Raw genomic sequence first — 122,099 nt, 5'->3', positions numbered from 1 at the left:
GGAAAATCACAATCTATTCTGAAAGCAAAAATGAAAGTCTAAATTTCCCTAGTCATATAGTCCCATATTTCCACAGTCCTCCCTTTTAGGAAAATTCTCAAATCCTTGCCTATGAACAATTACTTTTTATCTTCTCTGCAGTTGCATTGCTAACACATGCATGAATGCTCAGTTGCTCAGTCATGTCTGACTTTTTGTGACTCTGTGGACTGTAGCTCGCCAGGCTCCTCTGTCCATGGGATTTTTCAGGCAAGAACACTGGAGTGGGCTGCCATTTCCTCCTGTAGGGGATCTTCCCAATTCAGGGATCGAACCTGCATCTCCTGCATTGCAGGCAGATTCTTTACCACTGAGCCATCAGGGAAGACCACATCGCTGACACACTTGTCTTTAAATTGAAAAGGACTTCTAGTTTCTTGACCCCTGCTCTTGAGAGGGAAGGGGGGATACTTGCCTGTGAAGAAGGTATTCCTTCAAGATGTCAAGGTGGGAAGGGGGTGGAAGGAAGGCTTGGCCGGCTCTGCTATAGTTAGTACATTCCAGTCCTATAACCGTCTGTGCTGGAGAATGATCTTCTGTGTGCTGCTTGCTATGACAACCCTGCTTCTGATGAGGAATGTGGGGGCACAGTGTTCCTACAATGCAATTCCACTCTGCAGTCAGGCAATGCTCTCCCCATACCCTGGTGCCCCGGGGCTCCCACAGAGCTACTCCTTATCTATACAGCAAATGAGTTTCAGAAAACAGACAAGCCCACAACACTCTCACATGCATCTCTAGTCTTCAATGAGTTTCAGACATTTATACCCAGTCCCTTATATCCAGAAACCTCCCAGACCTCACCTCCTCTCCAGTATACTATGTACCATTTCTCAGTGGGATGTTTTCAGTACAGATCTCAGGCTCAAACACCTATAAAAGCTGCCTAGCAAGCCTGAATTCCTCATCCTCATATTTGAGGGCATTTAATCAACTTCTGTCATCCTTACTTTTCCAAGTCAAGGTCTCATCAGTCTGCATTAGCCTCTCTACTGCTGCTGCTGCTGCTGCTGCTAAGTCGCTTCAGTCATGTCTGACTCTGTGCGACCCCATAGACGGCAGCCCACCAGGCTCCCCCGTCCATGGGATTCTCCAGGCAAGAGTACTGGAGTGGGGTGCCATTGCCTTCTCCGATTAGCCTCTCTAATCTGCCCACTATTCCCAGATCCTGGTTAAGCTCCATGTCCACGTTTGCGCTGTTTAGGAACTACTTGTGTTCTTCCCTCCCAAGCCCAGCTTTCATCTCTTCTGAAGCAACATTGAAATAAACCCATTTCAGGAAGCTTGCTCTAACCCCACCAGATTGATGATTCCTCTGCTGTACAGCTTCTTCAGCATCTGTGGAGTCACTTGTTTCTGCTCTGCAATTTGCTGCTGCTCTGGAGACAGAATTCTAAGATGCCACCCCCTTCCTCAAGATTTCTGGTCATTCTTCGAGCTATTCAGTCAAATAGTAATCAGAGTTCTGCTATCAGGCAATTTTGCAGATGTAATTAAGGTGCCAAATGAGATGATTTTAAGATCAGGAGATTATTTGGGGTGGGCCTGACCTAATCAGGCTCTTCCAGCTGGGCTCTTCCTAAAGAAAGAGATTCAAATTGTGAGAGGAAAAGAAATACATTTTTTAAAAGTGTGACAGGGATTTGATGGGAGAGAAATTCTTTGCTGCTGGATCTGAAGATGGAGTAGGCCACATGGCAAGGAGTGTAGGTAACGTCTAGGAGCTGAGACTTGTCCCTGGCTGGCAGCCAGTAAGGAAATGGGGCCTTCAGTCCTGCAACCACAAGGAACTGAAGTTGGCTAACAGCTTGTGGCAATTTGTTAAACATCAATAGAAAACTAATGCACTTGCTTTCATAAATCTTGCTTTTGTTGATTCCATATGTGTGTATTAGTAGACAGTACGCTCCTAGATGAGAGGAAAAGGAAGTTTTAAAATTTACTTTTGTATCTCCTTCCCACCACAGCCATAATGTGATGGTATATTAGGGAGATTTGCTTTAACTGATATATTAGAATTAATGGGAGATATAAATCCTTGGCCATGAGAGTACCTGTTGTAAAGCAGCAGCTAAAATCATTACCATCGTCAAGTGCCTCCTGTCTCCCATTTTAGAAACAAATTCCTGCACATCTGATATCTTCTGGACATCTTAAGGTAGATGTCTCACTAGTCCCATGAACTCATCAAGTCCCCAAATTTTCTCTCCCCAAACTGCCCTTCCCCTCTCTTTTCCCTAATTCAGGTAATGGCACTTCAAACTCCCAATTATCTTGGGGGTTAGAACTTGAGCCATTGTTTGGCCACACTGCACTTGGAGGCTTGTGGGGATCTTAGTTCTGGGACCAGGGGTTTACCGGTGTCCTCTGCATTGGAAGCACAGAGCCCTAACCCCTGAACCACCAGGGAAGTCCCAAGAACTTGAGCCTCCATAGACTCCTTTCTCTCTCTTGTCCCCATGTTCTGTTGGCAAGTCTTCTCCATTTTTATTGTCATTGCCTGGTTCACTACCTCTCACCTGGAATACTTCAAGAGTCTTCTAGTTGCTGTCCTGGGACCCGTCTCCAATGAATGCAGCTCTGATCATGTTGCCTTTCTGCTCAACCAACTTCCAAGGAAGCCATTAGCTTGGCATTCAAAACTCTCCCTGAGTGAACCTAAACCTACTTTTCTCATATTTCCAAAAAATTCCTAAATGAGTATTTTGCCTACCTTCTATGTTATTTGGGGTTGATCTTTTTAAAAAACATTCTTTAAAACTGTTATTGCTTTTGCAGGTCCACATACTAACTGTGACTCTTCCCTGCAACCTACAGCTTTTTCACGTGCATCTTACCGTTCCTTTTACTTCAGACTCACTGCTCTTCCAATTCTCTGCAATCGGATATTCTCATACCCTTGGACTCTTCTGAACATATAGTAGCCACTTGGCTTGTTGAACTGTCAAGGGGAAATGTGGTTCCAGAGCCAAATTGTGAGTGTCCAAAGCTAAAGCCTCATTCTGCTTGCCTCCAGCTCTCATTCCCTCCCCCAGGACACACACCACCATTTCATTCTGTTTTGGCGGTGATCATCGGCCTAAATGTTGGGGCCCGCACATTTATCCCATAGAGAAGGGACCCTCGACCTCACTGCCGAGGTCGATTTACTCTTTGGATGTTCAGTGATTTTGACCAGTCACACAGCTTCCTCCCCAATTTCCCGTGTCCGTAGGAGGTGTACCCCCTAGAGATCTGGCTTTAGGAGAACCAGTTTCGCCTTCGCCCACTCTGCCCTCATTGAGATTGAGACTTCATCCTTCTCCCCCTCAGCCACTGTGCGCACTTTAATAAGTGATCTGATCTCAAAAAAAAAAAAGGAAGGAAGGAAGAAAAAAAAAGGAAAAAACAGAAAAAAGCTTCCCATGGTTCGTCTTAGAATTGGCAAGTGAATGAATGTGGACCGATTCCACCACCCGATCCTATTGAGTTCCCGGCAATTACACGCGGCCCTCAGCTTGCTTCTCACCCTCGCTCCCTCCGTCCCTCCGGGGCTTAATGACCTAAGCAACTTTCCCTTTCCCCCCCCACCCCTGTCCCGTCTTGGTACGGCCTGTCCGGCGTTTGACGTTCCACCCCCGTCCGTTCCTTCCAGGTTGGTTCAGCCCCGGTCTACTCTGGGGTGGTGCTAAGCCGGCGCCAGACCGACCCTCGACTTAGGAGAGGCAGTGCGGTTCCTTTAGGTGCTTCTCCGTTGGTTCCTCCGGCTTCCTCAGCCTCCTCACCACCCGCGGGGACCCGAGAGCTCGGTGTATGCCCCACCCCTGACCCCGCTAGAGACATGTCCACCCCAGCTCGGCGGCGTCTCATGAGGGACTTCAAGAGGTAACCCGCCCGGGACTCTGGGGGCCGGGGGTGCAGGGCGGGGCCGGCAGCGGTCCGGGCGGGCCGCGGGTGCTGGATAGCTGGAGGTTCCTGTGTTGTTTCCTTGAAGGTTGCAGGAGGATCCTCCAGCCGGAGTCAGCGGGGCTCCGTCCGAGAACAACATCATGGTTTGGAACGCAGTCATTTTTGGGTGAGTCTGCGTTCCGGGTGGTGGTGAGGGCTGGGGGACCCGTGTGCCTGAGGCGGGGACTGAGCGAGAAGGTTTGGGGCTCATTGGGCCTAGGCGCCTCCCCGGAGCCTGTGCCTCGATTAGCTCGGTTCCCGCTGCCAGGGTAACCATTTGGGGTTCTGAGGGGGGCGGGGCGGGGAACGGTTGCGCTTCGGCCTGCCTGGGGTTTCTGAGCCCCAAAGCTCTATTGGTAGTGGCTTTGCAACCCGGGAAGCGGTGGTTTACCAGAGGTGGGGCGAGCAGAGCTCATAATAGCCACCTCAGATGAACCGGGGAGAGAGGAGCCCCCAATGCGGGAACTGACTTGTTTCTCTCTGTGTTGTAGGCCTGAAGGGACCCCGTTTGAGGATGGTAAGAGTTTCTTTACCCACCTTTCGGGACCCCGATCTTCTGGGGAAAGGGTTTCCCAGTCAGCCTGGAAGTGCCTCCTACTTAATAACTCGCTTCTCCCTAGCCTCTGTACTAAAGGCTTGAGAGGAGTCCAGCCTGTGGCAGGTTGTTCTGGCTATTGTCCACTTGACTAGAACTGCACCTTTTTTCCTGCTGCTTAAAAACAATCTGAGTAAGGCAGTCACTTTTTATTTTTTTTTCATTTTATTCTTTTTTATTTTAAATTAGTTTACTTATCTATTTTTTTAACTTTACAATATTGTATTTGTTTTGCCATACATTGACATGAATCCACCTATTATGGACTCTATGCGAGAGGGTGAGGGCAGTCACTTTTTAAAAGGAGCATGATATCACTGATGTTAAGGGTTTGTGAAGTTTGGGTTGTGATCTGCTAAATTCAGCACCACCACCCCCTCCATCAGGATACTGGGTTAGGATCAACCCAACCACTTGCTGATAGACTCAGAGACCCCAGGGACCATCTGGTTCAAAATTCTGTCACAAGGGTGGGAACTGTGTTCAGCAGGTGCTTCATGTGTGTTTGTTGGATGTTGAATGGATGCAGGAATCCCTTGTACACAACTGTCTGGTTTCTACAATCTGACATTGAATGCTTTTCAGCCTCACTGCTTTAAGATGGTCTTTAATGGCACCTTCAATAGCCAGTTTGTTGTTTCTTATATTTAAATGAGTTTCCAGCATGTGCTTTTATCAGGACTTTATGATCAGTAATCTCAAGGCAGTTGCACAATTGAGGGAAGCCTTAATGTACTCTCTTACCAGTGTCCAACCTACTTCAAGATACTACACGACTTATAGGTACATGATTTTTAGGTTTAGGTTTGACTTTTAAAGACACACTAAGTTGCCTTTTAAGGACTTTTTAAAGCTTCTTGATTTGATATAATTATAGATTTGTGTGGAGTTGTAGTAAATAATAATACAGAGAGACCTTGTATACCCTTCACCTGTTCCTCCCTCTCCCTTGGTAACATCTTTAATGACTATGCACAACCAGGAAATTGACATTGATATAGTTTTATATGCACTCAATTGTGTGTGTATGTGTGTGTGTAGTTAATTGTTTTTGAAAGCTTAATGCATTTAAAAAAATGATTAAAAGTATTTGAACTACTGATTGACATCTTTAATATTTGAGGTATTTTTAAACAGAAAAGGGTCTTTCTGTTATTTATTTTCTTCTCAATGCCTTATATTCCTTTGGTCACATAGCATTTGAGAGAAATCTGTACACATATGTACACACATGTGCATACACCTCTGTTTGAAGGTGGCAACAAAAGCATTTCTACAAACTACTCAGTACAAACCATGTTGCCAAGTCAGATTGCCTTTGGATGTTACCAACCACAGGATGTTGTGAGGTAAATGAATATCAACCAATTCTAGGATTTGTCTCAAACACTCAGATTTCCCTAGCAGACTGTAGACAGTAACCTAGATACTTTTAGTTTCTTCTCTGCTTTCACCTCCTGGGTAAATATCACTGTTTTTCAGTGCTTTGATAAAAAGAAATGACAGCAGGGGAGTGTGATCCTGAAGGCATACTACTTTGGTGCATGTGGTAAATCATTTGAACTGATCCTGATCCATAGCAAAAGCTAGCTAGGCTTAGTTTCCCTCCATTAGATCAGTGCTGGTTCTTCATATTTAAGCTTTATGTGCAGATTAGCTGTGTATTTGCCTTAGCTCCAGCAGGCTTTATTTTCATTGGCTTGTTTTTTCCTTCTGATTTTATTCGGACTGCTTTATGCTGGGCACAACTTTATTAATAGTACATCGCTTTGCTAGGGGTTGGCAACTTAAATATTTCAAGGGTGCTTCTCTCGCTTTAAGTGGTATGAATTGGAAAGGTACTTATGGAATCCATTATCTACCTGGACCTTCCCCCTTGACATTACTGGTTCTATTTTTGATGATGTGTCTCTCCACCCTGACATTACTGAAAGGAATTACTCAGGCTAAATGACAGTACCCATTTCTGATTCATTCTTTTGAGCAGTTTGCTATCCATGAATGCTTCCTCAGGTGTCTCGAACACTAACCAAGGTTACAAGAATTTTTTTGACCATTTAAAAATACCTCTTATTTACAGCTGGGAAATTTACTGGAAGGGCCCGATTAGGAACAAGTGGCATAGTTGATTTTGCTGTTGCCAATGTATGATATAAATCAACAGCTTCAAAACTACTTTTGCTGATTCCTTGTAAACCATCTGGAGTGGACATTTCCAGAACAGCTAGGCCCAAGTTAAAGAACTGAACATTTAAAAATAGGAACTCTTCAAGGTATTTCGATTTAACTTCAAACACTTGAAGTAAGAGGACTATGTTCCCAAGAGCTTATACTACCAAACAAAACATTGGGGGTAAATGCATCCTCATAAAATATCTTGGCATGTATGCTGAATATGAAGGTTAAGAAACAATGTATTCTCCACTGCATCATCTGAAAATTGTTAATAGACACAGTAAGATACTAGTATTTGATTTTTATAGTGGATGTATTCTTAAGAATTTGGTGTCTTTTTTTAAAAATGAATCACTTAAAGTCCACAAGGGGTGTTCTTAAGGTACATAAATCCTGTAATGAAGAGTGGTTGGTTATTATCTTAAAAGTCAGACTTTTTCAGTCATCAAAAAAAAATTAAGTATATGTACTTTGCTTCCAGCTCAGGGGTCACAAACTGGTGGCTAAGTGGCAGAAAACACCTACAGAGGTGCTTTCTTTGGCCAGTACAATATTTTCAAGTTGAATTTGTGACTGTTTTTAGGCAGAACATACACTAACCAAATTACTCCCTATTGCCATACACCAGCCATTTAACACATTGATATAATTGTCTGGGTCCCTAGGTATAGATGGATTAATTCATACTTTACTTAAAATGTTGTGGCCACCTCAGGAAGATAAAAAATCAGTACAGATTGTGTACAACAATGGTGAGGCTTAAGTTTTCAATTATTTTAAAGCCTAGCCTTCTAAATATTCAGAGGATAAGCTTAGGCTCAATTGCATAACATTAATTCTAGGATTTTAAATATCCTTAACATTTGTTTTGGATCTCAGAAGTTGCATTGAAAGTTGTACTGAAGAGGTTCTCATTGTTTAATGCAGCTAAAAGTATGAAACATCTCTTTAAATGTGTACTTTGAGTAAGATGTGGGTAAGTCCTACTAATTTATATTCATATCGACATAAGCAGGTGGTTTCACTTCTCAAGATACTAAGTAAGCTGTTCTAAATGACTTGATTAAGTTCTTTGGTAGCTAGGTAACCACCTTGTTGAACTTTTCAGCAAGCAGTAGGCAGAAAGCTCAAGTCAAGGGTTTTGTGAACCACCAGCATATGTTCTCAACTTGTGTTTCACTGTGAGTGTTTGATGTAGGTCAGAAAGAAAGTACTATCTAATATTTGAATTCATCAATTGTATTTTTCTTACTGATAGTGGTTTGGATTTTGGGGTTTTGCCTCCTTCAACTGGGTCTAGAGATGTGAAACTGTATAATTATTATAACTAAAGTATCTATGAAGCACTTGTTCTATATCACTGTGTATCTTTCCCTCATTTAAACCTCACAACAGTGTTACATAGTGGGAATTATTATTAACTCATTTTACAGATGAGGAACTTGAGGCATAATAAGGTTAAGTAGCTTCCCCCAAGGTTTCATAACGAGCAAGTAGCAAAGCAAGGATTTGAACCCAGATCTGACTGCAAAGCTTCTGCTTTGCCCCACTGTTTATACTTATGCTTGCCTTCTGTGTGGCTTTACCACCCTTAAGTACCATATTTAATGATGGTTTTAATTTAAAGTACCTGGGAGCTCTGCACACTATTAAATCTGCTCAATTTTAGAGCAATTTCTTGATGATAAATCTCTAAGCTATAATTTAAGTATATATCAACACTGAGCCAAATGTGTTTATACTTGAGATACATAAGGAAGCTCAAAGTTTTGAACTAACACTCATTCCCACTTTTTTCTTGCATATTATAATATTAGTAGAACTGAAAAAGAAGAACTATGCTTTCTCCCTCAAAAATAGGAAGAGTTATGACCAGGTGATGATAAAGGTGAAGTGTGTTCTGATGGACTATAGCATGTTTATCCATTTCAAAATACTTTACTGTTTGTCCTTAGTTATAATTCATAGTATCTTCAGATCTGACTTTTAAATTTTAGGGAGTAAAAATAGTTTGAGGAATACGTCTCCATGTGTTGCATTTTACATTATTCTGAAACTTTGGGACACATGTTCATACCAAGGGCACCTTTGTTAGCAAATTGTTTACTGTGAGTTTACTGGTAGAAAACACACATTTTGGTATTGTTATATGTAACATCTAGGAGTAAAATGATTGTGATCTTTTTTTCTTAAGTGGAAAGGTGGAATGGAAGCAAGGAAGAAATAAATTGCTAACTCTGAAGGAACCAGTAACACATTATAATCTTATCTGAAATGTGGTCTATTGTATTAGAATAAGTAATGTATTAAATGGACCAGAGTAATATAGTGGAACATGCATCACCTTATACCAGATAGTAACTGATTCCTTAAGATTACTTGAAGAAATTTCAGTCAGGAAAAAACAGTTGCCCAGTTGTTTTCTTGAATTTATTAAAACCAATTAAAAATAACATCTTGAAGGAAATAATCTCCCCAAATCACAACTTCCAACAATTCTTTTCTTTTTTTTTGGCTGTGCCTCGTGGCATGTGGGATCTTAGTTCCCCAGCCAGGGATTGAACCCACATCCCCTGCTCCCCTACAGTGGAAGCGTGGAGTCTTAACCACTGGACTGCCAGGGAAGTCCCCCAACAATTCTTGAATTAGATCCAGCTTGTCCATTTCTTATAAATAAGTTTCTAACCTACTATGTTTTAGGGCCTCCCACGACCTTAGTTGACACATATTCAAGAAAAATAATTTGTTTCAATGGTAGCGTAAACAAACATCATTAGAAAGAAATTTACTGGAGACATGAATGCAATCTAATGTGATTTTTAAATTATTTCTGCCATTAATTCCCTCCATTAGTGTGAATTATTGAGTTGGTTTTATAGTGAAGTACCTTGTGAGTCATACTTAAGGGTTTTTAAGAGAGACTATGAAGTTTTTTCTGGCTTACATTCAATTATGTTTTCATTATAGAGTTACTATTACATGAAAAGGAGCCAGGGAACACTTTTATACTTATTCCCTGCTGTTTTAAAAATAATTTGATTGTTGATTTGTATTTCTAGCATTGGTTTTTGAACCTTTGTGCTCATTCTTTCTAGTCCATTTAAAAATCACTGGAGAGTTTAAGATGACAGCTGATGAAAATTGCACTTTATTAAGGTCTTTCAGTCTTCTAAAGGAGGAAGGCCAAATGTTGGCTGTAGTTGCTTGTCATTTTAAGGATGTCTTCAAAATGTACAGGGGCTAAAGTTATCCCGCAGGCAGTAATTTTGAGTTTAATATGGCTATATTTAAGTTTGGGGGAGAATAATGGAAAAACAAAAAACGAATCACCTTTGAGTGGTGGTTCTCACACTGTTCATTTTTAGGGCAGTTCCTAGAGCTGTACCTCTTACCTGGTCTCTTTCCTCTCTACTCTTTATCTTTGCATTATTTCATATAATACTTGAAAAACAAGTCATGTAGCATTAGAAACAAAGTACTACTGAACAAAACGATAAGTGTTTTCTTAACCTTTGCTTTTCTAATTACAGGAACATTTAAGCTTACAATTGAATTCACTGAGGAATATCCAAATAAGCCACCGACGGTTAGATTTGTCTCTAAGATGTTCCATCCAAATGGCAAGTATCACTTTTTAATAGAGTATTCTAAATTGCTGTACTGTTTATTTGGGGAAGTATTCCACATTTCCTATTTATTTGTCTGTAGTACCTGCGTATTTGTGTAGACATCTTGCTATTTTCTGAAAGCTGGACTTGTTCATGGTGGCCTATTGCTGTCTTGGTCTAGGTCCTAGAATGAAGCCGTGAAGGGACACTGCCTTTGTTTGGAGCCTGAGAGCCTCCTAGTTTTGTTGATTTTATCATTTACTTAATAAACAAAAATGTGTTCTTGAGGTTTCCTTTTAATGTAAGGCCAGATTGGGGTAGTTTTTTGTTGTAATTATATTCACTAGCATTTAAAACAACCATTTTCAGCTTTGGATGCATATCAGAATTAGCATGGAACATTTAAAAGCTATGGATGCTCTGGCCTCACTCCAGACCTGCTGAATATCAGATTCTGTGGTTGAGGTCCAGGTATACAGTATATTAGAAAAGTACCACAGGTGATTCTAACTTAGTACTTCACTTTTTTTCCCTTCCTAGTAGCAAGCCTAGAACAACTTGTCTTTTATTTAGGTTAATATTCCAGAGCATCAGATATTTTTATCTTCATGCCAAAATGAAACTTTGTGAACTCTGAGCTATCTTTTGTTATTTCAGATAAGAAGTAGTGTTTAGAAATTTGGTGGAATGAATTTCCCATAAGTCTGTGGATGACTGGGAACCCTGTTTAAAAAAATGTGTGTGGTTTCCTGGATAACAGGACAGTCTTTTCAGAATAACAAGCACTAAGTATCTTCCAGTTTTACACAAATTATATTTGACATTCTCTGATCATCCCAGTTGTTTCACTAGTAGTGATTATGACACTTCTTTTAGGAATATAATCGAGAAGCAGCCTAGGAATCTTTTTTAAACCTCAAAAGCAAAGTATTCTTGACTTTATTTGTCTTGACTATGATGTTAAAACCTTAATGGTTTTGTTACATTTAACATAACCTACTTCTATGCTCTTAGTCTATGCAGATGGTAGCATATGTCTGGACATACTTCAGAACCGCTGGAGTCCAACCTATGATGTGTCTTCCATTTTAACATCCATACAGGTGAATTTTCCCTAATGTGACTATCCTTTGATACACTTATATTAGCAATTGTTTTTTGAAAGTCATAAGTTAAGTAAAAAGTAGGTCATTAAGACCTAAGCCACTAGAAAATATATTTGCCTAGCTATAGCAGACTAATGTAACTGAAGATTATTATGTTGAGAGCAAATTTAGCTGCTACCTAGGATAATTCAAGTGATTATGTCTAGGCACTGAGGAACTGACTTGTTACAAATTGTCTCTATAGTCTCTACTGGATGAACCCAATCCCAATAGTCCAGCAAATAGCCAGGCTGCTCAGCTGTACCAGGAGAACAAGCGGGAGTATGAAAAACGTGTTTCTGCGATAGTAGAACAGAGCTGGCGTGACTGTTGACCTGGGTGGAAGAAAAGCAGCAGCAGTCATAAGGAAAATATGTATTGATGTGTTTGTCATCTTCTTGTTCTTCAGTGTCATTACATTTACTTTATTAAAAGCAAAATAGCTGTTGTGCCGTTTCCATCTTCCCTTGCCAAGCTTTTCCTATCCCTTCTACCCTCTCCTTAAACATCAGAGAACACCCTCTATGAGATCAAATGTACTGTACCTGGGTTACATGCAAAAATTACTAATGCTTAATTTCCCTTCTCTTGTATCTTACTTTCAGTTTTAGAGCAGTTTTGTGTTACTCTACACTAAGCTTTTAAAATGGATTGTTTTACAAGTGGTGCTTTTGCATAGCTTGATGATGGAATGTTATTTTTAACAAAATGATTGCTGAAGCCTTCACCCTGGCTGGTCCTTCACTTGTGTTAGATTTAGAAATGAATTTTTGGAATATGGCATGTAGAAAACAGGGAAACAAATCCTTGTAAACATCCACTTTGAAAGAGCAGTGGAAGCTTAAAAGGCTATGATACTAAGACTTAATCAATGTGAACTATTTTTTACTGTAGGAAGGAGAATGTTAAAAGACTTGGGCAAAGGAGTGCCACAATCACATTAACTCACACATCCTCTCCTTGCAAGATATTCACTGGACACACCCAAGCTAAGTTTCAGAATACTGCAGTCTTCTAGATTTTCACTTTTTAAAGAGGTGTGGGAGCAGAGGAATGGAAACAATCATTAGTTTTTAATTAAGCTAGGAAGGTTGGAGAACCTTTAATCTTTTTAAAGGAGCTGTTCTGCCCTATGTAAACAAATTTATAATCCCACATTGTTTTTCTTTTAGTTTTAATTAACCCAAGGAAGGGAACATATCTGTGGCAAACTATTTTCCACTCAAATCCTCAGTTAATGCTGCATGCTTTAGTTTCTTCCTCCCTTTCAGTATTATAAGGACCTTAAAATCAATGTTTGCAGTCTTTTCTTTGAATATTTATACTTTTAGACAGACAGTACCTTTAAGTAGCAGTGTGGGACAAGGCTTGTAAATGTTTTGTCTGATGTTCCATTGTCACCTTTTATGCATTTATCACTCTTTTAAATCTAACTTTGCATAAGTAACCCATGTAAAAAATGTACATTTTTCAAAACTTGTAAATAAAAATAACCTTAAAATTTTGTAGTCAACGTATATTTTAGCTGAGTATGAATACAGATCCTGGGAGAGGGAAAAGAGAAGATATTGCTGGAGAGGACCTTATTCTTTTCAGTCTTAAGTATTTCATGCTTTTTAAAACATTCTAACAGAATGTAGAACTATTCAAAGTTATTTCAGCATATATTATAGGCAATTAAGGGAATGAAACTGCTAAGTGGGGAGAATTAACCTGGAGATTTACCATCATCCTTAGAGACCAAGGTCTAACATTGATCCTGACATTCCACCTCTTTAAAAAAGCCTCAGCTTAAAAAACAAACTACTATAAAATGGTATTTTAAGTCTCGAGTAAAGTTTGGGAATACAGGTATGCTCAGTGTTACCTTGTTTAAACAAAACTTTTTCTGAGGAGCAACCTAGTTCATTTTATAGAGACAAGGACAATGACTCTGGAAACTCACTTAACTTGGTGGTGGGGGGCAGTGATAAATGAAATTTAAGTCCTTCTGGTGTATGTAGCCACTCATCCTCTAAGACAAGGCATTTAAAGGAACTTCAACGTGAGGGAGCTCATCCTACATTGAACACACGAACTGGTTAGATTCACCTGGGAATAACGTCCTTAAATACTTTCTCGTGAGTTCATTTCTGCTTCTAAGTAGAATGACATTAAATCAGTCTTTATTTTGCAGATTAGTTTTACATAAATTTCTTCATCCTACTGGGTGGGTTTTTTTTTTTTTTTGGCTGTGCCACATGGCTTGTGGGAGCTTAGATCCCTAACCAGGGACCGAACATGGGCCATGGCAGTGAAAGCGCCAAGTCTTAATCACTGGACCACCAGGAAATTCCTGTGATTGGGTATCTTGAATATTGGCACTGTTACTCATACTTCAAAAAATTAAGGTGAGATTGGGAATATGCATGTTTATTATTTTTTTCTTTTGTACACCTGAGAAACACTATTCCCAGTATCTTTCATGAGATAATCCTTTTAAAATCTTACAACAGCGTCAACAAACTGACTTCCCCAAAGCATCACATCTATGGTCAAAGGCACCACAAATCATTCATTTCAAAGTTTAATGCAGATTTGCCTTTTTTCTTTACAGTTTTTTTTTTTTAACAAACGCCACAGGCTGCCTCCATACACTAATTTATAACAATCACAAATTTAAAACACATACACGAGGTCCCCTTTCAAATGGCAGATTGAACTTGAATCTTCAATTCTGCACCTGCTGGTATAGCAAAGGGGGTATGATGAAGAGCCAGAGTTGAGTCCTTTATTTAGGACCCATCTCCAGTTTCAAGTTACTCATAGCACAGTGAATAATGTACTATATACTATTTTTAAAAGAATCCCAACAGAATGCATGAAATTTCCATTCATTTTGTAATCAAAGGGGAGGGAAAAAATCTAAAGAGTAGATCTGTGAGCCTTAATGCTATAAATATATATGTAACTGAAAGCAGAGTTAGTTCCTCAGTATAATTTATTCAAACAAAACTTAAAGCTGCTCATGTACCTGTGCAGGTTTTATAGCAAGGTTACAGTACTGGGTTAAAATGACTGCTGTCTCATGTCTCAAAGAAAGGGAAAATATAAGAACCAACAAAAAGGGGACAAAATAGAACAGCAAGGTTGTCAGCAGCTCATTCTTGCCAATCCCATTTCTCAACATATTCTCAAGCAGAGTTAAGATGATTTCACCCTAGTTCCATATCAATACCAAGGCTGATCCTAAGAAGTTAGGAAATCTGGACCCTCAAACTGAACCAAATATATACTTGGCCCCATTGTTTCAGAGCTTAACTAACTACATTAATATTCTATTCATTTTAACTTATACAAATAAACCAGATTTATATAACATTACCCTACTCCTCTGGCCCATGAATCATTTTGGGAAGAGGAAAGAAATGTAAAGAGAGAAAGTTTTTACACTCAATCTCCAAAGCCACCCTTACCCAAGAGAGGTGCTGCTGCTGCTGCTGCTAAGTTGCTTCAGTCGTGTCTGACTCTGTGCGATCCCATACACGGCAGCCCACCAGCCTCCCCCGTCCCTGGGATTCTCCAGGCAAGAATACTGGAGTGGGTTGCCATTTCCTTCTCCAGTGCATGAAAGGGAAAAGTGAAAGTGAAGTCGCTCAGTCGTGTCCGACTCTTAGCGACCCCATGGACTGCAGCCCACCAGGCTCCTCCGTCCATGGGATTTTCCAGGCAAGAGTACTGGAGTGGGGTGCCATTGCCTTCTCCACAAGAGAGGTGAAGGTGCACTTTTCTAATGCACTAACTGAACCATAGCTTCTCAGAGTTGGCATGAGACTAGTAGGTAAAAAAATAATCCTAAAAAAAACTATCAACATTTTAGGTTAGTTCCCTTTGCCACTGTTAAAAGATTAAGGGCCAAAATAAAATGCACACCTCATTTCTCATCTTACCAACATTATGAAAGGCCAGACACAGTAGGACAAAAGTTAGTGGAAGGCAAACATCATATACTGTGTTAATCATTGTAGGTGACTGAAATCCATAGAGATCCAGGCATAAAAGAAAATCCCCTTCTATTTTTTACATATTGATTTAAGTACAATGGACAGCTTCTTAATGCAAAATATATGTAAGAAGGGAAAGGAAGTTGTTCATTGTGGGCCAATTACATGTCAAGTTTGGTGCTAAATGTTTTAAGATGCTGTAAGCAACCTAACTGTTCTAAATATGAAGTCACTGGAGGTGTTTATCAATATTCACCTCTGAATATTAACACTTGATTTACCTGAGATACAAAAACAAAATCATGTAAAAGGAAACAGCCTAAGATTTGGCTGCAGCCAGCATGTTCATCCCCAGGAAAAACATGATGGGTGGCTGACTGGCTGTTCTATCTGCTAAGTCATCATGTTCGTCCACATGTGTTCTAGTGTTGAAATGTTTTGTGCAAACACCACTTCTCTTCTCCAAAGACTCAAAGTGTTGCTACCAGGCTGCTTCCCAGAAATGAGCACACCACCACAATGATCAGCTTTGGCTCCTTTTTATTCAGGAAGCATACGCAAATCCACTTTATACATTTTTTTTACATTCCAGAAATAAGCGAAAATAGCAGTTTTAAATATGTTACAAAGTTGGCTTTGGGGGCTAAATAAGCTTTTCGAGAGAGGACCAGCCAACTGACCTTTTCATCAAAGCACCAATGTATCTTCAGTCTTTTACCAAGCTCCACCACAGCTGTGGCCACCTTGGATGTGTTGTACATCCAAGCCACGTGAAAACTGTAACAGAGAGTTGCTGCAAGTCTCTCTGCAAGGCACCAAGAACAGACAGTTCCAGCTTCCTTTCTTCAGACTGAATCAAAATTTTGGAAACTTTTCAATTGCTCTCTCAAGTAGTGCTCTCTCAGCGTGAAGACTAGAGTTTGTTAAAACTCCTATCACAAGATACAGTAAATCACTTCCAATATTCTGGAAACCGCATGGAAGAGTTATAAATAAATGAACACTAAAATTACTTTAAGAAAGTTTTACATCATTTAGTTGATAAGGACATTTACACATACAGCACAATTTACTGTTAAACATTCTATACCTGGCCTCACATAAAGATGAAAATAGATAATACAAAATGATCTGACATTTTCAGTTAAGTTTGGAATTAAGACTCTAGTTTTATTGTAGTCAACATCAATTTTACATATTGTTGCAGATTGCTGTGCTATGTCCTTTAAAATGGGAATCTTTTTCTTGAGGTGAAATTCCATTTGGATACGTGTTCTTGCTTTGTACAAACCACTAAAATCTGAGGGACACAGCAATATCAAAGACACAAACAGTAACTGCACAATATTATCTGTTGGATTAAGCTAATACAAGTGGACAGTATTCTTCAAGTTGCAATATCTAATAAAGCACTATATGAAATGAACAAGGTGAAACATCTTAAGAATGAATATACTTTGCAACCAGTACATGTAGCATCACTTCTTTAGTTCATAAACCTGCCTCAGGCATCTGCACAATAAATTAGCAAGATCTCAATTTGCTTGAGGCATCACCAGCTCGTAATGCCCCACTTGGCCTTCCTGTTTGAGCTGGTCGAGTAAGTCCTCCTTCCGTCTTTTTCTTCCTACTACCAGGTACCTGTCATGCCCCACCCCATGAGACTTACTCTTAAGACCATACTTCTGGGCGATCTGATGTATTTGCTTCCGCTCATCATTAGTCAGCTCTGTAGAGAAAGTTAAATCCGTGTGGCTCTCAGAGCGGGCATAGTTTCTGATGATCTGTTCAATATCTCTCTTGGCAATTTTATTTACCCTCTCTACATCAAGACCAAGCCCTTCCCGCTTATGCTGCTCTTTGACGGAGATTGGCTCCCGAATGCCTTCACCAGATTTACCTAAACCACCACCCGTCCAACCCATCTTTCGCAGCAGCTGATTTCCAATGTTATCTTCTTTGATTTGTTGTTTATAAGCCTCCTCTGCTGAACGGCCTTGAATTTCATTTCTGGAAATCACATCTTCAATAGCTCCTTTCTTCAAGTTGTTAATGACAGTCGGCTGGGTCTTTTTGAGGGTTTTCACAGCTTCCCCCGCAGCTTCATATTTGACAGTTTTCTTCACTCCAACTGCTTCTGCAATTACTTCACTCTCAAGAATCACCTTGCATTTCCATCGGAGGCCTGTCATTCTTTCATAGACATATTCAACTGTCATTCGGTTAAACTGAGCTGTGTCATTCAGCGTGCACACAGGATTGGAAGAATTCTCATAAACTACAAGATCCTTTATGTCTTTCTTCTTTCCAGATCCCCTGGGTGAAGAGCCTGTTTGGCATTGTGAACTTTTGACAGATGGATAAGTGGGCTGTGTTTTTTGAAGGATTTTCAAAGCCTCATCAGCAGCTGCATGTTTACTTGTTTTTTTGGTTCCATAACCTTCAGCTAAGCAGTGATCTTGCAAAAACACTCGACAACGCCATGTACGATTTGGCATCATCTCATATTTGTATTCAACAGACATTTTGTTGTATGAGGCAGAATTGTTAAGGATACCAATTGCATCATTTGCATTTTCTGTAAGGATAAAATTGGTCCAGTGTTTGGCGGAAGCATTAAAAATCGGCTGCCCAGAAGCATCTTTAGCCAGCACCACCAGCTCTTCTGGTGGTTTCAGAGCTGGAGGAAAGTCATATGAAGGCACGCCAATCTGACACACCACAAGGTCCTCTCCAATTGTGTGCTTGAATTTCCGTCGGATAACCCTAACTTCAATACGTTTCTGCAAGAGTTTTACAGCTAGCTCAGTAGCTCGATCCCTGGACCCATTCTTGCTGCCAGCATAGCCTGTAGTTAAGTAGATGTTCTGACATCTAACTTCACAGGCATAACCATCTGTTAGAAGTTTTTTATTTTTGGGGATGTCAGCAGGAGGGATTTCTTTTAAAGGAGCATATATATATTCAGGATTTGTCTTACACGCCTGAATACAACGAGTTAACATATAGGTGTAATTAATTTTATCAGATCCAGAAGTCATCTCAGGATTAGAAAGGTTCTTCCAGATAGTTGCTGTTAATTTTTCAATAAAATACTGCTTCTCAGCTACCAATGACTCAGGAAATGTCTGTGATGGTGAAGGCTCAGGAGGTGACTGAGAGTCTGCCTGCTGTGATGTGCTGCTGGGGGCAGGGTTCCCACTGTCAAAATACATGTTGGCTGTGACAGGCTTGTCTTTTGTGAAAATAAATCCTGATGAATCACAATACTGAGAATTCCCATCTTGTATACTGAAAGAGTCTTGAGTATAATCTTGGTAGATGTCTCTTGGCATGTTGGCAGAATGTGTTTGTTCATTTCTCTCTTTTGCTTGAGGGCCATAAGGATCTTCCTGTCTTTCATCTTTTGAACTACTAGCTACAAAATGTACAGGCTCAAAACGAGGTCTCACATGGAATTTGGAACCGGCTTGCTTTTTAGGAGGATTTTGACCTATAGAATGAGTGAAATTTACAATTCGTTAAAAAGGGATATTTCAAAAGAACCAAGCAGGAAAACAGTACCAACCACTTTTTTTTTTTTTTTTTGCAAGCTGAACTGCTGGTAAAAGTTATGTCCCATCACAAAAACTTCAGGTCATTTAGGTGAAGGGACTCAAATATCAATGTAAGATTCCAGCATAAGGAGAGAATCTCCCTGTCCTTCCACGTGTAAGGGAGGAGACTTGACAGAAAATATGCCATTGACTCAAGTATGCAGGTCACCACCATGCACGACGGGTAGGTGCTTCTGCATCTAATGAGTTAAAGCACAGGTGAAATGTACTGAGTAAGAGGATGTTCCACTATGATTTCATACCACCTGTGCTGAAAACCTCCCTTCTTAAGGACTGCAAATGGAACAGATGGCTCTAATGCAACAGAGATGATGACCAGAGGCATTTACAAAGCCTCTCTTTTGTACCAGAAGTGACCAACTCTGTGATGGTGCTTTACATAGTTGCGACTAAAAAAACAATCAAATAAAAAATATTTGTCAAAAGATCCCAAAGATTTTCAACTTCAAAATCTTAGTTCTGACCTATTCTGCACAAAAAGGTGTTTGCTATATTTTATTCCTAGAACAAACTTCAGCTGGAAACTAATGATTTATAGAGGATATCAAATTTAAAGCTATGGAAGAACTCTGCTGAGGCTATACCAGACACCAGAGCTTTGTCCCTATAACACTGTTTAGTAGAAAATTGGTCTACCACAGACCCATCCAGGAGGATTTAGTTACTTAGATGCTTAAGGGAGATTCCATGGCATGGAAGCATTACCCTTCAAGGATATCATTATAGCATGAATTCAGTATTCTTAGCTTTCAGTTCTATTTAGCATCCTCAAAAAAAAATATACAAAGTGAAAGTTAAAACTTTTACGGTGTGTAAGATCTGATGTTACCAATGTTATTTAAAATCATATACCACACTCATATCATTAAAAAAGCCATACTGTTTCTTCAAATCCCACCTTCCGGAAACAGTATACTCACCATCACATGTTGAGAGGTGACGTTTTTGACCTTTGGAGGGCTTGGACAGCATCAGATCATATGAAGGCATCTCTCCAATATCAATACCTTCAGCCATTTGGAGAATTTTTTCCATCAAGCGTGGGCTGTACCTATTTAAATGAACATAATCTACAGTTAAAATAGACAAGAATGCAGTTTTTGAAAAAGTTTCTAGATAACCCATCTTATAATTGTCCCCACGGGACTTTACTAACAGAGTGTAGTGGCTATAAAACTGAAGAATCTGCCCTAAAATAGTTATGTATCAAATGAGCAATTATGTTACTGTCATTAGAAGACATACAAACACAAATATTAAGACATTTAGAAGATCTTATCGTTAATTTGAATTAAAAGCATCCATATAAACTTGTAATTTATTTTTCTCTACATATAGACATATATGATGATAATATAAATATGTTAATAATTACATTAACATATTTACAAAAGTACTAAGAATGTTAATAAGAGATGGATTGTTAACATCCAGATTATGGTTTCTATCATTTCCCATCAAATGGAATCAGAGTCCTGAAAGAAGTGGCTGGATCCAAGCCTGGGCCAAGAAATGTGGAATCTGGGAGATATTTTCATGCCTGGAAACAAGGAAGCTGTCAAAGATCTCAGGGGTTGTTGTCAAATGTACTCAGAAGTGAGCCAACTTGAGTATCAAGAATAACCACAGCGTATTGAAACACATCAAACACGTTAAAAATCCATTAGTTCACAGTAATACTTACAAACTCATTACTGGTCACCTTTGGAGGATGGTGGGGAATCAAGTCATTATTCCCAAAACAAGTAACATTAAAAGAAGAAAGCAAGCATTTATCCAGCATTTTCCTGTACAAATTGTACCTCAGAGAAAACTAAAGAGTTGATGAATAAAATCTCCTTTACAGAAGCATTCCAGCTAATAAATGAAAGAATGATAGATTCCTACCATTTTGAAACCCATAATGCAACAATAAATGATCATCAATGGCTGTGAAGTTTAGCAAGGAGAGATAAGAACGCCTTCCTAAATGAACAATGCAAAGAAATAGAGGAAAACAATAGGATGGGAGAGACTAGAGATCTCTTCAAGAAAATTAGAGATACCAAGTGAACATTTCATGCAAAGATGGGCACAATGAAGGATAGAAATGGTATGGACCTAACAGAAGCAGAAGATATTAAGAAGAGGTGGCAACAATACATACAAGAACTATACAAAAAAGATCTTAATGACCCAGGTAACCACAATGGTGTGATCACTCACCTAGAGCCAGACATCCTGGAGTGAAAAGTCAAGTGGGCCTCAGGAAGCATCACTACGAACAAAGCTAGTGGAGGTGATGGAATTCCAGTTGAGCTATTTCAAATCCTAAAAGATGATGCTGTGAAAGTGCTGCAACTCAATATGCCAGCAAATTTGGAAAACTCAGCAGTGGCCACAGGACTGGAAAAGGTCAGTTTTCATTCCAATCCCAAAGAAAGGCAATGCCAAAAAATGCTCAAACTACTGCACAATTGCACTAATCTCACACGCTAGCAAAGTAATGCTCAAAATTCTCCAAGCTAGGCTTCAACAGTATGTGAACTGAGAACTTCCAGATGTTCAAGTTGGATTTCGAAAAGGCAGAGGAACCAGAGATCAAATTGCCAACATTAGTTGGATCACAGAAAAAGTAAGAGAATTCCAGAAAATCATCTACTTCTGCTTCATTGACTACGCTAAAGCCTTTGACTGTGTGGAACACAACAAACTGTAGAAAATTCTTAAAGTGATGGGAATACCAGACCACCTTACCTGCCTCCTGCAAAACCTGTACACAGGTCAAAAAGCAACAATGGATTGGTTCAAAATTGGGAAAGGAGTAGGTCAAAGCTGTATACTGTCACCCTGCTTATTTAACTTATATGCCAAGCACATCATGTGAAATGCTGGGCTGGATGAAGCATGAGCTGGAATCAAGATTGCTTGGAGAAATATCAATAACCTCAGATATGCATATGACACCACCTTTATGGCAGAAAGTGAAGAACTAAACAGCCTCTTGATGAAGGTGAAAGAGAAGAGTAAAAAAGCTGGCTTAAAACTCAACATTCAAAAAATGAAGATCATGGCATCCAATCCCATCACTTCATGGCAAACAGATGGGGAAACAGTGACAGATTTTATTTTCTTGGGCTCCAAAATCACTGCAGATGGTAACTGCAGCCATGAAATTAAAAGACACTTGCTGCTTGGAAGAAAAGCTATGACCAACCTAGACAGTGTATTAAAAAGCAGAGACATTACTTTGCCAACAAAGGTCTGTCTAGTCAAAGCTATGGTTTTGCAGTAGTCATGTATGGATGTGAGAGTTGGACCATAAAGAAGGCTGAGCACCAAAGAATTGATGCTTTTGAATTGTGTTGGAAAAGACTCTTGAGAGGCCCTCGGACTAAAAGGAGATCCAACCAGTCAATCCTAAAGGAAATCAGTCCTGAATATTCATTGGAAGGACTGATGCTGAAGCTAAAACTCCAATACTTCGGCCACCTGATGTGAAGAACTGACTCATTGGAAAAGACCCTGATGCTGGGAAAGACTGAAGGCAGGAGAAGGGGATGACAGAGGATGAGATGGTTGGATGGCATCACCGATTCAATGGACACGAATTTGAACAAGCTCCAGGAGATGGTGAAGGACAGGGAAGCCTGGTATGCTGCAGTTAATGGGGTCGCAAAGAGTCAGACACAACTGAGCAACTGAACAACAATAAAAGCTTATCAGGTAAAAAGTTGACGGGGAAGAACCTAGAAATAGACCCACACAGACATGCTCAAATGAAAGCAATCCAATGGTGGCAGGACAGTCTTTTTATCAAATGGTGCTGGACAAAGTAGGCATCCAACCTAAACAAACAACCTCAACCTAAACCTCACATCATATATACAAGTTAACTCAAAATGCATCATATACTTAAATGTGAAACTAAAAAGTTTTTACAAAAAATACAGAAGAAAATCTTCAAGATCTCCAGCTAGGCAAAGAATTCTTATACTTAACATCAAAAGTATGATGCATAAAAGAAAAAGTTAATAAAATGGACTTCATTAAAATTAAAAAATTTTGCTCTTAAAAGATCCTGTGAAGAGGATGAAAAGACAAGCTACAGAGAGCAAGAAAATATTTACAAACCATATACTTGACAAAAGACTAGTATCTAGTATAAAGACCTCAAGACCTCTCAAATTCAACAGTAAAATATATACACATATATAATGTTTATATGTGTATATAGTATATATATGTGTGTGTATATTACACACATATAAATGAACAAAAGATATGAACAGAACATTTCACCAGAGAGGATATACAGATTGCAAATAAGCAGATAAAAAGAAATGTTCAACATCATCAGCCACCAGGGAAACGCAATTTAAACCACAATGAGATATTATTCCATATCTATCAGAGTGGCTAAAGTGAAAAATGGTGACAATACTAAATGCTGACAAGGATGCAGAAAAATTGGGTCACTTGTACACTACTTGTGGGAATATAAAATAATATGGCCACTCTGGAACACAACTTGGAAGTTTCTTACAAAATTAAACATACAATGACCTCATGACCTTACAACTGCACTTTTGGGCATTTATCTCAGAGAAATAAAAGCGTACGTTCACACAAAAAACTGTACACAAATGTTCATAATAGTTTTATTTGTAACAGCCCCAAACTATAATCAGCCCAGATGTCTTTACCACACACCATGGAACATTTCTCAGCAAAAAACTGAATAAACTATTGATACACGCAGTATTGGGTATGAGTGGGAGGGAAATGGATGTGGTTATAAAAGGGCAAAGTGAGGGATCCTTGTGGTACTGGAACTGTTCGATATCTTGATTATGGTAGTGGACATGCAAACCTACACCTGTGATAAACTGTATTGAATCACACACACAAGTATTAGTAAAACTGGAGGAATCTGTGTAACAATGTCACAATGTTACACAATTGTAATGTTATACAATGTTACAACAATTGTAACAATGTCATTATCCTGATTATGATACATTAACTTTGCAAAATGTTGTCACTGGGGGAATTGGGTAAAGAGCACAGGGAATCATATTATTTCCTACAATTACAGGTGAATCAATAATTATGTCAATAAAAATTTCAATTGAGAAAAGCTGGTGGAGAACTTTATAATCTTAGTCTCACTAAAAATAGGACAACCAAACATGTGTCCCCGATGTGATATGACAGGGCAAAGATCTAAAAAGTGTTCTTGACCACCAAATAATTACACCCAAACCTAATTAAGCCCCTAACTCCTAGAAACATGTTAAGCATCACAAGAATACAGCCAGCCAAATCCATAATGAAGGAAACACTATGTGACAGTCCATTTCTTCATCAAATAAACAGCATGAAAATAAAAGGAGAAGGAATGGTTATAGGTTAAAGGTAACAGATCAATCCGATATGTATGGACCTTGTTTGGACCGTGGGTCAAACAAAGCATTCTGAGACAAATGGAGAAAATGTTATTGGATGATTTCGAGAAATTATCGTTAATTTTTCTGAGTATGAACAATGGTATTATGACTCTATTTTTTAAAATTATCCGGTACAGATATATACTAAAATATTTGCAGGAGAAATGATGTCAAGGTTTTCTTTAATATATTCTGGACTACCTCACACCAAATACTGGGGGCAAGATGGAATGAGAAGGGTAGCATGACAGACTGTTGATAATTGCTGAAGTTGAATGATGCATGCATGAGTGTCCACTAAACTCTTCTACTTTTTTGTGTTTGATTTTCCCTCATAAAAAGTTTTAAAACATACAATTTTAAAAAGGACTCCTTATGAAGTCCATTTGCACTTGACAGAATATCAACTTTCTGCAGAGAAACAAAAATATGGGCTCAAGTAAAGTTTTGGTTATCATGGGATCTACTCACTCTTCTCACCTTCAGAGCCTTTCCAAGCCTAAGATCAAAAAAGACTTCTGGTGGTGTGTGAGAAGAAAGTTCTTCTTTGGGCAGGGGCAGGGAGCATGCTGTGCAGCTTGCAGGATCTTAGTTCCCCAACCAGGAACCACTGGACCTCCAGGGAAATCCCCAAGAAAGTCCTGAAAGTGAGTAACTAGCACACCTCTACATGAATAGGCTCTGAACTTGAAGGAGGATAACATTTTCCATTTTCAACACAATAGGTCCTGCACCCATCAGATGTCTTTCCTTGCAAAGCAGAGAAGTGACATGGTGGCCGTCTCTGACAGATGACCTGGAAGCTAGCCCGGTTGTAACCCACACGTCCCACTGATAACTTCTGCTGCTAACACCAGCATTTAAATGCCATGAGTAATTTTATTTTTATTTACTCTTATCTAAACATCAAAACGGAGAAGGCAATGGCAACCCACTCCAGTGTTCTTGCCTGGAGTATCCCAGGGACGGGGGAGCCTGGTGGACTGCTGTGTATGGGCTCACACAGAGTTGGACACGACTGAAGCAACTTAGCAGCAGCAGCAGCAAAAAGCATAGCCTAAAATGTCATACTATATATATATATATATATATATATATATATATGTATATATATATATATATATCACTTTCATTAAGATTTGGGAGTAGGGACTTCTCTGGTGGTACAGTAGATAAGATCCTCTTGCCAATGCAGGGAACACAGGTTCGATCCCTAGCCCGGGAAGTTCCTAGATGCCACGGAGCAACTAAGCTGGTGCACCACAACTACTGAGCTCACATGCTGCAACTACAGAAGTCTGCATGCCCTAGAGCCTGTGCTCTGCAACAAGAGAAGCCACCGCAATGAGAAGCCCACACACCACAACTAGAGAGTAGCCCCTGCTGGGAGCAACTAGAATAAGCCCGCACACAGCAACAAAGACCCAGTGCAGCCAAAAATAAAATAATTTTAAAAAAAGATTTGTGAGTACAATTTCTAAGGTATGAGATGAAAACAAAAGATTATGAAAATGAGATGAAGTCTACAAATCTTAAACTGGTATTGCCACTTTTGCTACCCAAACTGGTACTACAACCAAACCACTCACCTTGAATTCCAGTCAAAATTCTCCAGACCTCATAGACTGATTCCAAATATGGGATCCAAGTGTAATGGCATGTATGCCATTCAGTGTGCATGAATGATGCATTTGGGGCCCACTCCATTCACATTCACTTTTTCTCTCTGGTTTCTTCCGGCATTAGTAATGATTATACCTACTCACTGTTCCCTATTCATTACATCTGCCACAAAATGTAACATCACCCATAGGCTATAAAAATAAACCTTTGTGTTGGTTGCCAATACAGTCATCTTCTCAGCCCTTTATTAGGAAGTCATAATACTGAAGAATCCCAACCAGCTGGAATAATGGAACAGACTGTGTAGTGCCTAACACTTGACTATTCAAAGAACAAATACTAATCTTTACATTAATCTTTAATTAATCTTTACATTGAAGGCCACTAGGATTTCAGTCCTATTTCTAAAAATTCTCCAAAGAGTACCTACCCAGGGATAAAGAAGTGGTTCCACAAATCTGAAATAAGCTAAGGCAGTAAATAAAGCTTTCATCACTCAGTTTTCCACAGTGCATTTTTTTAGTGGATTTAAAAAGTAACAGCTTTACTCCAGAAATTTTAGAGAATCCATCAAGAAAATGCCTACAAACCCAACCACTGATAATTTCATTCACATTTTGGGGTTTACTTTTTATTCCTTTTTCTATGCTTCCCATACCACCTTCTCCCCACCACTGCAAAAAAAAAAATCATTATCAGATCATCTATGTTAATTTGTAATCTGCTGGGATTCTTTATTGATGTTTTTCTTAATTTATTATGTCATAAGCTTTTTCTCCATGTCATTAGCACATGACTTTTAATGGCTACACAGTATTTTATCTTATGGAGGGATCATGATGTAAAGTACCATTAAGGCAACTCCAACAAAGTAATTTCAAGATGTATGCATACTATGCATTTACAACCCATTTGGTTGTAAATGTTTAAAAAAGAAAACCAAAAAGCCCCAGCCGGTCTTTAAGGTTTTCAAAGGTAGTTTATCATGTATCAAGCTTTTTGGAAATCACACTGTCCCACCATACCTAGCATACAAAAAGATGATTTCTAATGGACAAAGACATCTGACTTCATGAATCTTACATTCTTGAAAAAAGACACGTGCTTATAGGTGTATACTTATGCTATACAATGGCACCTGAAATTTAATAAATATTCAGTAATGATGCTTTCTTTCAAATTAAAAAAAATTATTAAACTGCTCTACTACGTCCAAATTTAAAAGGTGAGGTTTGAAAACTAAGCAAATGTTAAGATTTCCAAGTATAAAATTACTTACACAAACCCATTCATAAGACTCCTAACATAGTGAATAGCATACAACTAAGATTACTGATATAGCTTTTAAAAGCTCCCACTCACATTTCATCAGCTGGTGACTGATGCACTCTACCTACTATGTGCAAAGTTAGTTTCACAACATGAGCCCAGTCAGCATCTTCCTTCCAAACGTCAGTCTCACATCAACAGGAAGAGACAAATAATCAAGGTGGCAAACTGGTTTCATTTTAGGATATATTTTCTCTATTGATTAATATCTCACCAAAAGTCAATAGATCAGGATTCTGTTTCTTTCTTTTTTTGGATTCTGTTTCCAATACTACTGATGAAGAATGACTGGAAAGCTGAATGCTCCAGTTGACCAAATGCTCTGCTTTACTAAATACACATGCACTATCAACAATTTTAAGTAAAAATTGCACAGGTCCCTTGGCATTCATATGAACAATTATGTCTGTGCTGTAGATGAGGTTGATAAGACTGCACTAAATTTTCATTAGCCACAAGATATATGTTAGAAATGGCCTACAGAAAAAAAAATCTTAACACGTTGTTTATTTTTATGAAACAGACAAGAAAAGGTGAAGAGAAATAATTTCAGCTATTTGAGCTTCCTGATTGCCTAGACTGAGGGAAAAAATGATCAAAAAGCAGATTAGAAAACATTGTTTTATTTATCCTATAAGGCAACGGTTCTCATAGTGTAGTCCCTGGATGAGCATCATCCATTACCTGCGAACTTGTTAGAAATACAAATTCTGGGGTCCTACCTCACACCCACTGAATCAGAAACCCTGGGAGTAGAGCCCAGCACTCTGTGTTTTAAGAAGCCTAAGATTCTGATGCTGCTTAAGTCTGAGAAACATGTTACAGATGGTCAAGAAGATATTAAAACTTGTTCCCTGAGAATCACCACTATCACCAAAAGGGATGAAACATGATTTGCTCCCCTGCTCATGTGAGCTCCTCCTGGCTTGGTCTTATGATCAAAGAGTTTTCAAAGCTATCCCTGACCTAGGAGTTCTTTCAGTCCCAGCTAAATTAGAACACAGAAAGTCCTGCGAGAGGGATCAAAATGCAAAGAGTTCTCTTCTGGCTACTGTTTATAATCTGTTCTAAAAGTCAGGGGATGGGCCTTCAACGACAAATTAACAATTTCAGTTTAGAATAGGCTGTGTCACCATGCATTCTGCAGTTCCCCTGGGAGAAAAGAAGAGCCTTCTGTCACAGAAAAATAGACCAGAAAACAAGAGCTCTGCCAACACCGACGTTAACAAGTACTGGAATACAGATTTTACTCACCTGAAGATGACAGCTAACATAAAGCCTGCCTCAAGTGGAAGATTACACTTGGTCCCTAGCTTCCAAGATTCTTTACTGCCCCTTCCCTTTCTCCTATATCTAAGTTAACAGATAGAATGTAAACATTACTCTTCAGTTAAGCTATTGGGTAACATTATAGCAATTCTTGTAAGTTTTTTTCTTAAAGGATTCAGATTTCCCATGGCTTCTGTGATATTAAGGGCATCTATGATTACAGGATAAAGGTACCATTCCAATTGCCAGAACAATATTGTTAAGTGCAGGTCAGTTAGATTTATCTGATTTGAGGCTTCCCAGTCATAACCAGTTCCTCCAGTGAAAGTCATTATCTCTGGAGGCAGGAATTACACTAATCTAGAGAAGACAGAAAAAATATTTTTGTGTTATGGAAGCAAAACAAGTATCACACTGGATGCTATCTATGTTCAATAATTAAGCATTAACCACAGACAATCTTATTTATCTGTATCTGTTACAATCATTCCTGGAACTGAACTGGTTGAATTTGATCTGATCATTTTCCATAATTTCTCATCCTTCCTAAAAAATTCGCCCTGAAGCAAGTGTCAAAAAAAAAAAAAAAAAAACCAACCCTCTCAGTCTATCAAGGAATGATTAGTCTAGTATAGGGCCGATTTGAAGGTTCTGAAGGACAGTGGTCCAAGTAGTCTGTTTAAAAAAAAATGCGTTGGAACCATACTGCAGTCTCCATTGAACGCAAAGAGCTTTCAAAGAGGCCTGTTCAGAACAGGCACTAGGTTCTAAGAAAGGGGAGAGGGGCGGGCGAGGGGAGGGGTGACAAACACACACCTAAAACCTCACTCAGAGGCCAAATGTTAATCCTACTGATCACATTTAAGGTGAAATGAGGGCAATCCGCTTTTACAGTAGATATAACCATTTCTTTGTTTGCGTCCAGACACATTATGCGCAAATCTATAAGCAAGGCGGACCCTGCGGCTGAGAGACCTCATACAAACTGCCTCCCCAGGAGAAGACAGTAAAACCCAGCTAGGCGGCTGCTATTTAATCTAACGGGAATGGAAAGAGAGAACGCTCAAGAGACTAGGATTAGAACCGCAGAGCCCCTCTCCTCTCCCTCCATAGACCCACGGAGCCCCGACTGTCGAATATTCTCTGCGGATACCGCATCCCTGGAAGGTCCTACGCAGGTCCGAGGTTCTGCTATTCGTCATTTCCCACGCCCTCCAAAACACCATCACAATGACCACCTCTCGGCAGTCCTCTCCCAGGCGCTGCTTCATCTCCATCCCTGGTCCTGGAGAGGCCTCTCCCGCGATCCCTGCACCTTTCTAGCTGTTATGTCATCCCCTAGCTCCGCCAACCTCCACCCCCCCCGCCCCCGGCCAACAGTGGAGTCCTCCAGCACCTCCAAATCTCCAGTCTCCAAGCACTCATCCATACTCGCCCCCGCCCCTTCCCTATCCCGACCCTCTTCACCGATCCCCACCCAACCCGGGTCCCCAGCCCGACCCTCACACCTTACTCACCTGCAGCCCAAGAAAACGTGGTTGGTCCAGGCAGCGGAGAGCGCGAGGAGCTGGTCTAGGGCAGCCCCGGGATAACTGTGCAGGTGCCGACAGATGAAGCTGCGCCGCAGAGCCCACTGCCAGTCACTTTCGTGGCTATAGCGCCACTGCTCCAGCACTGGCTCGGGCGGGGGCGGCGGGAGGGGCGGCGGCGGCGGCGGCGGGAGGGGGGGCAGCGGCGGTGGCGACAGGAAGTCGCCCCCCAACAGCAGACGTCCGCCAGCCATCTTCTCCGCCCCCAAGCAGGGACCCCAGGGATGAAGCCGACTCCCGACCAGGAGCAAGCGGGAACTGGAGGTTGGTGGGAGGGACCGGGTGAGGAGGGGCGCGCCGGGGGCGCGAAGACCAACTCTCAGGGAACTGGAGTGTGTACGTGAGAGGCAATCGTTAAAAAGGTAAAGTCGATCACAAGCCCCCGTCCCGGCAACCCGGGTACACGCCCGCTGCACTCCTGCAACTCGTGGAGGAGCACGAGGGTACCCGGCACAGTCACACGCGCGCCGGGGAGACCGAGCAAGGCCCAGCGCTCCGCACCTCCGGCGACCCTCAGATTCACGCGCTGCGCGGGGAAAGAAAAAAAAAGAGACACCTGCACGCTCTGCTCCCCCTTCTCTGAGTTCTAGTCTACCTACCCGCGTGCCGCCCCGAGGTTGTGAGGCCAGCGCGCGTGCGCTGCGGCTGTTCCCTAACTTCAAAATCCCGTTGCTGAGTCTCGCGCGACGTACATTTTTTTTCCCTTCTTACGACTACTAGGGGCCTTTGACGTACTGTGGTTACAAGCGTGGGGCGGGGCTCCGGGAAGGGGATTTTTGGAAGATTTTTCTGAGATTTGGAAACGTGGTTCCGTTAACTCCCTAGAAGGCTCCCTCAGGTGACAGTTGGCAGCAATAGGTCGCCTGACGCTTTTTCCTGGGTTTCTGACAGTGGGAGGGACTTGGGTTTGAAATGGATATCACACTTTTTTTTTTTTTTAATGTAAGCTCTCCGAGGCGCCCTTTCTTCAGAGGATAGCTTGAAAAGCTATCTGTGCGTCGTGCACCATTAGCTTTGTTTTATTGTGAAGTGATAGTAAAAGCAAAATACTTAAGAAAAAACCATCCAAACCCACTTATCGTCCATGCTGCTGCTGCTGCTAAGTCGCTGCAGTCGTGTCCGACTCTGTGCGACCCCATAGCCGGCAGCCCACCAGGCTCCCCCGTCCCTGGGATTCTCCAGGCAAGAACACTGGAGTGGGTTGCCATTTCCTTCTCCAGTGCATGAAAGGGAAAAGTGGAAGTGAAGTCGCTCAGTCGTGTCCGACTCTTAGCGACCCCATGGACTGCAGCCTACCAGGCTCCTCCGTCCCTGGGATTCTCCAGGCAAGAGTACTGGAGTGGGGTGCCATTGCCTTCTCCGTATCGTCCATACTCCATCCCAATTGCTGACAAATACAAGCATCGTGTTCACACAGTTCTGATCACGGTTTCAAATAATCCTGTATTAACTGTATCAATTTAAAACGTGTAGAATATTACAAAATACAAAAGGGTCCCCCAAACTAAAAGCTGCACAGCATCACATGGCTCACTCTGTAGACAAACGTTTTCACTAGACCTCGCGGTCTGCTCCAGCCCCTCAATCACTGACTGCCTGTCTGTGCTATGGAAGTAGTTAATGAGTGTCAGCGGGAATTTATTTATCTTTTATGTAAGGTTGGAATTGATATCTTTCATGTAAACAATTTTATGTATTTATTAATTTGGCTGCACTGGGTCTTCCTTGGGGCATCCAGGCTATGTCTAGTTGTGGCATCTTAGTTTGAGGACCAGGAATCGAACTGGGCTTCGCTGCATTGGAATGCAGATTTTTAACCACTGGACCACCAGGAAAGCCCCCGGTCGGTAGGAATTTACACAGCACTTACTGTGTGCTCAGTATAGTCAATACAAAGGAAAAAGAAGCTGGGTTTTCTCTGTTGTCCTGAAACTAATTATCGCGTTGATGGGGAGAAATAGTCCTGCCTAGAACTCAATGTTCCATAGCAGGAGGACTATTGGATAAAATGACTTTTACCCGTTGTCCCCTTTTAACTGTTTTACGATGTATTTATCATTATGTGACATATTTATATGTAGGACTGTTTTGGACTGAGAAGACCAAACGATCGTAGCATTTTTCACTTTAATAATGATTTATTTTCATGCCTGTCTCTCCCATTACACAGGGAGTGCTGTCTTTGACTGTGGTAGGTATTCATGTTTATTGAAGTAATGACAGTCTTTGAACCATCAAATCAAAGAACATGATACTAGAAAGGAAGCTTTGAGATCATAAATTCAAATCATTATTGTATGAGTGAGAAAAATAAGGCCAGAGAGGTAGAGTGATAACTGAAGTCTGTAGAGGCGGGTTCTGGCAAAGCTGAGATCAGAATATAGGTCACTTGACTTCTCATCCAGTGCTCCCCATTCATTTGCCATTATATTGCCCTGGTTTTTTTATTCTTCACAGTATGTACCACCTTTTGAACTTCAAAAATTTTTTTTGACTCCTCCTCACCCCCTGTGACAGCGCCATGAGAGCAAGGAACTCATCTGTCTTGCTTTTAGCACTCACATTTGGCTCCTGTAGGAACTCCATAAATATTTGTTGAATTAAATGAATGATTGAATGAATGAAGGCTCTTCCTGTTGTCCCAAACTTGTGAAACTCATTTTCTTAGGGCCTACATTTTAAGCTGATATTAAGTTAGATTAATTTCTGCCTAAGCTGCCAACTTTCATCAGAATCAGCATTGCAATCAATACACATCTTTCTTAGAAAAGGAGTTGAGAAAAGAAAAATGCCTTCCTCTCAGATTGGATGAAAATTCTTCCATCATATAGGAACAAATAATTCCAACCTGACTTTTGAATTTGGATTACAGAGTGAAAGGCGATGAAATTGATGTTAGAGGCCATTTGCTCTGGAACAGCCATAGCTGGAGTGCATTTGTAAATCCTGCTATGGAATAAGCAGTTTCATCTCTAGGAAGCAAAACAAAAATTCCCATGATTCTCCAGGACCTTCTTTCTTTGGTAATCCTTCTGATCAAAAAATCCTTCAACCAACCTAGCTCAGTCCATTCCCTTCTCACACGCCGCAGATGTTTTCTCACTGAGCAGGAATTGAAATCCCTAAGCAGAAGTAAGTTATCTGAATAATGGTTGAAGAGAAGTGGAGGAGGGAAGTCTGATAATGGCAACCACTGCCATCCTGAAACAATACAGAAACCTCATGTAATCACCTGTCCTCCTCCCCTCCATCATCTTTCTCTGCTCTAACACAGGCTCCCGCCACTGTTTTTACATGAAACACAGACACACACACACACTCATACACACATAGTCTGTCAGCTCTGAGCTTCCTTCCCTTCCCTTTCCTGTGGGGGAGCCAGTGAGTGAAGAAAAGAGGGAAACCTGGAACCTGGCTCAGCACCACCCTCATAAACTATCCCAGAAATCAGATCACCAAAAGTTCTTGACCAGAGTATTCTGCACTGCAATATCCTCTTGAGGAATGGCTACTAATGGACTAAAAGCAATAGCTAGGAGCTGGCCAAAGCCTGGTAATTTGAGTACCCAAAGGACAGTAACGAGCCATTGAAAAAATAGAAAGCCATAAGTCCACAGTGAGACCAAGTAGATAAATAATGAGGGAAAAGGGAGGGCCTTTGCTTACGATAGAATACCATGTGCTGACTGGTAAATATGAAGGGAATGCTGGAGTCAGAAAATCATCATTGGTTCAGGCAAGAATTACCAGTAGATGCTAAATCTAGGAGGAATTTTTTGATGAGGAGGATTTTGCATGGACTTACAGTTTTCTCCTCACAGATTGTTTATTAGTAGCAAAGAAGAGGAAAAACAATAATTATATAGTGGAGAAATTGGGCAACACCTTGACCCAAAATGGCAACAATGTATTTTTTTTAAATGGCACTTCAAAAATACCAGTATCATGAAAGACAAAGAAAGGCTGTTTCAGATTAAAGGACACTAAAGTAACAGGACACAGTGCATGAGTCCAGAGCCAATCTTATATGGCAGGAAAAATTGGTATAAAGTATACTATTCAATCAGAGAAGGCAATGGCACCCCACTCCAGTACTCTTGCCTGGGAAACCCCATGGACGGAGGAGCCTGGTAGGCTGCAGCCTTTGGCGTCATGAAGAGTCGGACTCGATTGAGCGACTTCACTTGCACTTTTCCCATGCACTAGAGGAGGAAATGGCAACCCACTCCAGTATTCTTGCCTGGAGAATCCCAGGGACGGAGGAGCCTGGTGGGCTGCCGTCTATGGGGTCGCACAGAGTTGGACACAACTGACGCGACTTAGCAGCAGCAGCAGCAGCATACTATTCAATGGGCTTCCCAGGTGGCTCAGTGGGTAAAGAATCCATCTGCAATGCAGGAGTCACAGGAGCCTCAGGTTCCATCCCTGGGTAGGGAAGATCCCCTGAAGGAGGGCATGGCAACCCACTTCAGTATTCTTGCCTGGAGAGTCTCATGGACAGAGGAGCCTGGCAAGCTACAGTCCACGAGGTCACAGAGTTGGCCACAACTGAAGTGACTGAGCATGCACCCATACTATTCAATAGGTTAAAGTAGTGTAACAAGGTTAAATTTACTGAAGTTGGTAACTGTGGCTATGCAAGAGAATATCCTTATTGCTAGGAAATACCCATTGAAATATTTAGGAGTAAAGGCCATGATACCTGTAAATTATCTTCAAATGGTTCAGAAAAAATGTTATGTATCTCTCTCTATCTATTTGGTTCCAGGGGAGGGGGGAAGGGGGCACCTCAATATAAATGATAAAGCAAATGGGGCAAAATATTATCAGTTGGTGCATCTGGGTCAAGAGTATGTGAGTATACTTTGTACTATTGTTGTTAATTTCAAAGTTAAATTGTTTCAAAAGTGCAATAGCTCCCTAAATTGGTGGAGAATCGCCATCTAGCTACCTCTTAATCGCTTTTTATTGTGTGTCCAGCACTTTCGTGGGCCCACTGGGGAGCTGTAAATGATGTTCCTACCCTAAGGAAGCTTAACATCTCTTGAAGAATGAAGTCTCTCAAATGAGAAGCAGAGAAGATTCAACAATTTCAGCCAGGGGATTTTGGAAAAAGAAGAAGAGATCAAAACAGGTGGATGGGGTCAAGAAAGGCTTCAAGGAGAAGATAGGCCTGAATCTCAATGGCAGGATTTTTTTAACTTTTAATTTTGTATTGGGGTATAGCCGATTAACAATGTTGTGATAGTTTCAGATGAATAGCACAGGGACTCAGCTGAGTGGGGGCTTTTCAAACACAAAAGGACACTGCTTAACTTCAGTTGCTTACAACTGGAGCCCAGGTTGCTTAGCCATTTTGAAGGTATTAGAAGCCTGGTTCTGTCCCTAGAAGCAGTTGGCCTTCTCACCGCTCAGCAAGTCCCTAGGAACTGGCTCTCGGCACCCCAGCAGACCCTTGCCCCCATCTATTCTCTCGCAAAATGATACACAAATTTTAGTTAACCAAGCCCATTGCCCCACTAACTTGCATTAAAATATCAGCTATTTGTCTTCATTTCTGATTTCTTTTGACCAGCCAGTCACTTCTAAGACCTTTAGGCTTTGTGATGCATTCATCTATGCATGCTTAGTCGTGTCTGACTCTGCGACCCCATGTCTTCTCTGTCCACCAGTCTTCTCTAGCCCACCAGTCTTCTCTAGCCCACCAGTCTTCTCTGTCCATGGGATTTTCAGGGCAAGAATACTAGAATGGCTTGCCATTTCCTACTCCAGGGGATCTTCCCAATCCAGGGATCGAACCCGTGTCTCCTGCATTGGCAGGCAGATTCTTTACCACTAGTGTCACCTGTGATGTGTTAACAAGCACCAAAATGCATTAGAAGTGGGGTCGACAAATGGTGGCCCACAAGCCAAATCCAGTCACGCTGCCTGTGTTTATATGACCCTCATGCTAAGAGTGGTCTTTACATTTTAAATGGTTGGAAGAAATACAAATAATAATAAATCAGGACATGTGAAAATGAAACCCACACATGAATTTCAAATTTCAGTGTCCATAAATGCAGTTTTATTGGTGCACAGTCACGTTCATCCTTTTATGTATTATCAATGGCTGGTTTTGGTCTATACTGAACAGTAAAATAGCTTCTGACACCATGTGGCCTGCAAAGCTCAAAATATTTGCCTGCTGGCCCTTTACAGGAAAAGTTTGCTGACCAGTGGTCCAGAGCAATGGTTCCCAATTTGGGGCAATTTTGCCCTCCAGGGGACGTTTGGTATTATCTGGAGACAGTTTTGGTTGTGAGACCTGAGGATGGGGTAGTGTAGTGTGCTACTGCCATCTAGTGGGTAGGGATGCTACAATGCACACGACGGCCTCCACAACAAAGAATTATCTGGTCTCAAAAGACAATAGTGCTGAGGTTGAGAAACCGTGGATTGGAAGAACCTAAGATACTTCTAGTAAAGGGGAAACTCCATCCTTAATAGGGATTTCCTTTAGTGAACACCCACCTCCTTAGTTTACAGTAGCTCACGAAACCGTCACAATCACACCTGCAAGGGAGTTGCTGATATTCTTTTACAGGGAGGTTTTGACCACAACTTGATGAGATGGTTGGATGGCATCACCGACTCGATGGACATGGGTTTGGTTAGACTCCGGGAGTTGGTGATGGACAGAGAGGCCTGGCGTGCTGCAGTTCATGGGGTCGCAAAGAGTCGGACACGACTGAGCGACTGAACTGAACTGAACTGAACTGCCCCCAAACACACACAGCTAGCAAGTCTGTCTGGCTCCAGAACCGGTTTATTTCCACACCTCCAGGATGCCGGGGGCTCGGTGACGTCACGGGCGATTGTTGTCCCGCTCGGCTGCTTTCTAGTGTGCGAGCTGCGCAGATGCAGGTCAGCGTCGTTTTCCGTGGTACCCCTTCCCTTCAGAGGTCTCCAAGGGCTTGGTGCGGAGAGGGTACTGACCACCTTCCGGTCTCCAGCATCTGGCCATTCGGGAAATGAAGGCGAGGAAAGGAAATCCCACCACGATTGCGACCAGAATTATGAAAACTGACCACCGTCCCTCTTGCCCACTTGAATGCTGGGAGGGACAAGGAAGCTTCCCTCTCTAGTAGACCCTATTTATAGAAGGCTTTTGGAGTCATGCCCATGAATTTTCAGGATGTTCACATCACAGTAATAATAAGAGAAGCCATGCAGTGCAGTCCTTTTCCTTCTGGAATTAAAACTCAACCGAATCTTATTCTATAGGATCTGGCACTCCACTTTCTCCATCTATTATGCTAGATGAGCTCAACGGATCAGTGAAATCCATGCTAATGAAGGAAAAGTAAAGGACTTCCTCCCTCCCCCCCCCCACCATGCCCGTGGAAATTTCAAACCCAGATGGGGGTAGTGGGCACAGCAGCCCACCCAGGAAGGTTGCAAACGGGCTGATGGTGCCTCCCTGAGCTCCTCAAATCACTCCCTTGAAAAGAAGCCACCCACTCCTCCTAAGGCAAACCATGATGCGCGCTTCACCTAATAATCACACAACCACTGAGCATTTCTTTGAATTTTATTGAAAATTGACATGGACATTAGAAAGGTATCAAGCTAAACAGTGCTGGTTTGGGGATGTTTCTCCTGGCAAATGAAAGCCCCAGAGGGGCAGTGACTGGTCACATCTCTGAGCAAAAAGAACAAAGGAGAAGAAAGGAAGAATGAACACAGATTCTGGAAAACATGCAAAGAGGCTCTCTCAAGAGACACAGGACAGTGGAATGGCAATGGTTGTAGGGCTATATGGGGATGAGCACACTCACATGGTATTTCGATCCAAGTTAAACCAATGAATTCAGGGCAGATTTATCAACATCAAAGCTCTCCCTCCAGGTCCCACATTGAGCAGAAACCTCTCTCAAAACCCCAACTGGCCTTGGAAGGCTGAATGGAGTAATTTTGCTCTCACTAAGCTTAAACTCCCCCATCTCTCCTTTCCTTTCTCCACCTGAGTGTTAGTAGATCCACTCGCCCCACTTGCTGAGGGGGTCTGCAGAAGGTCTGTGAATGCTGAAGATATGAATGTTGCTTGACTTTCTCGTCCATATTCAGAAATGTTTAATAGTGGCTGTAGACAATCAACCCATTGAACCGGAGAAATGGTGTTTAAAAGGAAAAACAGAAAACTCAAATGAAAAACTTGTGAACAGTATTTCCATACACACAGCTGAGGTCTCCTGCCTCAGTCACACTTGGGTGAGTCATCCTGCAGTTGTCTCTCTGAGGTTACATTGGGTCCATTCTCCAGCTTGGATGGATCTTTTCCTGCCTTGTTAGGTTAGGACAAGACACTTCCATTTAAAATACCATGTAAGTTGGGAGAGAGCTTCTTGCCTGGACACATGAACACTTGTTGAGAGAGAGAGAGAGAGAGAGAGAGTGTGTGTGTGTGTAAGCACGCGCACACGTGTGTGAGACACAATTTGGAGGGAGAGGGAATTGGTTCATTTCTGGTTTGAGACAATATGGAAACCCTAACTCTTCTATAGTGGTAGTCTTCTCCTTTAGACTTAGTGCAGCTGCTGAAGACAAGATTAAAAAAAGCTGGAGAGGGAAAGAGAAAGAAAACATGAAATTAGCCAAAGAAAAAGGACATTCAAAGTAAGACAGGGTCAGGGAGGTGGGCAGTGTGAGGTAGCACAGATTACACATGGAGAAGACAGGTGAGAAATGGGGTCACTGATGGGCCATCACCACTGGAAAATCTGCTGAGAAGGTTTTAAGAACACCACACACCAGTTTCAAGCTTCTTGTTTTAATAATAATAAAAAAAAAACAAGCACATATTGACAGCCACATTTGAATGCCAAATGATTAAAGCAAAAAAAACACGAAACCAAAAATGATCTATCCTGCATCTAGGAAAAGCAAACTTCTTGGCTTAAGAGAAATGAGGTGTGTGTGTGTGTGTGTACACGTGGGGATTTTTCAGGAAAACCATTCCAGTCTAGGGTGGGGGTGGGGGAGGACACAGACCATTTCTAATGACTGGTTTTGTTTCACCAGAAGTAGACAGAGTATTAGGGCAATTTTTTTTAATACTAACAGTTATACTCAGTAAAAAATCTTTTCACTGAAGAAGGAAAAAAATCTTTCTGTTTACAGTGAGACAAGCTACCCGATAAAATAAGCATTTTAATTATTTTACATAGCCTTGGTTGACTTTCTAAAGGTCTCATGTTCATGCACAAGTTAGATTTTTGTTTACCAAACTTCCTTGATGACAAGGGTCATCTCGGGCACCTGTTAAACTTCCACACTCACATCCCTCATTCCAGGAAAGCTGAGCAGCTAACAGGTGTCCATGACTCTTATCCTCAGCAGAGGCACTCAGTTCAGGGGCGGGACTAGAGTTCTCTGCTTTGCCCATCCCTGCCCACCCCATCCTCAAATATTTTTCTATGGGATAAAAACCTCAAAGGCGCTCTAATACTATTCATTTTCTCCTGAACATCAAAAAGACTTGTCTCCAGGAATGAACATGAACAGATTGAATCCATTTGTGAAACGGATCCGGACTCAGAAGACACTGAATTTAGCCTGACTTTTGCCACCAAACAGCCCTGGGACCTCTGGCAAAGTCCCTTCATTTCTCTGCGCCTCAATTTCCTCTTACAAAAAGTGGGTCCTACCTGTCTTCTGGGCCCAAATGTCTCCCTTCATACAAAATTCCTGCCTAGTCTCTGAAGGTCTCTCAAAGGCTGGGTGGCTCTAATACCTTTTGAAGTTTTCAAAACCACTCAGACCTCAAGTAGTTAATCTGTAAATAAATGTAGATGAGGGGACCTCCTATTTGTGATGCAAATAATTACTGGGGGGAGGAATGGAGACCGTTAGTTGTTTAAGTTGGGGATTCTTGGGAAGCAGCTGTGAAACTGGTCAAAGCTGCAAATAAGAAGCCTTTCCCAAGGAGACTTGACAGCCTTAACTTAGCATCTCCCTGAGCCAAGCTGAGGATCCAAGCTTTTTTTTGGCTTTTAAATCTCCGAGCATAGGGTCTCCTAAAATGCTCCACTGTGTGACTTGGATTTTCTCAAGAAACTAGCTTCTGCTTTGGCAGCATCACCTTCATACTTGCTTCTGGCCTCTCACCAATCAGTGACTCACCAAACAAGACATCCCAAAACTGCCCTCTTGCTTTGCCAACAAGAAAAGATAAGTGGGTGCATTCGTTTGCTTTCCATTGTTTCTACTTTTTGCTTCCTGTTATTATCTATTATTGAAAAGAGAACACCCCCTCCCCATTCTTAATACTTCAAAAAGGCCTGAAAATTTGGCATAGCCTTGTTCGATTGTGTGTTTTCAAAGCAAGTGACCAAAAAATAAAAATCTCAAAAATAAAAAAGAAGGTCGTGGTCAATGCCAGTGGGACTGTGAGGCAGAAATCGAAAGAAGAGGTGGGGCTTGAAGTGGAAGAACATGGCAGGGGCCGGGAACCCGGCTGCCTGGCACCCCAAAGGAAAGCTGTCAGTTACAATAGGAACCTTGGCTTAAAAGGCTAAGTGGAGTCCAGTCCAGCTGTAGCGGGGAATACTATTCAGTACACAGCCATGGATTACTGCAAAGGAAGGGCAGAGAAACGGCGTGTTAGCCATGGATCATTACCAGTCACCGCCAGCTCTCACTTTGTCACTGGTCAAACACCAAAGTCCAGTGTGCCTCAAGGCCCTAACAAGGGAGGGCTCTCAACTTCAAAGGGGTTCCCACTATCAGAGAGGCCCCGTTATACAAATCTGGGCTAGAAGTTTTCAAATATCAAATCCTTAGAGGCAAAGTTAGGGACCTTCCAAGGCACAACATCTCTTTTCTCTTCTCTGACAGTCTCACCTCCTCTTCTTATTGGGGGACACATGCAAAATACAGATTGAAACTCATTATCATCAAATTCACCAAACAAATAGACTGGAAGATTCCTTAAAGCCAAACTAAAAACACTGATTGTTGAACCACTCAGTCTGGCAGTTTACGACACGGGATGCTTACACCTGCTACTATCCCTGCCTTGTTTGGATGGTGTGGCATCCTCAGGGAAATTAGAGGAGACACGAGACTCCTCATAACAATTCTGTAAGACACTATGCTGGTACTAATATTCAGGTTTATTCTTCCTCTTGCATCTGTGGGGTACTCAGAATTACAGAGAGGGGACATTTATGCTATTTTCTTCAGCAGTCGTGTTGTCTGGGAAGGGCTGGGTGCAAATAAACTCATTCCAGGTTCTTAACAGAGTCTGAGTGCAGTCACTTTTGAGTGAATCAAAACTGGAAAGGGCTGAGCTGACCGAAGGATCTCCTTCTGGAACCCTCTGAGGAGAGGCTGTGGTTCCTGTCAGGGGCTTAGTGGTGGTTGGGGAAGCCAAGTGACTGCGGACTAAGGGGGAAAGCCCTGCTGACTGGTGCTCACCCAGCCAGGCTGGATGCAAATACCTCGGGGGAACAAACAGCAGTAGGAGTTGGAACAGGGAAGCTGGTGGTGCCATGGAGCAGGCAGAACCCCTGCACATGTTACAGTCAAAGATGGGGTGAGGAGTGGCCGGCTGGGGGCGCTGGGAGGGGCACTGGGATGCAGGATGCAGCTTTAAACCACGTGACTGCTGGCTTCTTGCCCAGAGGCCAGACACGGTCCTCAGACTCTTCTATAAACCTTGGCAGGAAGAAAGGGGAGGGCACGGGCTGTGTGCCCCGCAGACGTGTTAAGGGGGAATTAGAGAAAGGGAGGCCCAGCTCTGTTGCGCAGGAAAAGGGCGTCTACAGGAAGCCCAAACTGAAAATGAAAAGAGAAGTTGGGTTAATGAATGGATGGATTAATGTAAAAAACAAAACAAAGGTTAGAAGAAAATTGTCATGATGACTAATGGATAAATTAGAATATAGTTATGTTAGATGGTCTTAAGGTCTTATTGCATTGGCCTCTGGGGACATGCTTTCTCTGTCATTCACCCCCACACACCTCTGAGTGGCGATTGTCATGGCATCGGCTAGCAAAATAATCAAGAGCCACAAGAATCCTTTTTCTCTCTTCATGACTAGGTCCTGACTAGCGCTCCCGACCCAGACACCTTGTACAGGAACACCTTCAGCAAATCTCCAAGTGGCCTCAGGCCACAGCACAGAGTGCCAGGCTCTCAACCAGTGATGGCCTCACCCCACAGCGGAAGCCGAGAAGGTAGAGGTTTCACCTTCTAAGAGCCCCGGTCCACTAACTGGTCCCCCGGGGCAAGATCTGTTTGAGAAGTATCTGGGGGTGGGGACTGGCCTCTGCACTAGGGTCTAACCACAGTCACCTGGAAACCTGAACAATGGAAATCCATTATTGGTTTGTGTTCACTCTGTACTTTGAACTTTCTCCCATTTAAACTTCATCCTCGTGACATAAATGGGGGCAAGTTGTATTGGTCCCCATTTGACTTATGAGGAGGCTGAGAAACACTGTGAGGCCAACTGACTTTGCCCGAGGTCACAAAGAGTCACAACCCACAGGAGCAGAGCCTGAATCCCTGGGTTGCTTGATTGTGACTCTCCTTCACACCACAGTGTCCTTGAGAAGTCCTTGCCTGTGGACCCAAGCCCCTGGTTTTATTTTTTTTTTTTTACCTGAACACATTTCTCTCATTAAAGATATTGGGGAGAGGTAGTTAAAAGCATAAGCTGAGTCTATTTGTACAGTCACTTCCTCAGAGTGAATACACACACACACACATTCATGAGAATGGCACTTTATACCAGAACTAGGAGTTTTGCGTTCTCATTCCAGTTCTGCCAATAACTCCCTGTGTCAGCCTTGATAAGTCCCTTAACCCCACACCTCCATTTGTTCATCTTGTGAACTGAAGATCAGCACCTTCCTCCTGTGCCTCACAGGACTGTCTAATGTGAAAATAAGATAGCGTGCGGAAAAACACTTTGAATAGTATTAAAATGTCCTATGAAAGCTCAGCTCTCTTGTTCTTCCTTGTCTACTTCCCAGGGGAAAAGAAACCTATAGAACACTGCAAGGGCCTATGTCCTGGGCGGCCTGGGAAGGCTGAAATATTTTGCTAGGCGTACGGTCCATACACCATACTCTGCCCCCCGCCCCCCCCGCCAGAGTACCTACAACTGTGTGTGGGCCACAGAGGAAGCGTTTTGTTGCAACTGCAGATGGCTGCAGACGGCAATCTCTCTCTCTCTGTTTGGTTTGGAACTGCTCTTGTGGTCTGCTGGGGAGAAGCATGCCAGAAAAAGCCAACCTGCTTAGGGTCGGGGTTGGCTGTTCCCACTGTTTGCCAATTGACTCTTGCTCGTTAAGTGTGGCTTTAATTATAGTTTTGAAAGGATTCATTTTAGTAATGGCCACTACCAATGATTTACTCGGGGAAAGCCGAACCAAACTGTGTCAAACGACGTTAATTTGGGTTTCATGAACTGAAAGCTAACTGAGCAGGATGCATCTTTCCTATTTTCCTCCTTGAAAATGGGGGAACTGAGGAAATACACGTGAACCAAGCATCAGCCACTCTGCTGGGCACTAGGACTGCAGCCATGGACATACACTCCAGGAACTGTGTCTTCCTCGGTTTCATTCAAGTCAATGCACACGGCTCCAAGTCTTGCCTTTAAGCCAGACAAGAAATCATTTCATTGTTCTTTTAGGGTTGTTTCCTTTGGCCCAATTTCACGGGGCTTATGTTTCAGAAGCCTCTATGGACTTCCTCTTCGGGATTTGCTTGAAAGTAGGATGTTTTGCCAGCTGCCCAAAGTCCCCGGTGCAGAAGCTGCAGCAATTATTTTGGTGACTAACAGCAGGTTCTCCATTTAAATCATAAACTCCATGGTGAGTGCGGAGAAGTCTTCTCAATATTTTATATTCCCCGATCCAAACAAACCAAATCCAAAAGGCATTTATGAGACAACCAGGGTATTCTGAACACTGGCTAGAAATTTTATGTGAATGAATTGTTAAATTTGGAGGTGTGATAATGGTGGCATTGTGGTTATTTTTTTAAAGAGTCATTAGCTCTTAGAGATCCATGCTGAAGTAGTGACAGATGAAATGAGATGCGTTTTGCTTTACAATAATCCAGCCAATTTGGGGGCAATAAATGAGACAGGACTGGCTTAAGTTGACAGTTGTTTGGGGGCTGGGGGGGGGAGCTCATGAGGATCCATTGTATTATCCTTTCTCTTCTTTTGTTCCTGTTTGAAAGTTTCTATGGTAAAGTTTTAAATGGTAATACACCTAATTATGTTAGATTGAAAATATTTGTGTTCCTCCCCACTCACTACCTAAGTCTAGTAAAATAGATGGAAGTTTAATCACTGCTGTAATCCAACCTATAAACTATGTGATGCCAGGGGCTGCTTTATTTACTCCTATTGACATAACACCTAGCCCTCAGGAATGCATCTTACCTGCTTATCTCCTTATCAGAGATGTTCATGAAGTTGGTACTTGTAGATAGAGTATAAGGAATTCTCTATAATATCTAAATCTTCACTTTCTTCCCCTTTTATTATGGTTTTGAGAGACTACATAGCCAAACGAAATTAGAAAATTTGAACCCCTCAGATAAGAAACAGCCACCAGAGGGAAACAGAGAAGCAAGTTTCCATTGACTTGAAACCTTCCCAAACCTGGGGCTCAAAGCTGACCGTGACATTGCAGTACAGGGCTTGTGAACCCAACAGTTCCCCTCATCACTACAGTTTAGTTAATTTTGAAAGTAATGATGAAGTCTCAAGAAAAAAAAGTGGCTAAAATGGAAACCTCAAATACCCATCACAGGTTCCACCTAGGCTAGGTAGAAAAGTCTGAAAACACCCCACTTTTAATCAGGAAGGCAAATATTGCACATGTACACTTGGAATCACACCAGACTATTTCTTAATATTATAAGTCACAAGAGAAAACCGGCTAGAACAATGAGGCAACTTCTTTGATATTAGGTATGTGTGTTGGGCAGGGGGTGAGACTTGGGGAGGTGTGTTCTAGAAGCCACTGCCAGTTCTATTTAGAGTTAATAAAGCTTACCAGGGCCCTGGGTATCATGCAGCATGCAGGAAACAGCAGAGTTAACTGTAAAACAGTAAGAGCTGATGAAGATGGAGTGAGCTTGGGGAGAAATCAAATATTATGAATTGATGCAAACAATGAAGAGTTAGAGGTCAAAGGAGATTAGGAGGAGTGGGGAGGGGAAGATGGGAGGGTGGGCTGGTAGGGACCCCCTGAAACACCAGTACTCATTCTTAACTTCTTTAAGGGCAGCCAAAGGAAATTCTCAATAGGTGACTCTATTAGATCCAACCACCGTCTCTCCAGAAGAAATGCTTCTACCCCTACTTCCGCCCTTCACCGCTTCCCCCACCATCATCACCATGGGACCAGAGTGACACTGGGCTAAAGATGGGTCTTCCGGAGGTTAGGCAACTGTTTGGGGAATTACGTAAGAAGCCCAGACCAGCGGACACATATATCTGAAAGTACAGAAGAGAGCAGGCTGTTTTGTCAGGCTCTCTTGTTAATAGGATGTGCCTGGTACGAGTGAGGTTTTCACTCATCTCAAAATTGGAAAAGGGTGCCATCATCAGCTCCAAATATTCCTGGAAGGCTGGAGAGACATGTCTCCTTATGCGGGGTCTTCGGCCTAGGGGTGGGGGTGGTGGTCAGTTAATTGGAGGCAACCAGGAGAAAGCCTGGTCTGGGAAGAACTTCCGCTGAACAGCTCAATGGGGACTATCTATATAGTTGAGTGTCAGTGGGGTCCCAACAAATGAATCTCCTAATTCCGGCCAGCAGGCTGTGAAACTGCCCCAGGGATCCTGTTAACAAACACTACAGGACTGTGAAGGCAGCAGGTTAGAACTGGAAGACTAATTTAGACTTTTCTGATCTTAAATATAGGAATCCATTCCTGCTGCTACAACTAACACACCATGACAGATCAGTTAATATAGAGTGTGTCCAAGGAGGCTTTGTTCGGGGTAGTTGAATTTTATCAGGTAATACCAAGAAAAAAAAAATGAGATTGTCAGTGACTTTGACATACAGTGTTGTGACTCCGTGACAAAAATCTCTGGACTAATTGGTGAAAATGCCCAAATGACACTTTTGAAAAAAGAATAATCAGATGGTAAAACTTAGTGCCTTCAAAATTAAGACATTTTACTGTTGCATTTTATTCTTGGTGAAATGTGGTACTGCTTTATTCCTAAGTGATAAGCCAGGGATAGAAGAATGGAAGATGTTTCCTCCTTCTGGCCAGTAACTAGCAGTGGAGTCCAGCAAAAAGTGGCTAAGAACAGAAGGCAGTGATTATGGCCATGTTGTAGATCCTCAGACCACTTTAGTTTGGCTCCTCCAGTCACACTGCCCAAACAATTAGAGCGCAAGGGACCACTAGATGTTTTCCTGCTATTGTACAGGTCCCGTCGGAAATGCTTTTCTCTTCTCTGGTTCTGGGATGAGGAATGGGTAACCCCAGCAAGCAAGGCTGGGGCTCAGGTCAGAGTTCTTGACCCACATGGTAACCAGGAGCCTATACGTCCTGTGTCGCCAAACCCCAGGGGAGACAGACGGATGGTACAGTCATTCCCCAGTGGAGGGTGGGGCCTGTGGAGGATATTAGCATCTGAGGGTTCCCTGCCAAGTTCCCAGCACTCCAGGCTGGGGACAACTAAGCACCCAAGAGGGAGGGACAGGAAGGGATGCGAAACCAGGACCAGGCTGCAGCCTTCAGCGACAGTGCTTAAAGTCTATTGGCCACAGCCCTTAGAACTGAGGGGGGTGAGGGGGGCTCCAGGGCTGAACCACGTCAGGCATAGGATGAGCAAGCTGGCCTGGGAGCCCTTCCAGCTCCCACCTCCTGGGAGGAGAGGGGGCCCAGAGGCTTCTGCTGCCCTCTCTCTGCCCTTCTTTTTGTTCATCTCCTTCTTGTAACTTTGCAGATTCTCTTCGTTTCTGCCTTTCTTCTTTCTACTTTCTCACCTGCCTTTTGCTTTTCCTCCCCTTTCCCTCCCTCTCCTCCTGCTTTGAGTTGGCAGGGCTTTCCCAAGTGGGCAGAGCAGAGGGGCTGGCCCTCTGAGGAGACACACAGCCCTCGCCTCCTCTCAGCTCCCCAGTTGTAGGGAATCTGTGGGCCCTGTGGGGACACCGAGACCAGGTCCAGGGGCCCAAAGGAGGCTATAAGCCCACAGCTGGCCTCTGTCACTGGCCTGAGGGGACAAGCAGGAGCAGAAAGAGGCCCTCACCCCAGAGCAGCCTGCCACTTACTTTTTCTTCTCTTTGTCTCTTTTCAGAGTCTGTGAGCCTCCAGCCTGGGAGCCCTGGGACTGGAGCAGCTCGGCTGCTGTCTTCCTCTGTTTGAAAGCGTTCACTTCGTCATCCAGGGATTTCTTCTTATCCTCCAGCTTCTTCTTCTCGTCCTGGTGTAGTTTCTTCAGACGGTCAAACTTCTCATGCAGCTGGCAGGGAAGCACAGGGGGTTTGGGGAGAGCAGAGCTCAGCTGAGCAGAGCGCAGGTCAGGGGGTGGGGGGATGGAGTGGGGGTGGGGTGGGGACGGGTGGGCTCGTGCCCACGAAGGATACTGAGATCCAAGGAGACATTTCTGCCAGGGACAACTATGATGTCACCAAAGGGCATCATGTTCTGAATGGTTCTTTTCTGCCATTTTATCTCCACATTTCTGCTCCTGAATTAGCCAGGGAACCATGCATTCTGTCTAAACAAGCATTTTACTTAAAAGAGTCCCCATAGTTACTACATATGAAAAATAATAACATCAGTTATAATGTAGAACATGTATTGAGTGCTTGTTGTAGGCCAAGTACTGGCTTTTCTAAGCATTTTATATATATTAACTCATTTAATCATCACAACAACCCGATGAGGCAGGTTCTGTTATTATCTGCATTTTATGAGGAAACAGAAGGTATGAGAAGTTAAGGAATTTGCCCAAGGTCAACATATTCTTTACATGATCATATAATGAGATCTCTCAACAGGAAAGGGGCCCCTGCCTTTTCTTAGCCTCTCCAACCAGGGAGGCTCATGGGAGATTGCAGAGAAAACTTGACAGTGCTGAAGCTGGTCAAAGAAAACACTTGTCTGTGGACGTGGAAGGAAAGAAAAGAATTTTAGAAAATGAAATGAATGTGGAAACCTCAGCTTTGATCAAGGGGAGGCTCAACTAGCCCTGGATAGAGTCAGAAACCCAAAGGAGAAGAGCAACAATGTTCTAGCGTGTTACTGTGATAAGTGGATCAGGGAATTAGGGGTGTGTGTGCATGCATGCTCAGTCGTGTCTGACTCTTTACACCCCCATGGACTGTGGCCCGTCTTCTGTCCTTGGGATTTTTTCAGGTAAGAATAATGGACTGGAGTGCAGGTTGGATCCCTGGGTCAGGAAGACCCCCTGGAGTAGTAAATGACAATCACTCCAATATTCTTGCCTGGAGAATCCCATGGACAGAGGAGCCTGGTGGGCTCAGTCCATGGGGTCACAAAAGAGTGGGACACAACTGAGTGACTGAGCACACACACACTGGGGGTGTAGGTGATTAACAAACTGGAATGTGACAAACTATCCTGAGTCGTAAGAGCAGCTCAAGCATCATTTCAATATTTTTTGATGATTCAGGAAGGAATGGAGGGTTCTGCAGCCCTCACAGCATACTGTGGAGGAGGCTGGGTGTCCTATAGGTATCTGGACCTGTCACCAAGTAAGGGGTGGTGGATGACAGACTTGTTGGGTCAACCAGCTTCCGCTAGTCACTCAGGGTAGGCTGCTGGTATAAGCTCTGCTGATCAGTGGTGTCCATCTGGCTTTTGCTCACTGGCCTTTCATTCATTCAAGAGATCACCTTACCTCTCTTCCTAAAAGTACTGGGCGATATTTTTCTTTTGAAAAGTGAAACTGAAATGAAGTCAATACTCTTGCCATGGGCTTTGGCAATAACACTGGAGAGTCTTGGCAGATTAAAAGAGGAAGAGACTTGGGAAGTAATTAAGTGCTTCCTTTCTTTATGGGTTTCGAGGCCTAGAGAGCTGAAGCAGTTGCTGATATGACCAAAACTGTGGCTGAGGCCAATTAATCTGGCAGCAGTAGGGGAATCAGTAGTGGGACCTTGGAGGCAAGGCAATGGTGTAAGGGCTAACTGCAGTCTATTAGTCACAGCTTAAGTAAAGTGCAGATAGACCATCAAGCCTTAGTTAAAAACTCACTAGAGCTGCACAGATGTTCTTTAGTACTAGCATGAAATGGGACAGAATACTCAAGTGGGTGGGGAAACACACCAGCTGTCACTGGCTTAGGATTCAACACAGTACCCAGGACTCCATGGGACCATCTTTCCCGATGGCCATCAGAGCAGGCAGGATGGGGCAGGACCACCAAGAAAGTGATCAGCTGTCCCTTCTGAGCTATGAACTCCCAAAAAGGCGGGCAAAATATCAGCCTGCACCTGACCTCGAGGGGCAATGTCAGGTCCCAAGAGTTGAGCGGCGCTGCCCAATAGAACTTTCTGCAGTGATGGAAATGTTCAATATCTCATAGCCCCGAGTTGCATGTGGGTTGAGCATTTAAAATATGGTGAATACAAATGATAAATAGAGTTTTAAACTTTATTTAATTTCAGTTCATTTAAATAGCCACAAGGGCTAGCAGCTACTATATGGGACAGTGGGGTCTAGAGAATTAAATAACAAAGAGTGAGACAATATCCCGGCCTTGGGGACTGAGGGATGGAAAAGACACAGATCTCACAGCCTCTCTGTGCCGGCCAAGGCAGGGCTACAGATGCTGTGTCCCATTCCTGCCTGAGGCCCCAAGGTTCCCCCAGCTGCTCTCTTGGGGCAGAAACCCTTGTCTTGCCTAAGTTAAGCCTCCTTTTCCTTCCCACCTAGCATGCCAACCCACATTTTACCTCTTTCTCTGCCTCTTTAAGTTCAGCTTCTTTCTCTTTGACTCTCTGCACAAACATCTGTCTCATCTCCTCTTCTTTTTTCTGGAGCTCCCCTAGGAACTCGTTCCTTTTGGCCTCATATGTCTCCTGTAAACTGCGAACACAGTCAGGTTAATTCCCCTGCCTTTGGAATGGCTCTTGTTCAATGAAAAACACCCCCAATGATCCTCCCTGGGTTCCCCCACCCTCCCTTCCTCAATTCTTGGAGACGTGCAAAAGCAGAAGCACAGAGCTGTGGGCACCTGGCTTTGAACTGGGAGTGACTTTGAACACCTGCTTCTATACCCTGATTCTACAGATAAGGCCCAGAGAAGTGAGGTGACTCGCTCAAGATCACACAGCAAGTTAGAGGCAGAGCTGGGACCGGATGCTGGGTTTCCTCTCATAATCTAGGTCCTTCCATCTGCACTATGCCGCCAGGTCCTGGCTCTGAAACTGATCACATTAATGAATGAGTTCAACAAACACTTGATGAGACTCCACCACATGCTGGACACAGAATTAAGTGATACTATGCTAGTCACTCAATATCTGGAGCCAATAGCCACTGTGCTTGCCATCAAGGAACTAACAGTCAGTGGGAGATGCCTAGGTTATGTCTCCCTGCCCCCCACCCCCCGCCTGGATTTAGTTTTATAGAAATAGGAGTTAGCCTGGTGAAGAAGAGGGTGGGTGCTCTGAAGAGGGTACTCTGTGGAAAGGCACATGTGGAGAAGGAATGGCATATACCTGGGGCATCAGGCATGGCCCCATGTGGCTGGAGTAGTGGAAGATAAGGTTCCTGAGAGTGGCAGGAGGGAGCAGGCGTTGGCTGCCATGTTAAGACTTGGATGTTTTAAGCAGGGCTGACTTGATCCAAGTTGAAAATGGGAAAGACCACTCTGGGCATTGCATGAAGGACAGACTTTCCAACAATCAAAGTAAGAAATGATGGTATCTTGGGACTGGTGATCCAGTAGTTAAGAATCTGCCTTCCAGTGCAGGGACATGGGTTGAAGCCCTGGTTGGGGAACTAAGATCCCACATGCCTTGGGACAACTAAGCTCATAGGCAGCAACTACTAAGGCTGCGTTTTCTGTGCATCACAACCAGAGAGGAGGCCTTGAGCCACAATGAAGATCCTGCACGCTACAATGAAGACCTGATGAAGTGAAAGAAAGAAAGAAGGGATCTTAATGTGAAGGCTGGGAGGGAAAGGGAGACCAGTGAGGGAAGCAGAATTCCAAGGACTCGGGAGGAGTGAAAGATGATTCAGGTGAATGGAGAATGAGTACGTTTAAGAGGGAAGGAGATGAATTAAATTTGAGACAGCTTGAGTTTCAGGTACATCCTCTATGGATGGCCAAGTGAAAATATCCAGTAAGCAGTGGGATCACTGGGTTTGAGCTCAAAAGTAACATTTTAACTTGGGAGTGATCTATTTCTAAGTGGTCTTTAGGACTGTGAGAGCAGAAAGAACCAGCCACAAAGAGAACAGAGAGTGAGAGTAGCAGAGGCCCTCAGAAAGAAGGCAGAAAGGAAGAAGTTGAATGAAACGAATCTGCCGAAGAGGCTGAGAAGGAGTAAAACAGTGTGAGAGAGGACTCTAACCAGGCAGACCAGTGCTAGAAAAGCCAACCACAGAGAGAATTTCAGGAAGGAGGCAGCGGGAAGGAGTATCAAGTGCTGTGTTGACATTTTTAACAAAAAGATGGGGGACTTCCCTGGTGGTCCAGTGGTTAAGACTTCGCCTTCCAATGCAGGGGGTATGGGTTTGATCCCTGATCAGGGAGCTAAAATCCCACATGCCTCACAGCCAAAAAACCAAAACATAAAATAGAAATAATATTTTAACAAATTCAATAAAGACTTTAAAAATAGTCCACATTCAAAAAAGTCTTAAAAAAAAGAAGAAGATGGGGCTCAGAGGTCACTCTGGAATATGTGACTGCTGACCTAGAGGCCTCTCTACTCAGTGGCGTGGTGGGAGCAGAAGCCAGTAAATACAGAACCATTCTCTCTCCTTCCCATTGGAGCCAAACTCCTTGACAGGGCAGAGGTTGGTGACAAGGAGCAGAGTGAGGGAGAGTTTTTTAGGATAAGAATGTCTGCCTGCAAGATGGAAAGGAGCCAGCAGAGAAAGCATGGAGAAGGCAAAGATGTGAGAAACAGAGGTAGTCAGGATGGAGCAGAGGAGGAGAGGAGGGGACTAGAGGACACCTCTTCCCCCGCAGATGGCAGATTAAAGTGGTCTGAAGGGTAGGAGAGAGAAAGCTAACGGAACGCCCATCAGAGAGAACAACACGTTTTCCTTCAACTCCAGGGGCTCCAGCAGTCCCTGTCCATGAAGGGCAGTGAACTTACCCCTCCGGAACCAGACATCCTCAAAGGAATGGCTATTCTATGCCTCCAGGCTCGCTTTCTGCTGTGAACAGGTATTGTGGGATCTGAGAGGCTATTTGAAGGCCTTATTATCCCACAAGCAAGCCCTTTACTTGTTTATCAAGGCCTCATGGTAATTTACAACGTGAGGCTTACATCACATATTATGCATACAGATCAGACAGTTATTCACGTAGCTCCCATTAGCATAGTTATTTGAAAGCATTTGAAGCAATGCTTTCAAAAACTTTCCTCTTCTCTGAAAGCATCTTAGATTCTGATTTTAGGTGTCAACGATTATTCACATCTGGTGGTCAAAACAAACCTTGCATTTGAACACAAACGTTAAAGGGCAGTAATGAAGAGCTGAAAGTTCATCAACACATGTGTGGTGATTGCTGCCTGGTCCCACCTGGTTTTGATCATGGGGAGGGGGGTAAAGAACAGACTGGAAACCTGACAGAGCAGCAGGAGCCTGATGAAGAATGTGGGGCAGCGGGCAGGCACAAACTGCCACGTTGAGGCGCAAGGCCCAGGCTCAGGGCTCACAGCTACCATGCGAATGCTTGTGGCAGCGAGACTATCAGCCTTGCCCATCCCCTGGCCTCCTCCCCGGCCCCATTCTTATAAGCACGGCAGCAGGGCTTACCAAGCCCACCATGCCACAGCATCCCCTGACAGGTGTGCCAGGGTAGAGAAGGGACAGGCAAACGGAGCTGTCGAGTGACTTAGCCTTGCAGTGCTAGATCTGGGCTCCTATGTCTCGCCTTCCCTGTGAATTCTCCAGGGCGAGGCCTCCCCCCTCTCCCAGGGTGGGCTGAGTTGAGCTGGGCAGGGCTGGTGGGAGAGGTACCTGAAGGGTTTGCTGTCAGGGTCGGTGTCCTTGAAGCCCATCTCCTCCAGCTTACAGCGGCGGTACAGCTCATAGTGCCGGCTGTGGGTCTGCTCTCGGAGATCCTCCATGTTGACTCGGATCAGCATCTCCCGCAGCTTCACAAAGTCACAGTGGGCTTCATTTTCAACTGCATGGCAGGGGTTGAGGTATTGAAAGTCCATTGAAAGGAAGGCCAGAAGAAGCAGAAATGGACAAAACGAGAGGTGAAATGTCTAACGGTGATATCACCTTTTAACCTGTGTATATAGAGCTCGAGATGTTGCCTTCTAATTGGCTTTTCTACTAAAAAGGCAGATGAAAAATTGTGAGAATGACAGGAATGGAAAACAGCAATACCATAAAATTATCTAAGAAAACATCTGGTAGACATTTAGACTCAACTCAAATTTACCCATCAGACACTCACAGGAATGTTTGCTTCGCACCACTTTTAGGACAACGGCAAATGGACATTCAGCCATCTGTCTGATAAATACTTGCAGAATCTTTGTTCCCAGGATAGTGAGGCACTGAGAATTCAGACACGTGGGGTCTTGCCCATAGGAGCTTCCAGTTTAGTGGAAGAACAGATGCAAACAGGCAAATGTAATACAATGCAAAAATTACCGACATGGAGATATATAGCCAGGGAACCACAGAAGCCCAGAAAAGGGAGTCCTTAGAACTTCAGGGAGCATGAAGACTTTACCAAAGAGGGAACAGACCCTTAGGATGACTCATGAAGGAAGACTAGGAATTCAGCAGGCGGATAAGGGACTCATCCTTGCAGGGTCTCACTGAAGTTAGGCAATGTTACAGCTACAAGTCGCAGGATTAGGATTCCAATCCAGGTCATCTAAAGGAGAGGCAAAGCCTATGACCAGGTATCAAAGTCCATAGAATAAGAGTGAAGAACTAGGACATGGCTAGATGGTTGTGACAAGGAGGGATGTGAGCCATAAGTGTGGCCCATCTGGATGGTAGATGCTTCAAAACAGGTGTTTTTAAAGGGTGAATAATGGCCTGATGGCAGCAATGGTGACCAGGACAGAGTGTCTCCAGGCATGGTTCCACCTTGCTGGAATGGGGGTGTCTGGCCTGACCACAGTGGGACAGTGGCATCTGAGATGAACAGGCACAGTTACCCCAGATTCTGTTTCACAGGTCTGGGAGAAGGTCGTGGGGGCCGTGGGGGGGGTGTCTTGAATGACAGCATGGGGCAGGGTGACAGCAGACTGCATTGCGGTGATCAGAACAATCTTTCCAAAGCCCAGCTGGGCTCATGTAACCCCTCTGCTTAAGACCCACTGCCTTCAGGAAAAAGCCCCTCACTTCATAAAATGTATCAGCATATCAGCCAGGCAACTTCCCAGCACCATCTCGTCCTCCATCCCTGAAGAGTAGGCCCCGGTGGCCAGCCAGTCAGAAGGAGTGGCTCCAAGGTTGCTGCGGGACCCAGACAATGCATAGTTTCTCTTCATCAGAACAGTGAACTTCAACTTAACAAAAAACAGTTTGAAAATCCCCTTTGTTGGTTACGTGCCGGATGGTCTGAGTCAGGGGACGTCATTGGGACCATGTCTGTTAGCTTCTCCTCATGTTGCCTCAGGTTCCTGTCTCTCAGACTCCAAAATTCACTCCCAGGGTGGGACTGTTGGTCCAGAAAGCATTTGCAAATGTTCTGGAAGAGCCCCAGCACAAATGGTAAAGAAGACCCAAAGCTAGCATGGCTCTCATGACCAGCGTGGTCCTACCCATAGAAAAGCCAGCTATCATCAGAGGGTCTCCAACGTGCCCTAGAGGATGTTGGCCTTTGACGTGACGTGGACACGGGATGAGTTTATGGTAAACCAACCACCCTCTCACATACAGTAACCCTGACTAGTACCAAGGGTACCTTACTTAACATATGTCAGGCAGACTACAAAAGGATTTTCTCAAGCCTATAGGCAATAGTCTGTTTTTAAATTGCAAAGTAATCATACAAAGAAAAGAGTGCTTGAAATGTACAGTTTAAAGGATCAAAAAAAAAAAGGACACCAATGTATCTATGGCCCAGGTGAAACATTACCAACTCCCTAGACATCCCTTCCTTTTTTTTTTTTTTGGTAAACTTTGGCTGCACTGCAGGATCTTGGTTTGATCTTAGATCGAACCTGCATCCCCTGCTTTGGAAGGTGGAGTCTTAACCACTGGACCACCAAGGAAGTCCCCCTTTGTGTCCTTTCCTGATCTCATTCATGCCTCTCCTTCCCTGCAACAAGACTTAACCACCGTCCTGACTTGGGGGTTTATCCTTCCTTCGTTTTTCTTTATAGTTTTACCATTTATGTATGAATTCCTAAAGTAGTTTTGTGTTACTTTTGGATTCCACATAAATGGAATCATACAGCTTGTATCTGTCTATGATTTACTTAGCTCAACATGCCGTGTGTGAGATGCTTTGCTGTAGATGTATAGTCCATCCATCTTCACTGTTGTACAATATTGCATTATTTGAACATTCTGCAATTCACCCAATCTATTTTTAATGGCTCTGGGTTGTTTCTCACTATTTGCTATCACGAACAACACTGTTGTGGCCATTCTTGTATGTCTCATACACTCAAGTGGGTACACCTGCTTTCTCACACTCTCTGTCCTACCTTACTGCAAGTACATTTATTTTTGTTTTAGGAATGCTTTCTCCATTAGAGACAAAGAGAGCTTGCTCAGTGCAGAGAATCCAGGTATGGAGCCAAAGTTTGCCTGCTGGTGACCCCTAGAGATGCCTGAGGCCCAAGGTGAATGAGCAGAAACTGGGGACAAGTGAGGAACTGGTCACATAGTGGCTGGGGACAAGCAAAGGGACAGACAGAAGGGGATTACTGAGCGTAGCCCCTCTCCCGGAGATTCACTCACCTTGTACAGTGCCCCAGGGGTACTGCCGAGCTTTCATCATCTTGTTACCTATCTTTAGTTCTTCTGTGCTGCCAATGACAGCAAATGGCAGGTGGGCCTGAAACAGGAGGCAGACAAAAGCTGAGAATTCCGGGTAAAGGCACTGAGTGACCCCCAGTACAGCTGCCGCTCATCGTGGGGGCCTCGGCGCCCCCGCCGCAGTGTCCCTCAATGCCACCACCATCGAAAGGCATTTCATAAGCTCCCGGGCTGTGTAGGGAGAAGAGCCTATTCCAAGCATTGGCTGTTCAGAAATTCACGATAGAAGGTAACCAGGATATGGCCAAGTGCGTAGGGAACAAAGACAGAAAATAAGCAGAATAATAAGCAGATACATAGATTAGCCAGCTATTCAGTCTTCACGGGTGCTGAGGCAGAGCATCTTCGGAAGGCGGGGGAGAGGGACACAGAGGGCTATGTGTGGAGAGAGACTAAAGGAGAATGGAGGGGGCTGGAACCACTGCTCCCTTTTCCCAGAGTATGGGAGCCCCAAGAATAGACACGTACGGAAACCACACTGCTGACTGAGGTGGACACTCCTGGTATCATCCTATCCTGGAGCAAGAGCTCGCCCCAAACTCTTGAGCCTAGAAGTCAAGTTCCCAAGTATTTACCCATGTGCCCATCACTGAGCTGAGTTCTGTTTCAGGGCCTTAAAAGGGAAACAAAGGGAGTAGAAGATGCACTCCCTTGCCCTCTGGGAGCTTACGATCTGGTTAGGGAAGACCAAATTCCATACCCGAAATCACAGAAGACAGAATATGCCCAAGGGCTCAAGTGTACAGTCTGGCACCCCGCACACAGTAGGTGCTTAATAAATACTCCTTGAATAGCTACAGGAATAGCAGAGGAAAGAAAAGTACAAACAGGGGGTATGGCTTGGTGCTTGAGGTAGAGAGGGATAGTGAGGCACAAGGCCCAGCTGATGAGGCTGCTTTCATGCATCAGGGAAGAGGCAGGTGCCCCCAGTCGTAGGGTGAGGCCTGGGACACGCTCACAATGCTCCATTCCACAGGTAGTGCTGAGTCACCACTGGCCAAATGGAAGCACTGATTAAATACTGTTTATAAGCCAGGTAGAGCTTTAGTCAGAAGGGCTTTACACAGAGAAGCAAAAAGTCCACTGAAACAAGCTTTCTTAGCCTGCTTGGACAAACAGGCCTCGATCTCAGATATTTTGACCCACTTACTCATCTAATCTATAAATATTTACTGATGTCCTACTATGTGCCGGGCATTAAGAAGAATACAACATTGAAAAAGCTCAGAGCCTAGCCCTAGCAATTGTACAGTCTGGGAGGGGAGAGACACACCAATGATGATAACACAGTAAGGTCCAGACTATGAACAGAGGCTTAAGGGCTGGAGGAACACAGAGGAAGAAGCTGATTCCACGGGAAGTCAAAGCAGGCTTCACAGAGTAGGTAGTAGCAATCATACTAAGGGATTGGGAGCTTTAGATCTGACATTAGCAGCAGTTCTCTGTCCCATGTGCCAGGCGCTCTATGTGGCATTATCTCACTGAATCTTTACAACACTAGGAAGTAGGTATACTTATTACCCCCATTTTATAGAAGACAAAACTGAGGTCCAGAAGGGCCAAGAGACTTACCAGCAGTGCCACCATAGTAAGGGGCATAGCTAGGAGTGGAATCCAGGTCTCTCTGACTTCAAAGCCCACCCCTGCTGGTCTGCCACTCCATTTTGGGGTTCGAGCAGCAGATTAGGGGAGCACTCTAAACCCAGGGGGTGAACTGGCCAGTCAAGGCCAAATTGTAAGAGGCAGTTTAAATCTGACCTCACAGTCAATACTTCCTTTCTGTTCTCCTCTAGCCCTGCACCCCAAGAATGTTCTTCAGAGTGGAAGAACACAGGTGTCAATTGAGAGCTCAGCTTTAGCACATCTGCTAACCACCCCCTGCCCCGCCAAGGTGCTGGGCCTTCACCCACCCTCAGTTGCTCTCCGATGATTATCTCAGGTGTTGCCACATCCCACTGCTATGACTGTCCCCAAAAAGGGGACAGAGGAAAGAGGGAAAGACAAGGCTATGGATATGGAAAGTGGGCGAGGGGTGGAGGTAGGAAATGTTTTGTCAGTCCTAATAGGGCCATGGGCGGGTGGGGGGTGCATGGCATGAAATCCTGGAAACCCCGCCTAAAGGCTGAAGCATCTCTGACCTCGGCCAGCCAGCTTTCAAGGCCAGACGGGAGGGTGGGGGGGTGGGGAGGGAGGTTCATTTAGGCACAATTCATTCCTCCTCAGAGACCCAAGACATGCTGGCAGCCTCCAATTCACCCCCAAACACTTTCCAGGAAAAGGCTGCCCCACCTGCAGAGACCTCAAAGCTTCAGTCACTCGAAGGGGCAGCCATGACAGAGGGCTAGACCAGGGGACTGGTGGTGGAACATTTCCACACATCCTGGGCTCTCAGCTGAAAGTGATGCAGGAGGAGGGTATGTGAAGTGGGAAGTACTTCTCTGGGCTTAAGAGCAAAAAAAGAAGAAAAAAATCCAAGAAGAGAAAAAAGGCATTAAAAAAAAAAGTCAGTATTCCCTTGGGTCTGTTATTTTTATCTCCAAAAGACATTGTCAGTTAGCATGACAGGGTCACTTGCTTCCCCCTCCTCTTTAAACTGCCATCACTTTATCCCTCCCCACTCTGAAACACACAGTCCCCACCATGGCAGCTTCAGAGGGCTCCAAGACCTCTCCCGGCACACTCGTTTCCAACTGGCATCAAAGTCTGTTCTGGTAAGTTTATGCAAGCATCTCATTTCCGAGTGCTCCCAGGCAGATTTCATTTGATTCTACAACAACCTTCCAGGGCGGTTATTATAAGCCCCACTCATGATTTGGAAAACTGGCGTACAGACAAGTGAAAGGAGTTGCCCAGGTTCCTACCTCCCATGCCCAAATCTCCCAAGGAGCAGTGAGGACACCGCACTATAGCTGCCAGCCTCTGCCACCACCCAGGGCGGCAGGTTAGCTCAGCTTTAACCATGAAGGGCAGGAAATCGTGGGGTCGGCTCTGGCCGCCTTGCTGCTGCTCTTGAGAGCCTGGTGGCTCTGACAACTAGAATCGAGTTAAGCAGAGCAGGGAGAAGCTAAACCCTCCAGCCCCCACCCGCTACCCCCCTGGGGCTGACACTTTGGAGGTGTGGGTCCTGGGAGGAGACTTGCAAGACAGCACTATTGCTGAAACATGGATGGGTTCCTATGGGGATTCCATGTAATTGTCACTCACCCGAGACCTCAGATGCCCCTGTCTCAGAAAACTCCAACAAGGGATAGATAGTCCCAAGCCTCCTCTTCGGAGTCTGTTCCCAGACTCACTATCTTTTTTTTTAGAGTGAAAGAAGGCTTATCCAGGGAGGAAATACACTCCATAGACAGAGTGGGGGCTATCTTGGAAGGCAAGAGAGGCCCAAGGTATGGGGTTGTAGACAAAGTGATAGGTAAGAAGTGGATTTATTCGGAGAGAGACACGCTCCACAAACAGTGTGGGCCATCGCAGAGGACGAGTGCCCAGACTCACTATCTTTATGGCCTCATACATCCCTTAAATTCCTCTTGGTCCATTTAGAAGTGTTCAATGAGCCAACCAGCCCAAACTATTCTATTCTGTTTCTATGACACCCATTATATTAGGGAGGTTAGATGACCATCACCCTTAGCCCAGTGAAACACATTGTCAGGACCGCTGATTCCTCATCTGATAAGATCTGGAGTGGGCATAGCTTTCTCCCAGTCATGGGGCTAGTTACACTGGCCTCCATTCTAGGCTCCTATTGACCACCAAGCAAGAGAATTGTCTTTTACCATCTGAGCCATCAGGGAAGCCCGAGAGCATAGACTGATTCTCCCAAGTTCACCCTTGGTGGTGATTCACACACAAATATTGCCAACTATGGAAATGGCACTGCTGCCTCAGGGTGCGGGGGAGACAGGCTTGTACCTATGGGTCTCTCTGTGACCCTCCTGGCCACCCATGTGCTCTCACTGGGCCCAAATGCCTTTGTGGGGGCCAAACCCAAGAGCTCACAGGCAGCCAGCTGACTGAGCCAAGTCGAGTAACTGGGCCTATTCCCTGCTCCCTGGCCGTGGTTTGAACCATTCAAAGAACATTCAATTTGAATAACATAGCAAATTTTGGGCTTCCCAGGTGGTGCTAGTGGTAAAGAACCTGTCTGCCAATGCAGGAGACATAAGAGATATGGGTTCAATTCCTGGGTCAGAAAGATCCTCTGGTGGAGGGTATGGCAACCCATTCCAGTATTCTTGCCTGGAAAATCCTATCGACAGAGGAGCCTGGCAGGCTACAGTCCAAAGGGTTGCAAAGAATTGGACACAACTGAAGCGACTTAGCAGAGCATAGCACAGCAAATTTTAGCACTGAAGTCTGCCACCTTGAGAGCTATCAGAGTATATAGGTGGAAAGCAGCATGCAGCAAGACCTCTCCTCCCCTCTCTTGAGCACTCTGAGCCGAAATAAGTGCTTTCAGAGCCACCCAGGAGCCAAGAGGGAGGCTAGACCTCTTGACTCTCATTTCCTGCCATGAAAATCCCAAGTGGGGAGCTAAGGGATGACTGAGCAGTCTTCTCCACTCGAGCAAGAGGCTTCTTCCACTCTTCCAACCCAGTTCCCAGGACAATTGGCTGGGGTGGCTGAGACTGTGGGGCTGGGGTCAAATCCAGAATTGAGAGGCCAGCACCCATTTCTCCTACCACCCAACCCCGTCTCTCTGATGCTGCTGCTTCACTGGCCACAATTCGTCTGGAAGGCCCAGTGTGACACAGTTGCTCCAGGGGCAGGCAGGCCAAGCAATCCTCTGTATTTATTTCATAGCAGCTGCTCCCTCTGCCTTCCCCCATCACAACACATATAATACACAGTTTTCACATGCACGCCCCCTCCCTTGCACATGCCCAGTTCAGGCATGCTAGCTCTAAGCCACTCCTGTCTTGAGTCCTCTGTCACATACAAAAAAGCCCAGGGGAATGCAAGAGAATGAGTGCTGAGTGATGTTGCAGGGATAACCCCGGATCCACTCCAATTAGGTTTTTCAAAGTGAAGCATTGGCACACTGGGACTATTTATTGCAAAAAAAAAAAAAAAAAGGATCCCAAATCCCAAATTGCTTCACAGGTGAAACAGCGTACTTGAGGACTACTGCTTCATAGCATGGGACGTTTCCCACCTTGAGGCCAAGGCTGCCCGGGCTTCAAGCAAGGGCCCAGAGGCAAGCTGACAGCAGAGCCCAAAATGATGGTCACTCCTGACCAGCCACGTAGTCAGAGGTTGTTCTGTGTGACACTCTGAGATTGCTGAGGACTCTGACCGTATCCGTATCCATCCCTAGCCAAGCAAACCACCAGCCTGAAAGCTGCCTAGTGACTCAGGGAGTCCACGTTCAGAAGGTATCCATGGGGCCCGATGTTCTGAGGTGAGTAGGAGTTTCCAGACCTCAGTGTTGGTGACACCAGATGATGCTTCTCTCTAGGCTCCAGTTTTCTGCAGATTAGGTGCCCCTTTGGGTTTTCTTATCCTAACAGAACTTAATTTTCATCAAAATGCCCTAGCAGCTGGAGAAGATATGCAGTAACCTTATTTTTTTTAATTTAGTTTTTCAATATTCAGGCCCAGTCAGAGAGGCCACAACTCCACCTCCCACGATCCACACAGCTCTATCCTCCGGCCAGGTTTGTCAAAGATAACCAAGGGCCTCTCATCACAAACGTATCTCTGGTGCCCTGATGGGCAAAAAGGCAGGCAAGACAGTGACTTGCTGCCCCACTAGGCTAATTTGTTGGCTGATTCATAGGAGGTGGTAGCTGATACGTAATGATGACTTAGGGGGTGGTGGCAGCAGGAAAGTTTTCTAAAAATGGCTTTTATTACAAGGCTTTCCTGCGTTTGGCTATACTCAGGCATTATGTCATTAGGAAAAAACTGATGGCTCTCAACAGAGAAAAAGAAATCTGTTCCCAAAGCAGAGGCTTTCTGCAAGCTATTAGCTGTCTCCTTGAAATCACAACATTGAAGATTTCACAGCAACAGCATCAACACATTGTAAAGAAGCATGAGGAGCCATTTGACTCCCTGCCTCCTCCATTACTCATTCCTCTAGGAGGGGGAGTGGTGGAGTAAGAGGAAATATGGCAAGTGGTTGGTTGCTTTTTCTTTTTTTCCCCTTCAACTCATTCACACTTAATAAAGCAAAACATAACCCTGAAGTTTAAAAATAACATTTCTCTAGTCACCAGAAAAATTGGAGGCTATATGTCATTTTTCCTCCCAGGGGCAGAGGGCTTCATTATCTGAGTACAGATTATCCTCGAGTCTCCAAAGCCAGCCAACTTTCTCAGACTTGCCTTCTTTCGCTGCATCAACTATTGAGGCATTTTTTGGTCTGAGACAAAGACTGTTTGCCTTTCTGGCAGTCCCACAGGGGCTGCCTGGCCTAGACGAGAGAGGCGTCAAAGAGGAGGGTAAGAGAAGTTGGAATCCCCCGGTCGAACCAATTCCTGGGGTCAGCCATTCCCTCCTTCAATCTCTGGCTATTTATCTCTGCACGTCTGAGGAGGGAGGAGCTGTTTGCCTCTAACTTCTTTCTCACAAATACCTGAGACTCAGATAATTGAGTTGATTACACTAAGATGGATGGTGAGGTCTGACTGCTATTTGGCAAAATAATAATCCTAAAGAGCAAATGGCCAGAAAATTGAAGCCCTGTGTGAAGCCCACTCACGTTCATGGTTCCGTTGATCTCTGCCACTGACTCATCATCTGTAGGGAACTGGTAGATCTGGACTCCGTTGCTGACAAGCTCGCTGGTGATTTTGATTTTGAACTTGGTTAGCTCACTCTTAGAAATGGCATCTGATTTGGCAATGATGGGGATGATGTTCACCTAGGGAAGGGAAGAGCAAAGGGGCATCATTACTGGAAATCTGCAGCTCAGAGTAGGTGACCTAGGACTTCTACCAGCTGTCAGAGGGAGCAGTTCAACCCAATAGTCCAGGCCTGGCCACCTCCATAGCCAAACAGTAGTATAATAAACGACGATGAGTGCTTACTGTTTGCTGGGCACTGAACAATAAGTGCTTTACATGGATTAACACAATTAACCCTGGCAGAAAACCCTCCCAGAAGGTATTAGTACCACTATTTTACCAATGACAAATTGAGGCAGAGAGAGGCTAAGTAGCTTGTCCAAGGCCACAGAGCACACACATAATGGAACTGGGATTCGGATCCAAGTTAAACCTCATTTTTCAGTCCGTAGTCTTAACCTACCAGCTCAGATCCAAATTGATGAGCTGCATGATATCTTAATATCAAGGTCATTGCTTTGGTGATTTCGAAGCAGAAGGAGGACAATTGGGAATCTGCGATGGACAAGGGGAGAAGAGGCCACTCCTTGCTAACAGTCAACTGTCCCAACCCATCTTGTGGGGGCTAGCCCTAAGCCAGGTGAAAGAGACCCATGTGGGAAGTGAGGCAGGGCAGGGCTCCATGAAGATGCATATACGGCCCTCTTTCTGGAGCCAACACTAAGGAACCAACCCACTGACATGAAGACCACCCTCTGTTACTGATTTGATCTGTGCTGTGCTTAGTCGATCAGTTGTGTCCAGCTCTTTGTGACCCTATGGACTGTAGCCTGCCAGGCTCCTCTGCCCATGTGGCTTCTCCAGGCAAGACTACTAGAGTGGGTTGCCATGCCCTCCTCCAGGGGATCTTCCCAACCCAGAGATTGAACCCAGGTCTCCCACATTGCAAGAGGATTCTTTACCGTCTGAGCCACCAAGGAAGCCCAAGAATACTGGAGTGGGTAACCTATTCCTTCTCCAGGGGATCTTTCTGACCTAGGAATCGAACTGGGGTCTCTTGCATTGCAGGAGGATTCTTTACCAGATGAGCTACCAGGGGAGCCCAATTTGATCTGAGACTTAGCCAAAAAGAGCTTCACTGTCAGTCTCCTGATTAATTTCTGTGTAGAGAAAGCAGGAGGAGATGCCCAATTTTGTACACATGCAGGAGAAAGGCCTGATGCCGCCCTGAAGTCCAATCCACCTGAATCTTAATCCTTGAAATTCCTCCAAGAAGGGACAAGGGTTTTACTGCTGAAAGGTCAAACAACTAGAAAGGTATGTGCCTGAGTGAGACAGAGCAGAGCCAAGCTCAAGTTCACACAACAAGCACAGCTGGTCCTGCCAGCATACTCCAATGGGCTGGTGTGGATGGTGCCTGGGCCCTGAAAAGAGCTCAAGACTTGAAATTTCCCCCTTCTTTGCTCGTTGCCTTTGGAGCGCCTCTCCAGGCTGACACCGCAGCTTCAGGTGTTGGTCAAAGAAAGACTGGACCTTGGAGGTGCCTCCCTTCAGGTCTTTGGGGCATGGAGGTTGAAGCCCTTGGTGAGGTAATGCAGCAGGCAGTCAATTCTTGTCTCTTTTCACCACGTCCCCCATCGGCACGCTATAAACATAGGCTGAAGTTTGCCTACCTAACTCAGCCCACCCAGCAGGCTGCCCGCCACATGGCTCTGTGCTGCCTCATTCAAGACATGCAGGGTGTGGCGACGTTTCCCAAGCAGCACGTTACTCACGGGCGGTGAATTCATTGCTGTGAAAAATGACAAATTGCTCCTCTTTTGATGACAGCTGAAACTCAGTGATTATAGTGAAGGTGCTACTAAACAACCACATTTAAAGATTTCTTTGTGTGTGTGTGTGTGTAAAAATAAATTCCCTGGAGTTACATAGAGCTCAGTCTGCATCCCAAATCCATTACAAGTTGTCTTGAGCAAGCTATTTGACTGTGCCTCAGTTTCTTTGTGTGTAAAATGTGAATAATAATAGTACTTACCACACTGGATTACTGGAAGAATGAAATAAAAACAATGCATATAAAGGACTCATCACAGTGCCAGGAACATATGAGATGTTAAGGGAGGAAATGTACTAGTAATGAGGCTTTTTAAAGAATCCCGTGGTCAATTATCTTGCACAACCAATAATCCTTTCACATGAAGAATCATTGTCTAATTTATATCTGATGTGGGACCTGCATTTGTCAGTTTATCTTAAAGCAGGGTGTGCCTGAATCCACAGCCATCTTCCTTGGGTGTGGAGGCAATGTAACCTGGCACCACAGAGCTGAGTTCAAATCTAGGCTCTGCCAGGAGTTGGCTCTATGACAATGGGTACGTCTCTTAACCTCTTAGAGCCTCAGTTTTCTCTATAAAATAAGAGTAATGATGGTGTTTGCTTTACTGGGTTGTTGTGAGGATTCAATGAGACACTCCACAAGGCACTTTTACAGTGGTGACATATAATAAAGGTTTAACAAATGTTAGCTGCTATGATAAAATTATTATTGATAATAAGAATAATAACTTTTGAAGTCAAGCTTGCATGTTTGATTCCAGTATAGGTCAGTTAACATTGTGACAAAGGAAAAAAACACCTTTCCACCACCAAAGTCTGAGTCCCTAGACCCAGACAGCCATCTGCCTTGCATCCACCTTTATTCCCAAAAGGGATCAGGGCAGAAAGACAGCTCAGTGCACACTCATGCCCAGGGCTGGGAAAATATCACAAAGCATACGACTCAGGTGCTGGAGCAATTAACACCATCTTTGTGGAAGGACAGAGAATGAAGGGGAGGATGCCGATGCCACAGAACATCTGCCAGACTCTGGCATCAGTGTGGCACAGGAGACCACCAGGAGGGGTCCAGCAGGCCCCATCTTCCACCCACCCTCACCCCTGCCTCCCTACCTTACTGTCCAGCTTCTTCATCGTCACTAGGTCCAGAGACTTTAAGGAATGACCCGTGGGGGCAATGAAGTACAAGCAGGCGTGGATGCGAGAGTCATGGTAGGTGTGCAGTACCCTGCGGATCTTCAGTTCCTCCTGCAGATAGGCCTCAAACTGGGCATCGATGAATTCTACGATGGGCTTGTAGCTACAGGGGAGAGTGGGGAAATGACCAGACCCCTTCAGACACCTGGATTTTGTTAGGTTTCAAAACTCTTTTTGAAGTTCAAAATGCCCTCGGTAATCTGACTCCTCCCACCTGACTGGATTTCTCCGTCTTCCCTCAGTGGGCCTCTACTCCCATCAGACTGGCCACCTCTTTCGTCCCCATATGAGCCAACTGTGTTCATCAGTGTGCTTTCTCTCTGGAATGCGCGCTTCTCTCGTCTCATCCCAATCTTGCCCTCCCGGCCCTCAGGACTCGGATGAATGTCCATCTCCTCCAAAATTCCCCAGTGATGCCAGAAAGCCCTTCTGGGCCTCAGGAGTGTGACAAAGAATTATGCTATTGGATGGCTTACTGATGCTTCACAAGGATTAGCATCCCCTCAAACAGACGGTGTCCTTGTGAAGGGCAGGGACAGTGAACGGCCCTTCTCTGCCCCATGGGGCCCAGATGCAGTGTGGAGCCCCCTGGCAGCATCTGTGGATGCGCGGATGGTGCCCCAGGCTGGGCTCATGTCTTTGCTTCCTGTGTCTCCCCTGCAGCGGCTAATACTTGAGCTGGGTACCCAGGGGTGGTCAGGATGTCTCCTTGACCCACTGCTGGGGAATCTTCCAGAATGCACTGGGTTCTCCTCAATCTTTCTGGGTTTGAGGCTCCCCTAAAATATTTTTCTGTTCTCATTTCCTCTAAGGTCGTGATTTTTTTGTTTTTGTTGTGGCCACACGGCATGTGGGATCTTAGTTCCCTCACCAGGGATTAAAGCCATGCCCCCTGCATTAAAGTGCAGAGTCTTAACCACTGGACCGCCAGGGAAGTCCCTAAGGTTGTAACTTTGAAATCTAATTACTCAGACAAAATTTGGTAGAGTCTTAACCCATACAACCTCAACACATGTGCACACCTCCCCACCCCCAAGCTCACTGAGTCCCCAGGCACAGAGCTCCTGTGTGGCTCCAAGTCTTGCTAACGAGTCTCAGCCAAGAGTCAGTCCTCTGTTCCTCTTTGTCCTGGGAAGCTTCTTTCTTCTCTATGGCCCCTACAGCCTCTTTCTGCTCTAACTAGGTCAGCTTAGCCTCTGCCCTGCCTCTGTTCTCATCTCCCTGTCTGTCCACTGCCTCTCCATCCGGGTCTTCCTCCCTTCAAGCAAGAAGAGGTTTGCTATCTGGCCCAGGGCAGCGGTTCCTAACCATTTTGGCATCAGGGACCGGTTTCGTGGAAGACAGTTTTTCCAAGAATGGGGGTGGAGAGGCAGGGGGCGGGGATGGTTTCAGGATGATTCAAGTGCATTACATTGATTGTACATTTTATTTCTATTAATATTATTATTACGCCAGCTCTACCCCAGATCATCTGGCATTAGAATCTGGGAGGTTGGGGACCCCTGCCAGATGGGGAGTCTGCAGAGACCACTGTGGGAAGGGAATGTGATGGAAGGAGGAGCCAGGTTCAGCCAGTGCCTCCCAGCTGCAGCAGCCCCCTACCTGAGCCTTTTTGAAAGATTCCCCCAGTAGAGAAGAGAAAAGAGCTTTTAAAAAAAGAAATCACAGAATTCTAGATTCTGAGAACTACATACAGAGTGAGCCAGGTGCACGGTACCTCTGGAGCCCCAGAGAAAAATCTAAAAATATAGTCCTTTCTTTCTTCCTTTGATCCCTGTGAGCCAAACACTGTTCTGAAGGGTAATAGCATCAAAGGATCACTTGGTTGCAGGGATCCTTAGAAGGTTCCTGAAGAATTAGCGGGGTGGGGGGAAATACATCCCTTAGGTTTGTTTAATTAATTTTTGGGTGACTGGCTCATTTGAATGATCTAAATATGGCACGCCTATATTTTTTCCTCCATTATATAACTTTTTTACTTTATTTTCTGCTCTACAGAAGGGATCCAAGGAGGACACAAAGCAATGCGTTTTTAGCTTTTTTACCCCCTGCATCTCTAGTGACACGCTAGGTCTATCTTTCTGCTAACGCCTCTGGCCCTTAGGGTCTCTGAAGAGAGGCATCGTCAGAGCAGCCAATCCACCCACAGGATTTGGTTCAGTCTAATCCTAAATGGATAACTCATCTTTGTCTTATTCATTTTTACCCTGTTTCTGACATTTTGTTTTTTTAATTTCAGTTTTATTGAGACATAAGTGACATATAGCACTGTATAAGTTTAAGATATACAACATAATGATTTGATTTACATACATCATGAAGTGATTATAACAATAACTCTAGTAAACATCTATCGTCTCACATAGGTACAAAATTACAGAAATACAAACAAAATTTCCCTTTTGATGAGAATTCAGGATTTATTCTCTTTACTTTCATATATAACATACAGCCATGTTAATTACATTGATCATGCTATAAATTATATCCTTCGTATTTATTTACCTTAGAACTAGAGTCTTATTCATCTTTTTATCCTCAGTGTCCCACATGGTATCTGGAATATAGTAAGGGTCCCACTCCAGCTCCCAATGGCTCATCTTCCCTCAATGGCCATCTCTCCCATCCCACTCTGTCATGCTCACGGGACTTCAGTCCATGGTAAACAAAATCCCTTACTCCCATAAGGAACCGCCTCACAAAAATGCTTCCTTCTAAAAAAAAAAAACTGCTTTCTTTTGAGGGACACCTGACTCCCCTTCAAAGATGTTGCTTCCTTCATATCCTTCTCAACTGGAAATGTCTACATCCCTCACACACCAAGGCAGCTTTTTTCCAGCCCATTTTCCCTGGCTTACTGTGATCTCCTAGAAAACCCAGCTCCAATATATTCTACCCCTCTTTCTCACAACTGTTTATCTTTTACTTTTCAGGATAGGAATTCCTTTTTATCTTTTAGCCATGCCACACGGCATGTGGGATCTTATTCCCTGACCAGGGATCAAACCCGTGCCCCCTGCAATGGAAGCTGGGAGTCTTAACCACTGGACCACCAGGGAAGTCCCTTCAGGGTAGGAATTCCTTAGCCTTGGGTCCACAAACCTGGAAGAGGTCTATGGATAAAACTCATAGGATCCACGAACTTCGATAGGAAAAAACACATCTTTTTCACTAAGTTCTAACTGAAGTTTAGAGTTTCTTCAGGTACAAAAGTAGATAATGTAAAGGAAACCATAAACAAGACAAAAAGACAAACCCTCAGAATAGGAGAAAATAATTGCAAATGAAGCTACTGACAAAGGATTAATCTCCAAAATATACAAGCAGCTCATGCAGCTCAGTGTCAGAAAAACAAACAACCCAATCAAAAAACGGGCAGATGACCTAAACAGACATTTCTCCAAAGAAGACATACAGATGGCCAATAAACACATGAAAAAATGCTAAACACTGTTCATTTTTAGAGAAATGCAAATCAAAACTGTAATGAGTTATCACCCCACACCAGTCAGAATCATCAAGAAATCTACAAACAATAAATGCTGGAGAGGATGTGGAGAGAAGGGAACCTTCTTGCACAGTTGGTGGCAATATAAACTGATACAGCCATTATGGAGAATAATATGGAGATTTCTTAAAAAAGAAATGGAACTGTCATATGGCCCAGCACTCCCACTACTGGGCATATACCCTGAGAAAACCATAATTCAAAAGACACATGTACCCCAGTGTTCATTGCAGGACTATTTATGGTAGCTAGGATATGGAAGCAACCTAGATGTTCAGAGACAGATGAATGGATAAAGAAGTTGTGATACATATATACACAATGGAATATTACTCAGCCGTAAAAAGGAACAAACTTGAGTCAGTTCTACTGAGGTAGATGAACCTAGAGCCTATTACACAGAGTGAAGTAATTCAGAAAAAGAAAAACAAATATCATATATTAATGCGTATATACGGAATCTAGAAAAATGGTACTGATGAACCTATTTGCAGGGCTGGAATAGAGACGCAGACATAGAGAATGGACTTGTGGACACAGTGGGGGAAGGAGAGGGTGGGATGAATTGAAGGAGTAGCACTGAAACATATATTACCATGTGTAACATAGATAACTAGTGGGAAGTGGCTGTATGATGCAGGGAGTTCATCCCGGAGCTCTGTGACAACCTAAAGGGGTGGGAGGGAGTGAGGGTGAGAGGGAGGCTCAAGAGGGAGGGGACATATGTATATTTATGGCTGATTCATGCTGCTGTATGGTAGAAACCAACACAACATTGTAAAGCAATTATCTTCCAATTAAAAATTTTAAAAAACCGCAATGCAATATCACCTCACACCTGTTAGTATGGCTACTATAAAGAAGACAAGAGAAAAAAGAAAAGAAGACAGTTTTTATCCATTGATCTGTTGTTCAATACTTGGATTGTTTCCATGCCTTGGCTGTTGTGAATGGTGCTGCAATGGACACAGGAGTGCAGATATCTCTTGAATATCCTATTTTCATTTCTTTTGCATATGTATTCAGAGGCAGGACTGCTGGATCATATGGTGGTTCTATTTTTTATTTTTAAAATTGTTTTCCATGATGGCTGAGCCACCAGCGGTGTACAGGTTTTCCTTTTTCTTTACCTTTGCTAACACTTGATTTCTCTTTTTGGAAACAATATAAGGTGTCTATCCACAGATGAATGGATAAAAAAGATGTGTCCAGTAAAGTAATTATACTCCAATAAAAAAATAAAAGTCATTCCAGCAAAAAACAAAGTAGGTAACAGTCTACAGTAACTTCAGCAGTGCCTATGATTTCATAATCAATAGAAATTACCAACATTTTTTGTTTCCTATTACAATTGTTTCAAATATCTCAAAATAGCATTTATAATCATGACCTCTAAATTATTATAGTTATTAGACCTGCATATAGTTATTGTTATTTCATAGATTAGTAGAGAAGGACACAGATTACTATATCACAATTTTAAAATATTTTGGTAACTGTATTTTTTTGGCGGGCTTCCTTAGTAGCTCAGCTGGTAAAGAATCAACCTGCAATGCAGGAGACCCTGGCTCAATTCCTGGGTCAGGAAGATGCCCTGCAGAAGGGATAGGCAACCCACTCCAGTATTCTTCAGCTTCCCTGGTGGCTCAGCTGGTAAAGAATCCACCTGCAATGCGGGAGACCTGGGTTTGACCCCTGGGTTGGGAAGATCCCCTGGATAAGGGATAGGCTACCCACTCCAGTATTCTGGCCTGGAGAATTCCACGGACTGTAGAGTTGATATATTTTAGGCAAGTTATTCTGAGTCCAGAGGCCTCACTGGTTTAAGGGGCCAACAACACAAAACAAACCCAGTCTAGACACTACTTCTTATTCATTTCAGATGGTGATATGTATTATGAAGACAATAAAATAGGATAATGGGATAAAAGGTGGCTGAGGGCTCACCTACTTTAAATACAGTGATCAGGGAAGGCTTCTCTGAGGATGTGGCACTTGAGCTGCAAGGATGAGAATGACAGTCATGGAGAATCTGGGAGAAGAGCATTCCAGGCAGAAGGAAAAACAAATGCAATGGGCCTGAGGCAGAAACAAGCTTGACAAATTTGAGCAAGAGAATTAGGGAATAAGGAAGAGCAATATACTGTTCACAATTGCCCAAAGGTGGAAACAACTCAAAAGTCCATCAACTGATAAAATGTGGAATACCATACAATGGAATATTACTCAGCCATGAGTAATATTACTTTTCAGCCATGAAAAGGAAGAAAATTCAGATACATGCTGCCACATGGATGAACCTTGAAAACGTTATGCTAAGTGAAAGAAGCTAATCACAAAGGACAAATTGTATATGATTTCACTTCTATGAAGTACTGCTGCTGCTGTTAGTCGCTCAGTTGAGTCCGACTCCCTGCAACCCCACGGACCGCAGCCTGCCAGGCTCCTTTGACTATTTGAGGTACTAGAATAGTCAAATTCACAGAGACAGGAAAGAGAATAATAACTGGGAGCTGAGGGGAAAGGGTAATGGGAAGTTATTGTTTAATGTGTTTCCTTTGGGGATGATGAGAATGTTTGGGAACTAAACAGAGGTAGTGATTGCACAACACTGTGAATTTATTAGATGCCACTAAATTTGTTCACTTTAAAATAGTTAACTTTATGTTATGTGACTTTCACTTCAAGAAATACAAAAATAAGAGATGAAGCAAGTGAGGTAATGGAGACAGATCACATAAGGTCTTGTGGGTAAGATTATAGTAAGGATCTTTTTTTTTTTTTTTTTTACTGTGAATAGGGTCTTCTGTTCCATACTGCTGTCTAATTGGTTATTGTCAGATAAGAAGAAGTCTATGGCTTTCTGCATATTTATTTTGAAATTAGCTACCTTGTCTTTCAGTTGATTATATTGGATTTTGTAAATAGAGATATTAACAGAAAAGTAAGAGTTTTATCTTTCAATTGTTTTCTTTCTTGATAATGTTAACCAGTCCCTTCTTGAAATTCTGTCCTTTGGCTTCACTGCCACCATTAGTTCCTACCTTCAATTCTTGGCCTGTCTGTGAGGTTCCATCCTGGACCATCTTTTGTGGTCATTCTGCACATCACAGGCACGTTAGCCCTGCGTGGTCCCATTCACTGTCATGGCCTCAGTTACCACTGGCTCCTATCACACTTCGTAGACACCCAGAAGTCACTCCAGTCTCCCTCTCCCACATGCCAGCCCTCTGTGCAAACACAGCTATCAGAAGCTCGCCTGCTGGAAACCCAGAAGACCTGGTCACAGACATCATACTCAAACAGCACCATGTCAGGCATCAAAGCCAAGATACCACAAGGTCAGGTCTCCTGGAATAGCACTCAGAGTGACAACACCTCATTTACTCCATCCTTCCAATCACCTCTTTCCTCTATGCTCATCGCTATTCCGCTCTCTCCTTGTGGACTCACTATCCCTCCAAACTATGTCCACTGTGCCCTCTGAAACTCCTGAACCATGGTGAACAAAACTGCCACTCAGAGTGTGGTCCCCGAACTGGCAGCACCAGCATCATTGGGAGGCTTGTTAGAAATGGAGACTCTCCAGTCTCCAACCCAGAGGCACAGGATCAGAATCTATATCTTATTAACAGCCACAGTGGCTCATATGCTACTTTAAAGTCTGAGAAGTAGCATATGCCATCTTCCTCTTCATAGAACCTGCCTATCTCTTCATGCTACTGGAAACCTAATTCTCTCCTGAGGATCCCACTGCCTAGCAGCCCCCTCCTGTGTAGGCTCCTCATTCTCCCACAACCTGTGTACGCTGGGCTGAGTGTGGTGGGCATTCAATCAGACTCTGAGCACCACTTCTAGACCATTACTCCTCTCCCTCTGTGTAAATGAACATTCTCCATTTGAGACCTGTTCCATTCTCTTCTGGAGGTGCCTGACCCAGTCTTTCTTCCTGTTCCAGGTGACTGCAATGTGCTTGTGGACAAGCCATCAGCCTTCAGCCTCTTTATTCCTTGATGGACTCAACTTACCCAACCTCCAGACCCTTCTACTTCAGCCACTTCCACACGGGACCATTCGCCAGGCCAGCCCCACCCAAGACAGCCTCTAACACTCTCTGACCACTGCCGCACATCTTTTCAGCTCTCCTATGTCTCTGATGGGCCTAAACTTGATCTTTCACCTCATAGAATCCTCTGGTACCTTGGTCTCTCCATTATCTCACAGGCTATCAGCCCCTCATGGCCTCATCTTCTTGGCCCGGGCTGAACCCATAATCAATGGCCCCAAACACTCTTTTATCAACTCCTCTCCCATCGCACCCTCCTTGCCTGGCCAAACTGCTGGACTGGATACATTTCAGTATCTTCCCTCTGCTCCTAGACCACTGCCGCTGAAGTTGACTAGAAGCAATCACAAAACGTGGGGTCTTGGCGCCCAAATTCCTGGCCTCCAACCTCATATACACTTTTAAAACAATATGACATCCCTTTGCTTGGGCTCGATTGGCTCCTTCCCACTGCTTTCACTGACCAGGCCAAACTGTCCCCACTTTCCTCAAGCTCTGAAACTCATCTGTGACCCTTCCCTCTCACAGGACAGTGTCACCTTCTACTTTATCAACACAGTCAAGCTCACCAAGCTCATACTACCCCAACCTGCCTCACTCCCTCCCCTTCTCTGTGCCCTCTAGTCTCTGAGGACAAAGCATCCCTCATCCTGTCCAAGGTCCATCAGCCCCTGTGCACTTGATCTCATTCCTTGCAGGCTCTTCAGATCCTCACCTCCTACTGATCACTCCCCCTCCCTGAAACCTATGAACAGGCTTATGTCTTCCCTGGTCTCAAAAAAAAAAAAAAAAAACTTTCCTCAGCCAATCCTCCTCAATCACACATTTCTCTCCAACTACGGCCCTGTGTCTTCTCTTTCCTTACCAGCCAAGTCTCTCTTTCGCACCTACTACAGGGCTTAGCATATGCAGGCGCCCCACAAATATTTACTGCATGGATGGAGATGTTTTTTGAAAGAATAATCTACTCATTTATTGATTTATTTTTACTTCCTCTTCATTCCTCAACACATTGTAGACTGCTTTCCACCCTCACCAGCATCCTAGTTAACACACTCAATGGATGCTTCGGGGATTTTTGTTGTTGTTTGAAGCATAGTTGATTTCTGTTGTGTTCATCTCAGGTGTACAGCAAAATGACTCAGTTATGTATATATATGTGTGTATGCATGCTAAGTCACTTCAGTTGTGTCTGACTCTTCGCAACCCTATGGACTATAGCCCGCCAGACTCCTCTGTCCATGGGATTTTCCAGGTAAGAATACTGGAGTGGGTTCCCATTTCCTTCCCCAGGGCATCTTCCCTACCCAGGGATTGAACCTGCATCTCCTGCACCTCCTGCATTGGCAGGCAGGTTCTTTACCATTTAGCGCCACCTGGGAAGCCATATATAGATATATCTATAGATACAGATATATCTTTTGTGTGTGTGTGTGTGATCAAATTGCATCCTTTATTGAAGAGGTAGGAAAAAGGAGTATCGGAAAAGACTTCATTAGAATGCATTTTCCATGAGGTTTCTTGGAAAAAACAATTATGGAGTTCTTCAGTAATTCACAATTAATCTTTTCTTGACTGGACTCACACTGGTTCTTTGGAAATTACAAAGGCACAGATGATTCAGACAATGTGTAACTTTCTTCTTTGGGTTCTGGATGACGCAATGCTCGCACAATCCAGGACACGGTTATGCCTACAACGATCAGTTCTGTGACACTAGTGAAGAGTAAATATTGTAAAAGCATACCACCAGCTAACTGTGACCAAACATAGTCTTTCATTTCTGCAGCATAAGAGAAACATGCAATACATAATATAATTGAACCAAATGCAGAAAAGCAGGCACTAAAGATGCTCATGACAATGGTAGATGTAAGCTTATATCGTGTGGGTTTCTTCTGTGCACTGACGGTCATGGATTCTGAGATGAGGAATTAAAACGGTGTAAGATTCTCCCAGGCAATGTTTGGTAAACCACCTAGCGGTCTGAATGGTGCTGAGATGCGTACGACGAGCATGGATCTTCCCAACTCAAGGCTTGTTACCACTCCTAGCAGCTGGACAGCCAGGCCGAGGGAGGCCCAGGGCGTCAGGGTCCTGCGGCCTCTGATCTCGGTGTGAGCCCGACCGCCTCCACGCATGTCAGGCCCTGAGAGCGGGGTCAGAGGGGAGCGATCCCCAGAGCGGAGCCCTCGGCACAGGGCCTCCCAGCCCGGGAGAGCCTGGTGGGTGCTGTCTCCTAGGCCCAGCCCCTCATCGCCCCTCGCGCGGGTCCGCGCGGGTCCGTGCGCGGGTCCGTGCTGCATTGCGGCAGAGAGCTCCAGTGCAGATGACAGGGGGGCCAGGCAGGGAGCCCCGTGGAGGGGAGAGCGTGGAGGGGAGAGCGCCAGTCCTGGTGTGGGCGGGGCGCCACGTGGGGTAGAGCGCGAGAGAGTGCGGGGCGCCGCGCGGGGAGCCCTGCGTGGGGGAGAGCGCGAGTGCAGGGGGCGGGGCGCCACGCAGGGAGCCCCACGGGTCCGAGAGCGCGAGTGCAGGGCGCCCCGAGGCTAGAGCGCGAGTGCTGGGGGGGGCGCGGGGCGCTGCGCGGGGAGCTCCGTGGGGGAGAGCGCGAGTGCGGGGGGGCGGGGTGCCGCACGAGGAGCCCCGTGGGGGAGAGCAAGAGTGCGGTGGGGGCGGGGTGCTGCGTGGGGAGCCCCGTGGGGAGAGCGTGAATGCGAGGGGGCGGGGGGCCGCGCGGGGGAGCCCCACAGGAGAGCGGGGGGCAGAGCGCTGGGAGCCCCTTGTCGGGGAGAGCACATGTGCAGGGGGCGGGGCGCCGCGCGGGAAGGCCCCCCCCCGCGGACACCTGCGGCGCGGTAGGACCCCGAAGCTCCTCTATATCTTCTTTTTAAGATCATTTCCATTATAGGTTATAACAAGATATTGAATATAGTTTCCTGTACTATACAGTAGGTCCTTGTTGTTTATTTTATATAGTTAATCCCAAACTCCTAATTTATCCTTCTTTGATGACCTTAAATTTGTTTTATATGTCTGTGAGTTGGATATTTTTAGCTTTTTTAATTTAATTTATTTATTTTGGGTGTGCAGGGTCTTCATTGCTGTGTGGGCTCTTTTCTAGTTGTGGAGAACGGGGGGCTTCTCTCTAGTTGCAGTTCTCGGGCTTTCTCATTGCAGTGGCTTCTCTTGTCGCAGAGCACAGGCTCTAGGATGTGCGGGCTCAGTAGTTATGGCTCCTGGGCGGGCTCTAGAGCACGGGTTTACTTTTCCCAAGGCATGTGAGATCTTCCCTGATCAGGGATCGAATGGTGTCTCCTGCATTGGCAGGCAGATTCTTTACCAATGAGTCACCAGGGAAGCCCCTACTTTAAGTTTTAAATGATGAAAAGTTAAGAGGTGTTTATTTTTCCCATCAATGTATATATTGATTCATCATTCATTCAACAAATGTGTACTGAATACCCACTATAAGCCAGCTGGCTACCTTGTACTCATCTTGCAAAACTTGAAAACTTGGCCCAGTCATTCCTGATCACCTCCTCTCCCCTTTCTGCAGCCTCCAAACTATATACTCCCAACATCAGGCTTGATTGCCTGTTCCCACAGTCCTTCTCCACACACCTCTGTTACTGTACTTACCATATTATGTAGAATTTGTGCACATATATTTGCCCCTTCTACTGACCTGTGAGTTCCTTAATTAGAGATTGCACCTTATTTCTTAGTATTCCTGGCCCTTCACACTGTGCCTGGCACACAGTGGTGGTTTAGTCGCTAAGTCATGTCCAACTCTTGCAATGCCATGGACTGTAGCCCACCAGGCTCCTCTGTCCATGGCATTCTCCAAGCAAAAATACTGGAATGGGTTGCCATCTCCTTCTCCAGGCATACAGTAAGCATTCAGAATTTTATAACCTGAACTAGATCTTCCATGTCAACTGGTTACTATGTCTTATGGATTCTTTCTCTTATATCGGCCTCCTCCTGTCTATCCTCGAAGTTTCTGCTCCTGTTCAAGCCCTTTTCATCTCTTCCATCCTCATAAAACTCACCCATGACCCCTGCCTCCCTCTGGATGCTGCTTTATCTTTTTCCCAGCTCAGAAAAGCTTTTTAAAGGAGCAGTCTACACCCACTGTATCTGCTTCCTTTGAAATTTTTTCACTTTTTAAAAAAATTTATTTTAACCATGCAAGCAATACATGTACTTAATCTACCATTCTCAGAGATAACTACTATTTTTAGTTTGATTATTCATACAGACTTTTTTCTGTGTCTCTATAAACAGAGAGAGGGGCAGGGAGGGAAGGAGAGGGGGAGAAAGGGAGAAATGCTTGTTTTATTGGGAAGGGGTAGATTTATACAAATGGCATCATGATCTGTATATCATTCTTCAACTTCTTTTTTTCACTTAGCAACCTGTTTATGTGAGCATGTATAGATCTAACTTGTTCTTTTACATGGCCAAGTACAGGTCCATGATATGGCGATACTATAGCTCATTTAGTTACCCTCTTGGTGGAAATTTAGACTGTTTAAAATTTTTTCTCATTCCATAACCAATGATACAGTGAACATCCTTTCTGTGGGCCTTTTATGAACATGTGCAATCATTTCTCTAGGCTGTATGCCTAAAGATGGACCTGCGGGATCATAAGATACTCACATTTCTTTTTTTTTTTTTTATTTTGTTTGGAAACAAGAGTTCTTTTAGAGTGAAATGTTTTGATGGTTAAAGAATAATTCATTTTGAGACTTAAAAACTTGATATCTACTGAACTTATTTTTTTTTTTTTTTCTGTTCTGGGTCTTCGTTGCTGCGTGGGCTTTTCTGTAGCTGTGGAGAGCAGGGGTTACTCTCTAGTTGGGCTTCTCATTGCAGTGGCTTCTCTTGTTGCGGAGCACAGGCTTTAGGGCATGTGGGCTTCAGTAGTTGCAGCTCTCAGGCTCTAAAGCACAGGCTCAATAGTTGTGGCACACAGGCTTAGGTGCTCTGCAGCATGTGGGATCTTCCCGACCCAGGGATCAAACCCATGTCTCCCACATTGGCAGGCAGATTCTTTACCACTGAGCCACCAGGGAAGCCCTGATATCTATTGATATTGATGGTTGTATTAGTCAGGGCTCTCCAGAGAAACAAAATCGATAGGATGTATATTTATATATAGAGAGAGATTTATTTTAAGAAATTAGCTTATCACATTTAAAATTTTTATAGATACTGTCAAATTTGCCTTTTAAAACATCTGTATCAATTTACACTCCCAGCAAGATGAATGAAATTAGCTGGTATTAATGGATATTGTATTTTTATGTTTTATTTTTGCAAATCTGATAGATGAAAAAAATACTTCATTGTTTCATTTCACATTTCCCTGATCACTGATGAAGTTGAATGACCATCATTTTATATATTGATGGTCCATTTACATTTCCCCTCTGTCAACTACTTGTTTCTCACTGAATTGCAGAAGCTCTTTTTACATTTTAGAAAAACACTTTGTCTGCTATATGAAAAAAGTGAAAGAGAAAGTCACTCAGTCGTGTCTGACTCTTTGCGACCTCATGGACTATAGCCTGCCAGGCTCCTCTCTCCATGGAATTCTCCAGGCCAGAATACCAGAGTGGGTAGCTGTTCCCTTCTCCAGGGGTTCTTCCCAACCCAGGGATCGATGTCTGCTATATAGGTTCCAAATATTTTCTCCCCATCTGTAGTTTGTTTTTGCTTATAATATCTTCCAATAGACTATTGACTGAAAAAATGCACAACCTAAAAGCTGAGAATTATGTTTTATTTGGTGGACAAAACTGAGGACTTAAGCCTAGAAGACACCTTCTTAGCTCTAAGGGACTGCTCCGAAGAGGTAACAGAAGAGACAAGATCTCCAGGGGGTTTTGCAACAAAATCCAGGTAGTCAGAACATCAAAAGACTACTGCTAGTTAAAGAAAACCAGACATCTCAAGTTAATGAATGCAGTGCTTTTCTATGTATGGGAAGAGGCAAGAGTCTGGCGGGGTTCACTGAAATCATGCCTTTGATAGGCATCTTAACTGTCCAGGGCCAGTATTCTGCTTTTCTCCATCCATCCTGAGTCCCCTCGGGATGCACTGTTGTGGGTGGCCTCAGTGGCCGCTGCCTTGATGCAACATCCTTTGTTTACTGATAAGGCAGGCGACATTTTTCATCCACAAGACAAAGGTTTTGTTTTGCTTAATTTTTAACGAATTTAAATCTGTCAGTCTTCTCTGACTTCTGGATTTTGCATCATGACTAGAAAAGCCTTCTCTACCCTCCAAAGTTACAAAAATATTCTATGTTTTCTTCTCCTATTTTTAGAAATTGTTTTTTAATCCAACTGGAATCTATTTTGGGGACTGGTACTTGTGTGGGAGGGTCTCGTCTTATTTTTTCCTGATGGATGACCTATTTTCCCAGCACATTTTCTTGAATAGTCCATTCTTTTCCTTGCTAATGACAAATGCTAAATTCTCACAGAAACAGGAATTGGATCTTGGACTCATTTTTCTGTTCAATTGCTCCTTTTGCTAGTCTGATGCCTGTCCTTCCTTATCTCCCATTCACTCATGGCAAACTAGTTTCCACCCACAATACCCCTGGAATTATTATTCTTAAGTGTATTTATTAATGACCTCCATTCATGTTGCCAAACCTAATGAATATTTTCCTTTTTTTTTTTTTTTTGGCCACACCAAACGGTTCTGTGGGATCTTTAGTTCCCCAACCAAGGATGGAACTTGTTGCCTCTGCAGTGGAAGCTCAGAGTCTTAACCATTGATTGGACCACCAGGGAAGTCCCAATATTTTTCAGCTTTTATCTTCCTGGACACTATTTATTATATCACCCCATATGCTACATGATACAACCCTCCCTTGATCGTTCTACCAATAAAAGTCATGATTATAACAGTATCTTCTGTTCTTTAGTTACCCTGCGCCAGGCACTGTTTAAGCATTGCCTACATGTGGAGTATGCCTCACCCATCACCCTCTGGGTAGATATTAGTATTATCATCATCTCCCCTTTACAGAAAACTGAGACGTAAAGAATTTATGTGCCAGATTTCCCTGGTGGTCCAGTGGTTAAGAACCCGCCTGCCAATGCAGGAGACATGGGTTTGATCCCTGGTCCAGGAAGATTCCATATGCCCATAAGCTGCCAACTACTGAGCCTGCACTCTGAAGCCCGTGCTCTGCAACAAGAGAAGCCACCACAACTAGAGAGTAGACCCCACTCACCACAACTAGAAAAAGCCTGTGCTCAGCAGAGCCAGCACCGCCAAAAATAATACAAAAAAGAATTTAAGTGCCGAGTTGTCATGTGAGCCCTGACAGTTGTAACTTGCATTTTTTGTAACCCAAGTGCCGGATTTAAGCTTTGATTTCAGAGGCATCCACTTCAATAAGACATTACTTCAAGGATGGCTATCTCCAATAAACACATTGCCAGCCACAGAAAGATAAGGAACCAGTCTTCCCCGCCCCCTCACCCCTCCACCCCAGGTTTCTTTGTTTTAAAGATCTTGGTGAATTTCTGTAACTGATCATTTAAGCCACTTGTTTTCTCTCTCACGTTTTAAATTCACCAATAAACAGCAAGCCTGAAAAACTACAGGCCACCCACCCTCACCCACCCTTGATCCCAGGGAAAGCAGAACCCTTGGCCCAGGTCCTCTCTCTCTTTCTCTACCCGTGACCCTCAACCTTGCTGTGTGGCCCCAGGTATGCCTTCTCCTTTCTAGGACCTGTGAGTAATAAACCCCTTTTCTCCTTCAAGTTGCCTGATGGTTATTACTGAGGGTATCTTGCAATCATAAGAACCACAACACTGGTTATGGATAGGCTGAGACCTGAACAAAACACCCACCCATGCAACATCCCTGAATTAATAGGTAGCAGGATGGGACCAAACCCAGCTCTGTCAGAGCCCAAAGCCTAGGTTTCTAAGCACACCCCTTTTTCCAGCTTGTGCTCTGTCTCCCCCTCAAGTTCCTTTTGCTCCAGCATCTTTCAAATGGTGGCCTTCCCATTTCCATTTCCCGTGGTATATATTTAGGAGTGCTATTGCTGGCTTTTATGACAAGCTTGTGTTTAACTTCTGAAGAGACTCCCACACTCTTTTCTGAAGTGTCTGTACCATTTACCTTCCCACCAGCAGTGTCATGAGGGTTCTGATTTCTCCACATCCTCACCAATACTTGTTGTTTTCTGTTTTTTGGTTATAGCCATTCTAGTGGGTGTGAAATGATAACTCGTGGCTTTGATTTGCATTTCTTGAATGGCTAATGATGTTGAGCATCTTTTGATGTTTTTATGAATCATGCATGTATATTCTTTGCTAAAATGTGTATTCAGATCTTTTGCTCACTTGTTTAATTGGGTTGTTGTCTTATTTCGGAAAAGCAAGCTTTCTTAAAATACTCTGGTTACAAGTCCTTTATAAGACATATGATTTGCAAATGTTTTCTCCCTGTCTGTGAGATGTCTTTTCAATTCCTTAATAGTGTGAATCTTTTTAATTTTAATGAAGTCCAGTTTATGGTTCTTTTTCTTAAAAAATAGTGGCTTTCCCCAGGCTCTAGCCTTCATCCCTGCTCTTCTCAGTTTACCTCTGCATCCTGGGTAAAGCAGGACTTTCTGATGCTCTATTTTAATGCAGCTGCACTGACCTATCTATGCCCTCCTGGCCCTGTCAGAAGGGAGAGAACATGGCTTTTTGTTACAAATCCCTGGAACTCACTCTACTCCTATTCCCCAGCCCATTTCCTGTAGGCTTCTCATTTCTACTTATTCGAGTTTGTGTTATTTGATAAGCATGTATCATACTTGTAATTAGGAAAAATAGTAAGCAAACCAAAAATATAAAAGAAGCAGATTAGCCTTTAAGGGATTCTATCAGTTCAGCCCTCCCAAACCATCATTATCCAGACATTTTCCAATGTTAGGCATGTTGAATGCATGTTACTGAGAACCGTAAGATATTTAATTGAGATGCTGAGCAATCTGCAGCTGAGATTAATCACTCATACTGTGACCCAAATATCCCCTTTCCCCCGGGGTTTAATTTATTCTCCCCCAAACAAGATTAGCACAATAAGCAAGCCTATAAAAAGCAGAGGTGTCCTTTGTCTAGAATTTCAAATGGAAAACAGAATTCAGTTCAAATCTTAAGGAGCTAAATATATCTATTCATTATAAGGAAATGAGTGTAGCTATTGTTATTTTAAGGGAGAAATAGAAAAATCTGGGATACAAATTTGCTAAGAAGCAAGGGGATTCTCAAAGGATGAGCAGACACTGCTCAAAATGATGAATGACCTTTTCTGTGAAGAGCACGTGGGATTACATGTGATTTTTAGTTAAATGCAGATGGTGCCTGACCCCTCCCTACCTCAACCCAGCCCTCATCCTGTCCTCATCTGAGCCTCGCTCCAGCCCTCCCTGGCACACCATTTTCAACCGCCCACGGTCTCTCCTCCCACCTCTTTGCTTATTCCAGCTCAGTCTCTTTCCAGGATGTCTTTTCCTCCATCTGCTGACTTAACATCCCCAAGCTTTTGTTTTTAGCCCAGTGTTCACCTCGCTCAACTCCACTCCCTGGATGATCTTATCTATGTCTGCGGCTGGAACACAGTCCCTCTACCTTGATAATCCAAGTCTTTTGCCAGCACAGACCCTTTCCTCACCTCGAAACCCTGCACATTCAGCTGCCAACCGATGAAGAGCACCTCCTCTCTCAACAGGCCGCAGGCATCTCGAGCTTGTTCTTTTTAAACCTGGTTCTATTTGAGTCCCTCTTACTGAAAGCCACCACCATCTGTCCACTCTCCAAAGCCAGAAATCTCAGCCTTATTCTAGGTTCTTCTTTTGCCTTCCCGACCTCACATCAAGCCTCTACCAAGTCCTCTTGAGTTTACCTACTCAACAGTTACCCCATCTGTCTCCTCTTCCCTGTTTCACTGCTGGCCTCCATCGAATTGGTCCAACAGTCTCCCAGTTGGTCTTCCTGCTCTCCAGCCCATGTCCATACTATCCCTTCTTCAAAGGCCAATCCAACCACATCATTCTACTTTATAGAGCTGTTCAGTGGCCCCATATCCACATATTCTATTAACCCCTCCATGATCCAGCCCCTTCTTACCTCTCCAGGCTCATCTCCCCTCACTCTTCCCCCAGCTCATACCAAGTACCAGCCCAGGGACAGAGTGGTCCTAAGCTTGTATGATTTGAAGGGCCCTCCAAGAAAGAGCAAACAACACAATGACTAGAAATTAGTTCCAGGGCTTTGGAGGGGCGTGGGCAAGTGAGGGCCCTGAAACAACCTTCACTAGCTCCACTATGACTCCACCCCTGGTCTAGCCAAACAGAACAAGTGCAGTCCCCTAGAGCATGCCATGGTCTTCCACAGCCCTTGCCTTCATACAAGCTGTTGTCCCTCCCTGGAATGCCCTTTCCAAACTTCTCTTGTCTGTCCAGCAAAATCATTCACCCTTCAAGGGCCAGGTCAGGCACACCTCCTCGGAGCAGGCCTCCCTGAACACCCCTCCCCCCACCCCCTTCCCCACCCCACACTCTGCCCTGAGTGGAGCTGACTGTTCTCTCCTTCCAGTTCTCATTGTAACATTGTACCCTGTCCTTTACAGAGGAGGTCAGGCTCAAAGGAACTTGTTTATTTAAGACCAGGCTTCCCCGAGACTGCCTCGAGGTCAGAGACAAGGTCATTCCTCTTTAGATTGTTAGAGCATGGCAGTACCTGGCACAAGGTAGGAACTCAATAAATGTTTGCTGAATGAAGGAGAAAGCGTGTGGAGTAGAGCACTGAAATAGACAGGAACCCTGGCGGAAGGCGGCGCTAGTGAGCTCTCTGCTGACAGCCTGCATCATCTGACAGGAGGTCTGGCAAGAACCCGGTGGTGAGCTCCTCCCCGTGGGCTTCCCACCAGCCTCCCCACCCCACTGCCTCCCTTACCTGTCCTCCTTGTTGATCTGGTCCCCGAAGCCCACCGTGCTAACAATTGTCAGCTTTAGCCCCACGTTGCTCTCTTGAAGGTCATAGGTATTGGACCGGAGCTGGACACCTGGCTGTGTGTGGGTGGCTGGCTCCCCCTCGAACTTGGTGTTGAACAGGGTGTCCATGAGGGTGGACTTGCCCAAACCTGTCTCTCCTGAAAAATGAAAGAATGAATTGTGATGCATTCACGCATATTTTGGATGCATATTCACTGACATGGGAGAATATACACAATAAGACACTACGTGAAGAGCGCCTAGAACTAGATGGACTAGGTGATCTCAGTTAAGTGAAAAGGAGTCTAAGGAACTGCAGCAACATATTAGCAGTAGTCATCTCAGGATAGTGGAATGGGGGTAATTTTCCTTTTAGTCTTCATATTTTTGTACTATTTGAAAATTGAGCGTGCATTGTTTTTACACTCAGAAAAAGAAACTGTGTTAAAAGGCGGTGATGGAGAGGCAGAGTCATGCCTAGGAAAAGACTGGAAGGGCATACAGTGTACTCTTACCAAATGGTCATGTCTGGGTGGTGGGGTTGTGTGTGGTTTTCACTTCCTTCTTTATGCTTTTCTCTACTGTCCCAGTTTTCTACAAGGAACTTGTATAGCTTTCATGAGAAAAATTTAAGGGCTATCTTCAAGTTTAAAAGAAGGGACAGAAGTCCCTCCTCAAATAAATATCCTCTCCTCTCAGCACCCCCCTCCCATTCCCTGCCAGCCCCAGACAGCAGGGGATGCACATCCCAGTGGGGAGACTATTTTTAGCTAATGGGGAGGGAATTCAGCAGGCCACAAATTATCCTTCCCTTTAGATTTCAAACAAGCCAGTCATTTGTTTGTTTAACTAACAGGCTGCAGGATACTAATAAATTCAACCACTGGAATTTCAAAGTCTTGGCTTTCACACTAGGGAGTGGGGGCAGGGCTGTGGGGACTGGTGAAGGTTCTTGGAGGTTATTCCTGAGAGCCGAGCGCCACAACGGATGTTAAGCCACTGCCAGGGGCCAAGGACTGCGCTTTGGAGACCTGGGCTGCCCTGCTATCATCACCCCTCTGCTCCCCTTCCTTGACAGGTCTTCCCAGTGGGGGGGGGAGTGGGTTTGCCCTGGGCAAATCCTGGCCTGGCAAGTCCCTCTTTGTGACAGACAGCACTATCTCCAGGGCAGTCCAGGGCTGGGGTTATAGCTGCTCAACCCATAACCCATAAATGGTCCATGTCTCCTCCACCCTCTGGGTGTGTCTAGCTTTGCATCTTGCAAACCTCTTTCATCCTGAATAATGAGCTATGAATGCAGGAGGTGCTTTTAAACATATCTGTCTCTCGAAGACAGGGAACAGACTTATGGACCGGGGGGGAGGGGGCGGGGGGGGAGTGTGTGGGGGTGGGTAGTGGCAGAAAGGAGAGGGTAGGATGAATGCAGAGATTAGTATGGAAACATATACACCAATATATGTAAAATAGATAGCCAGTGGGAATTTGCTGTATGACTCAGGGAACTCAAACAGGGCTCTGTGACAACCTAGAGGGGTGGGATGGTGTGGGAGGTGGGAGAGAGGCTCAAGAGGGAGGGGACATATGTATACCTATGGTCGATCCATGCTGATGTAGGGCAGAAACTAACACAACATTGTAATTATCCTTCAATTAAAAACTAATAAATTAAGGAAAAAATATCTGTCTCTGCTGAGTGCGCTCTGTGTGGAGAGACTGGTGAGACAGAGAGGGAAAACAAGGAGAACATTCAACTCAGCCTGGCTACCCGGCCCCCCAGCCCGATTTCATAGCCAGGTCTGACTAATGCGGTTGAGTGCCGGGGTGCAGGGAAATGTTCCTTATACAGATCACATTTCCAGCCAGGATCTGCTATACCTATTAGCAGCAAACACTCTCTCAAAAGAGGCCCTTTCTTTCCCTCCCTAAGAGCACCAGAAGTATTTGGGTCCCCAGAAAAATTTGGCGAGGTGGGGGGCCTCTGCCATGGGAGGTGGCAGACTTGGCCAAGCAATGACACACAACACCCACCTCTCCACCCAAAGTGGGGCGCAGCTCCACTGTAAAGGGGCCAGCATCTCTGAGCTGGGAAACCAGGGTGGCTCCTCCCCCTAACTCGCCTTCCCTTGGGTGCTGAGGCTCAAGCTACATTTTAGCCCGTCTTTGTTCATGCCTAATAAATCGCCCTTGTACATCCCCACTTTCAGACCCTTTCTCCTGTTCCGTGAGCTCTTTGCTGAATGGCCTGAGACGTGGTGGGCCCTGACTCCCCAGCACCCAGAGCTGGCCCCTGACTCCCTGATCCTAAGACTTCTCTGAGAGCAGGAGCTTCTAGGACTCCCCAGAGCACCCAGCAGAGGCTCACACAGAGCCCTCAGGAGCAGTAACCAGAGGGAGGGGCCCACCCTGTTTGTGCAGCTGGAGAAAGGGAGGCTGGGCGGGCTGGGCAGGGCAGGGCAACAGGGAAAACGACCATTCGGATTCCTGCCAGCACAAAAGGGCTGTGGAAATTAGACGCTCAATGATGAGTGTCTGGAAGAAAAGACCCAGCGGGTGTCCAGGGAACTGTGATGAACTGCAACATGAAAAGAGGGCAGAAAATCAAGAACTGGTCCCATTGCTCTCAGTGCTCCCGTCCAGGTTGCCATCAATGGGGAAGCTGGTGGGAGCGAGGAACTCTCTCCCTCTCCAAGGCTGGCACAGACCCAGCCTAAGCCTGGGATGCTGTCCTGGGCCGAATATTGAGGGTGGGAGGGGAACCTAACTCAGATCAGGTCAGCAGATTCCACGCCCCTGCAGGAAGGTGGGGACTTGGCCGTTAGATTCCAGCAGGAAACCTGAGGAGTCCCCAGGGGTCAATTTCTCTCTCCTCCTCCCTCCTCAAGAGTGGACACCAGGCTTTCTTAACCCTTTTTAAGTCACCTCCACCAGTAGAGAGGATTTCCTCTCACTTGGCTTAACGTAGATAGGATCCTGGAAACACTAGATTTTTTTTTAAGATTTCATTTTAAAACATGGACTATGAAATCTGCTTTTTCAAACTATATTCCCTGGAATAGTCTGGTGTTGACCTCTCTACCCTGAGTTCAACACCACTGTGACAAAGAAAAGCTTAACCCTTTTCCTCATCTGCAGTTAATGCTTGCATGCTCTGGTACCTCGTGCAATTCTGTTGTTGCAAGTGATGAAATGCAGAGTCCCAGGCGGGTTATCACTAAATGACTGTGTCACCTAAGCTGAGCGCTTCCCCCTTTTTTGGATTCCAGTCTCTTTTTCCATAAAACAAGCACCTTTGAGTAGTAATAATAAAAGTTATTGCTTCTGGAGCACCTACTTATGTGGGCACCACTGTAAATAAATACCTTACATATATTTTCTTCTGTATTCCCCTAAATAAGCCTGAGAATTCAGTTTCAGTCCAGTAGCTCAGTCGTGGCCGACTCTTTGTGACCCCATGGACTGCAGCACAACAGGGTTCCCTGTCCATCACCCACTTCCGGAGCTTGCTCAAACTCATATCCATCAAGTCAGTGATGCCATCAAACCACCTCATCCTCTGTCATCCCCTTCTCCTGCTTTCAATCTTTCCCAGCATCAGGGTCTTTTCCAATGAGTCGGTTCTTCGCATCAGGTGGCCAAAGTACTGGAGCTTCAGCTTCAGCATCAATCCTTCCAATGAATATTCAGGACTGATTTCCTTTAGGATTGACTGGTTGGATCTCCTTGCAGTCCAAGGGACTCTCAAGAGTCTTCTCCAACACCACAGTTCAAAAGCATCAATTCTTCAGTGCTCAGCTTTCTTTATGGCCCAACTCTCACATCCACACATGACTACTGGAAGAACCACAGCTTTGGCTGCTGCTACTGCTGCTGCTGCTAAGTCGCTTCAGTTGTGTCCGACTCTGTGCGACCCCATAGACGGCAGCCCACCAGGCTCCGCCGTCCCTGGGATTCTCCAGGCAAGAACACTGGAGTGGGTTGCCATTTCCTTCTCCAATGCATGAAAGTGAAATTGCTCAGTCGTGTCCGACTCGTCACAACCCCATGGACTGCAGCCTGCGAGGCTCCTCCATCCATGGGATTTTCCAGGCAAGAGTACTGGAGTGGGGTGATAGCTTTGGCTAGATGGACCTTTATCGGCAAAGTAATGTCTCTCTGCTTTTTAATACTTTGTCTAGGTTGGTCATAGCTTTTCTTCCAAAGAGCAAGTGTCTTTTAATTTCATGGCTGCAATCACCATCTGTAGTGATTTTGATGCCCCTAAAATAAAGTCTTTCACTGTTTCCATTGTTTCCCCATCTATTTGCCATGAAGTGATGGGACTGGATGTCATGATCTTAGTTTTCTGAGTGTTGAGTTTAAAGCCAGCTTTTTCACTTTCTCTTCCTTCACTTTCAAGAGGCTCTTTAGTTCTTCTTTGCTTTCTGCCATAAGGGTGGTGTCATCTACATATCTGAGGTTTTTGATATTTCTCCTGGCAATCTTGATTCCAGCCTGTGCTTCATCCAGCCCGGCATTTCACATGATGTACTCTGCATATGTTAAATAAGCAGGGTGAGAATATTCAGCCTTGACACACTCCTTTCCCAATTTTGAACCAGCCGTTGTTCCATGTCTGGTTCTAACTGTTGCTTCTTGACCTTCATACAGATTTCTCAGGAAGCAGGTAAGGTGGTCTGGTATTCCCATCTCTTGAAGAATTTTCAGTTTGTTGTGATCCACACAGTCAATGGCTTTGGCGTAATCAATAAAGCAGAAGTAGATGTTTTTCTGGAACTCTGCTGCTTTTCCTATGATCCAATGGATGTTGGCAATTTGATCTCTGGTTCCTCTGCCTTTTGTAAATCCAGCTTGAACATCTGGAAGTTCTCGGTTCGCATACTGTTGAAGCCTGGCTTGGAGAATTTTGAGCATTACTTTGCTAGCGTGTGAGATGAGTACAATTGTGTGGTAGTCTGAATGTTCTTTGGCATTGCCTTTCTTTGGGATTGGGATGAAAACTGACCTTTTCCAGTCCTGTGGACACTGCTGAGTTTTCCAAATTTGTTGGCATATTGAGTGCAGCACTTTCATAGCATCATCCTTTAGGATTTGAAATAGCTCAACTGGAATTCCATCACCTCCACTAGCTTTATTCATAGTGATGCTTCCTAAGGCCCATACTATTTGTCCTTAATTTACCGATGAGTCCAACCAGTCCATCCTAAAGGAGATCAGTCCTGGGTGTTCATTGGAAGGACTGATGTTGAAGCTGAAACTCCAGTACTTTGGCCACCTGATGCGAAGAGCTGACTCATTGGAAAAGACTCTGATGCTGGGAAAGATTGAGGGCAGGAGAAGAGGGGGACAACAGAGGATGAGATGGTTGGATGGCATCACCAACTCAATGGACATGGGTTTGGGTGGACTCCAGGAGTTGGTGATGGACGGGAGGCCTAGCATGCTGTGGTTCATGGGGTCGCAAAGAGTTGGACACGACTGAGCGACTGAACTGAACTGAACTAACCAAATCACTTCCTAGCTGCATGCATCTGCCCCTGCTCTGCGGTCTCTCTGCACCTCAGCTTCCTCATCTATAAAATGTGGAGGAAGAAACTGATCCAGGGTCACAAAAGTAGGATGTGACAGTGCCAGCATTTGACTGCAGGCAGTCTGACACTAGAGCCCATATATGCTCCAGTGTCCAATAGGTGCGATATGCTGGTTCACTCAGTCAGTCAACAAATCTTTAGAGCCTCTAATAGGTGCCAGGCACAGATTTAGGAGCTGGGGATACAGCAATGACCAGGACAGCCACAATCTCTGTTGGCACGGAACTCACAGTCACATGGAGCTTGTCTCTTCTGGCTCCGAGTGTTGGAATAAACCAAGAGAGATGTCTTTGAGTTCAACAGGGACATGTCCAAAAGGAAACTCTCCAGGAACTCCTGGTGGCCAAGGAAGCCTATGGATGTGGACAGGGACCTGCCTGGCTCTGTGACCTTGCCCTCTATGCCTTCCTCATCTTGCAGAGACCTGGCGAACAGTGGTGTGCTAGAGCCAGCTTGCCCAGCTTCCTGCAGCTCTTCCCAAGCCCGCGTGCAGTGACGTCAAGTTGGCAGTTTGAAACCAGCTATGGTGAGAATAATGACAGCTGGGAAACCAGCAGATGCTGTAAAACCATGACAATGTTTCTCCTGAGAGTGGGTTGCTCGACGCTGACCAGCACACTATCACTGGCAGCCTTTCTTAGACAGGTGGATGGCTGCCTCTCCCAGAGATGGTGGGCTGAAACCATCGCCCCCTGACCTTGAGAGAATGCTAGTTGCCCTTCCCCTCCTTCTGCAGAGCCTCAATCCTGCTTCTCTTGTGTGTTTTCTTCCCTCCCAAGTTCAACGGAGCCCAGTTAAGCCTGGAATCCTGAGCAGCTTCAAAGTAAATATTATCATTATGACCTTTTGTGCTCTTCACAGGCATTCTCTGTTGCTGGCACATTCAGAGGGTTGAATCTCTTTGGGGTTCCTTCCCAGTTGAATGTTTGCACTGCTAACTCTAGTGGTTCCTCCAAGGCTTCCTGTACTATCTAGAATCCTGGGATCCTAGTGATTTCTAAAGCTAAGGGACTAGTAGACTTTTTAGAGGGGGAGGGGAATCTTATCCCATTCAGTAATTATTGTATTCATTGTCAGCTGTTGGAAAGGAGACATAATATGCTCACACCCATGTGCCTGGACCTCTAAAAATAATCGTAGATGTCATTATTGGGGCCCTTGTGTAAAGACTATGCTCTTGATTCATAAAAATTCTCCCTCTCAATTCCATACTGGAGTGGGTAGCCATTCCCTTCTCCAGGGGAGCTTCTTGACCCAGAGATTGAACCCAGGTCTCCTGCAGGCAGATTCTTTACCGTCTGGGCCACCCACCGGGGAAACCTGTTTCTATCACACACATGCACATATGCGTGTAGGATACTCACTCTGCTGCTGGGGCCTCTGAACAGAGCCCAGCACCAGATAAACAGTGCTGTGATAAAAAATATCCTAGGTGTCTGTTACTAACAGAGGCTGGGGTTAGCATAATTTTACATTTACTTAAAATTTACTCAAAATGCTTGATCAGAAATGAAAAGAAAATCCTTTGGGGAAACATACCCTATGCAAACAGAATGATTTTCTAGCCATCATTAAGGGAGTAAAACTGACCGTCACGCACAGGCAGTAGGCATGAAAGTATGGTCACCGAAGGTTCTGTGAGAGAAACAATCACCTTCAGCGGCCAAGCCATGGACCCTTCACCAAGTCAGCGACAGCACCCCGCCCCATGGCCAGGCTGACATGGCAGCTGAAGAGCCACGTAAGCCACTCATGACTTAGGGCCAAAATGTGGGTTCTCAGAGCAAGGACAGGCTTGGGAGCCCAACCAGAGACGGGGATGCATGAGTTGCAGGCTTTTGTGGATCAGGGATGGGGAATGAAATTAACCCAATCTGGGCAGGTGCATGCAAGGGGTGCACCCACAGGGCTAAAAAGGGAGTTAGTTACTAAGGTAGCCATTTCCTGAAACTTCATCATTAGGGAGAGGAAGAGAAGGGGTGACTCCTTGGGTGTAAGGGGCTCCTTTCTCTCCTTCTCCTCTTAGAGGGTCTGTCCCCAGGAGTTGAGCAATTCTATCCCCGCAGGTACACAGTGAAGCAGTTACAGTTGTAACTGCCTGGGTGAGTGGGGGTTTACTATTTCTCCCACCCACTTTTCCTGGAGCTGCCTCTTCCTCTGGGCCCTAGGAGAGCCTGTGGTCCGAATGGCCAATTACCCCACACTTAGGCTCTCCTAAAGCTGTACCAGCCACCCAATTGCACTTGGTTTGAGAGGTTGACATGGGTGGGCTTTCACTTCTCGTCCCCTCGACTTCAGCGCAGGTCATCCGGAGCTCTGGGAGGAATGCCAAGGGACTCCATCATGTTTGTGCATAAGTTTTTCAGTAATCAAATGTTATGTGAAATAAGTTGGCCATCAGCCAAAGATGGGAAAGATCTGGCAGTGCTAATGTTGGATGTGATGGCATTTGATCTTGATGTTGATCACCACGGCTGCTGTTTGTTTTGTATCTCTCTCCTAATAGAACTTCATCAAAACCATGGGTGGACTTTTGGCATTTGAAGAATTAACAGCCTAGATGTGGACTTTCAGGCCCCTGATAAGTAATCTGTGAAGCATGTATTTTCATCTCATAGACTTCAGAGCTGGACAGTGGGAGTGAGTCTTGTCGCTACTGAGTGAGCCTAGCTGACCACCTGTCCCCCAGATGTAGAAGTGGCTTTGTTTTCTCTACTTGTCCTTGAGGGTGCAATTATTTTCCTCCACAAAATGATCTGAGGAGTGCCAGGGATGGAGACAAAAAAATAAAAAACGAGTCCCACAAAAAGGAATGACCTTAGTTAGAAAACATAACTTTAGACTACATTAGAGTAAAATATGCAATTCAGTCATGGTTCAGACCCTCAACATGAATGAACTCCCCATAAGCTTTATACAAAAATAAGAAAAGGCAATTAGCAAGTGTTTGAGTGTTCCAATTGGCATGAAAACTGCCATTATTATGGTATTTATAGTCATTAAGGTTTGGAGGTACGTCACTGAAAATATGCAGGTATGCCTTACTGCACCATATAGTGAAAATTATATGCTGTGATCATGTTTGTAAATCTGGGATTATTTAAGGTCTCAGCCAAGAATTGGACAGGACTGAGCACAGCACGGCAGCAAGGTCTAAAGAGAGATTCTTAAAGAATGTCAGGGAGCTGCTATTCCTCAGATGTGTTTGGTTGGCACGTGACAGTTTCCAAAACGCTTCTGGGTTCTCAAGAGGTGTTGCAGGCAGTGGTTACAAAAGCAGTGGGAGGAACAAAGGGTCAGGCAGACCTGGGTTCTTGTCATGGCTCTTCCACTTATCCTGTGTGGACTCAGGTAAGTCCCTTATCCTCTGGAGTTTCTTGGTCTCCATCTGTTCCTTGAGGCTATGAACACCACTTGCTCTGTTCACTTCCCAGAGTCCTAATAAGGACCCAAATTGCTAACATGGGAAAGTGTTTGAGAAGTTTAGTGAGTGGTTCCTGCGGGGATAATTCATTCATTCATTTCATGTACATCATTGAACTCTCTTTGTGCTGTGATTAGCACAGTAGAGGTGACTAAGACATGATTCCTACACTTGAGACTAAAGATCCAGGCACAGATACACTTAAAGAGAATAAAAGAACTTGCCAAAAAAAAATAAATAAAAGAACTTGCCACACAGCTGTGTGGTCCCTGCGCTTAGCTCAAACTGTACCAAGCACAGCACAGCTGCAGAGGAAACAGACAGACCCAACCCACTACCCACAGCTGGGAAGCAGGCATCTTTCCACAGCCGTTACCTCCCTCCCAATTCTGCCCTGGCTCTTATTCTCTACAGTCAGAACAAACCTGACAAGAGCTGGTCAGCTCCCTCACAGAATTTCCACTGGGTGTCACACAGCTCAGTTCCCCCCACCCCCAAGGGATGGCCCCACATTCTGGTCTGGGCAGAGAAAAAAAAAAAAGTATAATTACAGCCAGGTGCTCACAAAAACAAGCAGAGGGATAAAAGAAGAAGAGGGGGAGACATACTCTTGCAAATAGATCAGAACGACACACTATGGAACCTAATTACCTGCCAAGCCACATCCAGCCATTAAGGATCCATATTCTGTAATAGAATTTCCTGCTATGGAAATACTCACCCACGCACAGGATGTTGAAGCAGAAGCCCTGGCTGACTGACTTATTCACCAGCTGGTCGGGCAAGCTGTCAAACCCCACATGTCCAGCCAGGGGGACCGTTCGGCAACCTTCACCCTAATTTGGAAAGGGAGAGAGGGGAGAAAATGACGACATGCTTACAAGCAACCTGGGTCTCACTTTCCCATCCCAGTGTCCTCTGTGCTAGGAAGGAACACACACTCAGGGAGTCGGGCACATCTCCCCTTAGCTAGTTCCTGATCCAAAGCAAAATGACCCATTAGCTTACAAATCATGGATTCCTGGGTTCAGGCATCCTTGAGGCTCCATAATGAAGTCAATACAGTTCACATGCAGCCAACTACAGAGGGGGCTTGTACGGGGTGGAGAGGTGGGGTCAGAGGATGAGAACACTGGGGCCAGAGGTTCCTGTTGTTGGGTTAACTCTCCTGTTGGAGACGTATTATGTTACAGGTGATTGGGAGACTCAATATGCTAACACACATGTAACAAGCTTAGGACAAAGCCTGGAATACATATAAGTGTTCAGCAAGCATGACAAAGAAACTTCACAAAAGCAATTACTGGGACTTCCCTGGCGGTCCATCAATAAAGAACCCACCTTCCAATGTAGTCATTGCAGGTTTGGTCCTTGGACAGGGAACAAAGATTCCACATGCCAAGGGGCGACTAAGTGCATGTACCACAACTAGAGAAAGCCTATACTTGGCAACGAAGACCCGGGCAGCCAAAAAAAATAATAACATTTTAAAAAGCAATGACTCCTCTCTCTAGGGCACTTTTGGAGATCTAACCAAGGTGGCACAGCATACAGGTTAAAAATCAGGCAGGTCTGAGTGGGAGTCCCACATTCTCCACCTCCTGACCTCAGACAAATTTACTGAACTTCTCGAAATCTCCGCATCTGCAAAACCAGGCAGTAGTAGTTACGACCTCGTAGGACTGGTGTGAGGATTGGATAGGATAATGCTCTTCAAGCCCTGAGCATGGGGCCTAACGTGTGATAAGCACTCCAGCAACTGTAGCTGCAGCCCTTACTACACTGTGACGTTCTCCTTCCCCTCAGCCCCTCAAACAACAGGCGATGCCATGGAACACTCTGTGACAGTCCAGCTGCACAGCCTCCCTCAGGCTGCCCTGGGTTCCCTGGTCTCCATCGGGGTCAGGCAAGCCATTCGCAGCCCTGGAAAGCAGGGGGCCTTTGCTCTGCCTGCAGCTCCCAAGGGTTCTCATTGTTAGCCGTTCTACAAAACAGGGAGAACCTCACACTGAGGAAGGCTTCCAAGGAGCCAGGGGGCAGGACCGAAGGGGCCTGCTTGTACTCAAGAAGCAGGCTAAGTGCTGGCAGCCCCAAGGGAGGGGTGTAGAGAGGAAAGGGGAATCGGGAGACAGCTGAGCTAGACAGGAGGGGTGGGCCACACAGGGAGTCAGACTTTCTGTTGAGTGGAGCCCACTGAGATTTCCGTACACAGAAAGATGCCAAGAGCAATCCAAGATGGACACAGGAGGTGCCAGGAGTCCTGTCCCAGCATCACCAGCTGTGCTAGCTAGCAGGCACCTCTCAGGCTGGACAGGCCCTGCTTTTCGACTCAGACCATCAGGGTAAACTTCTGCACTGAGACAGACGGACTGCTTTTGCGGGGGAGCCCCTCAGCAGCTGGCATTGTCACCACTGGTTCCCAGACAGCCATCCCCCCAGCGTGGGATCCAACTCCCGTTGGTGTAACCAGGTCATTGAAAAGACAGGACAAGTGCCCGTGACTGCCATCTGGCAAGATGCTTACCCTCATACATCCCACCCCACACACTCCTAGCAGAGTATGCTTGACAGACAACCACATGCCATCACTTGGTCCTGGCTGGTAGATTCTGGACCCCAGAGGGGTACCTGAAGACAGCTGAGTTTCATGAGTGGCCCGCATCACTCAGGGCTTGGTCTACATCTGCCCCTCTTTGCCTTCCCTCACCCCTTTCTCCTTTTTATCAAAACAATCAAAGAGACATGAAAGTTTCCCACCGTTCATTCTTGGTCCTCAAGGCTGCAGGGGAGACAGAAACCTAACAGCCCATCTGCTTTCTTGATGGAGCCTCTTACTTAGCAGATCGGAAATTGGGACAGACTCAGAGTCGAGGTTTCCTGAGCTCTATTTTATCACCCCTGGCTGTCTCTTCCCGTCTCCAAATTCGGCACCATGAAACTTCTAACTGCTCCAAGGCCTCTGGTCCAAGTGCCAAAAGGTGAGGAAAGGGAATTTTCAAACTGAAGATAGTGAAGGGCAGTGGGGAGGACTCCACATCTTATTCTTCAAGATTTAGTTCATTGCCAAAACCTCACCAAACACCCCTCAAATGGCCACAGTATCTCCCACCTAGCCCAGTGCTGTGAGTGCCTGAAATAGCTGAAGAAAGCATATGGCCTTTATTCCCCAGGCAATGGGGTTTGAAAGGGGCATTTTGAGTGTTTTGAGCAGGAAGGACCATGACACAAGTGGTGTTTTCAAAACATCATTCCAGCTGCAGGGTGCTTGATCAGTGGGAGGAGAGAGAGGGCAGGGGCAGGAAGACATATTAGGAAGTGACTCCAATAACGCTGAACTGGCAGAGTGATAATAAGCAGGCACTGTGACAATAAATGCTGGCTGAAATGAACTGGTCTGACTTGGGACTCAGGAGGGAGGAACAAATCTGAGTGCCATCCTAAAGGGAGAATGAGACTCAATGAGTGTTAGGACAGAGAGAGTAAAGGAACAATCAAAGCTGTCAGGCTGCAAGGTCCTAGGCTTGGGAGCTTGGATTGATGGCACCAAGGGCAGAAAAAGGGAAGCCAGGAAAGGGTGCTTTAGTGGAAAAGTAGAAGATTCTTATTTTAAATAGCTATTATTTTTAAATTACATTTATCAGATTTTTATAAGAGTAATCAATGTTCACTGTAGAAATTTTAAAACATATGGAAAATTATAAAGAAGAAAATAAAAATCACTCATAATATCACTCTCCAGAGATAATCACCACTAATATTTATGTGTGTTTCCCTACAGTCTATATACTTCTTTCTCTATCTCTTTTTTATTTTATTTTATTTACAAAATGGGATAATTCTGTATATATATTCCTTTTCATCACCTGGCTTGATAACCTGACACTTTATATAGTATGGATGTTCTCTTGAGTAATTAAGTATATTCTAAAACAATACTTTTTTGGCCATGTAGCATTCCATTGTAAGAATTTACCACATTTTCTCAACCCATCTCTCAACTGCTAGACCTTTAGCTTGTTTCCAAGTTTGCAACCATTTTAAGTAATAATTCATGTTCTTACACGTTTGCATAGTCTCTGATTATTTCCTTAAGCTAAATTCCTAGAATTAAACCCTGCTGGGTCCAAAGGCACACACATTGGAAAGACTTTGGTACACATTGAGAAATCATTCAACAGAGAATATTACAAATGTCTATTTCCAACACCAGTGTGTAAGCGTGTCTGTTTACACATACTTAGACTAGCACTGAGCTTCTGAGGCTTCTTAACTATCATGAATTTCGTCACTGAAAAATGGCATCATGTCACTTAATTTGCATTTTATTAGTGAGAGTGAATATTTTTTTATTGTTCGACTGTGTATGTGATTGTGTCTGTGTATATGTGAGTTGCCTATCCGTGTCTTCGCCCATTTTGTTAAAATGGGTGCTTGTCTTTCTCTTCTGGATTTGTAAAATCATTTTCTATATTAAGGAAAATGAGATAGTTTTGATTTTATTGTGACATATCTATCCAGAAGAAGTCCAGTATGTACTTAGCAATATGGAATTGCATGCTCAGGGAGAATTCAGGACTGAGACATAAATTTAGGAGTGAGAAGTATGAAACTGGATGTGTTCTTCAAGAGACAGTACAGGGAGAAAAGAACTAAACATTGAATATAAGAAATGCCCACAAGTAAGGAATGGGAAGATGAAGAGAATTCTTCCCAGAGGGAGGGAAATTACCAGGAAAGTAAGACATGACCCAATAGTTTTCTATCACCAGAGGCCAAGGTTGAAGTCAGAAAGAATTGTAAAGAAACAACCATTGGTCTGGATTTGGTGAAGGCCACCACTGGTAACTTTTAGAATCCTTTTTTTTTCTGTCTTTTTATCTGGTGTCCAGTACTAGGAACTAGTGAACATAGGATCTGAGTAATGTGTCTTTCTTGCTAACCAAGATTTAAGCAGTAAATTGTATGTCTCAGTCCTTGTAGCTGAGAAAGCTTCAAAAATGAATTTGTAAATGCAGTTTCCGCTTTAGGAAATCCTGTCTGGCGAGAACCATTCACTCCTGCTTTGATGAATCTTAGAAGATGTCAAGGTCACCGTTATGAATATCAGTCCCCATTGTTCAGAGGTAAATACATAGAGGTGAAAAGGACAGGATTTGGGCTGAGTGGACATTGACCCTATGACAGCCCCCGGAAGTTTCTCCACCCCCCAACCCCGTTCCTCTCTAAACCTCTGGTAGTTCATCTCTCTCTTATTTCTCCTTAAGGTGGCCTGATTAACTGACGGCCTGATTGCTTTGATTGCAGTTCATTGAATGTCCCTGGATTACAAAGTGCACAAGAGGAGATGGAACTGGCAACCTGGCCCAGCACATCTGTCACTAAACTCTTACCATCTTGAGTATCAGGTGGTGCCACGTCTGAGGCTTTAAACTGAGATGCTAGAAAGGACAGAGCCACCAAAATGTTAAATGGCTCATCTCCCATGACCTTTCAACCTTCCCTGAGAAGCTACTCTACAGAAACTCACATGCCTATACAAAGATCCATGTACAGTACAAGGAACTTCATTACAGCATTATTTATAATACTGAAAACTTAGGGAAAAAAACCTAAATGGCCGACAGTGGGAAAATAGTTAACTAAATTATGGTAAGTGCACATTCTGGAATATTCTGCAGCCATTAAGAAGAATGCAGTAGGTCTAGAAACAGAATTACGGACCTAGAAAATAAACTTTTGGTTACCAGGGAATATGGAGGGGCAGAGATAAATGAGGAGATTAGGATCGACATACACACTACTATATATATATATATTAATACAATAGGTAACTAATGAGGACCTACTGTATAGCACAGGGAATGCCACTCAATACTCTGCCATGACCTATATGAGAAATAAATCTAAAAGAGTAGATATATGTATAATGGAGTCACTTTGCTGTACACCTGAAATTAATACAACATTGTAAATCAACTATGGTGGTGGTGGTTTAGTCACTAAGTCTTGTCCGACCCTTGAGACCCCCTGGACCAGAGCCCGCCAGACTCCCCTGTCCGTGGAATTCTCCAGGCAAGAATACTGGAGCGGGTTGCCATTTCCTTCTCCAGGGAATCCTCCCTATCCAGGAATTGAACCCACGTCTCCTGCATTGGCAGGCATCGCAGGTGGATTCTTTACTGCCGAGCCACAAGGGGAGCCCAAAGATCAAGAAATCAACCGTACTCCAATACATAAAAAGAATGCAGTAGGTCTATAGGTACTGATGGGAATATCTGAGACATATTATAATAGAAAAATAGAAGCTGTACAACAATAAGCACAGTATGAGTTGATACATGCAAAAATCCCTACATGTGTGTATTGACACATATATGTATGTGAGTGCAGAGAAAGGCAACCAAAAAGACACCTCTTAAAAACCCAGAACTCAAGCTACCTCAGGAGAGGGGACTGGAATTAGGGGCTTACTCAGGGGAGTAGTCACTGTGCTTCTGCATTGTTTGATTCTTTTACAGCATTAATGTATCCACACATTACCTGTGTAATTTAAAAACATCTTTAATACACGAAAAGAGAGTTCTCACTCAGCTTTGCAGCAGGGGTAGTTATGATGCAGAGTCTAAAAGGAGCTGAACGGAAGGCAAAAATGAAAGCGTGCTCCTGAGAATTGGGGGAGCTCCCACTCCCCTCCCCAATTGCATTTCCTGTTTTTGCCTCATCTGCAGGCACCTGCGGTTTTGAAATACGTTATACCACATTTCATATCACAGGCAGAAACACCGCTCTCTTTCTCTTCTGCCTCCTCCCCTGAGGACACACCAATTTCGTGTTTTAATTGAATATTCGATGGTTCATATTATGAAGAACGAGCGAAGGCGGTTCCAGCTATGCATCAGTTTCCCCTTGCTGTGATTCTGAAAATAAAGAATCCCGTAAGCACCCAAATGGGCCACCCCTGTCCCCCTCTCCCCTCCAACCTTTGTGGCATAGGAAAAGGAGGGTCCATCTGTCTCCATTTCAAACTGGGGTGGAAAAAAAACCTGGGATGGCCAAGTTAGTAGCTGTCACTCTGAAAGATAAGACCAAAACAAAAAGTTTGGAACTCGTGGCTGATAACTGGGCTTGCCCTTGACTTTCTTCCTCTGGCCTTGGCATGGAGATGCTAGGAAAGGACAGAAACACTGAAATCGGATTCTCTCTGGCAGCCTCATGTGTCACTTCGTGGTGGGCCTGATTTCTCACACCTTCCCTTTCTCTACATCCATCCCCAGCTCTGAATATTGACCTCTGAGAGACCCTGCAAATTTTCAGGATGTTCAAACTCAATGAATAGTTCAGTGATTCATGATGGACTATTAAGCGGCTGGTAAAAAATATATTCTAAGAATATTTAATAGCATAGGAACATGATCACCAAATACTGTTAGGTGATAAAAACAAAACCTTGTGTATACAGGATCATCCCGATCATGGGGAAAATAAGTATATACGCATTTTTAAAAGCTTGGAAGAATGTATACCAAAATGGTGACAATGGTCGCTTTGGGGTTGGAGAGGGGCTGTAAGAGTTGGTGCTTTCCTCTGTTTTCCAAACTTTCTACAGTAGGCATATTTTAATTTTATAACCAGAATTAAAATGTTATTTTTTAAAAGCATCTATGATGATATTTTCCTAGGCGGGAAAGTAGCCTCAGATAGTTTAGCAAAATCTTTAGTTACAATGAAAAAGTTGCTTTATGTACAGATAATCAGACAATTCAGTTAAGTATTCAGCTTTCAGGCAGTTTTATTGTATATAAAATATTTATTTTACGAATAATGCAATAAAACCTTATTATTTTCCTTATTATAACATAGATGCATGCATACTAAGTCGTTTCAGTTGTGTCCAACTCTGCAACTCTATGGACTGTAGTCCCCCAGGTTCCTCTCTCCATGGGGATTCTCCAGGCAAGAATATGGGAGTGGGTTGCCATGGCCTCCTTCAGGGGATTTTCCCGACGGGTTCTTTACCACTAGTGCCATGTGGGAAGCCCCATTATATATATATATATATATATATATATATATAACATTATTATATAGCATATTGTTGTTGTTTAGTTGCTAAGTCATGTCTGACTCTTTGCGACCCTATGGACTGTAGCCAGCCAAGCTCCTCTGTCCATGGGATCTTCCAGGCAAGAGTATTGGCGTTGGTTGCCTTTTCCTTCTCCAGGGAATCTTCCCAGCCCAAGGATCAAACCCAAGTTTCCTGCATTGGCAGGTGGATTCTTCAGTGCTGAGCCTCAGGAAAGCCCCGTTATACCTTATTATTATAAAGTATAATGGGGACTTCCCTGGTGGTCCAGTGGTTCAGAATCTGCCTCCCAATGCAACAGACATGGGTTCAATCCCTGCTCTGGGAAGATCCCACATGCTGCGGAGCAACTAAGCCAGTTTGCCACAACTACTGAGCCCGAGCATCCTAGAGCCCATGCTCTGCAACAAGAGAAGCCACCGCAATGAGAAGTCACCATAACTAGAGAGTAACTGCTCGCCCCAACTAGAGAAAACCCACAAAGCACAAAGTCGGTGAGGCCAAAAACAACAAAAACAACAAGATTCATGTGAAGCAGGAGTCAAAGTCAAATCGCATATCCTGATGAAGCAATCAGGTGGATGCTAGCCCTATTTGCTGCCTCCAGTGTTATCAAGTGCATGCACGCTAAGTCGCTTCAGTCGTGTCCAACTCTCTATGACCCTATGGACTGTAGCCCGCCAGGCTCCTCTGTCCATGGGATTCTCCAGGCAAGAATACTGGAGTGCGTTGCCGTGCCCTCCTCCAGGGAATCTTCCCGACCCAGGGATCAAACCCGTGTCTCTTGTTTCTTGCACTGGCAGGTGGGTTCTTTACCACTAGCAGGTGACATAAGAGACGCAGGTTCGATCCCTGGGTCGGGAAGATTCCCTGGAGGAGGGATGGCAACCCACTCCAGTATTCTTGCCTGGAAAATTCCATGGACAGAGAAGCCTGGTGGGCTACAGTCCATAGGGGCGCAAAGAGTTGGATACAACTGATAGAGATAATCATGTTAATGACCTGTATTATTAGCCATAAGAAGCACAAAAGCACTGATAAGTTCCCAGAGGTTAAAAACAAAAACAAAAGCAAAAGCAAAAAACTCCAATATGCCTAACACATGAAATGTCAGGATTTCCCCGGCTCTCATTAAGCTGGGCTGAGGAAACTGACAGTAATAATAATGCCCTAACTGGAAGAGAGTAATTTGGGGGCCTTTTGGAGGAGACATAAAGCCTGCAAAAGCCAGCAGCACACCTTGGGGGCCCCAATGCCTTTCAGTGGGGGAGTAACTTAGGGGATCCTGAGGAAGCACACAGGAAACCATGTCCCCCATGGAGACAGAAGGCCCAATTGTGGCAAATCCAACTCTGCGTTTTAATACACCAGATCAATTCCAGAGTGGCTTTTCCTCCTGTAAAAGGATTCACGGCAGGATTCTATTAAATAGCCAGCTCTCCTAGTGCATTTAAAAGGGGATTCAATAGACAAAAATTCAGCTGTCATGTACCTTTATAGGAAGACAATAGCTATATAAACCTACACAGATAGACAATATCTGAAGGGTCGTTGCTTTCCATTCCAGTTCCAGAGACCCTGCTGAGCTAAAAACCACTGGCTTTCCTTCTCTACAACAGTCTTTCCACCCAGCTCAAAGAGTCAAAGCAGGGAAAAGGTGGACTTGAATTCTGCCACCTCATTTGGAAGCAGAAGCAGTCAAGGACCTGAAAGAAATTAGGCCAGAGGACTAGGAAACACAAGAACCGTACACTGTTAGAGCTGGAAACACCCTTAAAGATCACTTCATCCAACCGGCTCCTTTTACAAAAGGGGAAACAGAGACTCAGAGGGAGGATGTGACGTGTCCCCAGTCACACAGTGATTTAGAGGCAGAAACCGGTGAGGGGACCCTGACAAGCAGACAGCCACTCTCAAATGGAAAGGCTGACTCAAGTGGCACACAGATTTCTTTCTGCTGCTAGAATTCCAAGACATGGGGCTTGGGGCTGATGCTAGTCAGGGGGAGAAGGGGGGTAGAACAGGCTCACCAAGGCTGATGCCCTTCTTCTGCCTCCTCTCTCCCACCTCCAGCTCCCAGTTCCCTCTCTTCTGACTCAGGCCTGAGCCTCAGTTTGGCCTCTAAGAGCCCCAGGGCTACCGAAGCCAACCGGCCAGATTCTAGGTAAAAGATCTCCTCCACCTCAGGCCAGGGGTGACCCCTGCCCAGGGTGGGTCAACTTTCCCACAATAGCCAGACAGCTTCACTTCCAATCAGGCCATTTAAACAGAATCTCCTAGGTATTCTGGCCATCGTTATCTCCAATCTGTTAAAAAGAGAAGGAAAAAAAAGGGTTTACTCACAGGCCTCTGGATGAATGCCCAACTGTCCTCTGGGGAGCCTGAATTTGCCTCTGCCTCCATCTGGTCTCATTTAAAGGGGATCTGAAAAAACCCAGTTCCTGCCTCAGCGCCAGTGCTCAGAGCTGGGGCCTCTGCTGCAAAAGGAAACCGAACATGACCTCACACCTCATCAGGGCCGTGAAAGCAAGGCTCAGCCCCTGCTACTCCGGCGCTTTCCTTGGGGATCAGAGAAGGCCCTGGCCGGAGAAACCTGAGCCCTGGGTCCTGTCCCTGAGAAGGCCCGAGAATCTTTCCCCCAGTCCCCTTTATGTGAGTAGAAGGAATGACCCGACTCCGAGGCCAGCGGAGAGCATGCTGCGTAATTCAGCAGATGGCTGCCTCTAATGAGAAAACACTGCAGAAGCGGGAACGTTATTTCTCCCCCTCCCAAGCATGTGGCCTCCTTCCTCTGTGCAGGCAGCAGAGAAAACCCACGGTTTTAAATCCCAGCAGCAGAAGCCTCCTCCTGCCAAACCAAGGAGGAAGGGTCTGTGTTTCTAATTCATCCTGCACATCCCCCCCCAGTTGTTACTTAAAATAATCCATCATTACATGGCTGGTGGCTCCAAGATTTTTATTTAAAGCAATATGGGACAGTAGAAAGAAAGCAAGCCCACACATAGCCATGACTGTGCTATCTGGGGTTTAAGCTGAGAATCTCTTTTTAACATCAGAGCATCTCCCAAGCACCCAAGTATAGTCTTTCTTGATCTCTATGATTAAGTGTGCTGGGGGGAGGGGGAGATGCAGTGAACAGAGGGGGAAGAGGGGACATGTCAGGATTTTTATTTCTTGGAATCATGAGGACAAGGCCAGGTTTTTTTAAAAAACTGAATCTGTGTCATCTGGTAGGTGTTTCATTGCTTCATCCACTGACCAGCAATAACACTTTGGACTAAGTCATTTGGTCTCCCTGAACCCATAAAATGAAAAGAACAATAATACTCGTCCAGGAAGCTGTTGGGGAAAATGAAATCATACAGATGGAAGCATTTTGAGATCGTTGAAAGGCACATGTTACACTCATCCACGATATTCTTTTTCTTTCTTTTCTCCCTGGTTCTTTCTCGAATGTGGTTTTAATGTACATGCAACTGAAAAGCACTCCTCAGTTGTTCATACTAATATGAAACCACGGCTCTGATAATCCAGAAACCCAGGAAAGTCCAGAAATCAGTCCCATTTAGTTCTGGAACATCCTTTTCCAGGGGACTTAGCTTCCTAATTAGTTTTGCTCAGGCTAATGCTACCGGTTCGCTCCCTTACAGCACACAAAGGGAGGGGCCGTGCTGGGTAACAAAGCCAGCAATTAATAGAAAATTTACAGCAGAGACTCTACAAAGTAAATGCTGTGCACACGACTGCAGATCAAAATCTCATTATACTATATAGACAAATTGCTCTGTTGTAATGCAGTTTTGTAACAAGAACGCCGCTGACACTCACATTTCCAGGTTTTAGGATATGAAGAGAGGGCTTATTCTGGCCTCTCATCTGGAAGCTCTGAGAGGGCTGTCATGTGGGCCTTAGCCACCACTATATTCCCAGCACCTGGCACAGAGCCTGGCAGAGTCGGTGCCCAATAAACACATGCAGAAGGAATGAATGAAAATAAAAGTGTGTGAATTAACAAAGGAAATGTTCCCAGCCTGGGAGCAGAAGTGAGATCTCCCCCATCTTCACACCTATCCTTCTGCTGGTTAAAGCCTTCAGCAAGCCTTTCCTGTCACCCACTACCCCCCCCCACCCCAACCCCGGCCAGGGCTGGATCAGGTCCCCTTGTAATAAATTATCCTAGCAGGCAGTAGCTATCCTCTGCAGCACATCACAGGGATAATCATAGTTAATTGCGTCTGCCTCCACTACTAGATTGTAAACTCCCTGAGGGTAGGGGCCACGTGGCATTTGCGAGAAGGAGGATGGACATTGCCATCGTCCTACAACTTTTAACTCTGCAAAGTCTCAAACACACAGGAAAGTTGGAAAATAGTACCATGATCATCCACAGACCCTCAAATTTAATTATTTGGGGCCATGCAAGTTTTCTTCAGTGCTGTATTTGCAGTGCTGTATTTGTATATGCTGTATTTGCAGAGATGTGGGTGAATGTTACGGTTTTCCTCTCCCTGCTTGGGGTAGAATGTGACTTTTAGTGGGAGGTGGTAGAGATGGCTGAGGCAGGGAACTGCAATGAGAATCAAGGTTAAGTGTCATTTGATAGCAAGACCAGAGTGCAGCCACCTGTAGGTGGTACCTTGGCAGCATTAGGCCTGGCAAGCTCTTTCTTTAGGGAGAAAGACCACTATCTGGCTGCCACTGAAGGAAAGTATCATTGTCCACATCATGGTATTGGTTCAAACCAGAATCAGTAAACCCTACTTTCCATGAGCCAGCACTTAAGGCTGGACCCTAAAAAGCAACATTGAAAGAAACAACTCAGTGCAAGAGCCAGCAGCTGTGGCCTCTGGGGCCCACATCATGCCTTCCTAGTTACCTTGGACAAGACATGGAACCTCACAGAGAGTGTGTGTGTGAGTATATATATATATATATATATGTAGATATACATATACACATATCAGTTCAGTCGCTCAGTTGTGTCCGTCTCTTGCGACACAATGTGTGTGTGTGTGTGTGTGTGTGTGTGTGTGTGTGTGTGTGTGTGTGTGTGTGTGTGTGTGTGTGTGTGTGTGTGTGTGTGTGTGTGTACATACCAGGTTGGTTCAGTTGCTTAGTCATGTCCGACTCTTTGCGACCCCATGGACTGCAGCACGACAGGCTTCCGTGTCCATCACCAACTCCCGGCGCTTGCTCAGACTCATGTCCATCAAGTTGGTGATGCCAACCAACCATCTCATCCTCTGTCATCCCCTTCTCCTCCTGCCTTCAGTCTTTCCCAGCATCACAGTCTCTTCCAATGTGTCAGTTCTTCACATCAGGTGGCCAAAATATTGGAGTTTCAGCTTCAGCATCAGTCCTTCCAATGAATATTCAGGACTGATTTCCTTTACGATTGACTGGTTTGATCTCCTTGCAGCCCAAGGGACTGTCAAGAGTCTTCTCCAACACCACTGTTCAAAAGCGTCAATTCTTCAATGCTCAGCTTTCTTTATGGTCCAACTCACACATCCATACATGACTACTGGAAAACCCACAGCTTTGACTAGATGGACTAAAGTCAATAAAGACTTTAAGAAAATGGTCTACATAAAAATAAAAATAAACCCTTAAAATATTTTGTGTGTGTGTGTGTGTGTGTGTGTGTGTGTGTGTGTATATATATGGTCTAGTGGTTTTCTCAACTTTATTCAGACTTAAATTGAAGAAAGTAGGGAAAACCACTAGACCATATATAAACATATTTTAAGGGTTTTTTTATGTAAACCATTTTCTTAAAGCCTTTATTGACTTTGTTACAACATTGCTTCTGGGTTTTTCTTTTTTATGTTTTGTTTTTTTGGCCGAGAGGCAGGCGGGATCTTAGCTCCTCAACCAGGGATCAAACCCACATCCCCTTCATTGGAAGATGAAGTGTTAACCACTGGACCACCAGGGAAGTCCCATTAGAGTATATATTAATAGTAGCCCAAGCCACTTCACAGGCAGGGGCTGGAGATGGGAACATCCCAAGAATCTTCTGTAGTTCTCTAATTATTTCCCCATGTACACAATTAGTCTCTTCAACTAGACTAGAATAAGCGTAAAAGCCAGGAAGTATGTCTATTACTTTTTTTAGTATCCTTGACCAGGGCTAGCCATAGTGCTGGACACTTATTAGTCAATCAAATAAACCCTGTGGACACGATGAACAAACAGTTTTGTCACACAGAATCTTTATGGTGTTCATTCAAATAGGGTGGGGTTGTGTTATGGACGCAAAAGCTGAGCTTTCAAGTTGTATGCATGCACAAATAAGGGTCCTACCCAGGAACTCTGAGGTCTGTTTTTGTCACTAATGATGTTATCTTACAAGCCAGAGTGACCCTCAACTGACTCTGGAGAGGACAGCCCATCCCTCACACACACCAGAGCACTACTTGCATGGCACCATATCTCAGAGCTCATTAAAAAGAACTCCTAGGCTAGGCACACTTAGGTTTAGACTCCAGCCTTCTCTTCCCAAACCCCAAATATGCCTTTGCTGAAAGAAACAATCAGCAACCAGACGTCCAAGGTCTCCCGAGTTAATTGCATCTTCCCCTGGTGAATTACAACTTCTTACAGACACAAAGGCAAGCGGAGAGACAAATGACACAGAAACAAGAGCTTCACTGAATGCGGGGAGGGGGGGGCGGGGGGGGCTGGAGAGTGACGTCAGTTTTCCCAGCAACACATTTATCACTATAACAAGGTCTCAAGGGCTCTGGCTGCTCTTTCAGCTTCAGGATCTGGCATACAATTTTGCTCTTCATTGTAGAGTAGAGCAAGGCCACCCAGAGCAAACCGGAACCAAGCAGAGCAATCCAAGTGGCCCTAAACCACCCCCCTCCATTTTTAGAACAAAGGGGATCTCTGGGTAGCCCCAGGTGAAACATAACCTTCTGGAAGGTTCCCCTTTTCTACATCTACCCTGCAACCCTGATTCAGGCTAGGGGAACTGGTGAGAGAGTATGGGCAGGTCAGTGCAAATTCATTAGAGGACAAGAAAAATCATTAGCGTCCTTCTTGGTCACTAAAGATGGAGCAAGTGTAATCTAGGATTCTAATTCTTCTCCTTAAGGCATGCCATCGATAAAATAGAGGAGCAGAAAGGCACTGAGGGAGCCCTCAAAACAGTAATGCAATACATATTAGAGTGCCAATCTTGGGGAGAAAAGAATTCTCTCAAACGCCATTATTGCAGAGCATGGTCTCCCAACTATCCCTGGTCCTTCCACACCCTGAATGCCTAAAGCACTCCAGGCTGGGGTCTTGCAGGGCAGTAGGGGAGGATCCAAAGAAATCACCTTGCCCTTCCAAACAGGAACAAGATGGTGGAATAAATTTAGCCCTATCTGGTAGAAAAAAATCCTACCAGATTTTGGATTCAGATTTTGAAAACAAATCAATTTCAATTACACGAAATACCTAGAGGCTATATATATATATATATATATATATATATATATTTGCACTAGAATTGCATTGCATGGACTATTTCCCTAAATAAATAAGACTCAAGGTTTAAAAACTCTGTGTGTGTGTGTTTCAGAGATTTTCATCAAGTAGTACAGATATTTACTGTCATGGGATCTGACCTAGCTCTACTCCAGTCTCCTTCCTCACTTCAGGGTGCTGGTAACTGTGGGCTTCTTAGAAATCCCAGACACTCAGGGAGGAATAGAAAAGCCAGGTTGTTCCCTCAAGTGGAATCACTCCCCTCCCTTTGCAACGAAACTTCTGGTCTGAAAAAACAAACACGGAGCCTCAGGTCACTTCAGTATAATTTCTCTGCACATCCCAGGCTGGAAAACTTCAGTTCGTTAAACGAAGATTTTTTTTTTTTTCCAGAGTCGGCTGCCAACAAAAAGAGAGAGACGGCACCGCTTTTGCAAGCGTCACACTTATTTTCCTGAGTCCCATGACAAGAAGGCAGTGCCACAGGTTTTGGCACACAAGCCCAGTCACACCGAACTCGCACCGGAGACAGATCCCCCCACTCCCAGGGTCCCGCAAAACCCGGGTCAGGTGTCAGAAACACGCCAAAATACGCAGCCAGCCAGCCACCTACAGGCCAGCGGATTGCAGCCCACACAGACGCACAAATGAGACCCAGAGGCACACAGCACAAGCAGACGGGGAGAGAAGCGTCCGGACCCAGGGACACGCACCAGGGAGCTGAGCACACTCCCAGAAACAGGCGGACGCATCAAGGGTCACAGACAAGCCGGGCACCGCCGCGGTCCGCCCGGGGAGGCACGAGTGCGCGCGCGCGCACTCACACGCACAGTGATACACACACACACACACACACAGACGCGCACACACACACACACACACACACAGACGCAGTCACATATGTAATGCATATGGAAAAACCCTACCCCAGCCAGTCACCTCCCCGCCCCCCTCACCACTCGCCGCCTCCTGCCTCAGGCTCACCCCAGCCCAACGCCCCTCTGGCTGAGGAAGCCCAGATCCCGGCGCGCGGCAGGGCGCTGGGGCGCGGCCCGGCGGCCCGAGGGATCGAGGCCAGGGTGCAGGGGACCCGAAGGGCTCGGCGGCCCGTGCGGCCATTCATTCGGCAACGCCCCAGCGGCGGGGCCGCAGCTGCAGCGAGGGCGGCGGCGGCGCCGGCTGCAGCTCTTGGGCAATGCAAGTTCAGCCGCCGGCCTGCAGCCTGGACCAGTTCCCTGCCTCCCCCACCCGCCCGCCACCACGGTTCTCGGGGACAGAAGCCTGGGGGACTGAGTCGCTGACCCCAGGAACAGAAGTCCCGCCGCGCCCGTTCTCCTGGATGGTGCCCACTGCCCCTCCTTGCGGCGGCGGTGACGGCGGCCAGGTCTCCTCGGCTCTTCCGAGGCCCCCGGCCCCGACGCTGGCACCCAAGCCCCGCACTCACCACCTGGCGAGCTATATCGGTCGCTGCCATCGCTCCTGCGTCCGCCAGGGCTGCCACGGGCGCCGCCGCAACGGGAGCTAGAGCACAGGAAACAGCGGAGCTCCTCCGACAAAGAGAAAGTGTTACACTTCGGGCGCGACCAAGTCCGGCGGGGGGAGGTGCAAGGGAGGGGCCCCTTCGCTGCTGCTCCAACCCCGACCTCTCCTCTATCGCCCACCCCCTCGTAAGTGGGGTGCGGCGTGGGGCGGATTTAACGCGCCGCTTCCCTCTACTGCGAGCAGGGTTCCAGCTCTCCCTGCAACCTCAGTTGTAGGCCTGTGCGAAGGGAGGCGGGGGCTCCCCTCGGTGACCAAGTCCTTTGCCCGCCCCCCCGCCACTGGGCTCCGTGGTACGTCCCGACCTCTGCTGAATTGTCACACCCCCCTGCTCTCGTCTTACATCCCTGAGTCCCCAGACCCCGGAGGCTGGAAGGGAGCCCCCGCCCCTCCCCCCCGCCGCGCACCGCTCGGCTGCTGACCCCTGCGATCCTCCTCTTCCTCCTCCCTGCATCCCGGACCCCCTCTTTCTTCCCACCGAAATCTCAGGGTGCTTGGAGGGGAGCGGCTGCCGCTGGAGTCTCGCTGCTCCACCACACCTCCCCCACCCCGGCCCGGGAGGGCTGCTGAGGCCAGTGGGGGACCAAGCGGGGAGAGCTGTGGCAGGTGCCGCTTCCCAGCAGAGCTTAGAAAGGGGGAGGTTGGGGGGAGCCGCACTGCGGGCCCCGCAACTGAGCTGTGACATGCGGTGTCCGAGGCCAGCGGTCCTGACACGAAACGCCCCTTTTGCCCTGGGGTTTCCACGCCTCGGGTGCTGTGGGCTGTCGTTTCCGAGCTCACCACCGTTGGGTCCCACGCCTCCTCTCCCCACCGAGCCCTAGGCGATCGGCTCGGACGACTTACCCCCCTGTAGAGCCTGGACCGCCGGCGACTCTCAGAGGTGGGGCCCGGGGCTGAAATCCCAGCTCCGTGGAGCGGGATTTCACTGAGGGACGCGGAGCAGCCTCCAGGAGCTCTGTCCCGCCCCCTGATTTCCCCTTAACCTTGGGTCAACCCGAGGCTAGGCGGCCGCAGTGAGCAGAGGGAGACCCTCCGAAGGCAGAGGCTCTGCCCTCCAGCTTTCCTTTTCGTCTCGGCCCTCCGTCGCCGCAGGTCCCCTTCCTTGCCCTCAGCACCTCTCCCTCTCTTCGGTCTGTCGCTCCGCAACCCTTCTCCTGGCCATGGACCCTGCTAGCTCCCTGGCATGCCCGAGGCCGGAGCGGGCGGGATCATCCACTCCACTCCTTAAAAGGGCAGGTGCCCTGGTCTCTGAGAGGGACTCGGATCCTCGAGTGAAACCCGGGACCGCGAGGGGGAGACAGATCCCTGGGGGGAAGTCCGGCTGGCGAGGGGGCCGGGATGCGGCATGGGAGCTGGCCCAAGGCGGGAGCGCCTGAGGTGGAGAGGCAGGAGGGAGGAAAAAAGAAAAACGGGAACCACTGAGAGGGAGAAGGGACCCGACCCGCAGGCCCGCGCGTGGGGAAAAGGGCAAGCAGAGAAACTGGGGTGGCCGTAGGAGGCGCTCCCATGGCCCTTGATTCCACCTGCCGGGACAGTGCGTGTCACACGGTCTCCGGAAGCTCTTCACGTTCGTGTGAACCTTGAGAACGACGACTCCGCAAAATGCATCCCCAGAGCCTACTTCGGGGCCTGGCATCCACCAAGCGCCCAATTAAGCATTTCCTGAACCAGCGGACAGAGGGTTTGGACTCGCGAGGGGGAGGGGAGGATACAGGAGAAGGAAGGGACACAATCCGAAGGTGGCTCTGTAGGGACCGAAGACCCAGGCTCTGGAGGTGCCCACTGTGTGGGAGACCCGGGAGGGGCCGAAAGAGAAGAGCCTGGCACAATCAGGGAACAGAACTAGGAAGCTCTGTGGACGGACAGCGCTGGCCCTCAGGGCAGATGGTGGTGGCAGAGAAGCGGGGCGATTATCATCTCCGAGGCCCGCCAGGGCGCTGGGGCAGAGCCTGGGCGAGGCGCCAGGCCCTGGATTCGGGTGGCCGCCACGTGCGGGACCAGGCTGGTATTTGAGGAACCGCCGTAAAGCTGGGCCGGGACCGGATGGGGGCGGGGAGCAGTGGGGGCGGGCGGGGAGCAGACCGGGTGTCTGGCCGGCAGACAGGTCTGCGCTGCAAAGGCTGGGGCGTGGAGAGCGGGGAAGGGCTGGAGGTCATTAACTCTGACCTGGATCTGCGGTTTGGTAGGTGGCGGGAGCCGAGCCGTACATTTGGAAAGCAGAACTGAGAAGTGATACCCGCAGCGTCGGCGAGCAGGCGGAGCTGGACTGGCCGACTGCGGGACTCCCTGGGAGCCCTGCCTGCCCCCTTCCAACATCACCCCGCTCCCTCCTAAGCGCTCCTCGCCCACCCCAGCTCGAGGCATTTCCACCCAGGCACAGGAGCTACCGAAGCGCTGAACCCTTGGTGCCCCGCCCATATGCCCCTCTCTGCCTTCCTGTCCCTAGGAACCCTCACAACCTCGCGGAGGCCTCCACCTCCAAAACAATGGCCCTCGCAAACTGGAACCAAGTGTGTAACTCAAGTCTCCCTCAACCCTTTGGTTTCTCAAAACCGGCCACCTGCTGCTGCAAGCGCCTCAGGTTTCCGGGTTTCCGCGGGGTGCGGTGGGTGTGGATGTGTAGGTAGGTGTGCATTTGTCTGTCGGTGTGTGCATCCACTGTGTCTGTGTGTCAGTGTGTGTCAATGTGTGTGTGTGTACAGGCATGTATTTACTGTTTGTTTTTTTATCTGCCACCGTGTGTGTGTGTTTCAGTGAGTGCATCTGTGTCTGTCAGTGTGTACTTTTGCTGTGTATTGGTATGTATGAAAAGGTGTGCATGCCAGTGCTCTGTGTGTGTCTGTCAGTCTGTGCATGTCAATGTGAGGGTCAGTGTGGGTGTGTGTATGTGTAGAGACGCTCTAGCTCACTACATTTTGGGTTTTACATTCCTTGCCTGACTCCATGCATGGGGCTCATAACTGAATGCTATGGATTATCATCCTTATTTCAAGAAGTAGGGGGAAGGGGAGGAAAACAAAGAAATTTGGAAATTCGCTGGGTTCTATCTCCCAGTCTTTGGTCCTGGGTCACTAGCCCAGACACAGGGCGGACACAAAGGGCTGAGGCAGGAGGGCTCACTAGTAGTCAGTCATTTCCTTGCACGTCTGTCCCTGTTGAGGTCTCGTGGACCCTCAGGACCCATGAACCTGTCTTCATGTTTAATGTACCCTCACAGGGTCCCTTGGGCCCTGCACAATTATCTGGCAGGTACTCAATCAATGTTTGTTGAGTGAATGGATAAACGGAAGCATGTAAATGTGGTGTTCTCAGTGTTTCCACTGTCCTTAAGGAAGCTGGAGCAAGCAGCAACTTCCGCAGGCCAGCAGGTGACTGTCATTAACTTACTAATGTTGTTTGTGGAACCGGACTCCCCAGGGAGGGGAAATGGCCATTCCTGCTAGATAGGAGGGGGCCCTAATTAAAAGCCAAGCTTTAGAAAAGTCACCCTGATGGCTGGGGAAGGGGGTGCTCAGACTGGATGGGGGAAGGGGTCAGGAATGGGGGGAGGGAAGGAGAAGAGGGCAGTGAGATGGAACTAAGAGCTCAGGAAAGGGCTTTGTCCTGAAACTGGCTTTACGGAAGAAGAAAGCATAGTCACGTTGCCCTAAAGTGGAGACGCCAAGAATCATCTGAAAAATAAGATCAGAAAGTTGGAGGAAGAGGACAAGGTGAAGCAGAGGGAAAATGACCTGAGATTAACCAAATCGGACAATGCTGATAGAATCAGAAACTCAGTGAAGGGGCTAAGTCAAGAGGAAATAAGGATTCCTTTGTGCATCATTACCTCCTGCCCCTGGTTTGACATCAGTTTATTCCAGTAGTTCTCAAAAAGTGATCTTTGTCTAACAGTCTCGGTGTCACCTGGGAAGTTAGAAATGCAAACTCTCAGGCCCCAGCCTAGACAGACCTACCAAATCACAACCTTGAGCACTGAAACCCAGTAACCTGTGTTTGAACAAGTCCTCCAAGGGATTATCATTTATGCTAAGGTTTGAGAACCACTGGTTTATCTGAAATCTAGCCATGGATGGGACACAGGGGTGAGTAAAGTTTGGCAGGATATTGAGGAAAAATTCTGAAGCCTGGGCTGTCATACTAATGGCAGATCCTGGTGGATTACTTAACAGTGGGCAGCATGAGAAGACAGTGCCTAGGTTGGAAAAGGGGTGCCAACAAAGATGGAGAGGGAACCCCTATAGGCAGCTGGATGTTTCTAAAGATAAACTTTGCTTCCTTTGAAATTTTACTCTTCATTCCACGAATATGACCTGAGCCCCCACTGCATATCAGCCACTGTGCTCAGTGCCGGAGGACTCAAGAAAAATGGATGACAAGAACCCCTGCTGTGACCTGAGGTAGCCCCCTGGCCAGTTGCCAGCTCCACAAACAACCAGTAATGGGATAAGTGATCCAATCAGGCAGGGGCAAGACCTTGGGGAGGTAGACACCCAGAGAGGTGAGGGAAGGCAACTCAAAGACCCATTTGGGGACTTTCCTGGTGATCCAGTGGTTAGGGCTCCACACTTCCACTGCAAGAGGCGTGGGTTCACTCCCTGGTCTGCTGGGAGAACTAAGATCACACAAGCCATGCAGCGTGGCCAAAAAGGAAAAAAAAAAAAAAAAGACCCATTTGGATTGAATCCTGAAGAAAGAGTAATAGCTTATCTGGCCATCAAGGGGTGGGGTGAACAGTAGCAGAACACCATGTGCAAAATCACAGAAAAAAAAGGCAAGAACATTTAGGGAATTCCACCTCTTGGCCAGAGGGAATGGTGGAGGAGAGGACAGCGGTTGTAAATGAGGCTGGAAGAGAAGCTGGGGTCAGAGCTTGAAGGGGCATGTTGGTCATGCCAAAGAGCTCAGCCTTTATGCTCCAGAGTCCCGAATCTCAAGCTGTGCTCTCTAGGGCCAACACCTGCTTCATTCTGGAGCCAAGTGAGATGGATGCTCACAGTGAAAAAAAAATCAATTAATGGGTAGAAACTTTTCTATTTTCACATTTTTTAACCATAAAGTTTTCTTCAGTCTTTGACAGATGCTCCTTCTTATCTGTGAGCAGGCAACAGAACGAATGAACATGTAGCAAAAGAATATTAAGCAGACAGTCCCAGGACTGATCATGCTTAATTCAACAGTTTATTTCTTTTTTCATGGACATCTGTGCTTGTGGCTATGATTTTGTATCGCACTCACATTATGTAGATGTATTTTCTGCTAGCAGAAGTGTTCTTTTGAAAAGTGTTTGATTTCATATGGTGCCATGGAATATATCAATTATTTTCTGGCATTCTAGAAAGAATACCACGACTTCCAGCTGCCATGCCACCTGAACCAGCTGGAGAAATTGTCCCTTAGATGGTGAGGAGCCACTGGAGGGTTTGGAGCAGGGGAGCAGAATGAATGCATTTGCAATTTTGAAATGTCACTCTGGTTCCAGCTTGGGGAGGAGACTGGAGCAGAGAGTGATGAAAGCAGTTAGGACTCGGGAATTAACACACGGTTGTAGCAGTTCAGGCAAGAAATGATGGTGACAGTGACGTGGGATTGGAGTGGAAGGGAGGGAAGAGAGCACGCTTTAAAAAGGGCATCCATTATAAGGGCCTTGTGCACCATATTAAAGATGCTAAGGTTTCACCCTCTAGAGAATAAGAGTCTTTGAAGCAGTGTTTCTTGATGAATGGCTGCAGCAGAATCACCTGTCCTTCTTCTTATAGAAACAGAGGCCAAGAGGCCACCTCGGACCTGCCAAATCAGAATCTTTGTTTGGGAGGAATATGGGTGTGTAAGAAGCTCTCCAGGCGGTTGTGAGGTGCACTACCACTGGAGAACCACTGCGTGATGGTTAGTGAGTGCTGGTATAGCAGTAAGATCTACTTTTACACAGTGCACTCAAGACACCATGAGAAGAACTGATTGAATGAAGGCAAGAACAGAGACAGGGAGAGCAGTCAGGAGGCTACTGCCATGGTCCTAGGCTGACTTTCTGCATTGGGCAAGAGCCAGAACTCGAGAAGGTTCGGCTCACCACCCCCATCAAGGATACTAGTTATCCTTAGAACCTATCTGTACACACCGATTTAGACAAATGATTCAATTTTGTATTTTCCCAAACAATTCTTGTTTGCCACAATTAGTCCTCAGTGGTCTTTCCAGAGTCACAGAGTTTGTCTAAGATGTATAATCATATAAAATGCATAATTTGCCTACCAGGGCACTGCACTAGGCACTGGGAGAGGTAGAAAGAAATATGAGATATGGCTTCTGTTCTGAGGGAAGTTCCTATCTAACTGAGGAAACCAGATATATACACACTAACAGTCAAATGTGCTGTGCTGTACTTGTGCTTAGTCACTCAGTCGTGCCTGACTCTTTGCGACCCCATGGACTGTAGCCTGCTAGGCTCCTCTGTCTATGGAATTCTCCAGGCAAGAATGCTGGAGTGGGTTGCCATGCCCTCCTCCAGGCAATCTTCCCCACCTGGGGATTGAACCCAGGTCTCCTGCATTGCAGGAGGATTCTTCACTATCTGGGCCACCAGGGAATAGTGAATACCGAATATGTCATAAGGCAGTAACCAAGATGCAGCATAGACAATGAATACCAATGCTCTGTTACTTTTCTCTTTTGTTTTTTGTTTTTGTTTCTGCCATGCCTCACAGCTCGTGGGATCTCAGTTCCCCCACCAGGGATTGAACCCAGCCCTGGAAGTGAAGGCAGCGAGTCATAACCACTGGACAGCCAAGGAATTCCCCCAGTGCTCGATTTCTTAACCTAGCGATGGTCACATGGGTGTTTGCTTTATAAGTATTGATTTTTGCTTTATCTTTCTGCTTTAGGAGCTCTTCAGGATATGTGTTACATTTCATAAGATTAAAAAAAGGTTTACTGTGCACCCTAGAGCCCAGGCTCCTCAACAAGAGAAACCACTGCAATGAGAAGCTGGCGCACTACAACTAGAGAGTAGGCCCCACTCACTGCAACTAAAGAAAGCCAGAGCACAGCAATGAAGACCCAGCACAGTCAAAAGTAAATAAGTAAATTAATCAGTTAATTAATTTTTTAAAGAGGTTTAAAAAGACAATAAGTTCTGTGGGTTGAATGACATTCACCGACAGCCCCTAGACATGGTACAGAATCTATAGAAACAAGGTGTCTACCCAGTGACCTTGCAGTCTTCCACAGATGAGCCACCAGCACTGTGAAAGGATTGAAATAAGCCACAGAAACAGAATCAAGATGATAATGACACCTCAGTGAGATACGGGCTTCACCATCACCACCATTAGTCATTGGTTAAGGTGAAGTCTTTTTTTTTTTTTTAATCATTCTGTCAACACTTTGAAAACGCATTGATTTAGTTTTGTATCCATACACATGTGCACACACACACAGAGTATCTTATTCTAGAGCATATTTTATGGGTCAATAAACTGGGAATAGAACATCATTATCAAAAGAGAGGATTCAGATATGCTAAATCTAGTGGGTTGATATAATTGCTGTAATTAAGTTTGAAATAGGATTCTCAGCTTCCTGGAAGCCATAACAAAGGGAGAAATACTGGTTGGCTTCATTTTGTGTGGGGTTTTTGTTTTTGTTTTTCTGGCCCTGCCAAGCAGCTTGTGGGATCTTAGTTCCCTGATCAGAGATTGAACCTGCACCCTCTGTAGTGACAGCATGGAGTCCTAACCACTGGACCACCAGGGACTTGCTGTTTTATGTATTTTCTATACATAAGAATCATTAGCTTCACAAATATTAATAGAGTACCTGAAAAATGAAAGTGAAAGTGTTAGTCGCTCAGTTGTGTCTGACTCTTTGCGACCCCATGGACTGTAGCCCACCAGGCTCCTGTGTCCATGGAGTTTTCCAGGCAAGAATACTGGATGGAGTGAGTAGCCAATCACTTCTCCAGGGGATCTTCCCGGCCCAGGGATCGAACCTGGGTCTCCTGCAGGGCAGGCAGATTCTTTACCATCTGAGCCACCAGAGTACCTACTCTATGCCAAGTCTTAGACTAGGTGCCAGAGATCAGTGATGAGTAAAAACAAACTTGGCCCTTGCCTTCATGGAGCTTATGGTCTAGTAGGGAGGACAGATAATAATCAAATAGTCATATGCATAAATGAAGAACTAAAACTGCAGTAAGAGCAATTAAGGAGATATTTATTGTGCTCTGAGAACCTATAATGGCAGGGGTGGGGGGATGTAGATTTGACTCAGTCTAGCCTGTGAGTATAGGGGGCTTTGTGGAGGAAGTGGTGTTTGAGTTGAGATCTACAGATTAAGTAGGAGTCAGCTAGGTGAAGGGAGAATTGGAGCTGAAAGAGGATTCCAGGCAAAGGGAAGAGCATGTGCCAAGGCTCCATTCAAGGGACAGAAAGGAAACTGGTATGCCTGGAGTATAGAAGGACTGGAGTGGAATGCAATGAGGCTGGAGACATGGGCATAGAGCCAAATCATTCAGGGCCCTTGGCCATTGTACGGAGCTGTTTGGACTTTTTTATGCTAAGCAATGGGAAGCCACTGAGGGATTTGAGACAGGAGTATGACATGATCAGACTCGTGTTTTGAAAAGTTCCCTGGCTTCAGTGTGGAGAGCATATTGAAGAGAAGAAAATGGAGGCAGAAAACCAGTTAAGGGAATTTCCTGGTGGTCCACTGCAGAGGCCACGAGTTCAATCCCTGGTCAAGGAACTAAGATCCTATGCCTCACAGCACGGTTCAAAATAAAGGAAGGAAGGAAGACAACCAGTTAGGGAGCTTTCCTGGTGACTCAGTGGTAAAGAACCCATCTGCCAATGCAGGAGACATGGGTTCAAGCTCTGGTCCAGGAAGATCCCACAAGCCACACAGAAATTAAGCCCGTGCACCACTACAGTTGAACCTGTGCTCTAGAGCCTGGGAGCCAGAACTACTAAGCCCATGCAGCCTAGAGCCCGTGCTCCACAGTGGTAGAGGCCACCGCAATGAGAAACCCGAGCACAGTGGTTAGAGAGTAGCTCCTGCTCACTGCAACTGGAAAGGGGACCACACAGTGGCGAGGACCCAGCACAGCCAAATAAATTAATTAAATTAAAAAAGAAAACCAGTTAGGAGGCTCTTTTAGTTATCCAGCTGAAAGATCATGGAGGCTTGTATTAGGGTGGTAGAAGTAAAGATGGAGAGAAAAAAGCTTATTGGCTAGCTATTTAGAAGATAAAGACAACCTAGACTTGGTGATGTGTGAGATGAAGAAGACAGGGATGCCAAAGTTGACTCTTATGTTTATGGCTTACACGATGGTACTTTTTATGGAGATGGGGAACACTGGAGAACCTCTGGTTTGAGGAAGAGAGAGAACATCTTTGGCTCCAGTTTGGAATTAGCTTGAGTTTGAGATGCTCTTGAGACACTGAAGGGGAAGATGTCAAGTAGGCAACTGGAGCTCCCATAAAAGGTCAGGCCTGGAGATAAAAATCAAGAAGTCATTGGTGTATAGGTAATGTGTAAAGCCATGGGAATAAATGAAATGACCTAGGGAGAGAGTAAAGAAGAGGACCCAAGACTAATCCCTGGAAAACACCAGCATTTCTAGATGGGAAATGAGAAGAAGAACTTGAGAAGGGAACTGAAAAGGAGAAGCTAGAGAAGTTAGAGGAAAACCAGTATCTTGTGCCATCAAAGCCCAAAGACAAGAGAATTTCAAGAAGGTAAATATCAACAGAATTGCGTACTGCAACGAGGTCAAGGAAAGTAAGGGAAAACTGTTCATAGAATTTAGGGTTCATGGAGGTCATTGAGCTCAACAAGAGCTGTTTCAGGGGAATGGTGGTGGCAAAAACTGGCTTGAGTATGTTGAAGGATGATTGGGAAATGACTAAATGGAATCAGGAAATATAGTCAATTCTTTGGAGAAGTTTGACTGTGAAGAAAAACAGAGACGGAATGGTAGATGGAGGAAGATGTGGGGGCTGAGGTTTCCTTAAAGATGGCAGAAAAGACTTGAGGATGTTTGAATGTTGTTGGAAAGGATCCAGGTAAGAGAGAGTCACTGAATATACACAATGATGAGCTGGTAAATGTTTAACAACTGGTTCTTTGAAGGGGAAAAAAAAACAACCCGGATATGTAGCATTTGCTGATTTCCATGGTATAAATATTCTTACAACTGATGTCAAATAGTCAATATGAAGTCTCAAGCCCTACCTGATGCGAAGAACTGACTCATTGGAAAAGACCCTGATGTGAGAAAGATTGAAGGCAGGAGGAGAAGGGGACGACAGAGGATGAGATGGTTGGATGGCATCACCGACTCAATGGACGTGAGTTTGAGCAAGCTCCAGGAGTTGGTGATGGACAGGGAAGCCTGGCGTGCTGCAGTCCATGGGGTCACAAAGCCTGCCAGTAGGCTTCAGCACACCACTAACAGCAGAAAGATTTATGTTCAGTTATCAGTTATATTTTTTTCTTTTATGAATTTCTCATACATGTCCCTTGCCTACTTTTATATTGAAACACTTTTTTCTCCTTCTTTAGTCCTATGAGCTCTTTATATAGTAAGGATATTAACCCTTTGTCATTAAGTTTATTTATAGTGGATTTTTGGGTAAAGAAGTTAAATTATTTATGTAGTCAAAATCTATAAATATTTCCCTTTATGATTTTTTCCTTGGAGTTCTGCATTTTTTGTCTATTAGTAAATTGGCACTCTGCTTTACTTTTTGTGAAATTGGCTATCATGAATTAGCTTTCCTGAAGCTGAGGATTGGGGGCGGGAGGAGAAGGGGACGACAGAGGATGAGATGGTTGGATGGCATCACCAACTCGATGAACATGGGTTTGGGTAGACTCCGGGAGTTGGTGATGGACAGAGAGGCCTGGCGTGCTGCAGTTCATGGGGTCGCAAAGAGTCGGACACGACTGAGCGACTGAACTGAACTGAACTGAACTGAACTGAAGCTGAGGTGTTTTGTTATATTTCAGGTATTTTTTATGTGG

General features: G+C 45.1%; 3 protein-coding genes across 16 annotated transcripts; 1 reads left to right on the top strand and 2 right to left on the bottom strand.

Moving 5' to 3' along the window:
* The first annotated feature begins 3,692 nt into the window (after nucleotides 1–3,692).
* On the top strand, nucleotides 3,693–18,242 carry UBE2A (ubiquitin conjugating enzyme E2 A). Of its 3 annotated transcripts, none has more exons than XM_081567905.1 (6): nucleotides 3,693–3,903; nucleotides 4,013–4,093; nucleotides 4,458–4,483; nucleotides 10,267–10,356; nucleotides 11,359–11,447; nucleotides 17,784–18,242. In XM_081567905.1, the coding sequence occupies exons 1-6, from the start codon at nucleotides 3,860–3,862 to the stop codon at nucleotides 17,823–17,825; spliced, it is 372 nt and encodes a 123-aa protein (XP_081424031.1). In that variant the 5' UTR covers nucleotides 3,693–3,859; the 3' UTR covers nucleotides 17,826–18,242. The 3 variants fall into 3 exon arrangements, with proteins under 3 accessions (XP_081424031.1, XP_081424030.1, XP_081424032.1); XM_081567904.1 differs by lacking the exon at nucleotides 17,784–18,242 and adding an exon at nucleotides 11,695–12,990; XM_081567906.1 differs by lacking the exons at nucleotides 10,267–10,356; nucleotides 17,784–18,242 and adding an exon at nucleotides 11,695–12,990.
* NKRF (NFKB repressing factor) lies at nucleotides 15,996–30,952 on the bottom strand. The gene is made up of 3 exons (XM_081567903.1): nucleotides 30,257–30,952; nucleotides 20,010–20,140; nucleotides 15,996–18,965 (listed from the first exon to the last, which is right to left on the bottom strand). Exons 1-3 carry the CDS (start codon nucleotides 30,520–30,522, stop codon nucleotides 17,008–17,010), a joined length of 2,355 nt encoding a protein of 784 aa, XP_081424029.1. The 5' UTR covers nucleotides 30,523–30,952; the 3' UTR covers nucleotides 15,996–17,007.
* A 6,931-nt stretch (nucleotides 30,953–37,883) lies between these two features.
* Nucleotides 37,884–111,078, bottom strand: SEPTIN6 (septin 6). Of its 12 annotated transcripts, none has more exons than XM_081567882.1 (11): nucleotides 110,983–111,078; nucleotides 94,698–94,812; nucleotides 84,927–85,122; nucleotides 66,281–66,467; nucleotides 63,247–63,408; nucleotides 56,460–56,556; nucleotides 53,538–53,706; nucleotides 50,285–50,417; nucleotides 47,633–47,823; nucleotides 45,395–45,439; nucleotides 39,125–42,148 (listed from the first exon to the last, which is right to left on the bottom strand). In XM_081567882.1, the coding sequence occupies exons 1-10, from the start codon at nucleotides 111,010–111,012 to the stop codon at nucleotides 45,436–45,438; spliced, it is 1,284 nt and encodes a 427-aa protein (XP_081424008.1). In that variant the 5' UTR covers nucleotides 111,013–111,078; the 3' UTR covers nucleotides 39,125–42,148; nucleotides 45,395–45,435. The 12 variants fall into 12 exon arrangements, with proteins under 12 accessions (XP_081424005.1, XP_081424006.1, XP_081423999.1 ...); XM_081567883.1 differs by having other exon boundaries at nucleotides 110,986–111,078; XM_081567874.1 differs by lacking the exon at nucleotides 110,983–111,078 and adding an exon at nucleotides 104,403–104,485.
* Between the last annotated feature and the right edge of the window lie 11,021 nt (nucleotides 111,079–122,099).

This window comes from Giraffa tippelskirchi, chromosome X (assembly GCF_054371585.1).
Source record: "Giraffa tippelskirchi isolate mGirTip1 chromosome X, T2T-mGirTip1v1.2.pri, whole genome shotgun sequence".
NCBI lineage: Eukaryota > Metazoa > Chordata > Mammalia > Artiodactyla > Giraffidae > Giraffa > Giraffa tippelskirchi.
Note: the sequence above shows the minus strand (reverse complement) of the source record. Positions and strands in the feature narration are given on the sequence as shown.

What these genes read in the sequence shown, in the direction of transcription:
- SEPTIN6 (XM_081567871.1), bottom strand. Translation starts at nt 104,462, where the DNA reads ATGGAGGCAGAGGCAAATTCAGGCTCCCCAGAGGACAGTTGGGCATTC. An exon ending in GGGCATTCATCCAGAGGCCT is followed by an intron (nt 94,813 to 104,402) that starts GTGAGTAAACCC and finishes TTTCCAAATTAG; the next exon opens with GGTGAAGGTTGCCGAACGGT. An exon ending in TTAAAGAGGCAGAGAAAGAG is followed by an intron (nt 47,824 to 50,284) that starts GTAAAATGTGGG and finishes CTTCCCTGCCAG; the next exon opens with CTGCATGAGAAGTTTGACCG.
- UBE2A (XM_081567904.1), top strand. Translation starts at nt 3,860, where the DNA reads ATGTCCACCCCAGCTCGGCGGCGTCTCATGAGGGACTTCAAGAG. An exon ending in CTCATGAGGGACTTCAAGAG is followed by an intron (nt 3,904 to 4,012) that starts GTAACCCGCCCG and finishes GTTTCCTTGAAG; the next exon opens with GTTGCAGGAGGATCCTCCAG. An exon ending in CCATTTTAACATCCATACAG is followed by an intron (nt 11,448 to 11,694) that starts GTGAATTTTCCC and finishes TTGTCTCTATAG; the next exon opens with TCTCTACTGGATGAACCCAA.
- NKRF (XM_081567903.1), bottom strand. Translation starts at nt 30,522, where the DNA reads ATGGCTGGCGGACGTCTGCTGTTGGGGGGCGACTTCCTGTCGCCACCG. An exon ending in CACGTTTTCTTGGGCTGCAG is followed by an intron (nt 20,141 to 30,256) that starts GTGAGTAAGGTG and finishes TCATTTAAATAG; the next exon opens with GTACAGCCCACGCTTGATGG. An exon ending in TCACCTCTCAACATGTGATG is followed by an intron (nt 18,966 to 20,009) that starts GTGAGTATACTG and finishes CTCATTCTATAG; the next exon opens with GTCAAAATCCTCCTAAAAAG.